The sequence below is a fragment of the Thamnophis sirtalis genome, unplaced genomic scaffold, assembly GCF_051295495.1.
Source record: "Thamnophis sirtalis isolate CommonGarterSnake01/CBP01778 unplaced genomic scaffold, rThaSir2_p1.2 scaffold_6, whole genome shotgun sequence".
NCBI classification, from domain to species: Eukaryota; Metazoa; Chordata; class Lepidosauria; order Squamata; family Natricidae; genus Thamnophis; species Thamnophis sirtalis.
Window position 1 is genome coordinate 112,353,272 of NW_028261386.1, and position 144,179 is coordinate 112,497,450.

Here is a 144,179-nt window from a genome sequence, read left to right on the forward strand (position 1 = left end):
ATCTAGATTTATCTGAGGGAAGCTGCCTTACAACATAGTTCTACTGAAGGCTTGTCCTGATGGCTTACTGCCTATTTAATTAGAGTTATAAACATATTGTTTCCAATAAGACTCTTGGTTTGTAGCATCATTTGTCTTACAAACAAACTATAATAAATCATGAATGATAAACAACATATTCAAATTAACACTTTGGAAGTGTCAGAACTTTCTGAAAATGTGAAGGTGTGGTTTCTCCTATGAAAACTAGGCTTAGTTTTCTCCCTTTGGTCTGCAATAATACATTGCAGTTATAGATAACTTGATTCATCCAGATAATTTGGACTATGTTTCTCGCTAAACCTGACCAGCAGTTGGAGGATGATGAGAAATGTAGTCCAGCTCATCTAATGGGTGCCATACTGCCAATTCCTAATCAATAGAAAATAATATTTGTAGCTCAGGGTTGAACTGTGAGGTCCTTGGTACTCTCTGAGCTTGGTGGTTTTCTTACAGATATTTCATAACCAAACTGTTAACATCATCACTACACTGATGGTTTTACCTAGTTTGATAATGAAATGACTGCAAGAAAACCACCAAGCTCAGAGAGGACCTCACAACTCCTAATCATCATTTAGGACATTGCTACCTTTGATATTTCTCCTTGTACAGTACATAGGAAAGCTTAGAATTCCATGACATATTTTCCCTATATTTTGTTTTTTGTTTTCTTTATGCAATAGAAGAGACAAAGGAATTGAATTTGGGGAGTGTGTTTGTGTGTGTGTGTGTGTGAGAGAGAGAGAGAGAGAGAGGGAGGGAGGGAGGAAGGAAGGGAGAATGTGAGCGGGGGTGGGGGAGCAATCTATTTGTGCTTTATGGCCATATCACTATCTGTCTAGGATATGGCAGAAGAAAATATGATTAATAGAGACAGAAATATATTCTTATTTTCTATAAGGGCTGAAGAATATCATGCTGACATTTATTAAACTAATTATTTGTAATAATATTAAACTAAAATTCCATTTGAAAATTCTTTTATTTATTTTTTATTTTCTTCTTCACATAAAAGTGACTCCAAATGGCAGATGCTAAAAACAATTGCAAAATCAAAATATTAAAACAAGCATAGTTAAATACTATTAATAGCAAGAGACAGAAAAGGAGAAAAATTGATGTTGAAAACAGTCCAGTCACCTCAGAAGACCACCGTTTCCTTGTGATCCCCAAGCCTGCTGACACAACCATGTTTTGAGGAGTTTCTGTAAGGATATCAAAGATAGGGGCCAATCTTACCTTGGGTGGGAGCGATAATGTTCCAAAGGGCTGGTGTCATGACAGAAAAGCAGGGGTGGGATTCTACCGATTTGAACCAGCTCAGGCGAACCTGTAGCTCCAAAGATCAGCTGGGAGCAAACCAGTTCGCTCCCATAAGCCAGTGGGGATCCCCCTGCACTTTACCTACCTTTATCTTCTCAGCTGAGTCGCGCGGCAGAGTGGATTGCTGTGCCTTAGCTGTTTTCCTGCCCAAGCAGCAATCCGGAAGGTAAGTATTCTCTGAACTGCGCATGCGCGCACTACACAGCTTCCTGGTGTGTGTGTGTGCACGCACAAAGCACACACTGAGCAAACTGGTTGTTAAACCAGTAGTATCCCACCCCTGCAGAAAAGGGCCTTCTGCATCCCAGATAATACTCTTTTATAACATATTTCTTCTGCTGGACCTTATAATAATAATGTAACCTACTGGACACATCCTCTTATATAACCTGGCTCCAAGCCATTAAGGACTTTAAAGTCAAAAACAGCTTCTGCAATTTAACCTGGAAGCAAACTGGCAACCAATGTGTCTAGAATGTGTGTTGTTCTAGGGACACACACAAATGCCTGAACTATTGCATGTAGGGTATGAGTGCCCATTAGCTAAGCCTGCCAGTCTGGGAACAGGTACAACAGGTGTGCAACATGAACCTTTGGAAAAGCCCTCCTAGCCAAGACTGCTACTTCATCCGTGAGCAGGGGATGCGAGTATAGGAGGGCCCTTGATTGCACACTAGGTCTATTTCGGACAATGCCACCTCATCCAGGTGACTGAAATTCAGAGTCAAAAAGAAAAACATTGAGAAGAATATTTTATTAAAACATAGTATGGTCACAAACCAGGAAATAAGGTTGATGTCTGACATGATGTAAACTTCATGTTTTCTTTTTCACAGTGTTTTCTTTTTCTCCTGCCTACTATTTCCCCTTGCTGCTTTCTAATGATCTAGTAGACACTAGTACGGCTTTACAATTATTTCTCTTTAAATTATTATTCTAAGGCTTTATTCTAAGGCTCAGTAAGTACTACCCTGCAGGCACCAAACCTTTGGATGTGCCAAAGGTGACGTCCTTCTGAAAACAAAATCTACAAGAAAAAATGTCCACATTTTATCTGCCTTTCAATAATTATCCTTTTTATTGTTAATATAAGATTTTAGGTGCTTTAATACTGAGGCGTAGCAATTTTTCAGTTGACTATAATTGGCAAGTCTGCTCTGGCACAGCAGCACACCAGGCTGTGGTTGTCAAGGTCACATCACACAGAGCAACTGTTAGACTAATCTTTCCAAAAATGCAAACCTTTTTGTCAGCCGGAGGTGGCACCGTCAATCGACGTGGCCTGGAGGTACCATGCCCCCTTGAGCCAGCACTGGTCACATCTTTTTCCAGGCTGGTACAGAAACTGCTACGACTTTCTCTGCATGCGTGCGGAAAAGACTGTCAGTTTCAAAAATCTGAACATTGCTTTTTGTACGTATTGCTGTCTTTTGAAGGCTTTACATGCCCCTAGGCATTTGAGTACATGATTTTAGATCTATAAATCAAGGCTCAGCCACAGGATCATTGAATGTCCTTGGGCAAAATAATGTTTTTCTGCCTCACATACACCTCCAAAATAAAATTTAAAAAGAGACCAATTTCATTAGATTTTTTTAAATAAACAATAGATAAATTCACACCATGATTCCAAGATTTCCAGCAGTACTTCAGACTATACTCTTTGATAAGTTTAACAGAGTGATGAAAGTAGCAGGGATGTACATTTTTAACCTTTAACCATAATAACTATTAGGGCAGACCAATACGTAGTGGAAAAAAACTGAACCTTGTTCCCACTGATTTTTTTTTTCTTGAAAAATAAGATGGGACAAAAGTTCTTGTAGATAAACAGGTCTGGGTACAGCAGCCACCGAACACCATTTACATAAATGTATGTTTGAAATGTAGCTGCTCCATCCCAAAATGGCAGTTTGGGAAATTATATTCAAAGCTAAGTAGCATCTCTACAAAAATAAGAAGGGTGATACTGATGGTCGGGTCAGTTTTATTAGTTAAAAGATCACAAAGACCTTTGTGAAGCAAAAGCATAGGATATGAACATATTCAAGACGTGAACATTTGCTGATTGAAGTTTAAATCCGTTCCACCAGTGTCATTTTGTGTGTGTGATGATGTATGACTCACAATGCTGCAATCATGGTCACAGACAAGTTACGATGATTTGCCATGAAAGTGATTTATGATTCAGACACTGGTGAAAATCATTTTCTCTTTACATCTTGCCTAAACTATATCCCTGGGCTTAAAGTTTCATCAAAAAAGATGCCAGAATGGATTAGTTTTTCCTTACAGAATTTTTATATATAACTTTATGTGACCTTGTGTTTGATCCTTTAAAAAAAAGTTTCAGGATTAAAGTGAAGCATTTTTACAAACAACACATTACATGTTCCTGTGCTTTATTAATCACTGTAAAATAATATGAATACTGATCATTAAGAGTTACAATATTTGATGTTGCAGAGTATTTGCATAAGAAAAACTCATGAAGGACAACAAGCGTTTCATTGAAATCATGCTCTAAAGACCCCTAGACAACAGAAATGCTTGTCTTTCTGATTGGCAATTAATGTACCTCTACAGTAGTTATGTTAAATAAATGGAAAGCTTACAACTCTTCAAAATGAGATTGTCTCACACTTTTATGCAAACAGATGCTATTTAAACAGGTCTAAAATATACTAAACACTGCACAAATATCCCACAGGGATTTGTTATGCCTGCCAAGATGAAGGAGAGGATGCAATTTAGCTCCAGTGGATGAGATTTTTTTTATACTAATGGGGGATGCTGAAATTGTATTAGAAAACAAACCATAGCAGCCAAATTCAGAAGCTGACTGGAGATTTACGGGTTTTGCTCAGTGAGAGAAAAAAACCCTCATCAGGTTTTCTTTAAAAATTTAAACATAAGGAGGAAATGGAGAACAGGGACAATGAGTAGCTCTGACCTCAGCGTTACAAACTTTGGTTACCCCTTCTGTTGAATCCATGTGTTGTACATAAGTGAGAGCATCATGAAAAAGGAGCTTTGTAGCTAGAGAGGTTCCACATGTAACTTGATAGCAAAGGAATCCAGCTTCATGAAGGCTTTTGTACGCATACCTCAAAATCTTCTCTTTCAGTCTTTTATCACTATATTTTGGGAAAGATTGCTTGGTGCATGTAATATGGACGCTGAGCTTTTGGGCACAGTATTACTTGAAGTAAGTACTCAAAATAACAATTGAAGTAGGCTAGAAGTTCACCTATCATTAATTTTCTTTTGCTTTAAACCCTGATCACTTGTCAAGTGGTGTCTCATCTGTAGAAAGCTGCCCCAAAAGGTAGAATTGATAGCGTTATTTCAATAGATTTTGTTACTAGTACAGACGCTTGAAATTGTTTTTAGGCCATCTTATTTTAAAATTAACATTAACATTTTATCTTTAACTAGCCCTTGGTATATTGCCTGGAATCTCTACTGATTAAGAGCAATTCATATATTCTTCAATTATAAATAAACAATGTTCAAAACAGAAATCTGCAATGTAAGAACACATGGCATTTTCTGACAATACTGTGTCAAGTTCATGCTCTCATTGTCTTGTAAGGCAATGAACAACATTTGAACAAGGGCAACATTTCATCCTGAAAGTTATGTCTAGGTAGCCCAAATGTGCTATGGATTCAGTGGAACAAAACACAAACTGAACAGGATGGTTCTATTTCTCTGAAACAAAACTGGAAACAGTTCTGAGTATTTCAATCATGGAAAACAGTAGGGGCTCAGGAAAAGCTTTTTAGACTGCAAAATCTTGGAAGGTAACAAAGAAAGGTGGAAAATGCGAACTCTTTGCTGCCCTCTAAATTTATCTAAATTCATCTAAATTTTCACAGGTCAAAAATGGCAGTCCTAACTTTCTTGAATGTATTGACAGCTTGCATACTTTCACTCCAAACACTGAATTCATGTATTGGCATTTCCCCCATCCCTCCTCGAATGAAGGTAATTTGTGGGAAATCTTGTGTACCAGGGTAGAAGGGTATACGTATGTATCAGAGTATTCAGGTAGAAGTAAACTGAGTGCCATTAATCTTGATACCTGGTCATATCTGGTCATAGAGCAATGACTGTCCACACAATAATAGTAAGAGACCTATGGAGGGCACAAGCCAAATCTTTTTGTCTCTCTCTTTCTCTTCCCGCTCCCCATGTGGCATAGGTGACTGGTTAAACAAACAAATAAACAAACAAACAAGTGAATAAACAAACAAACAAATAAGGTTCCTTGCTTAACCATTTTCTCTTTTAAAATAATTTATTTCCCTCAAACACCTTTTCTCGTCCAAATATTTTGAACAGTAATTATCCTGTAAAATTATTTTTTCTCATTTTTTAAAAAAATATTCTAATGAGCATTGTGCTTTATACCATCTATTAGTATAACTCTGGATACTTATGTGATATTCTCTACAAATATCTTTTTCAATGTATTCTAAGCAATTTCCATGTCCTCCTTTTTTGTGTCTGCTGTCCATTTATTCTGTTGTTTTAAAAAATATATTAAGATGTAGAACTCCTACCTCTTCTATTTGTAGTTATGTTTTCACTCTGATTACTTTCCTTTCCTTTCTTCCCCTCACCTCCCCTTCCCGTCCCCTTCCCCCTCTTCCTTCCCCCTCTTCCTTCCCCCTCTTCCTTTCCTTGATCCAAAAATCAGGTATTATATTCAGTACTTCTCATTACTTTTATATCTTTCACTAATTCTCTCACGTTTATTTTCTAAAAAACAATTCAATCAGGATTTTCAATCTATTTCTTTTCTGCATGTATGCATGAATACATGAATAGTGTTGTGTTTAAAATAAATTCAAATCAAAAAGATCTTTCCTAAGCATTAAAGTCACAATTCTCATTCATTCTTGGATCTCTGAATGGAACATTTATTTATTTTATACACTTTTCTTTTTCTCATTCAGACAATCGGTGTTTTTTGGTTTTTTCCCCCCATTGGCCCACACATCCCCCACATCTCTGATTCTGTCATTATCACCATTCACTGGAGTTTAACCTGGAATAATCACCAGCCTGTTAATTTCTGTTTCCGTATTAAACAGATTACAACAGTCTAAATGACACTGATTCAATACTTTCTGATATACGTATAAATATTTAGATTTGTCATTAATAATTAGTCCTACATCTTAACTCTCCTGTTTATAATCACTAATTTCACTCCAGAAAATTAGATTGCATTAATTTGTATCTACTGCATCTTTGGTCTTTTCAGTTTCACAGAAAATCCATTTTTTACTTCCGTACATGTGCCAATTTTTAATCTTTACAATTTGAAGTTCCTACACTCTCCATTGTAGATCTTTATATATTTTAGTCTCTCTAGTTTTCATGGCTTTGGTTAATCAAGGCTTTTATCTAATGCTTCTTGATAAAACAGAGAAGAGTTGGCTCAGGTTACCATCTTAGTTGTAACCAGTGGTGGGATTCAATTTTTTTTTACTACCAGTTCTGTGGGTGTGGCTTTGTGGCATGGCAGAGAAAGGTTACTGCAAAATCCCCATTCCCTCCCCACCCCACTAAAATGCTTTCCAGCTCTGTTCTCCTGTTCAGGGCAACAAAAGAAGATCAGCTGGGAGACGGAGAGGCAGCAGGGGCAGCCTGTTTGCCAATTCTCTGAACTACTCAAAATTTCTGCTACTGGTTCTCCTGTCATAACTGGCTGAATACCACCTCTGGTTGTAACCCTACCACAGGCAACGTCCCTGTGAATGGTAAGAATGGTACCACATTGTTTGAACACTCTTTGGCCAATATGCCACAAGAGCAAAAAAATGCCCAATTTTATTTCAAGCATGATCAAGGTAGAATCTCTAATCTAGACAACAACATGCAAGCAAACATATCTTAATTCCAAGCCAGTCAAGTGATCCTGCCAAGGTCCTGTTCCAGGGTGTGGAGGTTATGTAGGTTTGGATGAGGTAGAACAGATTCATGTTCAATCTTGACAAGAATGAGTAGCTATGAAGATTTGGGCCTCCTGGATCGGTGGATCTTCCATATATGGCTTTGAATGGGGCTGTGCTTCAATCAACAATAGCATGCAGTTAGGAGACGACAATTCCTGGTTCAAGAGCAAGGTGACAGCTGTGGTAGAAAGGATCTTTGCCCATGTATACTTAATGTGTAAGTTGCTTCCTATCCAGCACTGAGTGGGCCTTTAGACTGTTGCTTTATTTATTTCACAAATAAATTACTGTGGTATGTTGAAGTGTGCTTGAAAATCACTTGGAAACTGAAATTAGTCCAAAATGAGGCTGTGTGAGCAGTAACATGCATGCCATGTTGTGCTCATATAATTCCACTGTTTCGTGAACTTTACGGGTTATTATGGCTTGCAGTTGTAATTCAAAAAAGTCCTCCATGGCATAGTCAGTGGTATTCAATTATGTCTTTGTCAGTGGTGGGTTCTGGATCCCGTTGCAACTGGTATAATTGCAATGGGGCCCGGAGTCCTCCACATGAATATGTGCAGCGCATGCATGCGTCTTACCTTCCAGCAATGCCTTCCCAAGCCTCTGCGATGCTCCAGCTGCTCAGCAGAGTGTCGCACAGGTGTTGTATGTGCCATGCACGTGTGCGGAAGCACCAAAGGCTTTAAAGGACAGGTTTCTTTGCTTGAGATATTCATTTGAACTGTTCTGCCTGATGTTGGGTGATTCTGATGCAGATTTTATGGGTTTTGTTCTTTGCCCTTTTGACCACAAAGGTCTCTCTTTAAGCCCTCATGAAAAGTCATTTTTATTTTATTTTGCTTTGCCTTGCCTTGCCTTATTATTTTATTTTATTTTTATTTTGTTTAGAAAATATATGTGATAGTTCCTATTCTTTTAAAACCTCCACCTAGTTTACAATATATAGTAAAACATTATTAACACCTATTTTTAGAAACCAGCCTGTAATGAAATATAGATTTACAAAACTTAAAAGTTTTAGAAGGTTTGGGAAATAAATCTGTTTTGAGCCCCCCCCTCAAAAGTGTTGAAGGATGAAAAATATTGCAATGCAGGGGTAGGGTGTGTGAAATATATGCCAATAATCAGTTTGCTTAAAGAAATTAGAATTCTCAGATTAAATTAACAAATGCAGAATTATTTTTAGGCATTAATAATGTAAATGCTGGGCAACCTCTCTGACTCTTATTTCAACATAGCCATGAAAAACACAAGCAAAGAAAATAACAGACTATCGATAAAAATCTAACATGTTAGCTGTATCTGAAAAGATAATTATGCACATCAGCTGCATCGACTGGAGACTGTCAACTTCACAATTATTTCAGCAGTTCAGCCATGGAATTGTCTTATATTGACATACTTGATAAGATGGAAAACATTCAAATAATGTTTTAGAAGAAATGGGTGTTGCGCATCAAAGGATTTGATTTCAACCTTCAGACAGTACTATGCTCTCTCAATCTGTTTGCTGGTTATATTTTTTCAGTGCTTGGTCATAAACCTTTCCTCAATTTTTTCTGAGTCAGTGATATATGACTGGTAAACCATATGATGAACAACTGAGGGAAATTGGAATGTCTAGTCAAACAAAGAGAAGAACAAGGGATAATATGTTGGTGATCTTCTAGTACTTGAGGGGCTGTCACAGAGAAGGAGGAGTCAATTTATTCTCCAAACCACCTGAAGGCAGCACAAGAAGTAATGAGTAGAAGATCATTAAAGAGATATCTAAACTAGATCTAAGGAGAAGTTTCCTGACAGTGAGAACAATTAATCGTGGAAGGACTTGCCTCCAGAACATGTGGGTAGTCCATCACTGAAAGTTTTCAAGAAGAAACCGGACAATCATTTTTCTGAAATGGTATAGGATCTACTGCCATGGGTGGGGGATTGGACTAGAAGACCCCCAAGGTCCCTTACAATTGATTATTCTATGTTCTGTCTTAAATATGACCCATAAATTATGAAGAACAGAAGCTAACCAATCATTTTAAGTACTAGTATACTAAGGCACTGCTAAGATAGCAATAGCACTTAGACTTATAGAGTGCCTTACAGCCCACTCTAAGTGGTTTGCAGAGTCAGCATATTGTTCCCGACAATCTGGGTCTTCATTTCACTGAAGATGGAAAGCTAAGCCGGTCAGGATCAAACTCTTTAAATGGGCAGAGTTAGACTGCAATATTACATTCTCATCACTGCACCACCACAGCTCTCACCATTAATATCACCAAGGTTAAGGGACCAATTTGCTGAGTCTTTAGCATTGAGTAGATGAGTCATTTAAACTATTAATAAACTGATTTAAAGAGAGACAGTTTGGTATGGCAGCTAATGTACCATGATAAAAACTGGAGGACCATGAATTTGTCCTATCTTAGGCACAAAGCCAACTGGATGACCTCAGGCCAGTCACTCTCTTTCAGTTCTAGGAAAGAGATAATGACCCACCACTGCTGAAATCTTGGCAGGTAAACTGCAAGGACTTGTCAAGACCAAAGTCAACATTGACTTGAAGGCACCAAGAGAATCCAACCTCTTCCTAACATAAAAGCTGGCCAAACTGAAGAGTGTGATTCCTGTTATAAACAAAAGGGAGTTATGCTAAATTTACAGAGTCCCTGCCTGCTTTTTGTTCTATTGATATAAAATTCAGGTGGAAAAAAAATGTGGGATTCTTCTTTCATTATCAAGGATGTTACCTATTACAGCTGTTACAATTATTGCTGCCTCTTTATTTATGTATTCATTTATGACATTTACAGAATACAACTGCCAAACTCAGACAATGTGATTCTGGGCAGCTTATAAAAACAACAAGAAAAAAAATGAAAGAAAAATAACCAACTAACATTAAAAGAACAAGCTCTATAATTAAAGCTATTGAAACAATTAAAGGGAGATCACAGCTGAATATAATTTGTCAACTCATCCCAACCCAGCGTTAAGAGCTACCATTCAGAAGACCTGCCTCCTGGCTTCCATAATGTGACTTTGTTTCAATGAGGAAGCATGTAAGAAGAATAGTTACCCTTGGAGCAGATGAGTGTGCAAATAATCCAGTGCTATGCCAAGTTTGTATTTGCATTGAATTGTAGCCAGTGCCAGTTGGTTCACTTAAGAGGGATGACCCCCGTGGATTACATGTGACCAACAGGTAATATAATATATTAAAATGAAGAGAAATCATGAAGTATTGTGGAAGTTTAATTTATATATTTATTTTATACCTAAGATATAGAGCAGGGGTGTCAAACTCATGGCACATGGGCTGGGTGCCTCACATGCTGGCTATGTCCAACCCCCACCCCCACCCCCCACCCCGGTTTAGCAAAGGGGGCAATTGTGATATGTCATCTGATGACAATGTGTCATTGCGAGCTTGACACTCCTGATATACAGCATATATTCTGTTAGCTTAACTATTTAAAAGCCACTCAGCTTTGTATATCTGGATTTGGGACTGAAAAAAGAAATCCAACACCCCTTGTCCTTTCTTCAAAATGTGAATAGAATGGACACAGATACAATAATTCCCACTGTTTATTTAACATGTTGACAATATTTAATCCGATAGAATCTTAATGGTGTGAAAATCCACAGGAGAAACAATTCAAAGCATTCCGGTGTTAATTTACACTATTTTCTTTGCCTTTTTTCCTGAATTGTAGCAAGCCAAATCTATATAATCTGTATCTTTCCTGCAACTTCCTTGGGAGCCTGGGGATCACTGTAGTGCATTCCAGTACAAAATATTTTTTGTTGCCTTTATGTCCAGTCACTTTAATTTCTCGTTTAAGTGAGCATTTTTCTCCTAACCATGTTGATGAAAAATAAATCATCTCCTATGGAATTCAAGGGAAAATGGGAAATAGGCAAGACAACCAGGAAGAATGAGAGCAGGGATTAGTGAATCTCCTTGAAGATATTTTGTAGGTTTTCCTCCAAACTAGGTGTTCCTATTTCACAAAATGGCAACCAAGGGAACACAATCTACTAGTAATTGGTCCTTGAAGAAATTACTTATTATCTTCTTTGTTCTTTTTCACCAGAATCTCTAGCATTGTTTCTCAGCTTGGTTCTGTTGTGGGTGGATGGCACACTCTGTGACCGAGGTGATATGCAACTTTTATAAGTAAGTTTATACAGGTTCCAATAAAGGAGAATATGTTTGGCTCAGGGTTGAAATGAGGGATGCTTTCTGCTCTTGAGCTTGGTTGTTTTCTTGCAGAATCTTTTTTTTTTTTTTTGCACTGCACTGATGATGTTACCTAGTTTGGGTAATGAAATGCTCTACATGGGGCTGCCCTTGAAGAGTATTTGGCGACTTCAGCTTGTCCAGAATGCAGCCGCGCGAGCGAGCGTGAGTGCGCCTCGGTTCACCCACGTAGTTGTCACCTACAAAGCCCTTCATGGTATTGGATCTGGGTACTTGAGAGACCGCCTACTGCCAATTACCTCCACTAGACCAATTAGATCCCACAGACTAGGCCTCCTCCGAATTCCATCAGCTGGCCAGTGTCGACTGGCGATTACCCGGAAGAGGGCCTTCTCTGTGGCTGCTCCGACCCTCTGGAACGAACTCCCCGTGGAGATTCGTACCCTCGCCACCCTCCAGGCCTTCCGCATAGCCCTTAAAACCTGGCTGTTCTGACAGGCCTGGGGCTAAAGACTCGCTGCCCCACTTTGAATGGTATGACTGTTGTGCTTTTTTAATTATGCATGGTTTTTATGTTTTTTGTAACTTTGTTTGTTTTTCCCCTCCCTTTGAGTTGTGAGCCGCCCTGAGTCCCTTTCAGGGAAAAGGGCGGCATACAAATAAATTAAAATGAAATGAAAATGAAATGAAATGAAATGTCTGCAAGAAAACGATCAAGTTGAAAGGGCACCAGTGATCTCTCAAGATGGCAGGCTTTCAATCAAAACCCTGAGCAATAATTGCTTATGATGTTTCTAAGACTGTAGGGTCCAAAGCAGAGATGGGTTGCTCCTGGTTCAGCCTGGATCGGGCAAACCAGTAGTAGTGGCAGCAGAAGGCTCCACCCACCTGCCTGCATGCACAGAAGGGTCACATATGGGCACGCATGAGTGATCCAAAAGTAAAAAAAATGGAAACACACCAAAGCCATCCTTGTAAATAAAAATGCTTCTGAAGACTGGAATTTTCCTCTGCTACGGAAAAGAAAAATGGTATAGTTGTATACTTAAGAAATGACATTAAGGCTGAACTAATTGAAGCAGATCCCTTTGGAAGATATATCGCATTAGACCTAATTCTAGAAGGGAAAAAGACTTGATGGACGACTTCGAATTGAGAAATTTTTGGCGAGAAAGAAACGCAGAGGCATATGACTTCACCCTTTTTTCTGATGGACATCAATCCCTTTCAAGGATTGATTTTATACTAATCACTAATGATTTATTTTCTAGGGTGAAGAAGACAAAGATTGCGGTGAGGGTCCTTTCGGATTATAACCCAGTCTGGATGGAATTGGGAAGGGTAGTGCAGGCAAGAAGGTCTTGGAGGTCGAATGAGAGTTTATTTAGATATGAAAAGTATATTAATGATTGTAAAAAATTGCTATCTGAATACTTTGTTCTGAATACGAATAAGGGTACATTCATGGAATTTGTAGGGGATGCAAGTAAAGCGTATATGAGAGGAGTACTGATGAATATAAACAAAATACATAGACATAAACAAGGGCAAAAACGAAAAGAATTGAAAGAGGAAATTAAAAGAAAAATTTGAAATGTATCCAAATTGTGTTATAGAGGGAAGGAGGTGTTTCAACAGGAGGAGATTTAAAAGGCATTCCGGGAATGCCTTGTTTTTTACAGAATTGTACAAAGGGGACAAAATTAAGGGTTTAGATATAGACAGATACTTAGATAAAGAGATAATACCCCTAGTTAGAGAAGAGTACAGGCAAAAGTTGAACCAACAAATAACCTCTGGGGAAATCCTGCAGGTAATCAAACAACTAAGATTAGGAATAATGTAAACTGCTTAAAGTTTGTGTAACGGCAAGAAGCTGAGTTCAACGCAGAGATTTTACTGACTTTTTTTCTTTTTTCTTTTTTTTTAATTTCCTTGGTTTTAATATATTTTAGACTGTGTTTGATAAAAAGCTATACCGTGTACGGGCTCTGGGAAGTCGGGGGGGGGGAAGGGAGGTGGGGTCCTATGGGGGAGGGGTGGAGGGGGGAAATATAGTATGTGCTAGATTTTAAAGTAATATGATTGCACTTGTATACTGTTGCTTTTTAAATTCTAGTGCAAAAATAGGAAGCTGAATATATTGATAGATAGTAGACATACACCGAAGGGAGGAGCAGAGGGAAAGAGGAAAGAGGGGTAGAGAGTGTGGGAGAGAGGATTGGAGGGAGGGTGAGATGGAAGGGAGGGAGTGTTTTGGGAGAGAGGAGTGATAGAGGGGGAGGGGAAGTAGGGTAGAGGGGAAGGTTGGAGGGAAGAAAGGAAAGTTGGAGGGGGGGGTGAAAGAAAGGGTGTATGGAGGGTTGAAGTGGTATATTGGGTTTGTATTTTGGGGGGTATTGTCGACAAGAATGGCTGTGTTTATTGCTCAATGTTATATGGCCCCGGTTATGCACAGTATGTGACTGTATGAAATGAAAATGAAAATAAAACATATTTACAAAGAGAAAAAAAAGACTGGAATTTTGTTTGCCTGCTTCCTGCCCAGGTTTTTAAATTAAAATAATTTCTGAAAGATATCCAAATAAAAAATAAAAAAGGGAGGATTTGAATAGATATATAGGGACATGTTGCTGCTACTCAGGGGTGGGTTGCCGCCGGCATTACTGTTGGTTCGGTACATGTGCAATTTTGCACACACATGTTCAGTTGCCCCTAAATAGGCCTGTGCATGTACAGAACATTAAAAATAATTTAAAAATGTGCTGCACCGACCGGGAAACCAGTTCGAAGGTGTGGCAGGCCTGGGTCACTGCCGGTTCTGGCAAGCCAGGCCAGCAAGCCATTACCAGTTCATCTAAACCAGTAGGACTGGTAGGAACCCACCTCCACTGCTCCTAGAGACCATGCACCAGGCCTTAAGGATAACTTAACATGAGAACAGGCCAGATGCGAGAAAAGATCATCAAACATATGTTAACTTGAATTTTCAGATGAATTTGAATATGCAGTTGATAAGATAAGGTTTCCAGCAGAGGCTTTGCAAGGAGGGAAGGACATCAAAGCAACTGTTCCAGTTTGTGGCAAAGCATATGCTTCATTTGAAGGTTGTGGTGTATGAAATGCCTCGACTTGTCCACAGGGCCCTTTATCTGGGGATTGCCACACCAAAACAAGGAGGAAAAAGCCCAATTCTCTGCAAGACCAGGGGGCCTGGGGGAAAAAAGGTTCCTTCAAGCAGAATGCAAAGAATATGCATTCGAGCCTTGTCGCTGACCTTTCGTTTAAGTTACAGATACGCAGAGAAAGAATTGCTCAGCTACCATTTATGGTTATGGCTGATTTCACAGACGTCAGAGAATTACAGCAATCAAGCCACCAAATCCCCTTCTACTCTGTGCAAAGGTTCAAATGAAAGTGTCCCAGGAATGATGGAGAACAAGTCTGAGATTTGTTTAGGCATTTTAAGGGTACTATTATGACACTCTGGACACTCACAGTTCTTTCCTAAGACTGAGTTTCTACATCCCCAATTGTCCTTGTTTCTTGCTTCACCCTTCCTCCTATGAGAAAATGTTTAGCCTGATACGTGTTCCCCTTTTGTTTCAACTCATTTGTCTATTTCTGTTCTTCATTTCAACAGGTTTGCTCTCCCTGGAACAGCACAGACCTTTATTTGTAAATAATATATATTATTATATATAATAATGCATAAGTCAGGCCTGCAGCCATATTCCTTTTGGATCTTTGGCCTGCCACACTTTCTATTATTCTACTGTGCCGTTTCTATTGTGGGAAAATGGGAGGGGGGATGGTACGGAGTTAAATGCTATGTAGTCACAACAAAATTCTTTCTAGAAAGCCAAGGTCATCCTTTGTCTCTGCACTTTTGCACCTGACTGGAACTGGATGGGTGGAAATGCCAGCATGACAGTGGAAGACTTGTGGGCATGGGGGGCAAGATCATGAACTCTCAACTGCATGGGGAAAACCAGGAAGCTCAGATTTGGGTTTTCCCAGATGTGCCAACATGACTTTCTTAATAAATTGGAACTTAGAGCACTACTTTGGACTCTGATTTAATTTTGGATGCTATTTGGAACCCTGACAGTTTTGCTACTGCAGCATATTCTCCAAATTTAAGTTCCCAACTGGATATGGTCAGGATTATCTTTTTTCCAGTTTTGAGCAAAGTTTATTCTCATTGTTGTAAGCATACATCTCATTAAACTATGCTATTATTTGTTGATTTCCCCCTGAAATTACACCTAGTAAAACAGTTGTGGTTTCATTTCAAATTTGAATTCCAAAATTATTTGTATTATACCATGTATGTCTTTTCAGCTCTTTTACCCAACCACCACATGTGATGAAATATTCCTTTATGATTCATGGCATTTCACACATTAATTACTGCATGATGTGTCCACCTTAGATATTATCAATGAGTTGTATACCATATATGGCCTACCAACTCTTGATGACACTCTTTATGATGATAAATAGCACCCGGTACAAAATAATGTCTTGTGGCAGCCCACAGCATTGTTGCCAGATTGTAGCATGAGAGTCACTTGGACCATGTAATGGACTTGTGAAGCAAGATCATGAACTCTCAACTGGGTGGGTAAAACCAGGAAGCTCAGATTCGGGTTTTCCCAGATGTGCCAACATGGCTCTCTTAATAAATTGGAACTTTGAGCAATACTTTGCCTTGACCTCTGATTTAATTTTGGTTGCTATTTGGAACCCTGACAGCATATTATATCTTGTTTTAGCCTTTTCTTTTGTAAATTACACATGCTAGAAGACAACCATTCTTCCTCAGTCTTGGTTATTAGACTACCTATCATCCTGGCAATCTGAACTCACACATTTTCTTATTTATACCCAGCCCATGATTATACTGTACTTGGTTGTATAGGCATAGAATCAAAATCATGTGACATATTAGTACCGACTTATAAAGCTTTAGGCCACACCTGGAAATCTGCATTCAGTTTTGGTCACCACATTACAAAAAAGGTGTTGAGACTTTGGAAAAAGTGCAAAGAAAAAAGATGATTAAAGGTGCTGGAGACAAAAACATATGAAGATTGGTAGCAGGTTTTGGATTTGGCTAGTCTAGAGAAATGAAGGACTGGGAGGAAATGGTACCAGTATTCCAGTATTTGAAAGGTTAACACAAAGAGAAGGGGGTTAACTTATTTTCCAAAGCACCAGAAGGCAGGACAAAAACAATAGAACTAATCAAGGAAAAAAGGAACCTGAGATCAAGGAGAAACTTCCTAACAGTGAGAACAATTAAATCAGTGGAACAGCTTGCCTCAAGAAGTTGTGGGTGCTTCATCACTGAAGGTTTTTAAGAAGAGACTGGACAGTCACTTGTCTGAAATGCTTGTGCCTAGTTGGTCCTTCTCGTACATCCTGCTGCCAAGGGAGATCTTCTCAATGCTGTACCTATGCATTTGAGCTTTTATAGCTGCTTTACAGCTGAACATCATTCCAAAGCTGGATTTCGTACTGTGTTCAAGCCTGATATTTTGAACTGTGATTTTTGTTCTTTATTAGTTAATTCCCTTGGCTAATTTGACAAATACATTTAATAAATCATGATTAATTTAATTCATTTGATAAGAATCCCTTCTATTTATAAAAGCACTGAATAGCTTCAAGTGAGATTGGAGCCATAGAACACTCTACTTGATTTTCCAAAATGATGTAGAACTATTTATGAATATTCTTTGGGGATGTCTGCACATTAGCAAATCTAGTGGACTTTAGTTCCAACTAGCCCATGTACAGGTCCTCGACTTACAATAGTTCATTTAGTGACCGAAGTTACACTGAAAAAAGTGACAATTATTTTCCCCACTTACAACTGTTGCTAAATCCCCATAGTCATGTGATCAAAATTCAAACACTTGGCAAGTGACTCGTACGTATGACCGTTGCAGTGTCCCAGGGTCCTATGATTATCTTCTGCAACCTTTTGGCAATGGGCAAGCCAGATTCACTTAACAACTGTGTTACTAGCTAAACAACTTCAGTGATTCATGTTGTGGCAAGAGAGGTCGTAAAAGGAGGCAAATGTCATTTAAAAACTCACTTAGCAACAGAAAGTTTGGCCTCAATTGTGGTTGTAAGTCGAGGACAACCTGTTTTGTTCCAAGGGTATCAGAAAATGTCTGGTTATATGCTTTTATGACAGTTAAGTATCTATAGCATGTCCTTAATATACCAAACTAGTCATTCTGTCAGGGAAAAAGAATTAATCTGATAAATCTTGTTTTTGACAAATCCAGGCTGACTTCTGGTAATGGCATTTCTCTTTTCTAAATATTCACTGGCATGCTGCTTGACAATTTGTCCTACTGCCTTTAATGTACCTTGACATTAAAACTAACTGGTCTTTAATACTCCTTCTTTCTTCTATTGAATACTGCAGTTATATTACCAATTCTCCAGGAGTTTTAAAAATAAGTACTAACAACCTATACATCTTTAGATGAAGTACATCCAGCCCTGAATTCTTTTAAGTTGGCACGGTGGAGTCTTAACTATTCTTGTATTGGTTCTAATCTACACTCCTCTCTTTTCTCAATCATGTTGGAAAGACTTGTTAACTGATTTGTGTAAATTGTTCTGCTTTCTCCTTATTCACATTACTGCTTGTCCACTTTTCTTGTTTGATAGATAATCAGTAGCAATAGCAATTAGATTTATATACCACCCCATAGCACTTTACAGCACCCTCTAGAAAGTTTGCAATGTAGAAGCATTATTTGCATATTGCCCCTAACAATCTGGGTCCTCATTTTACTGGTCTTGGAAGAATGAAGGGCTAAGTCAACCTTGAACTTCGTCAGGATTGAACTCGAGGCTGTGGGCAGAATTTGACTGCAATGCTGTACTTTAATCACTATGCCACCAGGCCTCCTGGTATCTTTGATTTGCCTCTCATCTTGAAGATACTCCCAACTTCTTCTCATTATATTTTGTTTTCCTCACTAGCTTCACATCAGTTCAGATCCAGAATTGGATAGACAAGGAGATCCTACTGCCACTCCTATAGGAGAAGACTCCTTTCAACTTCATCCTATTACAGTGATGGCGAACCTATGGCATGCGTGCCAGAGGTGGCATGCACCGTCCTCTCTTTGGGCATGTGAACTGTCACCCCAGCTCAGCTCCACCACACATATGTGTGTGCCTCCCACTGACCAGCTGGTCTTCGGGTCTCTGCTGTCCATGCATGGGGGCTGTGCATGCATGTACGGGGGATGGGATGCATGCAGAGGGTGCATGCACATGCGCAGGGTGCACATACATGGGGGAGTGCATGCACAGGAATGCGCACCCATTGCATTTTGGGGATTGGTACATGCGCTTTGGGCACTTGGTCTGGAAAAGGTTAGCCATCACTGTCTTGTTACATCATCTCTGCCCTTCAAAGATGTGTCCTCCTTTTACAGTGTCTCTTTTTTCTGTGAGAGAATGTAGACATGGCCTTGTGAAGGAGGGAGGAGAACAAGGAGTTGTTAAAGGAGGAGAAAAGATTAAATAGTCCCAAGGAGAAACTCTGAGAAAGAAACTCGAAGTGTTACCTATTTAAACTTAAAAGAGCTTTAAGGAGCAATTTGTAAATATATTGGGACTCTAGTGTGATGTAAAACATTTTACTTTTCCTGCCAAGCCATGGAGACTGTCCCTCCTTGAAAGGAAAAAAGGCACTGGGAGGTGACAGCCCTGCCATAGGAAATCGGGGATTTTAACTGCAAACCTGCCATGAATTCTAAATGAGACTCCAGGGCAAGCTTTTCCTTCTTTGCTCATTTATAAAATGTTAAGCTTGGCCAGTGGAGAAACGCTTCATTGTTTTCAACAGGGCTTAATACATTTTGTCACAATTTGTCTTCTTGTTCAAAATATATATATAAAAAAGCTGCAACTTGCTATAACTTTTTAAAAGTAGCAGAAGTCCTCTTCCTTTATGTTTTCATATTCCTATATATTTGGGGAAGTTGAACCTCAAATGTTGTTTTCTCATTTGGACCAGCAATGAACATAGTTCCTGTGATGTATTTTGATCTATTGCAAAAAAAGACATTTCGCTGTTCCAAACAGAGTAGAATAAGTTTATGTCTCTTCCTGTCTTACTAACTTTGGGAAAACCTAGAAGATTTATGATTGCCAAAGGATGCCTGTATTAATTCAGCCAGAAGTAGTACTTTTCATTTAACTGTGGGATATCTATCTTTTTAAAATGTAAACTGCTGAAAGAACTATTAAAAGTAAAATAAACTATACTTTATTTTTACTGTAGTACAAAAATTTTTCCCACGAAGATGAGAGAGAGAACTATTAAAGTAAAATAAACTACAGTTTATTTTTATACTAGTACAAAATATTTTTCACATGAGGGAGGGAGGGAGGGAGGGAGGGGGGGGGAGGGAGGGAGAGAGAGAGAGAGAGAGAGAGAGAGAGAGAGAGAGAGAGAGAGAGAGAGAGAGAGAGAGAGAGAGAGAGAGAGAGAGAGAAACTACATAGCAAAAAGAATTAGAAGTAACGCGTGGGCCAAGATACTACTACTAAGAATGCTACAATAGAACTGTAATGAAGGTCAAAGACAAAAATGGAGAGGTTAGTGAAAGAAGGCATTTTGAAATTGGCTGGTAGTAAGATAATAAGATCCTTTAATAAGATAAAGAGATTTAGAAGGAGAAAGAAGGCAAAGCAGCATAAGGGAGAAACAAAAATCATTGACTTCTGGATGGATTATGAGTAAAAAGATCCTAGACTGGACATGTCAATCATTTCATCTGCAAGTTTTGGGACATAGACAGGGCCGGATTTAGATGAAAAGAGGCCCTAGGCTATTCCACTTATGAGGCCCTTTCACCTCCCATTTTTAAGTTTGTAAATTACATGAGAGACAATAAAATACATCATTACTGTGATATATATCAATATATATCAATATACATAGCTGGCCTCCCGACGGAGAGCGGCTCTGCTCTGCAGCAAAGCCAGCGAGGCCAGCCGCCTCCCCTGCTGCGCTCAGCTGCCCGGCCGCTGGTGGGCTCCGCGTCGACGGGGCAGCTACTGGGAGCGGCTGCGCCTGTCGCCTGACCGCCGGTGCCGGGAACGTGGGCGGGCTCCCCAACTGCCGCGGTGCTGGAACGATCTTAACCAATACATTTTTATGTTTGTTTATTAGTCATATGCGTAGAATTTCTCCTTATTTTCGGTTCAGTGTTTTAGTGTTCACTGTTTTTAGAATAATGTAATTTTAATTTTGCTAACAATTTGAATGTAGGCCCCTTTTGATCTTGAGGCCCTAGGCTGAAGCCTAGTTAGCCTATAGGAAAATCCAGCCCTGGACATAGACAAGATTGGACTAAAATTGGAACTCTGTAGCACAATCTGGACAGGACTAAGGAACAAGTCTGTCTGAGCTCTGGTTCATTAAAGGTAAGGTGACTGCACAAAAATTCCAACAAATACTTCAATCTTTAAATGTGAAACTTGTATATAAGCAATTCTTTCTCCCATGCTTTCATTGAAGTGGGGAGATCTCCCACTTCTGAGAGGGAGCTTTATCTATACATGGACATTACTTGTATATTAGCTAATGGCTTTCTAATCAACGTGAGGATCCGGTTTAAGCATTTTACAGATACTGTCATGGGTAATGTAATAACTAAAAAGTTGTGTATAATAACCTCCTTTAAATCTTTCTCCTTCAATATAGCTAATCTCAGATTTTATCCCTCAATATAGGGCTTTACCTGTCAAAGAATGAATACTTAGAGAAGGCCTACTACGTTGGTATCACAAGCTTGTTTATTTTTGAATTAATTTCCTTTCAGTCTAGACTCTTGAATATTATCTTTCCACAGAACTGTTTTTCTGACTCATTTGGATGAAGATCCTCATAGTTTATCATCCAGTCTTTCCTCATTGCTGTGCCAAACAAATTTCAAGAAGTGTTACACATTGGGTGATACATCAAGCATGAACCAGTGAAGAGGAAGGGAATATGTGTGAAAATATATGAATAACTGATTTCTTTTCCAGAGGGAATATTGTAGATCTATGTGTGCACTGAGTTGTTTTAAACTGAATCAGATAATTAAAGCATCTCTAAAGCAGATCTGAATATCCATATCTAGTGACCATGTAACATCTCTAAGATCTAGGTCTTGGTCTAGGGTTGGAAACTGAGACTTTTCAAATATTGTGGATTTACATTTTCTACCATGATTTCCCATTGGCAGTTCTGGCTGGGACTGATTGGAGTTGAAGTTCAACTTCTAGAAGGCCATAGAATTTCCAATCTCATGAATTTTAATCTCAATTAGTTCTGAATTAATAGATTATGTATACTAGAATCATAAACCTCATACTGAACCTGGGCATCCTTGTATAAAGCAAAATTACTGAATTAATGGCCATTCCTATAAAAATATCAACTTTGCTAAAATTGCCAAGCATCCATGTTTTTGTCAAACTGGATTTTTGCACAGTAGGAATCCCTAAAGCATAATAAAGCAAGTTATGCAGATCTTTGAAAGGGTACTTTATGTTGATGAAGGCTCAGACAAAGCACTTACTTAAAGAAGTTTCATGATGTGGCCCTACTAATTTTAAGAGCAAAGCAAAGTGGCTGTTTTGCTTCACTTCATCTCTCTCTCTTGAAGACTCTTCTGCTGACAGTGTAGAAGACTGTCACTGCAATGCTCACACTTTGCCCATCAATCTGGCAGTTAAGTAGAAGCCTCTTCCAACACTTCCAGTCTGAACCTTCAAGTGTCTAGAGACTGCTAAGCATACACAATGCATGCACAGAAACACCTTCTGGCTATTGCAAGTGAAAAGTCTCAGGGAAGCAAATTATGTCACTGTCTTGCCTTGAAGTAGTGGTAAGGGAATGCAAATATCTAAAATGCTTTTTATAAATGATCTGATATAAAAATATAATGGGGTTGTGAAGCATTGAAAAGATCAAGATTTATAAAGATCTTGACAGGCTAGAACAGGGGTGTCAAACTCAATTTCATTGAAGGCCGCATTAGGGTTGTGTTTGACCTCAGAGGGCTGGAGGGTGGGTGGGTGGCATGGCAGGGATAGGCATGGATATGGCAGGCATGGCCATGGTGGCCATGACATAGGATTTGTGTTGATGGGGGGCTCTGCCAGCCAAAGCAGGGTGTGAGGGGTGCATGTTGGCCCCTGTGCCCCGTTTTGGGCCTTGATGGTCTTCTGCAGCATCTGGCAGCCAAAACAGGACAGAGGGGTCCACACGCAACCCCCCTGGTGTTCCATTTTTGTTAGCAGAGGCACCGCAGGTTGGCCCTTTGCTATTTCCCTGATCTAACCTGTGGGCCTTATCTGGCCCATGGACCTTGACACCCCTGGGGTAGAATATTGGTCCAAAACTAAAGAGATTAAATTTAACAAAGAATTTCTTGTATTTAAGTAACTCACATAAATACATAAACTAATCACAAAAGCAAAGATGTGACTGGAAAATGTAAGAGCAATAAATATAAAAAGGATGTTGATAACTTTTTGGACAATACATTCAATGTGAGCTAGAAACATGATCTAGCTTGTAAAAATAGCAATAGCTATAGCCTTAGACTAATATATCACTTCACAGTGCTTTGAAACCCTCTCTAAATAGTTTACAGAGTCAGCATATTGTCCCCAACAATCTGGGTCCTTATTTTACCAACCTTGGAAGGATGGTAGGCGGAGTCAGTCTTGAGCCCTGTCAGGATGAAACTTCTGGAAGTGGGCAGATTTAGCCTGCAATACTGCATTGTAATTACTGCATTATCACGCTTAAACAGATGAGCACTCATTTCATGTTAACTGAAGCATAGCTTCCAGATCACAGGTAAACAATATTTGAATTTTATTTTGCAATAGGTGTCATAGCTAAAACATCAGGAGAAAAGTAGCTAGATGAGGAGGCAAATTTATGCCTTTGAATCAATGTTGTCTCTTAATGATTGATTAATCATTAGACAAATCTATGCAGTTTTCTTAGCAACATTTTTGGAGTGGTTTTCCATTGCCTGCTTTCTAGGGCTGAGAAAGTGTGATTACCCCAAAGTCACCCAATTAGCTTCATATCTAAATTGAGAATATAATTTACAGTCTCCTGGTTTCTAATCTACTGCCTTAACCACTCCAACAAACTGACTCTCAATACCTAACTGGCTCTCTACCTATTCCTATGAACTTGAAATATATAAATATTTTTATTAGGAGAAGGTTAAGATGAGAAAATAATCCTTATCAGCTGAAAAAGGGTCATTCAGAAGATTGAACAGAAATATTCTTTATTGAACCAGTGGTGAGTTCCGGATCCTGTTGCAACCGGTATGGTGCAACAGGGCCGGGCACCCACCATGTGCATGCATGCAGCATGCATGCAGCATGCACACAACATGTGCATAGCATGCACATGTGTACCCACTGCCCGTGATGCTCCAGCTGCTGGGCTCTGTGCGCGTGCACAAATGCCTCGATAGGCTCAAATAGCGGTAAGGAGAGAGGGAGGGCAGGCAGGCCTGCTGGAGCACCGTACTGGAATGGTACCTGGTACTCCCAGCAGGCATCAGTATGCCCGTACTGGGGCGTACCGGTTGTATCCCATCACTGTATTGAACCAATGAAGGGACATTGCAGCGAGCATGTTCTGAGTAAGCATTAGGACAGGGGTGTCAAACTGGTGGCCCACAGGCTGGATGCGTCATGTGCAGGCCACACCAACCCCAGCTCCTCAAAAGCAAAAAAAGTCACAAAATGCCATGATACATCACGTGATGCGATTGAGTTTGATACCGGTGCCTTAGGACAAATTTCCTAATAGGTGACTGCTGATAACAGTAGAACTAGACTAAAAGAAAAGGGGAAAAGTTTCCCCTGTCCAGCCTTGTCCAACTCTGAGGGAATGGTGGTCATCTCTATTGCCTAGCTGAGGAAGCCAGTATTGTCTGAAGACACTTCTGCGGTCATGTGGCCAGCATTCTGTGCACTCTTTCCAGTTATTCAGTATCATTCTTGTGTCTTGGTGATCAAATATAGACACATGATTTGGTCTGGGCAGTGAAGAATAGAGCAGAACTATCTCACCTGTGTAATATTCTACATGATTTCTGATGAGCCCAAGAGTCTATTGCCTTTCTGGCAGCTGCAATAAATTTTTGGTTCATGCTTAATCTGTAGATCTTCTCGAACATATGTCTGATAATCCAGGTGCCACTTATCTTGTACCTTTACATCTAGATCAGTGGTTCCCAATCTTTTTTTTGGCCATTCCTCACCTAAGCATCTCTAAAATCCTGATGCCCCTCTCCCCTGTGACGTATGATTCTTACTTTACTCAAAAAGTGAACTCTACTCACGGGGAGGAAGCCTAAAAGGCTTTTAATTGGTTTAAATTGCCCCCATTAAAAATCAAATTGCCCCCTTGCGGGCATGGACCCCACATTGGAAACCACTATCTAGATTAATGGCAACGTATGTAATCTAAATTATGCAATGCATTTGACCTTACCAATTTTTTATTTTGCAAAATAAATGTTTATCTTCACCTCAGCAAATTTTTTGACATCAGCATATCATACAGAAGAACTATACAGTATCTTATGTTCATTTGCCTTTTATGCAATATTTATTTAATGAAATATTTCACCCCAATTTACCTTTAGCTTCTGAACAGCTGCACTGAAAATGCTACCACACAGAAAGAGGAAACGGCTGAATTATTGGCTGCTGTTTAGTAACCTTGTACCTATGATGAGGTGTGTGATAATATGCAGTGCGATCTAGGAGCAGCCAAAGTTCAGGGAAATTAGTGGGAGTAAATTAGCTAATCTTACCACTATCTTCACTACTTTGAAATCTGGCATTTCAACTTGCCAGGCTGATTTCTGTCTAGATAATATGCCAGGTCTAAATAATTAACTCTGAAATATGTGCACATTGGGAAAAACAGAAATTAATAGTACTGTCATCTAGTAAATTACAGGCATCCCTGCTGAATTAATAAATTCAATCGCTAGCATTTATTAGACTGAATTTACACAGAAGGAGGATAATTTGACATGGCTGAAGGACTCAGGTTGCAAGACAAGACAACTTCATACTTTTAGTAGTTGCTGTTAATCATCAAAATAAGAGGCGTGGTGATCAGTGGTTAGAATGTGATATTGCAGGCTAATTCTGCTGACTGCCAGGGTTCAATCCTGACCAGTTCAAAGTTGATTCATCCTTTCATCCTTCCATGGTCAGTAAAAGGAGGACCCAGATTGTTGGGTGCAATATGCTGACACTGTAAATTGCTTAGGGAGGGCTATAAAGCACTGTGAAGCTGTACATAAGTCTAAGTGCTATTGCTATTGTTATCAAAGTAGCTAGGCTTTATTTGTGTATTTGTTTCACATGTCTTATATCATTTACTTTGAAAACAATTTGACATAATTTTTGGAAAGATAAAATGCAATAATTAGAGCAATGATGTAAAATTGTATAAAACCATTTTTATGGAAAGACCAGAGAAAAATCAGAATTAGGCCATTCATCCAATATTGGTATGTGAAAGGCTGAAAAAAGAGTTTGTTCTTGAATAAATACCTAAAACCTAATTGTAGGTTGCTGTTTTGCAAACTTCAGAGAGAACATTTCCCCATATTACAACTATGGGGCTTTAAGGCATCTATAGCACAGTTTGCCCTGATGATTTTAGTGATATTGATCTACATCTGTAAAGGTGTACATTTGATAGGGGCTTTACTTGCAAGTTGTTTAGAGCCTCATATATCATGAGCATAGCTTAGTATTAGTTAAATGCCAGTGCACTTTTTTCAATAGAGCTATAATTCTAACCCTAAACTTGTCATTGCGTTAAACATAAGCTTAGAACATAGCACATCATCTTCTGATACTGATGTAAAGACTTAGACCAGACTATAATGCTGTCTACTTTTTTCCTTTTTATTGTAACATTGCAAATCTTGATACTTTGTATTATCTTTATACATCAATACATTAAATTAATAAATTTTAACAATAAAAAAGATTTATGATAAATAATAAAACTATTATTTCAATGCAAATTTCAATCCAGTAATTATCTTTTCTTTTTGGGGTGTTTTATCATTTTCTCTGTAAATGTGTTTTATTTTCCATTTTCATTTCGTACAGTCACATATATACTGTGCATAACCGGGGCAATATAACATTAAACAATAAACACAGCCATTCCTCTTGCCAGCAATACCCCCCAAAATACAAACCCAATGTACCACTTCGACCCTCCATACACCCTTTCTTTCGCCCCCCTCCAACTTTCCTTCTTCCCTCCAACATTCCCCTCTACCCTACTTCCCCTCCCCCTCTATCACTCCTCTCTCCCAATACACTCCCTCCCTTCCTTCTCACCCTCCCTCCAATCCTCTCTCCCACCCTCTCTACCCCTCTTTCTTCTTTCCCTCTACTCCTCCCTTCGGTGTATTTCTACTATCTATCAATATATTCAGCTTGTCCTATTTTTACACTAGAATTAAAGAGCAACAGTATACAAGTGCAATCATGTTACTTTAAAATCTAGCACATACTATATTTCCCCCCTTCCCCACTCCCCCCTAAGACCCCACCTCCCTCCCCCCCCCAACTTCCCAGAGCCCGTACATGGTGTAGCTTTTTAACAAACACAGTCTAAAATATATTAAAACAAAGGAAATAAAAAAAAAGAAAGTCAATAAGATCTCTGCGTTGAACTCATCTTCTTGCTGTTGCACAAACTTTAAGCAGTTTAAATTATTCCTAATCTTAAGCATAGGCTATCTGGAGTTTCTTAGTCCCATATTTGTTTTGTGTATAGTCAATCCATTTTTTCCAGTCTCGTTTATATCTCTCATTTGAGTGGTCTTTAAGATATGCCGATAATCCATTAATTATCAATGTAATGAAATCAGAATCATGAATGTTCTATTTAGAAAGGTTAAAGATCAAAATTATGAACATTCCATTTAAAAAGCTTAAAGTTTTGAAGATAAAAAGAGGAAATAAAGATTATATCAATAGTATTTTGCAGTTTAGGGTATCAACATTTAAAGACATTACTTGACTTTTCATCCAGAGTTAAATATATCATACAAAAAAACCCCACTGCAATTCATGTCAAAGTTATTATAATAACAGTTCTGATCTTGAACAAATTGTTTAATAGTAAGATCTTCACTGTATTATTACTTAGTGCATGTATGTGTGTGTATACTTGAGCATGTATGTGGGGGTAGGTGGAAGGGTATTATGTATTGATAAAAGAAATAAGAGATAGACAAAGCAAATTAAAAAAAATAAATAGAAAAAAGGAAGATAATAATACAAAGAGAGACTATTGCTATTTCTGACTCTCCTGTTTTTGTATATTTGCTGATATGCGATATTTGTAAGTATTTAGGCCCTCTTAAAAGCTGCAAATGATTATATTTGCCCTGCTACATGACATGTATATATGGAAACCATTCTTGCTCAATTTTAGTTAAACTTTGATATGTAAGTATAGTATTAGTGTCAGGCCTTCAGCCGGTTCCTTTTGGGATCTTTGGCCTGCCACACTAATATTGTATTCTATTATACTGTTTCATTAGTGGGGAATTGGAGGGGGAATAGTAAGGAGTAGAATGTGATGTTGCCAAAATAAAATTCCTTTCTAGAATCCAAGGTCATCCTTTGTCTCTACACTTCTGCACCTGACCGAAACTGTGGCTGTGTGGAACTGCCAACATGGCAATGGAGGATTGGACCATGTGATGGACTTGTGGATTTGGTTTTTCCCAGATGTGCCAACATGAATTTCTTAATAAATTGGAACTTAGAGCAATACTTTGCCTTGGACTCTGATTTAATTTTGGATGTTATTTGGAACCCTGACAATTAGTTTTGATATGGTCAAGATTATCTTTCTTCCAGTTTTGAACAAAGTTTATTCTCGTTGTAAGCATATATCTCATTAAATTATGCTATTACTTGTTGATTCCCCCCCCTCTGAGATTTGAATTTGAATTCCAAAATTTTTTGTATTATACCATGTATGTCTTTTCAGTTCTTTTACCCAACCACCACATGTGATGAAACATTCCTTTATGATTCATGGCATTTCACACATGAATTACTGCATGATTTGTCCACCTTAGATATTTTCAATGAGTTGTATACCATATATGGCCTACCAACTCTTGATGACACTCTTCATGATGCTAAATAGCACCCAGTACAAAATAATGTCTTGTGGCAGCCCACAGCATAGTTGCCAGATTGCAGTGTGACAATCATTTAGTGTTCCTCTCTGAAACCATCTCAACCTGTCAGAGAGACCACTGTAACATAGTGCTCCCAATTCATAAAGATTTACCATTCAATAGGATGGTACATTAAATGATGCTTGACACAGATAAGATATAAAGTGATTCTTCAGTGCTTGTAATTGAATGTTATTAGTCTAGGCTCCAATTTATAAAGTCTTATGGGATTTAACCAATGACATTTAAAGCATCTTAGCCTTTTCTTGAAAATATAATTCTCTGATGCTCAGCCACAATTGCTTTTCCATTCCATTTAACACAGAGACACACACACACACAACACACACACACACAGATAGAATAAGTTGTAAACAGAGCTGTGTCTTTTATTTATTTGAACAAGGAAAGCTACATGTGCAAAATGAATGTATAGTACATATATAGTATATGAGCGAGAATATATAGAATTCTATATTTGTATTGGGTCTTCTTCTAAGTGATGGTCATTGCCAATTGGTATCAATGCCTTGGAGATTTTCCCCACATTCCTGTGCTTTGGGTATGATGTATTTTTAGATTTCATTTAGTTAGTTAGAGATCAAATTTGTTTAGTAGTTAAAAAACTAGGCTATAAAATGGGAAACTGAAAGTTCTTGTCTGTCTGTCTGTCTGTCTGTCTGTCTGTCTATCTGCCTGCCTGCCTGCCTGCCTGCCTGCATGTCTGTCTGTCTCTATCTGTCTCTCTGTCTCTGTCTCTTTCTGTCATATCTTTTCCTGTGTAAGATTGAGATTGTCTTGGCAACGTTTCAGTAAGTTCTCACTCGCCATCTTTAGGCTGGGCCCAAAACCCAGCCTGAAGATGGCTGCGAGTGAGACCTGATATGCTGATCTTATTGTATTTGGGTCTTTTCCCATGTAAGATTATCCCATTTAAGACAACCTTACATGGGAAAAGACCTGAATTCAACAAGACCAGCATACCTACATCTGTGAAAATCTACGAATATATATATATATATATATATATATATATATATATATATATATTCGTAGATTTTCACAGATGTAGGTATGCTGGTCTTGTTGAATTCAGGTCTTTTCCCATGTAAGGTTGTCTTAAATGGGATAATCTTACATGGGAAAAGACCCAAATATATATATGTGTGTTTGTATGTATGTATATATTGGGGTGTGTGTATGTATGTATGTATATATATATACATACATACACACCCCCCAATATATACATACATACAAACACACACACACACCCCTGTTGGCTACGAAATGGGGAAATTGCATGCAGCCTGGGCCTCAAGTGGCCTTTTATTAGTACAGATGTAGTGCAGATGTAACCTCTCTGCCCTTTTTCCAAAATAGTGAATAAGGCAGCAACTCATGATAGGGGATTTGACTTAGGGCTGCCATTTGTTGATACTTAATGCAATCCAACAATGTTCCAGTAATGCAGGCATACCTTACACTTGAGTTTATCAAGCACACTAAAACCACCTTCTCTTATACCAGTGTGACATCAAATCCAGGGGCTACTGAAATCATTTTTTGATGTTACACTGACATTGGCGCTGAACTGAGGAATCTCTTGATTAAATTAACAATTTATAATTTAACCCTAGTGCAAATACACAGACACCTATGAATGATGGGAAATAGATCATAGTGAGTAATTGATTGATTTCAGTGAACACCCCAAATTAGATCCTAAAATACACTTGGACATATCTGCTGGTTAGAATAGGACATATTAATCTTGAGGAAAAAGAATGCATTTAGTAAAGCTGGCAGAATGAAAAACTATCACTTTCCTTACAAATCATTCATAACCTCTTGAGACCACACAGTCATATGTACCCATAGGCAAAGTTTTATAATGGAAAGGCTTGTTAAAGAAATGGAAAAAGAGATCTGCCTGTTTTCTTTAGCTACATAAAGAATCAATTGATTTCGGCACCAATACCTATGTAATCTCAGGAACAGAAATAGGAATAGTCTTGTGATTAGAGGAGGGGAGGAGAAGGAAAAAAAGGAAGAGTTCAGCCACCCCAAATTTCCTCTTACTTAAGTTGAATTTTTTGCAGTCTAAGAAAGAATTATTTTGAAGACGTAGCAAGCATTAAAAAAAACCATATTAGATAAGATTTGATGAAATCAGTCTGACAATGAATTGAAACCTGATTGCTGAAGCTAATGAAGAATTAACTACTCTACCATCATAGTTACTGTCGAGAACAAGCTTTTTATACTTGCAATTTACAAAACCAAAAAATTAAAGTACTATATGATTCCCCCTAACTGAATAGTTATAATTAGCTTTACAAACTCTGATACAAATGGCAGAATAGTTATTTGGAACACAGCTCAGATGATATGTGCATCTCTGTTTTTATTTTATTTATTTATTTAATTTGTCAAATATATGCGAGATAATGATCAGAGTTGCTAATAGGCAATGAGGTTAAAGACAGAGTTCATTACAAGACAAGAGGACAAGTAGGTCCTCTTTCAATATGGGATATTATCATTTGCTGGTGCAGAATAGTATCTCTAGGTCTTAATGGAGCTTCTACAAGTGAAAAGTTCTTGGTCTATTTATGTGCCTTTAAGTAATGGCTAACTTCCCAAAGTGCTACTGTGTTAACCAAAGGTAACATGAAAACAAACTGGATTATTATTGAAATATTGAGGATACAAGGAAGCTAAATGTTTGAGAATTGATAGTGATTTTCACAGTGAAAAGGCAACATCTTGGTTCTCATCCAGTTGGTTGTGAGGGCACTGGAACTTTTGTCATTCCTGCCATTACTCTCTCCTCCAGCATTTTATATTCTTTGGAAGCAATTTTTGGGATGGTGCTGGTTGTAAGAAGGAACAGATGGATGCCACTCTACTGACAAGAGGGCACAGTTGGATTTCACTATTTGTAAATTCAGTATTGAGAGCCAGTTTGGTCTACTTTCAGAAGTGATTGGACAACCATTTGTCTATAATGGTATAAGGTTTTCTGCCTGAGCAGGGGTTTGGAGAAGAAGGTCTCCAAGGTCCCTTCCAATGCTTTCATTCCATTCCATTCCATTCCATTCCATTCCATTCCATTCTATTCTATTCTATTCAATTCCACTCCACTCCATTTATTTAAGGCACTAGATGAGGAAGTGGGAGATAGTGAATTCTACTTCTGCTTTTGTCTGAAAGCAAACTGGGTGACCTTGGCTAGTCATTCTCTCTCAGCTCTAGGAAGGAAGCAAGGGCGAACCAACTTTGAAAAGTCTTATGAAGAAAACTACAGGGACTTATCCAAGCAGTTGACAGGAGTAAAAACTATTAATTCAAAGGAACAAAATAAACAAAAATCAGCATTAAACTTGAAGTCAAATATTTAAATATCATTGAAGCACTGATAGATAAATGCCATTAAGAATAAAGGTTTGCTTGTTTTTATTTTTTAAACTAAGAAAAACCTTTTCCGAAATCAAATTTAGGGGGGGGGGAGGACACCCTATTTCAGGTTTTAAGAGATATTTGATTTCTTCTGTACAAATGTTGAAAGAATAAAAGCTTGATTCTATATACTGGTAAGATAAGTACTTTTTCCAGCTATTGTTTATATTTTACTCACAGTATTACCAGGGCTGCCAAATTAAGAGGCTTGTTCCCAAAACATTTTTGCTTCATTTAATATCATTAATTACCATAACTGAGTATCAGCTTTGATTGTAAAGTACATTGCCTGGAGTTGGTAATGTGATCTGACTTTTTGTCTTAATTGTATTGACTAAGGTTGACTTTGGAAAATAAGGAAAGAAACTCATGGTATGTTTAATGCATGTATTCTTTTCAAGGTGTTTTTTTCCCCAGTTTTTTTTCATGCCTGCAAAAGATTAAAATAATTCTTATCTTGAATTTCAAACACTGATAGCCATCTAAGTGGCAAGTGATCTTCCTCTCAAGAGAGACAGGATAGGCTTTTAAAAATAGATTTCACAATGCTACTTTGAAGAAACACAATGAAACTCATTACAAGGGTTAGATACAAGTTTAATTGAAGATCTTTTGAAATTTCAAGGACTATTTCATTTCCTTTGAATAACACAATCTCCTTGACTTAGTCTGTTTTTTTTTCTTTTTAAAAGAAAGTGTTGCTTTTTCTTGTGTTATTTTTGCTTTGGCTTCTTTATGTATATTCTAGCTGTAACTTTCTTTGATTTTACATCAGCAAATTTCTAGGGCCAGATTTACTTCCTGATATATTTTGCTATCAGTTTGAGGAACCTGCACACCACCTTAGTTATCTTCTGAAATTGGATTTGATTTAAAAATTAGCTACAATGGGACATGTGTACATTTGAGGGAAAGTTTTTTTTAAAAGAGTAGTAGTCAACAATTGTTTGTTCAGGAACAATGGTATAAATGGTATATTTATTATAGTAACATTGTAGGTTATGTGTATTTGTGTGTATATGTGTGAACATGTGTCTATATGAATTTATAAAATTAATTGTATTGTATTATGGAAGTTCCCTCAAGTAATGCATCAAATACAATTTCAATTTGTACAATTTCAAATACAAAACTATTTAAAAACAGTGTTTTAAAAATGCTGTTGGCAAATGTTGTAATATATTATATTTTAGTTGCACGGTGGTAATAGAACCTTCCAATCAACAATATTTTATACTATTGACTCTGTTAGACATCTTGGAAGAATTTTTATTACTTTGGTAATGTCTTTCAAGAAACTTTCCAAAGAATTTTAGTGGTCTCAAGTTGCTTTTGTGCTAGCAGATAAAATCATCATTGTGGAGGCAATTTGTCTTCCAATGTTCAATCCCCTCCCTCTGCATTGCAGTATGATAAATTCTCATAAATTCATACAAATCTTCTAGTTTGGTCTTAAATAATGAGAAGACCATTGCCTTTGATTTTGTTACTACCAGACCACTGTTAGAATTGACAAAAGTAAGCCTTTTGTGCATTTGGAAAATCATTGCTCCTTCAGGTGTCATTAATACCCAGTACTAAAGAAATGATCTGCCAGTTAACCCTAAACCATTGCTATGTGTCTAATAAAATGAAAGTAAGCGAGGAGTATAATTGATAAAACTATATTAGAAACAGATTTAATATTGTAGGATCCAATCTGGGTCAGTCACCGTGACCAGAGGTTTAGTGTTCTGAACTTGTGGGCTCATGTTGGAGCCCATCCTCGGGGAACTTTTCTCTAGCAGAGTGAAAAGCAGATTTAATATTTTTCAGAACCATTTCTTATCACATATATCAGATTGCATAGTCTACCTGCTCTATATCTTTGTAACAGTTGCTGTCCAACAGAGCCGGAGGAGACAAGTTTTTTTTTAGGAATTAATTAATTGATATATAGAGCCTCCCAGCTAAAAAATAATAATACTCCGAGTGGCATAATGTGCACTAGAAATGAAAATCCTCCCTCTCTTCATCTAAAAAGTAAAATAAAAACCCACACCACTTTAAAAACAAGTAAAATAGTAAAATGGCATCCAGATTAAAATGTACTGTAACTAACAACTAGGCCTCTCACCTAGGCCTAAAGGTTGAGGAAATTAAATGATAGTATGTAATGCATTTCTACTTTATGTCTAACTCCATTCAATTTTAGTTTTTATGCACAACTTCTTCTTTAACCTGGTAATCTTTGAGAATGCAGTTCCAGCATGCCAGTACAAGATCTTAGAAGGATAGAAGAATTGGCACATTTTTGTTGGTTGTAATTTATGTCTGGAATTCAGATTCAAGCAATATACAGGTGCAGTTACTGGTTGCTTATTCTCTTAAAATTTCCTAACTTAATTTTCCACAATCCTGTTTTATCAATAGAAGAGTTAAGAGCTGGTGAGACATAAATAATAGAAAGGACCATGGGTTGCCGACGTATTGATGGATTGGTTCTCAATTGGTACTATGCATATGAAACCAAATATAGAGAAAGATTGTGACATGAATTGTGTAACAATATGTTTGTGAGCATTGTATCCTGGGGGAAAATAGCTTTTTATTTACAATATGGATCTTAAATCCTTCCACCAAATAAGCGAAGGGTGTTAAGATTCCAAATATTGTGAACTCTCTACATTGGTAGACAGAGATAGGTCAAAAGACACACATTTAGCTATGATGCTAAACAATTTACAGCTATTTTTCATTTAGCAATTACCTTCATTAGGGATCATTTGAAACTACAATAGTAATAAACTATGACAATAAATCATTTTCCGACCCATGGATGTGTTTATGAGCAAGTTTCATGTACCTGACAACAAAAGCTTCCAGTTTCAAACTGATTTAAGGTCTGGTCAGTTTCAGGCAGCAATGCAAACCAATCGGAGGTTTGTGTTCAATTAATTAAGATCACAGAGCAGAGCTTGTTAATTTGTGGTTAGCAGTTATTAGGGACGTGCTGCACTACAGGGAAAAGCAGTTCTGAGTGAAAAGCAGTTCAAGAAAGCCTGTTTCTCCTCTGTCCCTCAGCCAACCCGTCATTCTGTCCATTTCTGCACATTCGTAGATCTTTTTAATTAAAGCATCTTCCGGCGGTATAGTGGTGGATTTCCAAAGTTGTGCATAGGTTATTCTTGCGGCCACAATTATATGCAGGCTCAAATGCCATATTGAACTGCTTATGTTATCTGGTTTGATGCTTAGTAACAGGTTCTCAGGTCTCCATTCAATGTTTGCCCCGGTAACCTCTTTTAACCATTTTTTAATCCTTTTCCAATATTTCGTGGCCTCAGTACAGGACCACCAAACATGGTAGAATGTGCCATCCTTTCTTCCACATTTCTTCCACAGAGGAGAAACAGAACATTATCTTAGCTGGAACCTATGGTATATGTGGGCGACTAGGAGAACAGCAGGGACTTAAAATGGGGAAAGTTAACATAGGTACCATAATAGATCCCTGAATCTTGCAATGAGAAGATGTGGCTTAGAGACCTAATAATGAGGAAAGAAAAACCAGGCTGTGAATGACTGTCACCGTGGGGGGGGGGGAGGGGGGTTGTATGTTTAAAACGGTATTTGTATCTGTATGTTTTACTTTATATTGTTATGTATGATTTGTCTTGCTTATGTCGTTGTATTTATGTCGCTGTATTGTTTTTTCCGTTTTTTTAAAGGTAATAATGTTTAATAAAAATTAATAAAAAAAAAGAAAGCCTGTTTACTTTATTATTAATAATAGCTTGTTTAAATAGCTCCATATAAACAATTTGAATGGAATGTTGCCATAAACGAGCAGAGGGTGTGTTCACAAGTCTTTGATATTTATATTGTTTTCAAAACGTTGTCTGCTTTCAAAATATGCCCAGCAAATCAGCAAGAAAGGTGTACTTTTTTATTTTTCAAACGTTATCTGAACCTTCTCTAGGCATGATAGGGAGGAATTGGTGTCTACCTGGAATGTTCTTGTGAAAACTTTTACTGATTTTTATAAAAAATGTAATCACATTGAAGAAAGATTAGAATGGTAATAGAAAAATATCCACAAAGATTAAGATTGCTTTGCAGTCTTTCAAAGTAATAATGTTAGAGGATACTGCTTTTACAGTATAGGAAGGATCTGCCTTTTTTTCCCTATAAAATAAATAGCAGATAAGAATATTACCATGCATGAACACAAAAAAGTGTTTGGCAAAGGAAGCTGCTTTTGACCAATGCTGTCATTAGTTGAATGAATATTAAAAAAAAAATAAACCTGAGTAAGTATAAACCTGTGGATTTTTTCCTTCCTTTTGCTGGCAAGTAGCAACACCAAAAGTAGCAGTAATAATATTCTTTTATCTGTTAAACAGTCATCATGAGTCCATCTGTGATATATACTAAAATTGATGATTATCTTACTTCCAGAAATTTAATCAGTTTGTTTCTGTGTGTGTGTGTGTGTGTGTGTGTGTGTGTGTGTGTGTGTGTGTTTTAAAGGCTCCTATCTGAACTGGCCAGATCTTTTGGGTATACATAAAGTTAAGGGTAAGTCTGCTTCAGAAAATATCTGCAGTTATTAATATGCTTTTTCTATTAACATGGTTATGGTTTTTCTTGTGTATTTAGAGGTTTTAAATTATGAGTTTTTTCAGTATTTTTATCCCTGTAAGGTGTTCAGTCACTTGAGTAAAATGGACAGCTATATACATTAAATAATTAAGAGTTAGGGAATAATTTTTGTTCTGATTTGGTTGCCAGGACTGTATCTGAAAGTATTTGACAGATTATTCCCTGTTAATTCTATATTTATTTTATACTTCACTGAAGCTGAAGTTATTATAGAGCTGAAAGGACATGTACATTAGCCAGGAAAATTGATCCAAATCCAGACTAAATACAAAATTAAACCCCATGGGAAAATACATTTGAGCCTTTTTATTTTAAATATTCTTATTACAACAACTTTGTTCACATATTGACACAAATTTACATATCCAGTGTTTTATCTTTTGGGAGGAATGCCTCTGTTAATGCATGTTTTCAAAAAAATCAATGAAATTCTCATAAAACAATAAAAACAAAATTTCATTTACCATCTTGAAGGCTTTGTCACAGTTTGAATTCCCCGGCATTCCATAAAATGGATCTTTGCAGTTTGCAATCAGTGTAGGAGATATTCATAATCACATAGAATCTTAAACACAGAAATTTCACAACAAAAGGGGAGGGGAAAACAATTATATAATTTTACTTGCACATATTAAGGAGGCAAAATGGTAAGTCAAACAACAGGAAAATATCTTTTTTTGAGGTCACATGTAGAGAGCACAAAAAGCAATTGCAACTTCTAATCAATAAAAAAAATCATACACATTTTTTGACAAGGCCTTGTTTTTTCATGGCTTCTTCAAATGTGTATTTTAGAAGATACAATTTATATCTTCTGGAAGTTATATTATCATTGGATAGTTATATACAATTTGATGCAATAAACAAGAACAATCCTTGTCTCTAAGCAAACATGAAAATATCATTGTGTTTGTGGAAACTTGATTGTTAAATACAGGTACTAAAAAGACTTAACCTTTTTTGGCAAGACCAATGAACTAACTTTTGATCAATTATTCATCTCGTTCTTTTCTAGAATTTGTCATAAATATAGATAATAAGTGCTTTAAATAAAGTTGTCTCATAAATATATGCCAAGTGATGTAAGAGTTGCTTCCCCATGGCATGATTTCCGCAACATGCTCATTCATCAAAATCAAAAATTATGCTGTCATGCCATTTAAATGCTTTAACTTGCATGTGTCTAAGTGGTTTCCCCCAAACAGGACACTTTTTCATTTATGACAAGACCATACAGTTCTGTTGTTGCTGCATTTAGATTTTCCATTTATTTTTCTTCTTCTTTCACAATATATTATCATAAGTATTGATAATTAATCAATAAACATTTATTACATTTCAACTTTATAACCAGAAAGAAACTACAGTGAGATTGACTAATAGCACCCATTTCCACTTCAAGTATCCTATCTAATTAGAGAGTCTGTGATTTAAAAGCTTCTCGGCTAAGTGGTTTCAATTAGTGATCAGTTACTACCTGGTAACTTTAAATGTTCTTCAGCAGCCTGTTACTTTAAATCAGTGTTTGCTAAGATCAGCTATTTATCAAATACAAAAAGTATGATAAGTAGAAAATGTGGTTTCTGAAAGTAAAAATCAAATTGATTCATCAGTGTGCTTGGGCATTATTGTCTAATGTTAAAATAGTACATAATATTCATGTTAATATACTCATGAGACAGGATGAGAAGATACAGTCAGCAAAATATGTTTTATATACTGTACATTTGGCTTTAAATTTTTAAGGTTTTGTTTTTTACAAAGTAGTGCAAAATTACAATGCATTGATAAAAAAAATCAGTCCTATTTAGTAATTATTTCCCCATTTTTTTCACCTTGTACTTCTTTAATGGGTACAAATTGGCACAGATTAACAGCAGAGTGACAGTCCTGTTCCTGTTTATTTTTACTGATATAAATATAAACTCTAGTGGGGTTCATATACAGTTTATTTTTTGCTCAGAATTGCACAAATATATATGAGATGTTTTTTCCATTGTCATATTTAAATTGCACTGAATAAAGTAACATTTCAAGCTGATTTTGTGTGCATATTGACAAAATTCGGGTAATACATGAATGGCACTGCAATTCTTTATCCAATGGATGTCAGTGAAGAATAAAATATCCAGCTGATTTTACATATGAAGCTATGACAAAGCATACTACGCACAGCAGTGGTTTTTCCAAAAATTTCACATTTCAGAGAAATGTTTATCTATGTTTCTTAATGTTCCCATAATTTAGATTTATCTGTCACTAGAAAGTGAGTTATGACTTTTAACAATATGGTTGAAGCAAAAGTACCTGTTTGATTAAGTCATTATCAGTGAGAGAGATTAATTTAAATTAACTTTTATTGTATCTCTGACAAGATCCGTTCTTTCAGGAATAAACAGAATTCATTAGGACCACCTACTGGGTATAAAGGAAATGATTAGAGACATTTTAAATGACACATTGATTAATTTGTCAATAATTATTGTGGCATTTTTTCCACTATATTCTACATTCTTGTAGGACTATATTGTTAAAATAATGGTGCTTGTGAGGTAAACAAATTGATGTACATGTTATCTTTAAAAATCATTTTTTTGTTCTAGCATAATTTTCACATGTGTTTTGACATACATCATTTCAGGCAGGATGATCTAAAGAGGAAAAAATGTTCTGGGGAAAAAACAGAGTTCTATAAAGTCTTAATTTTTGGTAATGTTTAAGCAAAATTGGAAAAAGTCCTTTGCTGCCTTGTATATTTGAAATGAAAAAGTGCAACTTCCTGTCTTCCCTTGGATTTCCCTCCTGTTTTCTTTTTAGGGAAAAAGATATGCTAGTTGCCTTTGAGGGTGTCATAGGATTATTTTACATTCTTAATATACATGCATTTAAAGGAACCATTCCAGGATAGAATGTGAGAGTAAACTGATACATTTCAATATGCAGAATATACAGTAATGGCAAGTATTGAAGAACAACTTTTCCAGGGACACTATGCTGAGTTAAGAAAAACAGTACATGACTAGCATACATAATATGTAATTTCACAATCTACACTGTGATCTGTTTTAAAAATGAGATCATCCAGTATAGATTTGCAAATGCCTTTGTATGAAGTGAAGATACTTTTATCTTTTTATCAAGAACTAAAATTATATGTACTATATAGTTGTCACAATCAGTTTGCCTTGAATTATATCGTCTACAAACTTTTGCATATGTTCTTCAGATCGCAATGCTACTACTTCTTTATGAATCCTTGTAAATGACAGTTGTAAAATATTTAAGGGGCTTAAACACAGCAAATGTGAAATCGTGTAATTAAGAAACTTGTTTTCCCTAAGAAACTATTTTCATGTGAAACACATTTTATATAAAACACATATATAAACCGTAGGATAAAATCTTGAGTGTTTTTTAATTGGAAATTAGTCCAATTAGGAAATTAAGATTAAAAACAATTTAGCACTATAAGGTTATAGCTGACAAGTTTTCATATTGTGGCAGAATGTATAAATTTGAAATTCAAAACAAAAGACGAGTTTGTATCATTAGAAATTCAGTAACCTTTTGTCTATACAGAAGAGTTTCAAGTGACACAATTTTTGCTCAGGAAGTCCTAATTCTACTTCATGTATTTTTAGGATTATATATCCTTGAACTTTTACAAAAGTAACAAACTCCATGAATAAGTAAATATTTACCAATATTTGGGCTCCATGACAGTAACTCCTAAATATAACTAGTGTACACTGACATGCACTTCCACAGAAGGAAATTATGGGCCATATTAAGAGCTGGTATTATAACTATTTTCCAATCCAGAAAGTGGCAATGTTATAGTATGCATCATTTTTAAAATTTATATATGACATAGAAGGATGCATTTCTTGCACATATTACATACATACATTAACAGTAATTTTGAACATGTGTAATTTATTTGTTCCGTACATTAATTTATTAAGTTAATTTCCAGAAATTTTACTTTAATGTATAATGAGTGACAGATATAAATTAATATATTAGTTTTATCCTTTTCCAGTGTTACTGTTCCTTAAATTGTTCATATTTAGCAATTAGCATTGTAACTGAGTATTTATCCTATAGTTTCAGGTTGTGCAGAACACACCTTGAAGACCTAAAATTTAACTATTACAGAGTTAAAGCAAAATACTGAAAAAGAGGTATCTCTTACAGCTCTGTTTGTACTATGAAAGAAGCATTTTTCACACAATCAGGGCAGCAATTATTAAGAGCAACACTGTAGATTGTATTTGTAAAAGCTGATGACATTTTTCATGGGCCAGATTTATATGCAATGAGAATTTGCTACCCTATAATTGTTAAATGTCTCTTGTATGAAAAGTTCATATCTGAAGCCAAAATACAATTTAAAATCAACTTTAAATCTTTGAGAAAACAGAGCAAATCAGTGAAAAGAGACAACTCTGTGTTCTTTGTTATGACCCTGTTTAAATGATATTTTAATCACCAGAATAAGATACTTACTCTAAACACTTCAATATTCTATGCTCTTTTGAAAGTAATATCCCCAAAACAAAATAATGCAGTTTGCTTTGCATATTGCTTTTTACACCCTCCTTCCCAAATGTACAAATGCAATCCAAAGGTAGTTTCAACAGTTATGCAAGCACAAACATACACACATAAACACTTACGGAGGACTAGATCTTGCAGTCTCAGCATCACCTTACTTATCAAACACAAGTCTGAATTCTGGGAGATATTGAAAATGCTGAAGAATATGGCACAAATAATTGGAGATGAAATTCTTAGCAATCTAAGGGACCCCTTTCTCTCACATGACACCAGAAAGCAGCATCTTTCTATTTGGACTAAAGCCACAACTTTGACTCTCAAATACAAATATTTTCCAAAAGTTCAAATTTCATTCTGTCACATATACAAATATTCAAAGTTTTTCTTTTAGCTTCTTAATGCAACTGCTGGTGAATCTACAGGATTCACAGTTTCCTATAAGAGAACATTCTTTTAAAGTGACACAATATATGAAAAAAATAAACATATTCTTAAGGAAGTATCACCTTCAGTTTTCATTCTAATTGTATGACATTTTGTTCTTAAATGTATTTCATATATCTCACGAGGCCACTGGCTTGAATGAGTTTCCATGAATTCTATGATGTCCATTTACAACTGGTACAAAAGGAATGTAACACTTCTTACATTTATAACTTGTTGAACATATTCTTTAAAAAATTGAAATATTAAACTTGCAAATGCATTTATCTAAACATTTTGTTGAACAGTTTTAAAGTCCAGAGTTCAGACACAACAGAACAGTTAACATAGGGCACTTTAGCACCAAGTTTGATTACATATGTACTATGAATCTTGGATAATTAATTTCACATAGCAAAAGTTCATTTGGGGATTTTTTTTTAGCACTGAGGAAAAACCAGGATGCTTTAATTTTGCAACCATGGACTGGATGATTAGAAAGCATTGCATATGTGTTTACATGTTACAGAAAATGAAGCTAATTTATGGGGCAATGCATTGGCTATTGCAGATCTGATGGAAATACATTTGAATGAACAGAGTCCACTTAGATCAGGGGTATCACACTCATGTCATCATGGCATTGTCATGTGATGTATCGGGACTTTTTTGCCCTTTGCTAAACTGGGCTGGGGCAGGGAAAATCATGTGATGCATCCAGCCCACGGGCCGCGAGTTTGACACCCTTGACTTAAATCAACACTTCCCATTTTGTTATCTGTGCTCTATTTTTTATTGGTTGGGAAAATTGTTCACAGAAAAAAGCCTGATCCTTCATGACAGTCTTTGCTGTTTCCCCCTGTCGTTAAAGCTGCAGTCTACGAGAGAAATATATTCCGTGTGTATGTATGATACGGACAAATAAGTAAATGGGACAGAGACCATCAGACATATTCCTTCTCTCATGAGGATGGACTTAAACATTTTATCTCCACTATTTTTTTCAAGAAACCCTTGAATTAAATGTTATTTTTGAGTTTAAAATGCTGATTTCACAAACTGAAATTTGGGAGTCCAGAAAATCTCATGTGAAAAATTCACATGTGCGTACACACACAGACAGACATCACCACACAAAATCTGTTTTCTAAAGTTTGAGGTTAACTGTTGTCATTCCATTTCTTCAGATTCTGGAATTTATGACAATTTAAAATGTGAACATTTATTTATTTGAATTTTATCTCATCTTTATTACTTTATAAGTAATTCAAGATAGTGAACACACACCTAATACTCCTTCCTATTTTCACCACGCAACATACCTGTGAGGTACAGTAGGTTAGCCTGAGAGAGAATGACTGGCCCAAAGTCAGTCAGCCGGCTGTCATGCCTATGGTGAGATTAGAACTCAAGTCTCCTGATTTCTAAACCACTATACCAAACTGGTTCTCTTTACTCACTGTGACATCATAACAAATCATTTCCAAGAAACACTCCTAAAAGTAAACTTAATTGTCCAGTGTTTTATTTTTTATCAGAAGTTAAATACATTTAAACTATATTTAAAAGGGACTACTTTAGTCAAATATCAAAAAATATAATTTATGAAATATCTTTGAGTTAACTGTTAAATCCTCCTTTTTTTGATACTGATAAAACCGTGCAGAGAAGTCTCTAAATAAAGACTCCTCCATACTATCAGTTTGCATTGCCTGAAGAACTTACATATATATTCGTTTCATCTTAAACAAAGACCGAATTAATCGCTTCAGAAAAGAATATGAAACAAAGCCACAAACTGTTAAGTCAATTAATAGCATTTTGAAATCCAAGGTTGAATGCAGCTCCCAAATACATGCTTAAAAATATCTACCTTCCACCTATATTCTTTGCTGTAAAATGCTGAACATAATTGTACTCTGCAATTTGAAAACTACTTACCATTCTGCAAATTGTATTCACTAGTAAAAGTACCATATTTTTCAGACTATAAGACGCACCAAGATTTCAAAGAGGTAAGTCAGGAAAAATGTTTTTGTCCTCCATAGCACACAGGAGAATTCTGCAGGCTTCAGCATGGCTCGGGGAAGGCAAAAATGCCCCCATTTTTCACCAAAATGGGGCATTTCCCCCTTCCATCAGCCCTGCTGAAGCCTGCAGAGTGCTTTTGGGGTGTGGGGAAAGGCAAAAACAACCCAATTTTTCACAAAAATTTAATGCGGGGGCAGGGCTTCAGGAGGCCAAAAATAGCTGTATTCGGTGTCTAAGACACACTAATATTTCCACACTCTTTTGGGGGGGGGAGTGGGTCTTATACTCTGAAAAATATGGTAATTAAAAATTAAAATGTTTTATAGGCCAGTGAAAGTTATATATTATAATGAGAGATGGACGCAAGTTCCTCATCTGTCATCAGTTTCCAAACCAAACATACAATAACAAACTATTGCTGAAACTTGGCAATACTAATAAAGCTGATACTATCTTAACTTGCCTTCTCCTCTACTCTCAAGAGTTTCATCAGTAATTGTTCATCGCTGTTGCATTTTATGAAGGTGATGCAACCTGTTGCTACTTGGGAACAAAAAATGTCAATAGAAAAATGTGATTATCCATAAAACATATGCATACATGTTTTCATTTTAGAAAGAAATGTAAACTATGGACAATAACATTACTTAAACTCTTAGCCTTAAACCCTTATGCCCTTCTTAAGACCTAAGACAAATTGGACCTCTGAAAAAAATTGGGTAAAACCTCAAAATTGCCACACGGTAATTTTTTAACCTGATAAAATGGAAATTTGGGGAATGCATATAAAATTGTTATAGGAACTGCATTCAATTACTTTGATTAACACAAAAGTATTAATCAATGAAACTTAGTACCGTATTTTCAGAGTATAAGACATAGCAAGGTTTTGAAGAGGAATTTTTTTTAAAAAAGGTTTTTACACTCTGCAAACCTCCCACAAACGGTCCATTTGAATAGCCCTTAGGACGCTTTAGAGTGCTCCTTGGGTGGCAGGGGGGGGGAGGCAAAAACAACCCAAAACCAGCCATTTTTTGAGAAAACAGGCCCGTTTTTTGTCAAAAGAAGGGCAAGGATAACCTTTAGGAAGCTTATGGGGTGCTGCTGGGGACTGCGACGATGGGGTGTTTTTTGCTCATTTCTGCCCTCCCCAGCCCCCAGGAGCTTTCTGAAAGCCTTCTAAAAGCTATGCAAGGCCATTTTGGTGAAGGGGCGGAGTTTCGGGAGGCAAAAAATGCTGTATTCAGTGTATAAGATGCACCCAGATTTTCAGCCTCTTTTTTGAGGGAAAAAGGTGCGTATTATACTCTGAAAAATACAGTTGTCTTAATTTGTTGTCTTAAGCTGGCTTTTTTTTCCTTTTTTTTGAAACCAGTACAAAAGCCAAAGAAGCTTCTCATCTTGTAAGGACTTATGCATTTATAGGTTAGACTAATGAGTGGTTAGCTTGCTTCTTCTGATCCAGACTGATAATTTTTTTATCTAGAATTACAGTGCAAGTTTAATTTTCCCATTTTTGGTGACTTTTTCACACAAAAAAATCTATTTTTTAATAATGTTTTTTTAATAATTGAACTGTATGAAGGCTTAACCAGACATGTGAAACTAAATGCAAGTCTTCTCATTGGAACAACCATAGGAGTCACTGGCTTCAAAATGAAAGACATGATTCAATGATCAAAGTCTCATTCCTTTCTAATATCCATAGCATGGCAGTACACTTACATTAAAAAAAAAAGTTTTGATCACCATGTGCTGCCTGGCATTTGGAAGCCAGGGTCCATCACTGTGAGTGAGTTTGCTTCCCATGGAGTAAGCAATGATGTTTTGCAACCAAAGGCAATTTATAAGACAGAACCAACCAGAATCAAACATTGTTTTGGTTATTCAGATGTATCATTCTATTTCATAAATTATATTTGTTAAACCATAATAAATAGTTTGGTCCCTGTTGTTTTATGTTGATTAGCTTCGTATCCCCCTCCCCAATTTCTTTTGCTGCCCTCCAAGAAAAACCCCCCTGCTTTAATCAATATAAAAATGATTGCCTTATGTAACTGTGATGCAGCATTGCAAAAATGATGAAACAAGAAATAGTACATAAGAACATACTCCTCAGTGAACACTGTCAAACACAGCAGCATTTCCAACAAAGTATAAAACAATGTCGTGGCAGAGTTTCAGGATGGAATAATTTGTGCAGCCATATCATGGTCTTTAAAAGCACCCAAGTTATTTCACATATCTCCCATAAGTACATCCTGCAAAAGTTGCTACTTTTTGGTTTCCCAGATGGGACAGTAAATGTATGATTAGAATGTAACAGTATGTCACCACAGTTTGGATTGTTTAAAGAAGGGAAATCCAATGTTGGATTATTATTCTTAATTCCTTTTCAAAATCTTGGGTCAATAAAATACAAGAAGAGTCTGAAAGATGGTGGTCACTTCTTCAACAAATAAATGGAACAGAAAGTGACCAATCCCCCACTATTATTTTTTTTGAAAGACATCTTTATCTGGAAAGGAAGGAGAGTGGTTAAGGTTTCAAGGCTTTAAGTGAATTATTGATCCACATTGAGAAGGCCAGATGACAAACAGTAATGCTTTCTTCTGGACTTCTCCCTTCCCTCTCCTCATCTTGGGATGGCGATTTTGACAGCTTTCCTTCCCCTTAATATAAAGTGCAGGAAAAATGGATAAAGGTTTAGTTCCAAAACCATTTCTCTAAATTACCAACAGACTTGTATTCTTGGTGTCTTTTTATATGGTCACAAGCAAGACATGCATGTGATTCCCAGAATCGAGAAAGGCGCACTGAAAAATCCTTCCTCCAGTTGAAATAGCTAATATACAGTTTAGTGTTTTTATCAAGCATCAGAAGGTACTCTGAAAGGTCCTTTGGAGACAGGAAATCCTCCACATGTATGAAAGAGTTAGCTGGGATGTAATTCTCATAGTTTTCTCTGGGAGGACCTAGAACCACTGGCACAGATCCAGCAAAAAGAGCATTGTAGAGTTTCTCTGTAATGTAGTCTTTATGGATAGAATTTTCAAAGGAAAGATAAAACTTGCAAGTGGAAATAGTGGGGATCAAATTTTTATCACTGATATAATCTCCAAATGCTTGTCCATAGGTATGAATTTCAATATATTTACTTAATTCATTATAATACTTAACTCTAGCATGCTCAGGATTCCAGTTACTCACTACCCAACATACAAGTTTTTCTTTATTCGGGATTTCGTACTCAAAGTAATTTGTGCTGACTGTCATGAAGCCATAAGGCACCTGAATATCTGAATCCCGACGATAGGTGAGGGTCAAATTGAACAAATGTTCAATCCCGCTCTTTTGTGGAGTATGAGTTGGAGATTCCAGGTTCATCCAGATCCATTTCTGAAATGGAGGTCTAGGCTGCTGAGGTAAATTAGTCAGATCCCAGCTAATGTCTCTATGGTGAATGAGAACTGCATGAGACCGGTTATATAGTGTGCGATCCGTTGTCAGATGGCATCCATGAATATTAAAAGTGGGACAGAATTTCAGATCAAATGTCTGTCCAAATGGCCAAACCCATATCAGAATTGTTGTTTCATTAATGTAATCACTTTTGGTTGAGAAGAAATTCTTCATCTTTAGAACTGAGCTGGCTGATTCAATAGGACTAGAGATCCATCCGCTTGTGGGTTTGATGTAGATGAGCAGGCAGGCCATGAAACAGCCAAGCACAATGAAGAGAAATAGAAATGGCCGGAAAATTCCTTTGGATGATGATGTCATAATTTGATCTACAAAAAAAAGAAGAAGGAAAAGTTGTTTTTAGATTAAGATGATGTTTATTAAAATTTGCATGCATAAAAGAGCTACTCTAAAAACATGTTGTAGAAACACAAAACATATAATGGTTATTATGCAATATTGATAAACCTAACAATTACAAATATTGGTAAAGAACCATAATATTTTCCACAAACTCTAATGGAAGTCAAATGAATTGAAAATATGTGTTGAGGTGGAATGAAAACTGTACTCACTATACTGCATGTATTTGTGTATTTGTATTTCAGTGTTAAATTAATATTTTTCAGTTAGTCGCATCTATATTCAAAATAATCCTTTATTATTTCTGGTTTCAGGAGAAGTCAAAAATTAAATATTTATATTATTTTTAGGGGAATTTTCCTTTTTTAACATTTATAACTGTTGCTACTGTTATTAATGTTCTATTGGGCATTAATTGTCCAACTTCAATAATTCTTTGTTCATTTTATATGAAATATATGTGTGTGTATATATATGTATGTATGTATGTATGTATGTATGTATGTATATATATATATATATATATATATATATATATATATATATATATATATATATATATATACACACACACATACACACACACACACACACACACACACACACACAAATACGGCTGTATTTAATAAAATAACACATGAAAAAAGAATCCCCCCTCCAAAATAGATATAATGTAGATTTATTATTACCAACATACATTTTAGCAATTAGCATTTTATATACTGCAAAGGGTGTAAAAACAATAGCTTTTGAAAAGCTCTATGCTAGATGCAAAATGGCAAACATTTAAAGAAACCGTCCACTGGCATGGTACATAAAGGAACTCAAGGAACATTAGGAATAAAATGCTCACTTAGCATGATTGCCATAAACATTTCTCAGTTCTTGAGAGCAGAGAGAAGCTCAATCATGCTAAATATATGCAATCACTTCTAATACATCTCATTAGGACAGTGTTTTTCAACCACTGTGCTGCGGCACACTAGTGTGCCGTGACATAGTGTAAGGTGTGCCGTGGGAGAATTACTTTATATATAGTCAATATAGGCACAGAGTTAAATTTTTTTAACATTTTCTAATGGTGGTGTGCCTCGTGATTTTTTTCATGAAAAAAGTGTGCCTTTGCACAAAAAAGGTTGAAAAACACTGCATTAGGACATAGCTTTCTTTGTGTGCTTTTTTGTCTTTCTTTGTGAATGAAAATACTTACATATTTAAAGCATTTATCTATTTTTACCACTACAAAACCCCATCCCAATTTAGACTTTTTAAAAATTTTAATCTTAAAATTAAAACAATGTGGTCCATATGGAGCTGCTCTTGAAGGACATTTGGAAAATCCAGCTGGTACACAATACAGCTGCATAGGTAGTAAAGAGTATTGGGCATCCGACACATGCAACGCTAGTGCTATATGAGCTACACTGACTGCCAGTGTCCTTCCAGGTACAATTTTAGGTGCTGGCTTTCACCTTTAAAGCCCTTCATGGCTTGAAGCTAATTCACCTAATCCAATTTGGCCCTACAGATTTGGCATGTTATGGGTCCCATCAACCCATAACAAGGAATGTCATTTGGCAGGGACCAGGTGATGTGCTTTCTCTGCCATAGCTCTGGAAAATACTCCCTTAAATGATCAGGATGACCCTGACTTAGATTAATTACTCAGTGGAATGGCTTGCTTCCAGATGGTTGTGGGTGCTCCAAAGTGGATATTTTAAAGAAGAGATTGGACAACCATTTGTCTGAAATAGTATAAGGTCTCCTGCTTGAGCAGGAAGTGGATTAAAAGACCTCCAAGGTTCCTTTCAATTCTGTTATTCTGACCCTGCTGGCCTTTTGTAAGCCATGAGGACTAATTCTGCACTTGGGTCTGGGGCCCTGATTGTTAAGGGTCCTACTTCTTGTCTGTATTAGCATCCATAGAATAATTCTACTTGTCAATCATATGTATTTATTTTGTATGATTTGAAACATTTTTACTTTTTATGATGTGGATCACCCAGAGTCACTTCTTGAGATGGGTGACTATAGGAATAAAAAATACAATTAAAAAAAACATCAAAAAGGATCAACAGCAATAATAAAGAAAAGACAGGGCAGAAGAAATTCTGCAAAAAATAGGCAACATGAACAAATTAATTTTGCATCATACACAGAAAACGGTATACCAACCCTAATTAAACTGGAAAGCAATTCTATAATTGGATGAACTCTATCATGAACACCATGTCTTAGGTTACTGGATAGAGAATTCCTGAAAAATGTGGGACCATAAAAATGATACCCCAGTAATCTTAATGAGCAGAAAATAAAGGCAAAGCAATCCATCAATTACTCTTAAACCCATGTAGGTTGAATACCTTCACCTTCACTCAAACATGCTTTCAATCAGTGTATCTTCTCCTAAATAATATACACTTCCCCTAAAGTCCCAGAATTCTAAATTTTCCAGGTCAGCATTAAAGGTAGGTCTATGCAAAGCACAATGCATGACTCCAACCATCAAGTTAATATATTTTGCACAGATTTGCCACACCAGTTAATGTTGGGGAAACTTTGCTTTGCCCTTTACTTTTATGGATTACAAATTAAAGTGGGCACTTTTTTCTCTCTACAAGGTGACATTTGATGTCGATTGGTAGGTTGTAGCTCTACTTGCAAATATGCAGAGATTCATTTTACCATACACCTGCCCGCCCTCTAAAATAAAATATTTATTTTAATATTTATTTTTCTCTAAAATATTCATAAATGTTCCTCATTCACATAGTACCTATGACATTTACTTACCATTCCATTTGCTGTTTATTTATGTCATTCATATTAATACTTGTTTTCTCATCCCTTTCACATACTCTATGCTAGTCACATATAACACTTATATGTCCATTCATTCCTCACTAAATCTTCACCATCCAGCTACTATTTCACACATGGCAATCATTCACATGATTGAATTGCAATACCTCCGAGATTTCAGGGATTATTCAAAAAGTGTCAGGTTTTAAATACCCCCCCCCCATTTTCTCCATGTCTAATTCTATACATCACATGTTTTAACTCTGGTAGTACATTCAGTTATTCTAACATCTGTGAGTAGCTTTTGTATACTTTCCTCCTTTAAAAAAAACTTGAATAGCTCTACAAAATCAAATGTGGGCCATAAGAAGCAAATCTGAGTTAAAGCAATTCTTGTAGAAGCAAGAATTGTAGAAGCAATTTCTACAATGCTCATCTTATTTTATTTGGCTACTTTAGCAATCAAATAGGATTTGTTTTTGCCTCAGGTATCAATAAGGCAGATCTGGCTGCATTACCAAAACCAAACGGCCTGGGGAATTACATCATAATGTAGTATTATTTCTAAAGACATTTTAAGGTGAGAAATGACTGTCCTATTTGAACTGATAATGGAGTGTTTTAGGTTGCTATAGAAAGTGTCCGTACATATTGATGAGGAGAGATGCAGGAAGAGTAGCTAGAATATCCCCTGGAAATCAAGGGCTAGCTGAATCAGAGCAAATCTACATTTGATTGGAATGCAACCTCTTGACAGGCTTGCCCAGAAGAATGACCTTTTCTAGTGATCGTGATGGATAATGAGCTTAATGAATTGCATGATAAATAGTCAGTTTAATGAAGTATCCACACACAGTCGCTCTGACTGCACAGGTACATGGAACTAAAACAGAATGTTAAGGTGGATTGAAGGAAGGATGAATCAAAGATCAATTGAAGATAAAGATGTGACTGATGAATACAATGATCAAGAATTATGTAGATTGACTCCCATTAACAAGTACTACCCCAAACACTTCAATCTCCTCCTAAATTGTATTGTGAAATTGTAGCACTAGTCCATTGAATAATCAAGCTAACATTTTCAGTTATAAAATAGGAGACAAAGAAGAGCACTGGGTATAAACTGGGGAAAATGTGTGAAGTGTGTAAGAACTTTTCCTTTCTATAGATTAATTTCTTTGCTGCATTTCCCCCCTGATTCTTCAATTACTCTTTATTTCTTAAACAAATTAATATAGCTGTCCAAATCACACGTAGTGACTCAGGGTGACATAGAACATTCAAAATCCAGAGTTAAAATTCACCACTCCAACCCCTATTCCATCATAGCAGCAACAACAGAATCAGACAAGACACTTGATTGGCTCTGAACGAGATCCTCAAACTCGCTGACAAAACTATATTTTCAAGGCCGTGTAGAAAAGCAACAAGGTGGGAGCCAAACTTATATCTGGGGGAACGAATGGTGAAAGCCATTTCCATGCTGGGAAATCAAGGCGCTACAAGGCAAATTTGGCAACTATCTGATTTAGATAACCTCTCTGCATACATTAGTTGGGCAAATTATATTGATTAGCAATATGTACAATACCTCTAATTTATTGTAATGGAACGGAGACATATATTTAAGGTACCACTGTATTTAAACTCTGATTCAAAGCCAATGCAATTGTTGTAGTATGTATTATTTCTGTGACTATTATGTCCGCTGGGGGCAGAGATTCTGACAGGGGAGGAAATACCTCTCTGGGTTTTCCCCCTCCTAACCTGTAGATACTAGAGGTAAGGAAAAATTGTTACTGCAGTCTTTGTTCAATATTCCCCTGAGCATATCTCCAGCCACATGATTGTGGATTCTGAATATAGAGGAATCTGTCCTAGAGGTATGGCACGCCCAAGTAATTATGCATTGTATTCTAATAAAATAAAAGCTGTTTTTGGGGAGGAAATTTCATTAGAGAACACAAGTATGGATCTATTGCATACAGGGTATGCACTGAAGATAATATAATTTGGATTAATTTCAGAAACACCTGAATAATTTCAAAATGAAATAGTATTTCTCCAAAGCAAACTTAATTAGAGCCATCTGGAACATTAATGAATATTTTGGAAATACACAGACATTGTTTGAAACAATTTTGCCACAAATTCTTCATATGCAAAAAAAAAGTAAAGGTAAAAAGATAGGTATGTAAACATTTTGTGACTATCTTTGCAACAAACAACGTGAATTGTGTTTAACCAGGGCTCTTCAGTCATAGTACACATTGTTCTAGTGGTTAAGGAATCAGAGGTAGACCATAAATCCTGCTTAGACATGAAAGCAAGCTGATTGATCTTGGGCCAGTCGCCCACACTCAACCTAATCCTCTTCACAGGATTGTTGCAGGGAAAATAAGAGGAAAGTATGTTGGATATATTTGTTACCTTGAGTTACTTGCAAAAGTAATAAAGATGTGATAAAAATTAAACAAATTAAATAAATATGATTATTTGGTGATTGATTGATTGGAAAAGTCTGGAAATTCCCAACTTTTCTATTGCATTTATATAGCAATTGAACCAAAATGTGTACTGGGAGGAAAGTTCTTAAAAGGATTACTTTCCATTCATCCTAATTTCTGCATTTGTGCTAATATTTTCTTCATGTCTCATCCATAAGGATATATGTTCTGATATATACATATATCAAAAATGAATGAAATAGGATCCCTTTCTTGGCAAATATAAATACTCCCCTTGCACAAAGGCAAAAAAACCCTGAATTTTATAAAAATCCTCAAATATTATAGCTGAGTCCTCATCTGTGCTCTAATCTATTTTTATAAAATTGTTTAAAAAACACAGACATAATTGCATACTTTTTAAAGATGCAATAAAGTTTTATTTTTTGAAAACCCCTTTCCCCCAAAATCTACTTAAATGAGAAATAGATATTTCAGGAGTTTGCATATTTATCCAATTCTACAAAAAACACTGAAAAGCTTAGGATAATTCCATTTATTTTTAAAATTAGAAAGGAAAGCTGTTTAGTCCATACTAAGTATACATATTTATTTTACATGTAGCCTGTTTTATATAATTTTAAGTTTTAGTATTTATAGAGTTAATTTCTATTCAAATGTATATAGTTATTGATTTCCAATTATAGTTAATTTATTTTGCTTCAGAATAAGAAAAATACAAACTCCCCTAATTCCTATTGATTACAGAAACTCACAGAAACTCTAGGTTATTTTGTTTATTCAGGTTCTAACCACAAATTCATACTTAAATAATAACCCACTCAGAATATACAGAATACAGCCAACCTGAATATTATGATACTTCAACTGTTTTATTTTTTAAAAGCTCTTATAAAGCTGAAATATCCTAAGGCAAATCAAGGATTTTCTGGCAGTTGAAAGAATGTTACATCCAGTACATTCAGTGCCAAGTTACCTATTTTTACAATATGAATGAATAATTTCCGCATGTAGTTTATGCTATATTTAATATTATACTGTTTAACTGATTTAACAAATATGCATTTTATTTTGCATTGCTTTGAGAACTTAGTAGTAAAACTAAAGAAGAACGAGACAGAAAGGAAAAGAACAATTGTTTTGCAACTTACTGTATTCAAGAGGCTTTTCATTTTGCTGGGAAAAGGACCATTTTTCTGTTCAAAAAATAATAAAAATATGACAAAGATGATCCTGAATACAGGTATCCCTGATATTCACAAATATAATTCTATTTAAAAAATAATTAATGTATTTTATAGTATGGAAATAGAGGATCGTACCGTGATTCTGCGTGTCTCTGCAAAGAGCCTAAAGTATGGACACACCTTAGATGCTTATCTCATTATTACTCCTAGCTATTTTGGTTATGACTTGGAGGAAGCAAAAAGAGATTTGTATAGAACTTGCTTCATCCAAAAGGTGTTGTCTTCTATTTTTCCTTCTACCTAGAACTCTGACCTATTAGCTCCAAGTAAGGATAGCTACAGTAAAACAGTATAGAACAGTGTTTTTCAACCTTTTTGTGCAAAGGCACACTTTTTTCATGAAAAAAATCACGAGGCACACCACCATTAGAAAATGATAAAAAAAATTAACTCTGTGCCTATATTGACTATATATAAAGTAATTTTCCCATGGCACATCTTACACTATGTCACGGCACACTAGTGTGCCGCGGCACAGTGGTTGAAAAACACTGGTATAGAAGACCTTTTTTTTTTTTTTGAATTACTGTTAAATTAGCTATACAATCCATCAAGCTAATAATTTAAATCTCTCTTTCTCTTCCCTCTCTCTCTCACATGTACACACAGGCCAAGTTATCAAGAAATGAAATGAAGAGAATTACATTCTAATTCATCTGGAAGGTATACAGTACATTTGTGGAAAGTCATGCTATTTGGTGAGGAGGATATACTAGAAAAGACACCCTCCTAAAAAATACACAAGCAAACAAACATCGAGATGTTTGAGTAACAGAATTGGTCAGTAGTTGAAGAAAACAAAGCAAAGTCACTGAAAGAGACTTTTCTTGAATTAAGGGGTCAGGAATACAAACAGAATAAACTAACTCGGAATACAGCAGCCATCAATAGCAATAGCAATAGCAGTTAGACTTATATACCACTTCATAGGGCTTTCAGCCCTCTCTAAGCGGTTTACAGTGTCAGCATATTGCCCCCAACAACAATCCGGGTCCTCATTTTACCCACCTCGGAAGGATGGAAGGCTGAGTCAACCCTGAGCCGGTGAGATTTGAACAGCCGAACTGCAGAACTGCAGTCAGCTGAAATAGTCTGCAGTGCTGCATTTAACCACTGCGCCACCTCGGCTCCTCAAAACAAGGTCCTTGGCACAAAGACATCTGAAACAAGTTTGTAGAATGTTCTTTTTCACTCCAACCTTGATCTGGAAACTTGGAAAACTTAATCTGAACAAAGATGCCTAAAAATACAAGATATTGATTTCATTATAACAAACCTTGTCTTGGTTACTAGCCAAATGTCATACAAAACTAAATAAAGCATGTACTTCAGTGAACCCTTAATAATAACCCAATTCTCAGACCTGGAAGCCATCTTTTACATTGGGCCTTCAGGCCTGCCACATTTTCTGCTGTGGGGAAAATGGGAGGGGGATTATATGGAGTATGGGTGATATATAGTCAAAATAACATTCCTTTCTCAGAGAGTCAAGGACATTTTGTCCTGCAGCTGTGATGGTGTGACTGGAAGGCATCTCCAGTTTTGGACAGTGCCTGATTGGATTATGTGATGGATATGTGGGTGCTGGGCAGGGACTTGAACTTTCACTTGCATGGGAAAACCCTGCAAACTTTCAGATTTGGGTTTTCCTAGATGTGCCAAAATGACACCTCTACTAAAATGGAACTTTGAGGAAACTCAAGCCTTGCCTCTTCTTTCATTAGGGGTGTTATTTGAATCCCTGGCACCACTCAGAATACAGAAAGAATACAGCAAAGCTGAATCTCTATTATGATACTTCAACTGTTTTATTTTTTAAAAAGCTGTTATAATCAAGGAATTTCTGGCACAGTTGAAAGAATGTTAAATCCAGTACATTCAGTGCCAATTTACCTATTTTTATAATATGAATGAATAATTTCCGCATATAGTTTATACTATATTTAATATTTACTGTTTAACTGATTTATCAAATATGCATTTTCTTTTGCACTGCTTTGAGAACTTAGTAGTATACTAAAAGAAAAAATGGCAGAAAAGAAAAGAACAATTGTTTTGCAACTTACTCTATTCAAGAGGCTTGAAGCTAAATTTTCATTTTGCTGGAAAAAGGACCATTTTTCTGTACAAAAAATAATGAAAACATGACAAAGATGATCCCGAATACAGGTATCCCTGATATTCACAACTAGAATTCTATTTAAAAAATAATTAATGTATTTTATAGTATGGAAATAGAGGATCATACCATGATTCTGCGTGTCTCTGCAAAGAGCATAAAGTTTGGACACACCTTAGATGCTTATCTCAGTATTACTCCAAGCTATTTTGGTTATGACTTGGAGGAAGCAAAAACAGATTTGTACAGAACTTGCTTCATTCAAAAGGTGTTATCTTCTATTTTTCCTTCTACCTAAAACTCTGACCTATTAGCTCCAAGTAAGGATAGCTACAGTAAAACAGTATAGAAGACCTTTTTTTTTGAGAATTACTGTTAAATTAACTATACAATCCATCAAGCTAATAATTTAAATCTCTCTTTCTCTTCCCTCTCTCTCTCACTTGTACACACAGGCCAAGTTATCAAGAAATGAAATGAAGAGAATTACATTCTAATTCATCTGGAAGATATACAGTACATTTGTGGAAAGTCATGCTATTTGGTGAGGAGGATATACTAGAAAAGACACCCTCCTAAAAATACACAAGTAAACAAACATCGAGATGTTTGAGTAACAGAATTGGTCAGTAGTTGAAGAAAACAAAGCAAAGTCACTGAAAGAGACTTTTCTTGAATTAAGGGGTCAGGAATACAAACAGAATAAACTAACTCGGAATAAGCAGCCATCATCATTTTTGAGAGTTACTGTTAAATTAGCTATACAATCCATCAAGCTAATAATTTAAATCTCTCTTTCTCTTCCCTCTCTCTCTCACATGTACACACAATCCAGGTTATCAACAAATGAAATGAAGAGAATTACATAATTGATTTAATAACTGAAAACTTGGAAAACTTAATCTGAACAAATATGCATAAAAATACAAGATACTGATTTCATTATACAAACTTTGTCTTGGTTACTAGTCAACCAAGATGCATGACATCAAATAATGTCATGCATCTAAATAAAGTATCTACCTCAGTGAACCCTTCATGCAGAAATATGCCATATTCACCTTAAGAAAACCGTAGGAAGAAGGTGGTTACTTTAAATAAAAACCAGAGCTCGCTCTGAGCTTTCCATGGTACTGATGTAATATACCTGAATCTGGATATAACTGGTCTACTCAAGCTATTTCCTTCAGAATCTAACCCTGAAAGAGGCATACCTGAAACCATGACTTCCTTGTTCGCCTCCAGCTTTGGAAGGAAAATATACCAGACATCCTATTGCCTTTCAAATGACACAGTGCATGTAGAAACATGAATACATACACCCAAGAAGCTAATGGGTGTTTGATTGAGACATAAAAGCAACAAGAAACTTAAAAGGCTGAAGAAAGGAATTAGGTAAGTGCTGGAACAGGGGTCAAACACTGTAGTGTTGCACAAGACCAAAGAAGCAAGAACCACAGAAATTGTTAATGTTTGTTGGGGTAAATACAGAATATTGGAAACTGTAATAGGGGTTGTATAGTTCTTGTATAGTTATTTAATTAAGGCAGAGTCTTTAAAATACTTTCCGCAGATTTCCCCCCACGGCATGTGATTTGCTGTTTATAAAATATGCTGTCAACCGATTCTGTTGTTACCTCATTTATATCTTCCTCAGTTCCTCCAAAATTCAAAGGTAAACATTGCAGCAAGTAAGCCATTTTAGTTCATGGTAGTTTTTAACTTCCACTAAGCCTACAACTATTCTCAATAGAATTCAGCTGGATTCAGAAAATTTCTTCCAATGTTCACCTTGAATCATCTTTAATTTCAATCTATTGGTTCTTGTCTTGCCCACTGTTCCAATAGAGAATAGGTCTATCCTGCTTCAGTTATGATGTAACCAATGCATAGTATAGTATAGAATATAGAAACTATTAGCTTCTTGCTATCTGAACAAAATGGTTCTGTTGAATGCAACTCAACCCGAGCAACCTTGCTCAGAAACTAAATAATCTGTTTTGGTACCATGTCCAATTTAGAATAACACTAATTGATCTGTAATATCCCAGGTTTTCCATTTTTGAATGCTGGAATTAAACTGGCTTTTTCCCAGTCTTTTTGCAGCATATCAATTTTTCAGGAGCTTTCAAAGATTAACATCTGGCAGTTTTGAGACCACATCTGCAGCTTCTTCATCTTCTTAGGATGTAATTATTCTCACCCTGGAGACCAGAATTGTTTAGGGTAGCAAGGTGGAATCTTACTCTACCTTTTAATAAACTAAGCTGTCCCCACTGCCTTTCATGAATCCTGTTAGTAAGAGTTCTCTTTGCCTTCTGACAGAAGGACAGACATAGGAGATAGAGGATGTTACTAATTAGCAGCCTTCCTGCTGTTATATGCCACGTGCTGTGGAATATCCATATCCCCTCTCTTAACCATGTTCAGTCCTGTACCTATTTGCCCAGCCATTCTCTACGTGGAATCCTTGCTTCTATTGCCTTCCTGCTGTCAGTTTACTTCTTTCTTGATAAAGTGCCACTAGACTTGTCAAATACATTTTCCCTTTCCTTGTGAAATACAATTCTTTCTGCTTAAGAGTTACTTATACTTTTGATGCAAGCCATGGCCTAAGAATGCAATATTTTCTCTTTTTTTTCTTTAACCAGTTTTTTCCATTCATTTAAGAAAGATACAGTATGTGAAAATGGTACTTGTGCCACAGCTCCTTCATCGTCCTATTCAGAATTTTTTAACCACTTGTAATTTTCTCATGTTGATAAATATCCTTGATACATGCAGCAGAAGGACAGCACAATTCTCATAATAGCTCATCTTTCCAAATATAATTGCTCTGTCTTTTGCTGTAATGAATCTCCCATCACCACTTTTCTTTTCCACCTCTGCAGAGAACTCGGTTTGTTGATTTCTGCGGAGTTGATAAAATCCTCCATTATTTCAGGTGACTGAATCTTTGTTTCAATGACAAGAGTTTGAAATGTGTAGATAAGCATCACTGATGGGTATCTCCTCTTGGTTTGTCTCTTATTGCTTGCTACTTGTGCAAAGTAGGAATGTATCTCTTAGATTTGATTTTATTGCAATTACTGATATTCCCTGCCATCGTAGCTAGGCTAGAAAGTGTAGATTCAATTACAGAGAGTACTAATTTGGGTAGTCTGTTAGGACCAGTGGTGGGTTCCGGATCCCGTTGCAACTGGTACAGTGCACCACATGAATGCATGCAGCATGCACACATGTCCTTATCTCGGCGGCCACCACATGAATGCATGCAGCATGCACACATGTCCTTATCTCCTGCGATGCTCCAGCTGCTTGGCGGAGCATCGCGCAGGGGCCATTTCCTTCAAACACAGGTAAGGAACGAGGGCGGGTGGGTAGGCCCTCCAGAGTACCATACCGGAACAGTATCCGGTGTTCACGGCAGGCACAGGTACTCCTGTACTGGGAATACTGCCTGCCACCCACCACTTGTTAGGACACAACCCAGATTCTTTGAATGTACAAAGATTTGTACAGAGGCAATTCTTTTTGCAAGCATATCCAAAATGCAGAAAGTAGCCCCACCTTTCCTCCAAAACCCTTTTTTCTTAGTTCATTTTTAAAAAAATGGCTTCACAGACTTCCAAGTAATTTCAATCTTTCAAATATCACTGACTGTATTTACATAGTATTTTAGATAACACGTGTAATGAAATGTTTTATCATCCAAATACATTTTGAAATAGGTAACTGTTAATAAATTGAAATGAAATCCATTTCACCATTTTTAGCTACCTACTGAACTGAACTGAAAGTTGTTCTGCAACAAAATTCTTAGGAGCGTTTTAAATGAGATTAAATATGTCAACCTCCAAAGAGAAAACTGGAAAAGATATTTCTAATTAACATTTTGTTTCAGACTGGAAAGCCTGATGTGCAAACAGCTGAGGTTCTAATAACTTTACTTCTATAGTTATTTTTCCCCCTGTAGGGATTTACAATGCCACTTGCTTAGACATTGAGATTTATTAGATTTATATGCCGCCCTTCTCCCAAGGACTCAGGGCGGCGTACAACAATTAAAAGAAACACATAATATAAAAGTTAAAAAAATTAAATGGAATATCCCAAACCCAATTAAAATTGACAATACATTTTTTTTAAAAACAATCGAATTAAAATTAACAGTGATCAATAATTTATTTTGTTTTGTTCAGGCCAGGCTGGCTTGCTGGAAAAGCCAACTTTTTAGGGCGCATCGGAAGGACCAGAGGTCGGGGATTATACGAAGCTCCGAGGGCAGCTCATTCCAGAGGGAAGGCGCTCCCACAGAGAAAGGCTCTTCCCCTGGGAGTCACTAGCTGACACTGTCTGGTCGACGGCACCCTGAGGAGGCCAACTCTGTGGGATTGCACTGGACAATGGGAAGCTACAGGTGGCAGTAGGTGGTCTCACAGGTAACCTGGGCCTAAGCCATGGAGCGCTTTAAAGGTCATAATCAGTACCTTGAATCGCACTCGGAAGACAACCAGCAACCAGTGCAGGCCGCCTAAAAGGGGTGTAACATGGGAGCACCTAGGTGCCCCATTATAACCCACGCAGCCGCATTCTGGACCAGTTGAAGCTTCCGGGTGCTCTTCAAGGGCAGCCCCATGTAGAGAGCGTTACAGTAGTCCAGGCGAGAAAGGACGAGGGCATGAGTGGCTGTGCACAGAGCATCCCGATCCAAGAAGGGGCACAACTGACGTACCAGGCGAACCTGGTAAAAGGTCCCCCTGGTCACGGCCGTCAGGTGTTCTTCTAAACTAAGCCGCGTATTGAGGAGGACTCCCAGATTGCAGGCCCTTTCTGAGGGGGCTAAAATTTCTCCCCCTATCATCAAAGATGGAACAAGATGCACAAATCGGGATGACGGAAACCACAGCCACTCCGTCTTGGAGGGATTGAGCTTAGGTAAAATTAGAGGGTATTTCTTAAAAATAATGTTACCAAAGCAAATCTACCATAAACAATACTTTGCAATGCCACTTCTTATTAATCTAAGGACAATAAAAAGACTATGATGGCAGTTACTTCAGACAACAAATAAGTAAATTGAGATTTCTAGGTCAATTAAGATGAATCCAAATAGTGTGGCAAAGTCATACTCTGCAATGACAGGAGAGTTTATCTTTCATCACTGGCAATGGTGTGTAGGTATTTCAGTAACTTCTGACCAGATAGCGTCTCTATGGAAGAATTCAGATAATGCCAAACAGAAGTTATCTTGATGAATGTTCAGGGGATGCATACAGGGTGACCTCTTAAAAGTTGAAAATGTTTTAAGACATGCCAATATTTCTGGACTAAACTGATGCCAAATTTGGTAGCAGCTCAAAAATTACTTGTCCAAATCAGTGTCCCATCGGGTCAATTACATTCAGTTGTCCTTGGTGCTCTCTGAACTGGTTGCTTCCAAAACATTTTGTTACCAAACTAGATAGTATTTTCAGTGCTAGAAGGGACTGGGGTTTGTTCCCTATAGACATTAACTTGCTCTGCCAATGTTGGTGAGGGTGTTGTTTCTTCCTTGCTAGTTCCTTGATTAGGCTGCTGTTTATTCTTTGATTGTTTGTCTTCAGTTGCTTTGTCTGAGTTGGTTGTTCTTTGATTAAGGTATTGTTTACTATTTGATTGTCTGGTGCAAAACCCTGCTTATCTGGATGTTGATTATTGACAATATATAAAATGTATTGTTGTTCTTCAGGTCTCTTTCTTAAATGCATTTGTGCAGACAGAGATACAGTGAAGTTGATATAGCAGCACCAACAATAGTATATTTTGGCAGGTTGGTCAGGGATAGAGTGATTTCCCCCCCCCCATATGTAATACTTATGCCTATATTTGAAAATGGGAAAATGAATTCAGTTTGGAATCAGCTCTATAGCTAATAAACCATTGTGAAAATGCTTTGTGACCAAGCAATACTGAATTAGCTAAACTGCTTCTTGAGAAAAGTACTATAAATTACACACTTTAAAATCACATGGTGTAATCTTGCACCTGATACTCTTCAGCATTGGCTATGCTGGCCAGGCCAGTTAGAAATTCTATTCTAGTAATTGCACACACATTTCTATGCTAAAATAACTTTTGCTATTATTAATAGGTTTAGATTACTGAGAATGACACAATTTACATAAAATTTTAGAAACCCAGCAACTGATACAATACTACTGAATTTATTTTCTATGTTGTGCAGTTTTCTAAAACAGGACATGCTTCAGAAAAAATGTTTTCAGGTCAATCTACCATGGAATTCCAGCTTGGCTTAGAAAGCTTTTATGTTTTATAATACATTCTCAATTCATATCATATCCTAGTAAAGCCTGCTAGGCATTATTGTTTTCTCATGCAAGATCACACACTGAAAACAAAATTAATGTGCTACTACTAGTTTCTGCATCACAGACTATATTAAGATGAGTTATTTTGCATATTATGTAGCGGGAACGGTCCACACAGAGATATTCCCAATTATTAATTTATTGTTAAAGTGTATCACAGGAATCTTGTCAGACTAACAGTTAGGACCAGGTCGCAACTAAATAAGAGTCAAGGCATTCAAGGGGGTGTAGGACTTAATTAGCTTATGGCTACTTAGGATTCTAAACCGATTCCTCTTTTATCTCTTCCCCCTGGCTCTGCCAGTTGTTCTCCTACACTAAGAGCAACAGATAAAGTTGCAGGCCAGTATATTTCTACATAAAGAATTCACTTCAATATTACACTTGTTAATTACTTCAGATATTTATAAAATAAACTCCACTGCATTTGTATTAGTAGGCAGGACAAGAAGAAATGGATGGAAACTAATGAAGGAGAAAACCAACGTAGAACTAGCAATAGCAATAGCAATATAGCAATAGCAGTAGACTTATATACCGCTTCATAGGCCTTTCAGGCCTCTCTAAGCGGTTTACAGAGAGTCAGCATATTGCCCCCAACAATCTGGGTCTTCAACTAAGGAGAATGTTCCTGACAGTTAGAACAAATAATCTTCTGGTTTCCAGAAGTTGTGGGTGCTCCAATACTAGAAGTGTTTAAGAAGAGATTGACAACTATTTATCTGACATGGTATAGGATTTCCTGCTTGAGCAGGGTTTAGAGTATAAGACCTCCAAGATCCCTTCCAACTCTGCTATTCTGTTGTTATTATTATACTTTTTATAATCCATTCTTATGGCACCAATCCTAATCCCATTAAAAAAAACCTGCAAGATTGGCAAAGAACAGTGAAAATGTTTATTTGGAAAAGAAAAAAAATAGAAAACAAAGAATACCCCAGAGTAAAATAGAAGAGTTTACATGATTCAAGTGTCAGAATTGGGCTTGTTTTTTCCAAATTTTAAATTATATTACTGTCTCAGATACTGAAAATATAAATTTCCCATACTATACTAGAATGTTAATACTAGAGGATGCTGGTTGAGCTTTATAGATATTTATGGTATGAGAGCACAAAAATGTTAAAAACATAAAAGGACATAATATCAGAAGGGCTTGCTAAGAATTTTGAATTTCAGGAAAACAATCATAAGTTATCTACCCTTTAAGTTCATCATCAAATAAATACTTTTATATTCTGGAGACAATTATCCTAAGAAAAATATAATTAAGTGCATAATTATTTTTAAGACAAACAATAAGTATGAAACAATTATACAGAACTGAGACAATTTATTAGGAAGCATATATAAATTGCTATTAAAGCATGACATAGATATAGAAGAAACAAGTTTGTATCCATTTACATCCTCCTTTCTTATTTTTTTTAAAGTAACTCAGGGAGGCAAACATATTTAACATTGCTTCCTATTTTCCTCATAACAACAACCCTTGAGATATGTTGAGTGAGAGACAATGATTGGTCCAAAATCACCCAGCTTGAAGTAAAAGCTGTCATTAAAAATGTAATGTTGGATTCTGGATGAAAACTGTCCAGAATTGTTGGGTCCATGTTAGTTTTCTCAGAAGGGGGAGCATCATTGTCTTTTTCAAGGTAGATGAAAATTCATCACTGCATGGACTTATCATTAATACACATTAATGATAATGTGTAACCTCCTTGGGAGCTTTGACCAACAAGGAAGAACATGGTTCTAAGAAACAAGGGGTCTGCTTAAAGAGCCAAGGATCTTGTCTACTTCTTAGGAGTTGCAGGATTACATTGATTGATCGATTCTTGTTCTCATAACTTTAGGTTGCTAGAAATACACAAAAAGCTGTCAAAGAACAACAAAAATGAAAAAGAGGTTATAACAGGAACACAGCCATCAAAACTCTTTCCAAGTAACTGGACAAACTAGCCTTAGTCACCTCGATTGGACTTAGTCAATTTGAACTAATCAACTCATGTTTGGACTATTGCAATAGACTAAAACATGAGGTGACAAAGTCATGAGCAACTATGAGAAGAGACTGCCCATCCAGGAAGTCAGAATTAATGCATCAGATGGTGAAGACTCCCTAGCCAGAGGTGCCACCTCTTCTTCAACAGGAACTGAGAATTCAGGAAAACCTCTAAACTTGAATGTGTTCCATATAGAATAATGCAAACTTATGCAAACCTAAATATGACACATTATGGATCCTTGAAAAAGCACATCCACTTTTGCCTTCTCAGGGTGAAATGTAAGCATATTCTTTCCTCTCCAAATCTTCACAGCCTCAAGCTCTGGAACATGACCTTGATAAGACTGGCCCAGTAAAGGAGATGAAAATTTATTACCACCAGCGAACCAATGATATTGGACCCTGTGTCAATGGATGATTTCACTCAGTGGGCTCACACACATTAAATAGAACACGTGACATTGTCATGCTCTGAGACATCATACAAGAAAGAATCTGGAAGCTTAAACTAACCTCACAAACACCCTAGCAAAAACCAACCCAAGAGAAAGGAAAAATAGTGTAACACCATACATCCCATTCCTAAATTATGTAGTCATCCCAGAGGGGTATCAAGATTAATCATACTGAAAGCTGATGAGAGATCAAGAAGAGCTAGGATGGTTGAATTACTTCTATCCCAGTTCCACAAGAGATTAAAATGGCAGTAAATTCTTTTTCCATATTGTGTCCTATCCTGAAATCTGACTGAAAAAATATATATAAATTCCCTTACTTTGATCCGGTAGTCCCTATTTGGGGTATAATATCCTTAATCCAAGGCTCTTTTCTGAAGACCTTCCTGAGAAAGGAAGGCCAGAAATTGGATGAAAATTAGAGAAAATGAAAAACTGTTGCATCTAGTGATGGCTTCTTTAGAAAGGGCTATACTACCTCCAACATCATGACAGATGGCACTACTTTTTCACACATTGACTCTACATGGACCAGTGTGATCGATCTAATCAACAGTGGTCAGGTTAATAGAATTTAGGATATGGTCCATTTCCTCAGGAGTTATAGAGTAAAACAGTTCCAGGTAACAAAAAATAGATTAAACATCAATCTGAGGACTGTTTCTGAAATAATTGTGGCCAAAAAATAAATCAAATAATCGTTCACCCACTATTTACCTCCAAGCTGAACAGAGAAACAAGGCATTCTCATTCTTTGAACTGAAGTTGAAGCAGTCCTTTAAAAGAACCTCTAGAAATCTATTGTTGACAATGGTACCCTCACCTGTAGAAGAGGAGACAAATGAAAATTACAATCCAGAGTAGTGGGTAATTGGAACAGCAGTAATAGGCCACTGTCACTATCTCAGTTACATAACCCAAGCATCCTTTCTTTAAAATAAGCAGACAGACAAATCCTCCTCCATTTGGGGTGTTGGATACTTTACAACTATTTGTCTTGTTACCCTTAGATTGTACAAAATAGAAATTGACATCACTTATTCATGAAACAATGGTTCTTATTACTATACAAGTAATATTGACGTATGACTAGTTGATTAGCAACCACTCAAACTTATGATGAACCTACCCAGAGCTACTTATGAACTGGATTTGAGGTTCTCATGGCCTCCCACTCCATGGTCATATGATTGCATTTTGAGCACTCAACAACCAAGCTGCATTTGTAGCCTCACACAATCATGTGACGGTTTATGATAGTTTTTGCTGGAAACTGGCATTTACCTTTGGTTTCTTGCAAAAACCACCTATTGCAAACCAAGGAATTGCTTAACTACTGCAGTGTTCTCGTTACAACTCTATTTAATACTGCTGCAGAAAGGTTGTAAAATTGGGCACTATTATGAGACCCTATTAACAACTGCCACATCTTACAACCATAATTCTGGGCTCAATTATGGTTGTGAATTGAGGACTATCTGTATACTACATTCCAGTATTTAAAAACCCATCCAATATTTACATGATTGCAATTCTGACCTGCAATGAATATTATAAATCCATAGCTTGTAAAGAATAGGAAAGAAAGGAAGAGTAGGAGCTATATATTCTCTTACATATTTCCATGCCAAGAAGAAATTGTCAGCATGAAATTGCAGCATACATAACTGGAGGCGGGGAAGTAATACTTAAGTGGTATCTCATGCCACCAGGTGACTACAATATTGTTAAATGATATCTTTTAGAACACATTGATCTAATCACTCAAATAAACAATTAGAATCCAGTTCAGAATTTAAGAATTATACAAGAAATGCATTCACAAACTTTTCAATTCAGATACTACAATGAGAAAAGCCAGTTATTCCAAGCTACTTCAGAAAAAGTAGCTTGCCATCTTGACTTTCTTTCATTTTCTTTGTTCTTATATTGTTTGGTGTATTTTGACCCACCTAGAATCATTTAGAATTGGGCAGCATCAAATCAAATCATCACTTCAAATACAACAGTGTTCAATATATGCAGTTCAAACCTATAACTGATAGTCAGAAAATAAATTGTGCTTGTTGTGTTAGTTAAGATACAGAACTAAAATTGGGGAAAGCTGTGTTCTAGTTCTGATTTGAGCCAACTAGAAGTCACTAGAGAGATTTTTGAGCCAATTGCCTTCTTTCAAAGCTAGGAAGGAGATAAGAGGAAAACAATTTCTGAAATAACATCAACTAACAATCAATATACCACACAGTGTCTAACTTAAGGCCCAGAGGAACAGCTAAGTCTTAAAATCTTGTTTAAATAAAGTCAGAGTGCACGTATATAATTCAAACTATTAAAATTTATTGCTAGATTGCCATCTATTTTAGGATTCAGAAAAACACTGTGCATACTGGAAAAGTGTGAGGAGCAAGAGGGTCAGAAGAGACACGTCACAGCAACAGTCAGATGGCAAAAACATTCGCATAGGGCTTTCCCCCCCTTTCATGTGGTTCATGTCCAGGGGTGGGTTTCAACCGGTTCGCACCGGTCCCTGCGATCCGGTTGGTCGCCAAACCCGGAAGTAAGTAACTTCCGGGAACGGCGAAGCCCCCCCCCGCGCGCCCGCGCGTGCCCCATACCCGCGCCCACTCCTTACCCGGTTTTTACGAATTCTGCACTTCCACGCATGCGCAGAACGCATACAGCGCCTGCGCGATCCTCCAGGAGCAGCTCGAGCATCGCGCAGATGCTAGTACGCATGCGCGCGCCACGTGCGTGCGCGAGGACGCCGCGTGCGTGTGCGAGGACGCCGCCGGCCTCGTTCCAACCGAACCGGTTGGAACGGGGCGAGAAACCCACCCCTGTTCATGTCTCTACTATTTGTCTTAACCAACATTCTGGTTATGATTTAGGGAACAAATTGTAATCTGGAGAAGTTATGAAAGCAAAGGATGTTAACCTATGTCCACAATGTTAACCTGCCAATACAAAATAAGTGAACCAAGATTTTTTCTTCAGTTCTCACAACAGATGAAATTTTTATAGACGTATTATTTTATATCAAAAATCAAGCAATGTAAACACCATTTCTGCCTGGCAAAACAGCCCATCTTCCAAATTAAGTGATTCTTTCTGGAGCTACCTTTCAAGGAATAATGGACACACGTGTATAAAAGCTATTGGTAGCCATTATGTGATATTTGTCCAGTAACTAAAGGCTGTCCCCACTATACATGGACTATGAAGCCAAACGTAGTGTAAACCACATTTACCATACATTGCAGGTTTCTGTAGTAAACCAAGATCACCCAAAATTAACTTCACTTCAGATGTAGGCTTCCATGAAAACATATTCCCAATCTAGTTCTTCGACATTTTGCAATTTTGTAAATGTGTCTAGCCCTCATAGAAAAGTCATTTTCTTGGAATTGTTAGGAAGAAGATGGATGGTAATGACATCAGGCAGTACTAAGGAGATCTCAGGGGCATCTGTGGGGCAGGAGGTAAAAACAAATTCCAAGAATCCCGAATTCCAATCAGCTGGCTAGCCACACTCGGCTAACCAGCTGATTGGAATTTCCTTGATAGGCATGATGGCTTCCAAGCTGGCTTGTTTAGCCACACCCTAACCTTTTGAAGGATATTTCAATGTCCATAATCATCCAGGTTTGCCCTCTCGCCTTACTAATGTCCTGATGTAATCTAGAGGGGTTGTACTGTATGTGAGCAACGACAAAAAGGAACAACACTTGGAGAATTGCTTGAAGGTAAGCAGCACCTTTGCCTTGTGTCTTGTTGTATAGAAAGAACAACCAAACTGAGGCTGTACATAACCCCAAATATGTGTAAGAAAATCTGGAAGGAGAAAAGGATTACATGCACTTATCCCCTAAAGAGAAAGAAAACGACTAAGTTTGTCAAAGCCTAAGCACCTTATCATGTCTAGGCCATATAATTAGAACTGGGAGAGTGAAACTGGCCCTGTTCAGCCAAGACAGCAGCTTTGTATTAGAGAAAGTGTGAAATGTAATAAAGGGATGTGTAAAGCTTTCATCGAAGCTGTGGTGTGTCCAATTGTAGCCAAAGGAAATCCCCACACCAATACAGACTCTCTTGGAGAATGAAGAATGTGGGGCAATTACAGGACATGGCATTTAACAGGTAGTTCCTCTCTGCAGCAGTCTCCTCTATTACAAAATAAACAAAAACTGCATTTGTTCAACCGAAATTGGTTATATACTTTATGAGATGAAAATGTAATCTCTTATGGCCAAGCTCTAAGGAACTGTGCAGTTTTCTAATCACTGCCATAACTTTGCCTTTTAACAAATGACATCTCAAAGGAATTATTGATAATATGAAGACCTTTTTAAAATTAGTTATACTGCATTTTTGCAAAATAATGGAAGATTCAATTTTATTATTAACTGACTCTTCGCAGATTGATAAAATGTTACCAGTATGTTTTCAAAGTAGAATTTTCACACATGCTAAAGAAATATTAATCACTTGACAATTGTAAACTTGACAATTTAAAACAGGAAATTACAATATTGCCTATAGATTTCCATCACATTAAATAATGATTTATCGCCGAAGTTAACATTTCCTAGAATTTGTTCATATTCATGAGCTCTTAAAATGTCATGAGCTCTTAAAATGTCATGTTGAAACTTCATTATTTTCATTATTAAATAAAATATAATATTTAAAATGTTTCCTGGCATATAAAGGATTATTGAACATCATCAATTAACTATATAGTCACCAACTTAAAGAATAGAAGGAGACATGGGCCAGTTCAACCTCCAAGCAACTGCAAAGAAATTTCCAAAGATATAATTTTATGATTGCTGCTACTGGATTTTGATTTAAAGGGGAATAAACGTATTTAACTCAATTTTTCTCTACTTCTTTCCCCATCTCCTAAAAGTATGAATTTTGTAAATTCAAAGAAAATTTCAGATCCCACCGTTGCTTTTGAATCATGGTAATTAAATATTCCACCCATGATACTTTCTCTAGTGTGTATATGGGTAGGTAACATGTTACTCAAAGGAAAGTGTGTAATTTGTAATTTTTTGATAGCCTGACCATTTTTTTCCTTTAAAAACTGAGCTTTCAATTCTACATCAAGGTTAAAAAAAGCTCGGCTACAATGAGGAATAAAGTACATTAATGGAACATGTAACAAGGTAGCCACTGGACAAAGAAGTCATTCACCCTGAATAATTCGATTTATGTACACAATAACACACTGGCATTACATTGGGGTGATTGTTCTTTTCCCCCTTGATTTTGGAATGTATATCATCTAAAAATGGACCTCAATACAGTCAACCTGGTCATCATTTACCATCTGTATATTTATTTAAACTTTCATTGTCATGATCTTTAACTGGGCCACACAGCATCATAGGGCAACAATTTTTGAACCAAGGTAGTTCAAATGGGCTAACTTACAGAATGTGTCCAAAATCTGGGCCCCATGACTGCCAAAGGAATGAAATTTGGGAAGGTTGCAGCTGTTTCAGGGCTATTGGCTGCTGCTGCATTCTTGTGGGGTCACATGATCTTCAATTTCAATATTCTATGACAGTTTCCCAGCTAGACTTGCAATCTCCCCCCCCCCCAACAGCAGTCATTTATCTGTTTGCTGAGAAAGGAAAGGGCAGAAGGGAAGGGGAGAAGGAACCTCTTTCCTGGCCTATGCCATCTCCCATATGCTCCCCTGACCAGTGACACCCATTCACATGCTTTCCCTGATCTATGTCACCTACCAGTACCCCTTTCCAAACCCACACCGCATCTCTGGTTCATACACAGCACTTCTTGTGCAGCCTCCTGTTCCATTCCTGCACCTAAGAAAATATATTTGAACACTGAAGAACCAAAAACTACTAAATATTTCAGAGCTACAGTACTTTACTTGCTCCCTTGCTTTGAAGCCAGTCACAACTGTTTCAGAAGCTTTGTACCACCTACATGGTAGTTCTTTTTTAAAATAATGTTATTAAGGATTGCAATTGGAAAGATAAAAGCTAATACAAATTAAAAGTAAAAGGGTAAAAAATAAAAATTGCAGAGAAAAAAGAAATAAAAAATGAAAAATATATAACAAAATTTCTTCTTTCATCACAAGTATAAATAATTTTAATAAGTTTTTAAATGCAATATATACTCTATTTTCCCATATCTCAAACTCTTAATTATAAACAAAATCTGTCATTCATTTCTAGTGAACTAAAGTCTTATTAATGGTTAGCAGAGATACTGCAACTACATATCTATTTTAACCTTGATCATATAAACCATCTTTCAAATAATTTCCTAGAAATAGATTTATTTTGATTTGTTTTCTTTGTTCGGTTTCGGTAAATCCTTCAATACTTTAACAAGTCTCTTTTCTAAATCCAATTACTTTTTTGGCTTTTTATTTATATATCTCATTTAATTATTACAACATCAAACAGTTTTATTTTTATAGCCAGTATATTAACTTTTTCCATATTATTATTGTAGGCTGTCATTTTAAAATCTACTTTCAAATCAAATTCAATCTTGTCTTGCCTTTGTTTCCTTTGTATTATAGATAGATGATACTTACATATCATCTATCTATAATAACAGACATTTTTAAAATAAACTTCTGAATCCATCATTCTCAATGATTCTTCTATCATCCAAATTGAAGGTATCTTGCTCCATTCAGTATTAAGTTGATTTTAAATATTTTTCTCCTTTAATTGTAATCATTAATTTCTTCTAGTTCCCTTTAGGTACAATCTTCAAATTCATCCTATTTTTATCATATTTTTGGTAAAGAATCAAAACATGGGAACTATTCTAATATTTAATTTCAAAGTCATATTCAAACCTCACTCCTTTTTAATGCAATGTAAGTAATACAACTGAAAAGATCTTCATTAAATAGTTGTGGCTGACATCTACACTTTTCTCCCACTTTTCTCATCTCCCATAAATGCCTCTGGGATGGGGAAGGGGAAAGAGAAGTTGGCTAAAGAAAGAATCAGAATATATTAAATTTTTCAATTCTCCAACATACCAGTTAAATTATCTACTATTTAACACAATGTGTTTACTGGTGCCTTACTAGCCTAGTTCAGGGATGAAATGCAGCAGGTTCTGGAGAAACAGTAGCGGAAATTTTGAGTAGTTCAGAAAACCAGCAAATACCACCTCTGGCTGGCTCCAGAGTGGGGAGGGAATAGAGCTTTTGCAATATCCTTTCTCCAGGAGTGGGGAGGGAATGGAGATTTTGCAGCCCACCAAGCCACGGCCACAGAACCAGTAGTAAAAAAAATAAATGTATTTCACCAGTGGTCTAGATGCCAAGATTCCAGGAATTATCTAGTGTTTTTGGATTTGGTTAGTCTATGCACATAGAAATAAGCAAACAGATATATAGAAACAAATCTATTTACACCATTCAAAAGAGGTAATAAAAAGCCAGGAAGGAAACCAAAAACCGGAAAAAATCGTCTAGCAGTGAAAACCCAGATAAACACCAGTCAAGCAATAAAGCAGAAAACAGGCTAATCAAGGAACTACCAAGGGGAAAAAAAACCACATTCCTCACCAATAGGGCAAGCTACTGTACATTAAACAGGGAACAAACTCAATATTTATTATCCCGGAAGATATTAATCAGTTGGATAATGAAAAGTTGGCAAACAACCAAGTTCAAAAAGAACAAATGATTTCACTTTCATCAGTACCATCTACTTGGCTTTAAATATGTCACAGAAAATAAACCATGTTTATGTTTTCTATATGGAAATCCAGTTCTTATCTTCATCTTCACAAAAGTAGTGAACTTTATTAAACATTTGTACCATATGCACATATTTGCTTGTTGCAATTCTCCAGACTGCTCACGCTCAATATTCTGTTGTACAATTTATGTAACTCCAGAAGATATAGATCAAAATTATTTTTATAATGACTGAATAAAAAACAAAATTTTGTGCTCCCCCAAGATGATTCAGTCTTATCACTTGATTACCATTTAGCATTTCATAGCTCTCTGTGACTGCAATATCAATTCAAGACATAAATCTTTTTAGTGAACATCATGGCTTACAATATGGATTCTATCCACACTAACTGACTTTTTTTCATGGCTCACACACATATGAAAACAGTCCCTTAATGTTACCCATAGTCCAGATAAAACAAATATATAAGTGGATGACTTTCTATAATAATAAAATCATGAATGATTTAAAAAATAAAGGATTGCCAGTGTTCTAAAAGAAAAAAATTAAAATCTGATGATGAAAAAAAAATCAATAACATCTACTTGGCTGCACTCCTTACATAATCAATATCTTATACTTCTGCTTGGCAATAGCAATAGCAATAGCAATTAGACTTATATACCGCTTCATAGGGCTTTCAGCCCTCTCTAAGCAGTTTACAAAGTCAGCATATTGCCCCCAACAGTCTGGGTGCTCATTTTACCCACCTCGGAAGGATGGAAGGCTGAGTTAACCTTGAGCCTGGTGAGATTAGAACCGCCGAACTGCAGATAACAGTCAGCTGAAGTAGCCTGCAGTACTGCACTCTACCCACTGTGCCACCTCGGCAAACAGTGAAGGAATATTGAGTCCATTTCCTACTTCTTATTGGACACATATAACATCAGCCCTATTTAATTTCCTTTTTTACACATAAAGAAATTTCTCTCGAAATCAGATTTAAGTTAAGTACAGGCAGGATTTTTTTTTACTACAAGAGTATATAAATGAAAATGTTAAAGTATGCATTGAAGGTGAGACACTATTAGTGTGATAATGGTTCCATTACTTTGCAGTAAAGTATACTGCAACTTATGCAGTAAAGTATTCTCAACTTATAACCACAATTAAGACCAGAATCTTTGCTTGTTGAGTGAAGCATTTGTTAAGTGAGATTTCATGTGACTGCTTCGCTCAACATCCTGGAACTCCTAGTTGCAGTCATTACACAATTTCCAAGGTCATAAAACAAATGAAGCAAAAGCGGGACTCACTCAGCTCCACAGAACCAAAGTCCTCCATGGGCAGCCCTTTTGCCTTAAGGAGCTGCCTATTAGAATGATCCGCCCAGTGTATGGCCAAATCCCTCAGGCAGAGAACCCTTTTGCTCTCCTATAGCTGCTCACTGGAAAGACACAACTCTGAATCTTTCCAGCAGGCAGCCTTTTCAAAGAGGCTGGTTGAAAATGATCTGTCCTGAAATTCAAGCAGGATTTTGGCAGAGTGTTTGTAGGATGAGGCATTTGCAGCCAGCCTGCAGAGTCAAGAGCTGATGCCCTGTACTGCAAAACCTTGCGTGGATTTTTTAGCAAGTCCCCAGATACCAGAGAGTGCCTACTGGGCAGGTGGAAGCAGCTTGCAATCTACCCTACTGGCTTCTCCATTGACTTTCTGGGGAAGCCAGCAGGGAAGATTGCAAATGACAAGCACATAATTGTGGGGCACTTGGCATCCAGTCAAAAAGTGTGAACGGGTTGCCAAGTGGCCAGACTGCAGTCAGGTGACTGTGGGAGAACTGCAATGATGTAGCTTTGGATACAGATCATAATTCATTCAGCACTGGTATACTTTCAAACACTCTCTGAACAAATGGTCATCAAGTGAGAACTAACAGTATCCAGGGTAATTTACTTTGAAATGAAGAGTTATCATTTCCATACATTTCATCTGAACACATCTACAGTAATTGGCTATTAATTTTAAAATGGAAACATCAAAGTGAGGGAGGCGAGAAGCCGTGGATTAAGGAGCTTTGTGAAACGTTACGCCTACATGCAGTTTGGCAAGGGAGAAGAGATACTTCCCTCTCTTGGCAGTGTTTTCCTTGAAAATATTTGAGAATCAGCCAGAGAGAAGGAAGAATGAGTCCTGCGAGGAGATGTTGCCGACACTGCTGCCTGCAGAGACACAGACAGCGGGAAGTTCATTGAAGACCTTTCCAGCCAGCCCACAAGACTATATGAAGGTGGGGAGGGGGTAGAGAGATTTCCTGCACATCAGCAGCGGCATCTTCTCACAAGGCTTCTTCTGACATCTCCAGTTGTATGGATTTCCATGCCTTCCTTTACAGGATGTTGCTTCGCACCTGGGACATCGGGATAAACCCTGTGAGGAAACGCCGCTGCAAATGTGCAGGAAATCCCGCTCCCTGCAGATCATCCTTTCAAAACGTAGTTTCACCAGGATGAAGAGGTGGCTGGAGGCGGTGTTTGCATCGGGTTGGGCTTTCTTTGCAAGGCAGACAATCTGGGGAGCAAGAGATTAGGAAGCTTGGGCTGGTGTGGTTCCGTTTCTCCAGTGAAGCATCTGATTCATATCCAGGGGTGAACATTTCACCCTTCATCATCTCTCTGCTTTGGCTTTAAGTGGCAGAGGAAGCCTGCCATGCCCGGTGGGGGGGGGGGAGAAGAAGTGGCAGCAAGAGGAGCCATGTCTGGCTCCACACCTCTCACTTCTCCCCCATCCCACCTGCCACCCGTGTTGCTAAAGAGACGGTGGGAAAGGGAAGCAGCCTGGATTCTGTTAGCATTGGGGCAGGGTGGGAGGAGTTGGTCTGTGAGACATGCGTCCTACCCGAGACTTGCAGCTCCATCGTGTTCCTCACTGTTTTGTCCAGGGAAGTTGAACTCACAAGATTCTTTTTACAGGGTGCTTCCCTGGACAAAACAGCAAGAAACACAATGGAGCTGCAAGTCTTGGGTAGGACGCGTGTCTTACAGCCCAACTCCTCCCACCCAGCCCCAATGCTAACAGAATTCAGTCTGCTTCCCTTCCCCACCATCTCTTTAGCGAGAGGAGTGGCAGGTGGGGAGGGGGAGAATTGAGAGGCGTGGAGTGAGATGTGGCTTCTCTTGTCATCTCTTCTCCCATCCTCACTGGGTATGGCAGGCTTCCTCTGCAGCTTCCAAGTCAGGGCAGAGAGGAGGCAAAACGCTCACACCTGGGGAAGAATCAGACACTTCACTGGAGAAACTGCCCCATGCCAACCCAGGCTTCCTAAATCTCTCACTCCCCAGATTGTCCCCCTCACAAAGAAAGCCCAACCTGATGCAGGGTGGTGACAGGACACATCAGAGCAGTGCCGGCCAGCTGCTCGGTCATCTCAAAGAACAGGGATGGGAGGCGATAGGGGCAACAGGACATGCAGTCCCATGCTTGCTGCCTCCTGCATCCCCAAAATAATAAGACATCCCCCCCTCGATAATAAGACCAAGGCCATATTTCGTGGGTCAAAATAAAATAAGACCCTGTCTTATTTTCGGGGAAACACGGTAAGTATAAAAGATGTATGAGAAAAATATACAATTCATTTATTAGTTCAAAATATTTTGGAGATATCTTTATTGCCTATGTTTCTAGGCACAAATTTATTTATTCTTTCAACATATTTATATAGCTGCCCATCTCACAGAAAAGTGTTTTAGGCAAAATAGTATAAAAAGCAGCCATAGAATTGAAATGCTAAAATGACAGTTGGTCTTACCTGAACTGTTATTTTAAGAGGTGTTCGCAGGATGGGCCAGTGATGGTATTGTCACAGCCAATTGGCCTCGAGACTGGGTTGAATCTGAAGCCATGCCTCTGGGCTCCTCTCCTCTGACTCCAGTTTCAATGCAGTATGCACTCCCCTAGGCCCCCTATCCCTTCGATTCAAACGAGGCGCGTCATGCGGAAGCCGCCCAAATTTAAAGCGGCAGCTCCGTTGGAGGCTTCTCCGTGCGCATGGAGGCTCTTTAAGTTAATTCAACCTCCCCCCGGCAAATCACCTCTGAAGAAAGGGACACCCTTGAGGCTGCAAAGGAGCTCGAACACCCCCGCTGACCCAGGGATAGGAGAGTAGGCTCCCTACCTGCAGAGGGGAGGATGAACGCTCTACAGGGCTCTCCCCGACCATGCGAGGAAGAACAACTGACCCTGGGGCCTCAGCAGTAAATATCAAAGAATGAATTTAGAATCTCCAATTAGCCAAAATTATGCAGAAAGAATGAATGAATGAATGACAATTTCCTACCTAAATCAACTCAAACCAGTGCTTGGACCAACAGACTGAGAGGAAACTAGGCAAGGATAGAAGGAAGCATTTAAGAATTTTACTCTCAGTCTTTGGACCAATCAGGCTTTGAGAATACCCACACGTGACCACTCCCTCTCTTCCACTGGACAATGAATTGTTCACAATGGCCGTTTTTTAAAGCTGGTAATCAGAAATAAATGCTGGTTTTCAGGAAAAAATGTCATAAATCATGGTCACATGGTCACATGATGCTGCAAATGTCTATAAATGAGATCAGTTCAAAAAGTCCAAAATGTGATAGTGTGACTGCGGGAATGGTGGTGGCATTGTAACTTCAATTCTGGTTCGTAAGTACTTTTTGGGAGGTCCATCATAAATTTCAAACATTTGCTAAGCAACTGGTCTTAAATCAAGGACTATCTGTACGTGTAAAAAAATCCTTTAACTTCTGCAAGCCATAGAACACCAATAGTACAGTTCAGCTCCACCTCTTCTGCTTGTGTGCCATCAAATGGTTTTCAACTCCTAGCAACTACAGGGATAGAGTTTCTCCATGATGATTAATCCCTAATCTGTTCTTTCAGGTTTCCTAATGGCGCACTCATCACCACTGTAACTGAGTCCGTCCACATTGCTGCTGGTTGTCTTCTTGTTTCATAGTTCCCATGACTGATCCTTTATTTTTAACAAAAGGAAATCAGGGATATTTACTAAAAATTAAGCTGATGGTTCATTATTTTGTCTTTTTTTTTAACTGACTGAACCATCTCCAAACAAAAGATAGCTTGTCTATGGTATCTATTCACAAGCAAATACTGTTGTTCCTGGAAACCTGAAGAATTTTATCTACTGACTAGTAGAACAAGCTAATGAAATTACCTGAATACAAATAAACAGCCCTCTAATTTTAAAGAGTGAAATAAAAAACGATTACTCTTTTCATTGTTACTGGTTCTTTTAAGGCACTTAAAAACAAATAAAAATGTCAAATATATGTTACTGTTAATAGAGGAGAATATTTTTAGCTTTAGGGTTGACATGAGGGGATCCTTGGTGCTCTCTGAGCTTTTTTTTCTTTTTTGCAGATGTTTCATTACCCACACACTGAAGATGTTACCTAGTTTGGATAACGAAATGCTTGCAAGAAAACAAGCAAGCTCAGACAGCACCTCATATGTTGCTGTTCTTTAAAATGTGCATAAACAGAATTTGAATACTATTTAAGATTTCAAAGAGATTCTGAAATAAGCATCTAATTCAGTTAAGCTTATTTTCAGATAATTATATACTGGACTGAATACTATCTGTATGGTTGTATTACTCATATTGAATAACTCTGCTTTAGCTTTGTACAATTCAATATAGTGTAATGTAATAGTATAAACATGCCAGTGGTGGGTTTCAAATTTTTTTAGAACCTCTTCTGTAGATGTGACCTGCTTTGTGGGAGTGGCTTGCTGGTAATGTGACTGGGTGGGAGTGGATTGCCAGCCATGTGACCGAGTGGGAGTGGCTTGCCAGCCATGTGACCGGGTGGATGTGGCCAACATGTAAAATGTGGTGAAACTCACTTAACAACGCTCTTGCTTAGCAACCAAAATGTTGGCTAAGAAACTCTGGCATTTGAAGCACGCGAGTCTTAAAGCTCTTAAGTTACAAGAGCCTTGCACCCCTAACACTTTAGAAAAAAAAACCCAGGGGTGTTCAAACTTGACAGCTTTAAGACTTGTGGACTTCAACTCCCAGAATTCCTCCTCTCGCTCTTCATCTTGATTATGTGAGGATGGGTGGAGGGAGGGAGCTGGAACCGGTTCTATAGAAGAGGTTAGAACTGGCAGGAACCCACCCCTGAAACATGCTGATGTCTGTACTTGAAAAATATGAATGAAACATAGGTTACATACGTTAATAACAATGCATCATATTTTTATTAGTTTCATCCCCCAAACTTACCCCAAAACCTAATCACATGCTACATTTGCATTAATGTTTTGCAGCATTAATTATAGGTGACTAGTATTTCTGAACAAAATCAGATCCTGTGTATACTCCATCATATAAAGGAAGGTGTATTTTGGTTCTGAGTGTACATAAACTTTTTGATCAAGTCTTAATTTGATCTATATTTATGTGTTTTGTATCAAACAAGCATATTTAATTTCTAGTTAACATCAAATAACATCTCGTATATGTTCTGTACAGTTATAAAATAAATAATTTTATCCATTGTCTTTTTAAAAATTCAGAGAAATAATCATTTTTGCATTATTTTCATGAAGGATCCTCTCTTTTCTTTCTCCCCTTAACATGGAGATTAATGTTGAATCAAAAGTGTGTAAACTGCCTGAGAAAATCTTTAAAAAAAAATGCATCAGAACATTTTAACTAAAACGGTAAACACTTTTGTTCAGGGAATAATCAGAATATTAATGTGGAACATAAATTAAAATATCCATGAAAATTATTCAACCTTTAGTTGAAATCCTTCCAACTGTCCATATTAAAAATCCAATCAAGGTTGCAGTTCTATTTTAAAATAATATTGCTTGGATTGTTGGGGGATTTGATGTAGATCAGGTATCACTATCAGGATTATTATGAAAATTTAATTTGTAAGATTCCAATGTATAACATAATAGTATGTTTCACCAATGACCCAACTCTATCAGATCAGCTATTAAGTTGCTGGTCAGTCAAATTAAAAGATGCTGAAGCACAAGCTTAGTTCTTCAGTTCAATAAATTACTAGTTCTGAATCTGTAATTTTTTATAAGCTTTTCCCCCCTCTAAGTTGATATTAGCAACCAACAAATAACAAACCCATTTTGAGTTCAGATACTTGAGTCTTATAAGAAACTTACAAGTACAATACACTTCATAAGTGTATCAAGGAAAAAGCATTCTAAATCACTACAGTTGAAACATACATTAAATATGCTCAAATTAATCAATTTCAACAATAATTGTCACTGCATTCATATGCTAAGAGTCAAGTTCATTTTTAAAAAAATTAATGCAAACCACCCATTCATTTGCCTAAATTTTCTATAATCTTACTTCACCTTATTATCATTTGAATTAAATATTTGTTTATTGCCAAAAAAATTGCTGGATATTTAGAACAAAACTTATTTATGAAATAACTCACTTTAATATTATTTCTTTTGTTATAGTACCATATATCCAAGGCCTGCGTGGTTTAATAATATTCTATGTAAGTCCTGTGGGTTGGATTTATAATTTGCTTTAACCACAGCCCTGCTCTGGAGTATCACATTATATCTTTAAACTCTGGAACATATTACTGAATGTGTAGTTCATATACAGATATGTAGTACATAAGATGAAAAATGATTCTGACTTGTTTCAATTTCTGTTTGAAATATAAATTAAATAGCATTATTGCTTTTCTGTGAAAACTTTATTTAAAGATAGAGTTGTGGTCATTGTTATTTTTAAAGTTGGAGTACTTGAGTACTTCTTAGTATTTCTGGTATTTCTGGTATTAGTATAGTACTGGTATAGTACTTCTGGTATTTTTAGTATTTGGTTCCTTCTTCAAAACAGACATAGACAAACTAGATATCAAGTTTATTACAGTTAAGTTAACAAACTAGATATAAAATGAAAGATCTATGGCAAAGTTGCTACTTCACAAGAAGTTATTTTACAAGGTCAGTTACACTACAATGCAGTGACGTGCAGTCAGGGGAGGCAGGGCCTCACCACTGTCATCATGAAAAGAAAAGAAAAATTAAAAGGAAAAAGGCTGAGGTAGTTGCTGCCAGAGTCACAATGGATGACTCTGCTTAGTGCTTAACTGTATAAAAAAGCCTCTAAAAAGTGCCCTCTACAGGAGGAGGCGGGAGAACCACGTGCCTCATTTAGTCTATATGAAAACTCGAGCAGAGTTAAGCAAGGGTTAAAAGCCGAAAAATTCCTTATGTAGATGAGGCACATGGTTCTCTCGCCTCCTCCTGTAGAGGGCACTTTTTTAGAGGCTTATTTAAAAACAGTTAAGCAGAGTCATCTATTGGGGACTCTGGCAGCAGCTAACCCAGCCTGACTTCAGCAGGTCTTGCCTTTTTCTTTTTACATTTTTACATTTTCATCATGGCAGACAAGAGGAGAGTTGAAATCCTCTCTGCTTTTAAAATCTTCCGTTGGTCTAAGGAAGTTTTTCCTCTATGGCAGACACAGCGGCAGGGCAGTAAGGTTTATGGCTGGTGAGGCAAGCGGGCAAAAATTGCCCTATGTTGGACACAGCGGCAGGGCGTTCGGACACCCTGGCACCGTTTCTGTCGTAGAGTGGGACACATCCCGCTCTATGGCAGACATGGTGCTGGGGCTTTAAAGCCCTGCTGCCATGTCCGCCATAGAGGTGGGACACATCCCGCTCTATGTCGGACACAGCGGCAGGGCGGTGAGGTTTATGGCTGGTGAGGCAAGCAGGCAAAAGCCGCCCTATGTCGGACACAGTGGCAGGGCTTTAAAGAGGGACACAGTGGCAGGGCTTTAAAGCCCTGGCGCCATGTCTGCCATAGAGTGGGATGCTTCCTGCTCTATGGTGGACACAGCACCAGGGCGTCCGAACGCCCTGCTGCTGTGTCCGACATAGGGCGGCTTTTGCCTGCTTGCCTCACCAGCCATAAACCTCACCACACGTCACTGCTACAATATTATACACACAGTAGAAGACCTGGCAGCTGGCATGTCAGATAACATCCTAACAAACCTGATATTCCTCTTGGTTTCATAACACTGGTCTTATTTTTTTCCCAGTCTTCACCAATATCAATTCACATTTTAGAGTTTTCCTGTTTAATCCAGTAGTACCTATATAAAACCCATATTGCTTCACCATAACTTTTCTGGGAGAGATCAAATGATCCATTTCAGATGTTACCAGAAGCAAGTGTTGAGTATACAGATGTAGTATCTCTTGGATCAGTGGCCCACTGATTTCTCTTCTAAATACTGCATTCAAATAATGAGTTTGGACTAGGTCTAAGTTCCTTTTCTTGTTGCCTATTCCCAAACTCTCCATGCTGCTTGCTTTCCAAACACAATGAATTATGGACAAAAAAAAAACACTGCATGACAAGTATTTGAGTAGCATATAAAATTTGAAAATAGAAGAAGATAAAACAGTATCTTTGGCTTCCACCTGTGCTTCAAATAAAAATAAAGAACAATTTTGTAGCATATTTTTTTCCCCAAAAACTTGAAGAAGGGAAAATAGTTGTTTGGGAAGGTATTGGAGTTGAAGATTTGAAATTAGATAAATCCAAAAAAGATGGATTGCAAAAGTATTTTAATATATGAAGGTGGGGTTCTTGGAGTTCTATGAAGTAGGCGGTTTTCTTGCAGACATTTCTTTACCAAACAAGGTTACCATAATCAGTGCTAGAAGGGAATAGTTTGCTCTTACAAATGGAAGAATGGGCCTTAACATATATTTGGAGATTACAAAATCTAACAAAGAGAAGCTCTATTTTTTTAAACCAGAAATCAGTCATTTTCTAGAACAGGGGTATCAAACTCAATTTCATTGAAGAGTGCATCAGAGTTGTGTTTGATCTTTGAGAGGCAGGGTGACCAGAGCACACTGCCAATGAAAATGGGATCCCAAGCTCCATTTTTGGCTACGATGGCCTTCTGCAACTCTCTGCCAGCAAAAATGGAGCTCGGGAGGGCCGCATTCTGATTGACAGGCTCAGCGTCTTAGCCACTGAGCTACCGTTTCCCTATAGAAACAATACAATGTATTAAATTTATTAAAAATGTTAAGGAAAAAGCAATATATAGTCTAAATTTCACATTATTTCAGCTGGTAAAATTCAAGCTGTGAAGTAATGGGGAAAGAAGTCTTCAGCTTTGAGAAACTGAGAAGGAAGCCAACAACAGCACAATGATTTCAAACCTTTCCCATTTGTGCTCCAACATCCCAACCTGGCAATGGTTCCTTGCTGACTACAACATGCCATAAAGGGAATGGTTGTAAAAGAGAAGAATGCTAATTAGTCTAGCACTGGAGTTTGCATGTAATTATGCATTTCACAAAACTGCTTCTTGTTAATAGAAAAAGGGAATATAGGTAGTGCTCTAATCTGAAATCTTTTGTTTTTTCATTTGCATTTTTTTTCAAAATCTGAAAAGCTCTCCATAAGACTGACTGTTTTGAGGAACAGAATATGGAAAAAGAAGTAATCGAAGATATTTTGCTTTGCTTCCATTTGTATAATCAATTCAAAGCAAAACAAACAAAAATCAAAAAGATCTCCAACATTACAACAGTTTTAATATTCAAGTCCATTCCAATTGCTTATTCATATTGGAGCACATTATAAGCCATGGCTTTGTCTGTAACTTTTGTTACATTAGCCACTGCCCATACACAAATGTCACTTGATAGCATTAGCCTGTGGTAAATTGCTGGTTCAATAAAGAATGCCGCAACTGTATTCACTGAAAGCAAAACATTAAATTAAATCCACTCGGTTCCATTTCTCTGTGAAATCTGATAGCAGACGCTAAGCACATTCTGAATCAATTCTTAAACACTTTGATGGACTATACAAAGGCAATTAACTTGGCTAAGTTTTTATTGGTCTTTGGAATGAAGAAGAATGGCCCTTCTGGATTGGAAAGCATTTACCCTTGAACGAAAATGACTGTTGGCTTACCTGAATGGTTATTCACTAGGCACTGCGGGAGTGTCCAAGCATGGGTTAACTTCAGCTTGCTGCCCAAGGACTGAGTTCAAATCTTTGTGTAGCCACGCCTCCTGTTCACCACAGAGGCTCAGTTTTAAAAATGAAGTTATCTGATCCAAAGGTTGCTGTATGGAAAAGTCCGTGTCTTATAGGTGCTAAGTCCTGCACCCACACAAGAAAAACCCCAGGGGGGAGTTGGACACTCCTGCAGCACCTAGAGAATGACCATTCAGGTAAGGCAACCATCATTCTCCTAGGCGCTGCTTGGAGTATCCAAGCAGGGGACATACCCAAGCTATGTGGTCCCAGGGTGGGAAGAAGGAATGTTCTGGTTAACAGGGCCCGCAAAGACTTGCTGTAAGACCCTCCTTCCGAATGAAGCCTCAGCTGAGGCAAAGGTGTCCAGTCTGTAATTTTGAATGAATGGAGATGGTGAGGACCAAGTGGCCGTCCGACAGATCTCCTCAATAGGTGCTTGAGTGGCCTAGGAGGCCATCGTCATGCTGCTCCTCGTGGAGTGTGATGTTATACGAGGAGGAACAGGCCTGGCTTGTTGTTCGTAGGCCAACTTTATGCATGCACACAGACAGTGACCTATGGTGGAAGATGACACTTTCCTGCCCATTGAAGTAGGTTGGAATGAAACGACAAATGATTCTGACTTGCGAAAGGAGGCCGTCCTCTTTTTGTATACCCGCACAATGCGGCACACATCCAGCTTGTGCCAGACCCACTCCCTGGGATGGCTAGGGTGTGGGCAAAAGTTGGGGAGGATCACCTCCTGCGTTCTGTGGAATAAACTGTTAATTTTTGGTAAAAAGGCTGGGTTCAGTCTCAGAACAACCCTGTCCGAATGTATGATACAAAGGTCCTCCCTAATGGAAAGTGCAGCCAGTTCTGAGATTCTGCGCGCTGAGGTAATGGCTATGAGGAAGGCAGTTTTGAGCGACAAATGTTGTAGACTAGCCAAGCGAATAGGTTCAAATGGCAATGATGTTAGGGTCTGCAAGACAATTGACAAGTCCCAAGTTGGGTAACGGTGCACTGTCGGAGGGCGTAAGTTGGTAGCCCCCTTCAGGAAGCTGTGAATCCTTGGGTGCCTGCTGAGCAGTTGAGCATCATCTCTGGACAAAATGGTGGCCAGGGCTGCTGTCTGCCTTCAAAGTGTATTGGGGGCAAGGCCCTTGTCCAAGCCCTCCTGTAGAAAATCCAGGATTTGCGGAATTGTCGCAGCCGTGGTGATGACTTGATGGAAGTGACACCACGAAGAGAAACTGGTCCATGTCGCATCATAGATCTGCACAGTAGAAGATCTCCTGGATGCCTGGATAGCATGGATGACCCTGTCAGAGAAGTTGTCCTGCCTCAGGAGCTCCCTTTCAAGTGCCACACGGCCAATTGAAGCCATCGAGGGTCCGGGTGAGGAATGGCCCCCTGGAAGAGGGAGATTTGCTCCTGAGGAATGCACCAATGCTTGGTCACCGACAGACTCATAAGGTCAGCGAACCAGGACCTCCTTGGCCACTGCAGAGCCATGAGCAGTACCTCGGCCCCCTCCAGTAGGATCTTCCTGATCACCTGAGGTATCAGAGGAAGGGGCAGGAACGTATATAACAGTCCCGGGGGTCAGCAGCTCCAAAGAGCATCCGTCCCTTCCGTGTTGGGGCATTGGAACCCTGAAATAAACTGGGGGGAGCTGAATGTTCTCGGGACTGGCAAATAGGTCTAGAACCAGAAGACCGAACCTCTGCATCAGCTGGTGGAACAGATATGGATGAAGCTGCCACTCTGAGTTGCTGTTGGTCATTCTGCTCAGCCAGTCCGCTGTCACATTGTCTTCCCCAGAGATGTGGAGGGGGCATTCTGTCCAACGCCCCAATGATGTCAGACGCCTCTGCCTCTGACATCAGGGCCATTGATTAAGTGCCACCCTGATGATTGACATAAGCCTTGGTGGTGATGTTGTCCGTCAGAATGAGGACATGATGGCGCTTGATGAATTGACAGAAGTGGCCCGGGCAAGTCTGGCGGCTCTGAGCTCCAACCAGTTTATGTTGTGGGCAAGCTCCACCTGTGACCACCTGCCCTGCATCACATGAGTCTGTAGCTGAGCGCCCCAGCCATATAAGCTGGCGTCTGTTGTTATAACTAGGCGTTCTGGTTCCTTGAAGAGGGATCCCCTCAATAGCGCTGAGGATTGCCACCATCTAAGCGACCGAACCACTCTTGGGGGAATGGTGACCGCCCTCTTGGAGTTGCTGGCCTTGCATCGCTGTATGGGGAGAAGGAACCACTGAAGTTCTTGGGAATGCAGTTGCACCCATGGAACCACAGCGATGCACGAGATCAGCTTCCCCAGTGTCTGAGATAGAGTCACTAGAGGTGCTGACCTGGATTTCCTGATCTGGCGTACGAGGGATGTGAAGCTGTCCCTTCACTCCTGCATGAGGAAAACCCTGCAGGTTCTGGAGTCGATCACAGTGCCCAGGTTTTGAATCCTGGAGGTAGGTTCCAAGTGGCTCTTCTCCAGATTGATGGATAACCCATGTTGCTGTAGTGCGGGGATGGTGACGTTGAGATCATGGCATGCCCTCTGTCTGGACGCTGACATTAAAAGGATGTCATCCAGGTAGCAGACGATCCTCACTGGCAGAGTCCTGAGGTGTGCAGTGACAGCAGCCAGGAGCTTGGTGAAAGTCCTGGGGACCGATGACAGGCTGAAGGGAAGAGCATTGTATTGATAATGCTGGTTTGCAAACTGGAACCTCAGGAACTTACGATGTGTTGGATGAATGAGAACATGCAGGTATGCTTCCTTCAGGTTGATTGAAGTCAGGAAGTCACCCTGCCTGATGCAACCCAAGATGGTCTGGAGTGACTGCATCTTGAAGCGCTTGTACGCTATGTGATGTTGAGTTTCTTGAGGTCCAGAATGGCTCTCACCCCTCACGAAGCTTTGGGAACAAGAAAGAGGATCAAGTGGAATCCCCTGCCTTCCTGATCCCAGGGCACCTGCTCTATGGCCGCTATGTCCAGTAGATGCTGGATCTCTGCCTGCATCTGTCGCTTGTGGGCGACTTTGGGATGGGGCAACGAATGAAGGACCGAGGAGGAAGGGAAAGGAAGTCCAAGGTGAGGCCGTAACAGATGGTGATCACTACCCAAGCATCCATCATTGTCTCCTCCCACTGGTTGGCATAAAACTGTAGCTGACCCCCGATGGGAGGAGACCAGTGACGATCACTTGGATCTGAGAAAGGAGCGGTAGGAAACCCCCCTCGAAAGGACCTGTGATTCCCCTGCTGCCTGGGTTTGTCCCTGAAGGATGCCCTATCCTGGTGCAGTCCTGTGATTGGGAATAGGACCTGGCAAAGCTCCACGAGGTGGAAGGGGAGTCATTGTTCCGAAAGGACTGCCTACAAAAATAGGACCGGCCTTTGCGGTCCAGTTTCTTGGTGACCGCCGGTAAAATCTTCCATTTGTCCTTGGACTCAACCAGGACAGAGTCCAAGGCCTCTCCAAATAGCTTGCCACCCTTGAAGGGTGCCGACGCCAACTCCCACTTAGCCTTCATGCCTGCCTGCCAGAGACAGAGCCACAGCAAGCGGCAAGTGGTCACATTTTAAGCCATAGCCCTTACTGAAAATTTGGTGGCGTTAAGTGAAGCGTTGGCCGAGTACTCGACAGCTGAAATGATCTTGTTCAAGTCTTGGCATGACCTAGTATCCCCAGCAGGGAGGTTGGCTAACAGCTTGTGAAGCCAAAATAGTGCTGCCCTGCTGAAGTAGGAAGAGGAGGAGGAGCCTTCATGGCCCACACGGTGGCCATGTGAGTTTTATGACAGACCTTCTCCACCTTTTTGTCTTCTGCTTTCAGACCTTCCAGTAGGTCAGCTGGGAGGGCCGAGTTGGAAGTCAGTTCCACTATGGGATCATCCACTTGAGGAAGCTTCAAGAGCTCCTCAATGGCAGTATCTACCGAGTAGAGCTTCTTATCCACCTCACTAGGATTGGCCAATGACCCAGGTTGAACCCATTGTCACTGGATGATGTCCTGGAACAGCTGTGGCACTGGAACCAACTCCTGAGGAGGAGTGATCTCCTTAAAGAGGCCTGCGCCTGGATCCCCTGGTCCTATAGTCTCCTTGTTACCCTGATCAGTGGTATTCTTATCAGATTGGGCGGGAAGTCCCATTTGAATGGACAAAGCCCTAGCCTTGGTCAGAATGGCCTGGAACATTGTAGTCTTAAATAAGCCATAGAATGCGGGGCGTCGGGGGCCAGATTCTCATCCTCCGACAGATCAGGGGCATCCTGTCCACCCTCCTCCTCATCAGACAACTCGCTGACTTCTGAGGAAGCAGGAGGGGAGGCCCTGGAGGGTTGAGGGAGAATTCCAGTGTTCTGCCCTCTGGCTTTGGCTTTGCTCAGGAGGGGCAAGGATAAACCCAGTTGTTGGATGCCATTAGCAATCCTCTGTTATATTGCCTGTTGAAACCTCCTGCATTGCTTTGGATAACTCAGGACCCTCCCCAGAATTAGGGCCAGTTTGAGGAGCCTCCTCCCTCATTAAAGAACAAACCTCTTCCATGTCTACCTCCTCCAGAGAGGAAATAGGATACCTGGAGGAAGCCCTAGAAGGGTTGGGAGAAAATCCCAAATCCCCTTCGTCTGCCAGAAATGGAGAGCCCTCCCGTGGAGTCTCCACCAAGGGAATGTCTGTAGAAACTGGTGGTGGACGTGGTTCCTTGGCTTGCACAGTTTGTGCCTGGGCACTAACTTCCTTTTGAAACTGTCTCTCCAGGGCCTTCTGCCTCCTTTCAGTTAACCTTTCAGCCAACCTGCAGCTTTTGAGACTTTCTTGGCTTGGGGCTGTTTTCCTTTTGCAGGGCAGCAGGGTTGGGCCTGCTGCGTTTGTTAGCAGGAGGTTCAGCTTGATCCCTGGCTTCAGACACATTCCTGTACTCTTCTTTCTCAGTCAGAGCTTTAGATGTGATAATCCCAGTAATGCAATAGTTCTGGAAGTATGCCCCTTTAATTCAGTCCACGTTCTGAGAAAAACGGGGCCTTGCCGGGATCAGTAACAGCCAGCAATATTTTGGCGCCAAAATGGAAGTACCAAGGCGCTGCAGATCTGTGCAGTGATAAAGCAAGGAATGGCCCAACAAAGTCTAACTCCTTGCAGCCGCTCTCAACAGTCTTCCTGGGAAGGGGGAGACCTGCCTGGAGACCCAGAGCGAGATCCCAAATTAAGAAGCCCTCCCAGCGGTGATCTGCTGTGGAAAATAGGTCGTGGCAAAGCAAACGGCTTGAGAATAAAGCATGTTCCTTTTTTTCCTGTCCAAAATGGCCACCTATGGAGCACATCGGGGAGCTGCCGGCAGTTTGGAGAGCTCAGTAGAGTATCCGTTCTAGATTTAGACAGCGAGCTCGGAGAAATCCCTAGCTGCCTACCTGCCCAGATCTTGTCAACAGTTGCTGACGAGCCTTCCGGTGATGCCTCAAGTGTGGTGGTCGCAGAAGGCAGCCACGCTCCAAGCACCTGTTCTGCGCTTCAATTAGGAGTGAACCTTCATTCACTGAATTTTTAAAGAATCCTAACACTATATGCTAAACACAAAAATAAGAAAAAAGGCTACACTAACTGCTTGGAGAGTCCAATTTGCTGTTCAAGGACTGGAACTCCCCAACTGCATCCTTTTAGGGCGACTAAGTTTTTAAAAACTGAGTCTCTGTGGGGAACAGGAGGCGTGGCTACACAAAGATTTGAACTCAGTCCTTGGCCAGCAAGCTGAAGTTAACCCATGCTTGGACACTCCAAGCAGAGCCTAGGAGAAGATTGCACTTCATGGTACTTTTAGATCTACAAAGTCCCAGATTATTTCATTAGTAATTTCAAAACTGGATTCCTGAAATATGCCTTGATATTGGTTGCTGAACCTAGCTATGGAGCTACAACTAGTACAGAATGCTAATAGAAGGTTTATGATAGAAGTACCTTATTACATATACAAGGGTGCAGCGGCTAAGTGGTTAAAGAAAGCTGTCAGCCAGGTTCAAGACCTGAGCACTGCATGACAGGCTGAGCTCCTATTCTTGACCAAGCTCGTGCTCACCTAGCAATTTGAAAGCATGCACTTGCAAGTAGATAAATAGGTACCACTTTGATGGGTAGGTAACAGCATCCCAAGCATCTCGGTATATAGTCATACTGGCCACATGACCCCCTAAGCATCTTCAGATAACTCTGGTTCCTTTAGCTAAGAAACAGAGATGAGCCCCACCACCTAGATTCAGACATTACAGGACAGGGGAAACCTTTACTTTTTTTCTTTACTACATATATATTGCTTTTAGCCAAAATAATCTACAGGCCCTCAGTCTACTACTAAAACAAGCACAATATAATATTACTATATGACAAACTAGTTCAAAAACACCCCAAAACTTATCAGCTTAGATCAGGGGTGTCAAACTCAAGGGCCGGGGCCCAGATCTGGCCCACAAGGTACTTGGCTCTGGCCCATGGGACTGCCATGGAAACAGTGAAGGGCCGGCCCATGGTGCTTCTGCCAGTGAAAACGGAGCTCTGGAGGGCTGCATGCAGCCCTCTTGTGCTCCATTTTCACTGGGAGAAGGTTGCAGGAGGCTATGGCAGCTGTAAATGAAGCTCAGGAGCCCGTGTTTAGGCAATCACAGGCGTCCCCAACATGAGTGACGTCAAGCTGACCATGCCCACCCTGGCCATGCTCTCCTCAGCCCCGCAAAGTCAAATACAACCCTGATGTGGCCCTCAATGAAATCGATTTTGACACTCCTTGCTTAGATACTTAGCAACTTTAAGGAAGGTCCAGATCATTGCAGTAGATTATCTTTTCTCTAGGGTTGCAAATTCTGTGGAATGATTTAACTCCAAAGCTTAATTTAAACAATTTAACTAGAAAGCTAACATTTCCACATGTTCTCTGAAAGACATTTCATGAAAGTCTTTCCCAACCAAAACTCCTACCAAACGTGTATTTTAATAGAATGTTTCATTTTTCTATTATATTTGAAAACTGTTTTTAAGAAGTATATCACTGAAAGGGCTATTATATTTGTGCTGGAAAAATCTGTGTGAGCACTAGATGGCATGAAATTCAGAAAACTCTCTTTTTTGGGGTGGGAGGCGCCGCTGTTGCATGGTTACCTGCAGTTTTGCAGCCAAATTATGCATAACTTCATTAAAACATAGCTAATTTAGTAGATTTGGTAGAGTTATTATTAAAGGAACCAAGCACATGTGCTGGTTTTTCATTGCCCATAATTTTCACTAATCATACATCCACTAAAAATATATTTTAGTACTTTTTTACATACATGCATACTATGCCAGATGATGTTTTGATGCATAATTAATGGGAGAATATGTTAATACTGCATATATTCAACATTCATTTTTATAATACCATTTACTGAGCTAAATTCACTGTGCTATTTTAAAAATAAGCAATGTGTGGCTTGATTTAATGTGCGTATATTTATTTAATGTAACAGTATACAGTTAGCATTAATCCATATGTTAACATATTTAAAAACTTTCTTTCAGACATTATTATTTCTAGTGTCCGATTCTCTAGCTTAATAGTCTTCCTATTACAAGTTAAAAGAAAATATGGTGGAGAGAAAAAGTAAAAATATACACGAGGACCTTATCATATGACATGTATTAATTATTCTATTAATGAAAATATTTCATTGGAGTATTTTTTTTGTCTACCCTTTTTAAAAGGTGGGGTTCTAATTCCAATTTCACCTTTTGCCAGTGTATTTTCTAAGCAGCTCACATCTATAATTTGAATATCTGTTCTATACCCATCTTAATAGACTACAATTAAAGAAGGCTTCTCAACAGATTTGAACTACATTGCCTCATAAATGCAGTTGGTTACTTGCAACTAGATGACCTTGCCTCTCTCACTGATTACATGAAATTATATTGTGTATAATCTCAGATCGAGTGTTAAGTAATTCTTTCAAAGACTTTCAAGTCCAAATTTATTTAAGTGTCATATTTTCAATATAATTAGCATTAAACTGTGTTAGCAGAGGATTAGCAAAAGACCAGTGGAAGTGCTGCAAACTATATTTATCATTCTAATTCTTCAATTCTCAGTTCTTTCAATCCTTATTTATTAAACATATCTCAGTAAAGAAAAAAACCACAAAATAATAGAAGCGGTACTTTATAATAAAAGATTAAATATGTTTTTGAAATCTTACATTTTTTTCCTGGCAATTTTCTTACTTGACTCTTTAGTTGACCTATTAGAGGAATATCTATGTCATTTTTTCCAATTGCAACTCACTATGTTTGTTGGTAGAAACAATAACAAATTATAGTATCACTCATCACTGCAGATATGGAGAAAATATACTAGAACATTCACTGGAAATTCCAATGTAACAAAATGATTGGAAATGCAAAATGAATTGATCATATCAGAAAGAGAAGGGGTGTACTTAAAAGGAGTAACAACAGGTGAGGAAAAGCAGTATATATAAAAAATATTGAAGAGACTCCTGTAACTGTTCTATAAGAAAGCAAACAAGGATCGTAATAAACTGCATATTATGAGTTGTTTCTTTGATTATCAGTCACACTGAATAGTAAAAATCCTTATCTGTAACTTATGACTTATTTTTTAACATCTTCATCTTGAGACAAAATACTTTAGCCTAAACAATCCACAGAATCTTATTTTAACCTAAACCAAGGCAGTTTCTGACTAAAATGGTCTGACTGAGATCGGCATATGTGGAGTAGATTGTAGGGGTGATACAGTAATATAATTTTATGTTATTTTATTCTATCTTACATATTTATGCATTAAATAATTGTATTTTATCCCATAATTATTGTATTTGACCCTATTCTTATTTTAAATTGTTTTAATAGATTTTATTGGTAACTAGCCGGTAACTAGCATTGCCAGGGTACTTATTTATAGGGGGGAAATGTCCAGACCAAATGTAATTTCTAATGTTGGATTTTCCCCCATGCCAGTGGGGTAAGGGGTTATGCTTTTAACTACTATTCCAGGCAAGGAATGCTATAAAATGTCAAAGAATCTCTTGCAACTTTAAACTTTATGGGGACTTGGAAAGAAAAGCAGTATGTCTAAAACAGAATTGAAAAACTTCCTCCCTTATTTGCATTGCTTTCCTCATCCTGTTAAATACCTGATGTTAGAGCTGTTTGTGCTGTATAAAGAAAAAACTAGTACTAGCACAATAAGGGAGGTGGCACTAGGCTGCTTCCCTCACTGCAGTCGGTTGAAGCATTCTGTTCTGTTTCCATGAGCAGTAACTTCTCTCTGCCTTGATTTTCTGTGTGCTGCTACTCCTCTTGATGCAGGCACAGCCAGTGAATGTAGACACTTAGTGGAATTCCTTGTCCTGGTGGAGATGAACTTGCAATACCAGTTATTTGTTGACAGTACTTGAACTGAGCAGGTTCAAAAGTTTCAAAACTTAAAGCTTAGGAAGTTCATCTATTCTCATGATGTTGAAGCTGTGGCATGCAGAGCCTTCTCTGCTGGCACACGCGCCATCACCTCAGGTCAGATTTCTGTGGTGTTTCCTTCGTGAGCTCCCGTTTCCCTGCAAATGATGAAACAGAAGCTCATGAAAGAAAAAGATTTTACCTCTTGTGTGTTGCTGCTGTTGGGATGTTCACTGGACAGCTGGTCTTCAGGTCTCTGCTGCATATGCATGCATGTGTACACATGTCTCTGCATGCACACGTCTGCGCATGTCTGTGCATACGCATGTTCACACACGAACAAACCTTTTAGTTTGGGCATGCACATGTGAAGTTTGGGCAAGCGGGTGTCTAAAAGGTTCATCATCACTGATCTATTCACATTGCTACCAAGAAAAGACTTTCTTGTACCCAAAGATTTGGTTTAAGGTAGATATATGTTTGCTACTTTAAAAAAATCTTTTAAATTTGTAGATTTCAACTTCTTCTGATCGTGGGACAGTCAAGAACTAAAGCTTCAATCAGGCAGGAGTGCTGATATAATTGTTCTGATAAATCTAGGAAACTGGGCGACCACTATGAACAAAAGTCCTTCATGCCAGCAAATTACCTATTCAATATTACCCGCCAAAAACATTACAGAGCTTTCCCTTTGGCCTGTTCTGACCTAGGCTTCCCAAGAGCATGAAGCAAACTCCTTGTCCCAACAAATACCCTTTTATTAATTTACTGTGAATTCTGCTCATTCACACACAAAATTGGACTTTAGGGTAGAGGTTTTTCAAGGGAGGATTTACAGTCACAGACCTTATCTGGCTTGGAGAGCTGCCAGGCCAATATTTGCAAAACTTGTCAAGGAGTCTCATAGAATCACAAGCTATTTAAGTGAACTAATTGTCTCCTGAAACTGCATTCCACTTTTGCTCCTCTTTTATTTCCTCTGGGAGGGGCCATTCACTGTACACCTCTGGCCTTACTCCCAAGTCAACCCGTTCTTTAGCTGTTCCCTTCATCTGGCAACTCTGCGCATGTGCACACTGGGAACAGGCTCCAGCTGTTTGTCTGCCTCACTATTGTCTGACTCTGAAAGCAGCTGATAACTGGCATATGGCTCTGGCCCCTTCTCTGCATCTGACACAGAGCCCTCATGAGAGCTTTCCCCAGACTCCAGGACTGGCCCATGTTCCCCCCCCCAACCACCACACAGTCCGAATCTGCTGCCCGCTCTGTTGACAGGCCACAACATGGCCCACTTCAATGTGTTGCTTTCCACATTGCTTGAGGAAAGATATAACAATACCTTTTGGCAATCTGAACTTGCATTTGTGATCCACAGAAATCTGTGACTCTATGAAAACATCCTTTGATATCTTTTCAATAGTAACCTGAACCCTATTCTTAATAGATGTTTCACCTCTTCTGAGAATTATACATTCATAGTAAGTCATCACCGCTACCCTAAATCCCAATTTTATCTAAATATTCCATCATCTTTGAAATGGCCTTTGATATTTATGCCTTAAGTATTAAAGGCAGCTGGGTGACTTTGGACAGTCATTCTCTCTCAGCCCAAGGGTTGCTGTGTAGGGAAAATAGGAGGGGAAAGAAATATTAAGTATGTTCACCGCCTTGAGTTACTTATAAAATAATAAAAGTAGGATAAAAATTTAATAAATAAATAAATAAAAGAGTGAAGACAAAGTTTACTGGAGATATGCAAGTTTGTTCCAGCATAAAATAAGTTAGTTTATCCTGAGTGCCCTAGCAGTATTTATATTTTAAATAAGAACAAAAATAAGCAGCCATTTCAGAAAGTATTGCTTTAATTTTTAGATTTTATAACATATAACTTTTTTATTCTGCATTATGTCCTTTTGTCACATGAGTCACTGACACCAATAAAGTGTATGTGTGCAGGTGTGGGTATGTATGCACACATCCACCCACGCATGCACACTTAATAGCTCAGTAAACCCACTAGTTTTGTGTTTTAATTTTTATTAAAGATTTAATTCTGATATTTTAGCATTATACTCACGAATTAGTTTTATAATTTATCAGATGTAAGTTTCCAAATTTAATGTCACAGTACGTTACTTTGATCCATTTTGCTTACATCAATTATCTAGAAAATGTTTATGCACATTAACCATTCTTCAAAACTTTATACAATGCTGATTGATGACCGTGACATAAGTAAATAAACTTCATTTCTATTACATTATTATGTAGTATGCAATGAACTTATTATCCACAGGGTAGATGTCAAGGAATTCAAGATTCCCACTCTTCCTCCTTTTTTTTGTATATGACATGCTGTTGTTTAAATATTAACTGTTCGTATCTTTTATGGTACATGCTATATCAGATGAAAATGCTTGGGTAAAAAGCTTAAATACTCATTATGTGTAAGCAAGGTACTTTTATGTGTAGAGTATACAGTATTTTACTAGTAGCTTTACCTGGCCTCTTGTTAGAATTGAAATCTGGCCAGATGCTTTCTATAGGATATTTTAGTGGTTTATGATGCCAGAAATCATGAAAGGTGGATGCTTAACCTTTAGAGATTTATGAACACAAGTGGGAGTTGAAAATTATATTCATTTTTATTTTTAAAAAATAGGAAAAATGAACCATGAAAGTGGGATCCACAACCAATGGCAAATGATGTCTACTAACAAAAAAAAATATGGATGGAATGTAAAGCTGATAATAGTAGGCAGCACCAGTCGTAAAAAGAACAGACCACATTTGTTCTATTTCACATCCATGCATGTATTTTCTTTTTGAACCCTTCTTCATTTGCTTTCTCCTTTCCCACCTCATACATAAATGCCTGAGCAGTGGCCGATATTACAGGAAAAAGAACCTGGATGACAATATTTAAAAGAAATTTCTACTTTAAAAAATATACTAATTTATAAAGGATAATAAAGATGAAAACCCCAGTTTTAAGAATAAATATAACTAACATTTTACTTAATTATAAATCAATATAAGCATCATTTAATAACAAAATATAGGGTGTATGTAAAGGATGGAATGGAAAGAATGGAAAACTTACATTAGTATTTAAATCACCTTTGCTAATTTAAAACAAAGCACACCATATTACAATTTTAGTCAACACTTTCTTCTTATGTTATAAAACTACACACATTTGCCATCTTTTGTTCTCTGTTTATAGAATCTCAAAAGGCAAAATTCTGCAATGACTAAATGTTGCACTTTTTTGTGCCAAGCAAAAACATTGCTTAGCAGATGCATCTGTATTTGTTAACCCCTTACAGATCTTACTTGTAATTTAAGATATAGCACTGAATAAAAAAAAACATGAATGGAAGGGAAATACACATTGATATTGTTCTGCAGCACTTATTCAAAAGCTTGCAAAGTCATTATATCACACATCTTCTACAGTGGTTTTGTTTTATAAATTTCTATATGATCTAACTGATCTAAGAAAAAAGCTAGACCAGAATGGACTCAAATGGATTGGACATACTGCTAAGCTTTTCAGAACACTGACTGATCAAAATAATAATGATCCTCCAATTAAACTGATGCCTATACACAGGAATCTACTCAATTAATATTATCACTATTTTGGCACTAGATTAGGATTAGTGGTATGCATGAGAAGGGTTGGACTGATTCCGTTTGTAACTACCTAAAGATTTTAGGTTGATTCTTCTTTTGACTCCAATCCAGATTTTGCCAGTATTTCTACTACACTTCCCCACCTCCCATTTTAAGGGCAGCATAGAAACCCTCATTGAATTAATCAATATTTGAGAATTAATAAGTTCTGCCAATCCTCCACAGTTACAAGTTTTATAGAATCCAAATCAGTGTTAGGTCTTAAACTTCAAAGACCTTATCCTCACTCTCTGTTATGCAAGTTGACATATATTCAATATGATGAACTTTATTTTGGACTTTGCCCAGCATATGCTAAAAATATAGTGATTACTATGTAAATTATAAGTAAAATTACTAGCTACAATTTAAGAACAGTCCATGAGTTGTAGTTATGAAATTATGAAACAGAATTATGACTAAATGAAATTAAGAAAATTATGCACAGAACATAAAACTATGGAATTATTATAAAACTCAAAAGTTATAAAATATTGTAAGATTAATTTAAAGTAGCACTTAATTAAATTTATAACAACTAAGCACTACAGTAAAATTACTATAATAAAGTATAAGATAATATTCTATGGCATCCTGAAAGCTAAAAGGTGCAGCTATAACAGTGCAAATTATGAAATTAAAAATTACAGATGAAACATGCCTGATTTAACACTTGCTATCAGTCAATTTCCACCAGAGTAAGTTATGAAAGAAAAATCAAAGTGAAATTAGCAGATATACCATTAGTGTGGGTGATCTGTATGTCTGGAAAGTAATGCATTTGTTATACTGTGAATGCCTCTGTAAATGAGCAGTTGACAAGGACATGCCTGATGGTTTCAATTTCTCCATTATTACAGTGGCACAGGTATTATAGGAAGTGGATCTTCCCATGTCTTTCTTTTTAAAAGTTGAAAGAAGAATGCTGCAGCACAGAGAAAATGCTGCCTGTTAGATAGTCACCCTATCTACAGTGGTTTCCACCAAGGTCCTCTGTTCCGGCAGGAACAGAGGTTTAATCCTATTGGTCGAAGGGTCTGACAGCTCCCTATAAAAGGGCTGCTATCAGACTCAACCTTCGCTGGATTGTTCTCACTTGTTGTACTTAATAAAGAGCTGTTGTTACCATTAAGCCTGCGTGTGCCTATCCATTACCCAATCCAAAACTGGTGACGAAGGAGGGATTGGAAGGCAACTAGCGAACCAAAAAGAGCATAGCAATCCATCAAGTACATACAGCCTGGAGCTCAGCGCAGCATCGAGCAGCCATATTTGAGTGGCAAACTTAAATTGCCCTCTGTACGCAAAATGGCTATGCACACCCCATTGACTCCGTATGACCCAGTCACCAAGCACTGGGAATCGTACATGCTATGATTTGACTGCTTCCTCAAGGCAAACGACCTCATGGGCTTTCCCGAAGTCATGTTCCTTGGATACTTTGGCCAGGAAGTGTTCGAGACGGTGAAAAACCTTTCTGAGTCGACACCACTTCAAGCAGTTCCCTGGTCCGCATTACAGCAGATGCTAAAAACCCACTATGCACCCAAGCAATCCAAGCACGTTCACCGGCATGAGTTTAACATCATAAATCAGAAGAAGGGAGAGTTGATTAACGAGTACGTGGTGGCACTTCGCAAGGCCACAGCATACTGCAAATTCCAAGACCTGGACGAGCTGATTCTGGACCGCATAATTTGCAGCATGTGGGACATTACCCTGCAGAGGAGGTTACTCGCTAAATCTAACATCACTCTGCAGATCTCATTGGACGAGGCCAGGGTGTCGAAATCAGCCGCCAAATTGACTGAGACTCTGCAGCGCCAAAGCGTACCAAAAGACGTGCGGAAAAGTAAATGCGTACATCGTGAGGCTGCAGAGCCTGAAAGCTCAGAAGGTGAAGAAGATAACAGCTGCCGCATAAGCAGTAGCCACGCCCAGCCGGTGCACAAATTCAAATCGCATGACCAGATGGACCATTTTCCTAGCTGCCTACTCCTACCACCTCATCCACCAACCTGGCTCCACGTTAGAGCACGCTGATGCTTTGAGCCTCTGCCCATTGCCAGAACTTCTTACTGACCCTTCCCCGGAGATGCCAGTCCTTCTCAATGACTACCTTGAGACTGGGCCTGTCTCGTCCAGTGACGTTGCCTGTCACTCTGCAAAGGACTCCACCATCAAGCAAATTTTGAACTGGGTGTGAAGGGATGGCCCAAGGGGCCTGTTGGGGCTGATTTCAAAATGTACTTTGCCAAACACGATGAGTTGTCGGTTGTTAACGCCTGTTTACTGTGGAGGGACTGGGTAGTTGTTCCACCCAAACTGTGCATTGCAGTATTGGAGGCTTTACATGTAGGGCATCCTGGAATTGTTAGGATGAAGTCTTTGGCTAGGAATTACGTGTGGTGGCCTAACATGGACAGGGAGATCGAAGAGTGGGTGGCTACCTGCACACCGTGCCAGGAGTCCAGACCAGCTCCCCCAGAGGCGCCCATTAAGGAGTGGGAGTGAGCTCAAGGACCATGGTCTAGGGTGCACATTGACTTTGCTGGCCCAGTTCATGGCCAGATATTTCTTGTAGTTGTGGACACCTACTCGAAATGGTTAGAGGTAGTCCTGATGACCTCCACTACGCCAGAAGCAGTCATCAAGGTGCTAAGAAGACCCACCCTACTGAACTGTGCAGGTTAGACAGAGCGACCCAAAAGCCCGCCTACCTACGTGACTACGTAACCAGTAGGATTGTTCCATCTAAGAGGGAAGGGGTGTTAGATATTCACCCTATCTACAGTGGTTTCCACCAAGGTCCTCTGTTCCAGTAGGAACAGAGGTTTAATCCTATTGGTCGAAGGGTCTGACAGCTCCCTATAAAAGGGCTGATGTCAGACTCAACCTTTGCTGGATTGTTCTCACTTGCTGTATTCAATAAAGAGCTGTTGTTACTGTTAAACCTGTGTGCGCCTATCCATTACCCAATCCAACACTGCCCATAATTAGATTTTGTGGTTGCCTGAGGTAGAATCATACAGTCAGAAAGAATCTTTCAAATCTTCTAGTCCAGGGAAGGAATCCTCAGATTATTGCAAACAAATGGCTAGTCAAAATTTTCTTGGAAACTTCCAGTGATAAGAGTTCCAGGAGACAGGTGGTTCCACTTTTTAATAGGTTTTACAACTAGAAAAGTCCTACTTATTTCAACTTGGAACCTCTATCTTAAAGGTACTAGTGCTTCCCTTCAGCTTTTATTAATGGGAAGCTTTGTGTCCCAGCTCAGGTCAGACTGTCACTCTCCATCCATTCTTCCTTGCCTCAGAAGCTCATTTGCTCATGAAGTGGAAGTTGGGAAATATATTCTAAGTCTCAGCTTCAATCATTTTTCCCTCTCAAGATGGTGCTCTCTCACTGAGTAGAGATAGGAGCACTCTGTTTACAACATTCCATGCTAACTAGTCACTGTGTTTTATGACTTGTGGTCTCGGTGGCTTTTGATAGTCTTGATTCTGGCATACACACACATCCTGATTGTTCACAATGATTAGTAGTTGAGCAGCACTGTTCCTCATTGATTTTGGGATGGTTACTCATTGGTAGATCCCTTATAGGCTACTGTTGGGTTTATCTCATCCCTGATTTTCAACATTCTCCTTAAACTATTGCAAGAAATAGCATGTTACATGATAACCATTATGCCGATAAATGTACTGAATTTACTGTACTTAAATGTACTGTCAGCTGGAAAACTGACAGCCTGGGATTGAGATCCAAGTGCTGTGCATCAGGGTGAGCTCCCATTCCTGCCAACTTCTGTCACTAGCAGTTTGAAAGCATGCAAATCTGAGTAGATTAATAGATAACACCTCAGTGGGAAGATAACAGCATTACATATATCTTCGGCATATAGCCATGCTGGCCACATGGCCATGGAAAATGTCTTTGGGCAATGCTGGCCCCCTTGGCCAAGTAACGGAGATAAAGACTGTGCCCTAGAGTCAGACATGACAGGTCAGGGAAATCTTTATCTTTTTCTTACTAATATATATTTATCTGAAGAGCCTGATGTGGAATCTGGAAAGGAATGAGGGACTACATGACAAAAAAAAAAAAAAAAAAAAAACAGGATAAAGTTGAATCCTAGCAACAAAAAGATGTTGTTTGTACATAACCATTTGATTTTTTACTATGCAGCTCTCCCTGAAACACGATGCCTTTGAGACAATTGCCCACATCCATATCATATATGTGGCACTAATAAAAGGTGCTCTAAATAGGGGTCACTCTGGAAACTATGTAAAAGCTGCAATTACTACAAAATGCAGCCATCTCTTTACTGGCAGGTGAGACTTTTCAGAATCACATGGTACCAGTATTGCAGGCACTACATTGAATACAATTCAGTTATTGGTTATTATTTGTACAGCCCTACATGATTAGACACCAAAGTTGGGCACCTCCTGAAAAGCTTCAATAAAATTAATGCACAAGGATAAACAGGATCCCTTTGTGTGAGATTTGAAGAAGAGAACTAGAAAACAACACTTTTCTTTGAGCCTTTCATCCCTCTGAAATAGCCTTCCATCAGAAATCTAGTTATCATACTCTCTGCTAAAACTCTGCTAAGAGAGAATCATTCCATGGATCATTTGTCCTATAATGTTGCTAGAAGTGGTCTCTAAGAAGGAATATAATCACTGCTTTAATTGGAAATATTTTTGTTATATTTATGTTTCATGGATATATGAAAATCCCCGAGCTTCTATGTGGATATATAAATTCTGTAATAAAACACACAGACATACAGACACACATATGGGAAGCATATTGGAATAGCACTGCCTTGTATTTTCCAAAACACTAAGAGAATCACATTGGGAAATGTATCACCATTTGTCAATGATTACACTCTGATAGCTTGGGTGACTTATGTCCTTACTCCACATGATTTTCAGGTTCTTGGAAAGAACTAATAAGGTCTTCTAGGCAAGTCCAACTATGCTATAACAGATCAAATGAAAACCAGGATATGAAGAAGGTGTCAGAAATGATCTACTAAATTCACTCTCAGCAAGAAAATGTGAATAACTTTGGATCAGGCACACTTTCTCAGCTCAAACTACCTCACAAGGTAGGAGAGACTATCTACAAAACCTGGAGCATCTGAAAAAAAAGATGAGATACAATTCAAACAAATAAATTAATATATTCTTCAGTCAAATATAATCTCCTGCTATTAAACACAAGGGAAAATCTAGTGTGAGTCCTGCTATGCATGTTGGATGTTCCCAGTTGTTGTGGACTATGAATTCCTAAGCCACTCAACAAGGCTGGACATTCTTTCATCAGAAGTCAAATGCTACTAGCAGTTCCATGTTCCAGCAGCTATAAATCCTTACTAACAAATGACAGTAATGTGCTACTTGACTTTCTATAGCGGTGAATGATAAATCTAGGACAGTGATGACTAACCTTTTTCTAAAGGTGTGCCAACTGTGTGCAAGCATACTCCCCACCTGTGCATGTGTGAGCGAACCCAGCTGCGCATGTGTGTGACCCCCACCTGCACATGCATGAGCGACCCCCACCTACGCATGCGCGAGCAACCCTGCACATAGGGGGGAATTTTCACCCTCCCTAGGCTCCGGAGGATTTCCTGAAGTCTGAGGAGGCTCTCTGGAGGCCTCCGGGAAGGCTGTTTTCACCCCCCCCCCTAGGCTTCAGGAAGCCTCCAGAGCCTGGGGAGGGTGAAAAACAGGCCCAATGGCCCAGCCAGCTGATTTTCGGAAGGCCAAAAATCAGCTGGCTGCCATGCCAGCAAATATGGTTCTGTGTGCCATAGGTCCATCATCATGGTTCTAGGATTTTCCTCCGTTTGGATGCGAGGTTGCTTGGTCTGGCACCAAGATAAATGTCTGGTCTTCATTAATACCAGAAGGAATAAAATAAAGAAACTGAAACATGAGGTTATTACACAGGTTTCATGAATCTTATAGTTGCCTGTTCTATGAGGAACCAATTGTGCTTGTGCAATGGTGAGAATACCAATACCATATCTGCTCCCTGAAAAGTTGTCTCTGAAGGTTGATGAATCAATTATGGTCTATGATACCAAGTAAGCAAGTAAACAAGTAGAGAGAGTCAGTTTGGTGAAGTGTAGTGGTTCAGCCATCAGGCTAGCAACTGGAAGAACCTAAGTTCTAGTTTCACAGGCACAAAGCCAGTTGGGTGTCCTTGAGCCAGTCGCTTTCTCTCAGCCCTAATTAAGAGGCAATGGCTAAAAAATCTTGCCAAGAAACTTCAGGGACTTGTCCAGGCAGTCTCCAAGGATCAGTCACAGAACAATCAGAATGGAAGAAAAAGAAAGTGAGTAGAAAGGCCTGGAGAGATCAGTAAAGGAAAAAGCAAAGCTATTCTTATTATTGGATGCAGTCCTTAGAGTTGATTTCACATCATATGATGTTTTAGAACTCATGCAAAATCTTAATGAACCAGGCTGTTAATATAAATAGAGAGAAGATTTTGAGCTACCATATTCAGCTCCTGACTCTTCATTGAGACAGTGAATTTTTATGACCTTATGTTCTGTGAAAGTACAAAACCAATTTGAAAAACACGAAGAAAACTAGAAGCAAACAACTAAAATATCTTTGCCTTAGAAAGAGTATGCAGCAGTATGACTGAATTTTTTCTTTAAGTGGTGCAACATACAATTTACTTAATCTCTGCAATAGCAAAAATACTATTCTCATTGACTCACTAAAATAAAACTAACTGTAAATGTTTAACACTAAAGAGCAGCATCACTGATTTTAAAGACATCAATTTACAAAATGACTAGTTTATGAGTTTCTTAATAAAATGTTTTAAATAATATTTAAGAATTAATAATTTAATAACAAAAGTAGTGGTTAAAAAACTAGAAGCTAGGGGATAGTGAGTTCTAATAGAGCCTTAGCCATGAAAGGCAGTTGGGTAAATTTGGGCCAGTCACACTCTCTTAGCCCACAATATCAGGCTTTGCATCAATTTCTGTTGCAACTGGTGGATCAACATTTTATTGCTTTGAAAAAACGGACCCAGCCCTTGCGGGAAAACACTAGGGAAAAAATAACCTATGAATTATACTTAATAGAAAGAATAGGAAGTGATTAGGCCAATAGATATAAATTGTATTTGAAATTGTAGATTTATAGAATACAGTATATATAGCTGGCATTATATACCAAATTCTGAAAAACTTACCAACAACATTTGTGAATTTATTTTCACTTTATTCATTATTATTGTCCTGATATTTTAATTTTATTTGCCACCGAGAGTAAAATCGGCAGCTATTTAAAATAATATTATAATTCAATAATAACATGTAATCAAATTTAAATAAAAATCAAATTTAGATGGGCTGGGGTTTTTGACAAAGAAGTAGACATTCAAAATTTTATTTCTGTTTTTAATGATTGTCTTATACCAACAATATCTTATCCTAAATTAAATAATTCTCTTTGGTATTATTAAGAAGTTCTTGCCATTACTAGAATGAAACTGCTTTTCAGCTAAATTTAATAAAAAGATTCAGAACAATCCAGCAATCCATCAGTATTATATAATCCAAGAAAATTATAACTCACACAGTAAGTATTACACAAACATGTATACATCATGACTAGAAACTTGGAAACTGAGTTTTACTGATAGCATTTTGATAATAGGGCATGTTAGAAACAGAAAATATTTTGTCCAAATAACAGATGTTTTGCTTAGACAACAGACAGAGTAAAGCAATAAATGGATCTTGGTAATACTTTGCTTATTTTCCACAATGCCTAACAATTATTACACTGTTATTTTTACACTTTTGCCATCAATCTACTTTAAGTATCCAAAGAAAAATTATACAGAATATTCAAAAATTTTCACTGTAACAAATAAAACCCTCTCTCCACAACTCAACTGATTAAAACAATGTTTTCCTCTTTCATACAGGAAATATAATTTGTTTTTAGTAAAAGAGGCCATAACATCCAACATTTTCTAACATGAAAAAGTAAGACATTCGCAGCCCTATTAGGTTCATTGCTATGTTATAAAACTTGTAGCAAATATTTTTTTTAAAAAACCATGATGCAGAACAGTAATTACATAATTTAATATTTCCCCCCTCCACCATAGAGGGGAGAAATATTGTCTCTACAAAATTATCTCACTTAAATATTATCTTTTACTTTTTCATCTGTTTGTTGACTGTGTCCTCAGAGGTAATAATGGTCTTGAACCATCCCACCACTGAATCTCCCTTGTCAATGGACTCTAGGATGTTAATGTATCCTAATTCCAGAGACTGTGAAACTAGCTGATGTGCTAATTTTATAAAGGCCCGTTTGTTGGGGGAAAAAAGGTTTTGGTATGCAGCCTGATGCTCTCAGTACTTGGGCTCTGAAGAAATTCTTACTCTTGACCGTATCTTCTGGTTATCAGTTACAACTATCCTAACCATTTTCCAAGTACAATTTACCATTTATTTAGTGACCATTTTAAGTTATGATACCAATCAAAAAAGTGACTGACAATTGGTCCTCACACTTACTACGTTTGAGCAACCCCAAAGTCTCGTGATCATGAGCAGGACACTTGGCAATGGGCTCACATTTACAACAGTTACAGCATCCATCAATCATAGGATCACAATTTGTGACTTCCCAGCCCGTTTCTAAGAAGCAAAGTCAATCTTGGGTGATTCACTTAACAACCATGACAAAAAGGTTGTAAAATTGGGTGAAGTCAGGTGATGCCTCATTGTACCACTTCACAATGAATTTTTCGGTCCCATTTCTGATTGTAAATTGAAGACTATCTGTATTGCTATACTTATTCAATTATTCCTGGATGAAGCCTGTGAATTGGATATGGTGATGGAATTCCATGCAGATTTTGGACTAAAAACCCATAATCCTTTATCACCATCTATAAACACTGCTTATACTCGGGAGTACAGATTTATCGAAGTAGATTGCCATTATGTAGCAGACAATTTGTCATGACTGGCATGTTCCATGTGCTGCCCAGGCATTCATAGTGTCTTGCATATGTGAGCTGATCAGTTCTTAGGCATTGTGATTTGGGAATGTTGCCACTAATCTATTATTCCGGTATTGGGAAGGTATGGAATAGCAATATAATGTTACATAGGCTAGTCTAACAGTACTGTAGAATCAGCCATGCTGCCATCAATGGAAAAAAAGCTGGTTTTAAAATGATCAAGTTTAAAAGCTACAAATGAAATGTAATACTCATTCCATAACAACGCCAGATATTTTGGCTCTTTATTACTATCAATAAATATATCTTTATACAAAAATGTGGCAAACCGTTTAAAATGGGGAGATTTTGATATTTGAGATATTCCAAGGAATAAGGTGGCTCAAATACTTGTAGTAGAAGACTGCTTGTTTTCACCCTTGAGCTCAATATCAATGTCCTAAAGGTGTGGGTTTCCCCCCCAAAAAAGTTTAACATCTTACTGAGCATGTATTATGCAGATTTATAACACTTAATCCAGTCCCATAAATTTGATAAAGAATTTGATTCACTTCTCAGAGGTTGGGAGTATAAGCTTTGTTTTGATTAAAACTGTGATGTAAATACATTTAGAGTTAAAAAGATTTTAAATAAATAGATGAATAGATTTTAAAAGATATATTTAAAAACAATTTAAAAAATTCTTCTCAAATATAGACCAAGCAAAAATCAGAAACAAAAGAGGTGAATTAAATGTGGAAGGTCATAAAGCTTTTAAAAAAGCATACTTCAAACTACAATCATTCTAATTTCATGAAAGGAATACCCTTGAAATGCTATAAAGCATTTCCCAGTTACAGATGGGAAGTGAACACCAGGATCTATAGTCCATACATTTGGAGAATATGGGTAGAAACAGACAGATAATATTCTCTTCCCTCAGAATTGTCCACCATAGTTTTCAAAATGATGGTCTATTTTAGATGTAATCTGATTTTCCCCCATTTCATTTCCCCCCCTTATGAACTTTTAATCTTTGTTATATCCTATAAAGTATCTATTATTGCAAGAGTGTGCAACTTTCTTTGATTGAAAGGCTGACCAACTAGCAAGTCATTGAAAAAGATAAGACATTCTGCTTCTGTTTCTACTTTTATCTTGAGGAGGAAAAGAAAATCATCAGCTCTCCTGATAATATTTTGGCAGAACTAGCCTGTGATGTTAATAAACACTACTCAGGTGCTAGGGGCTATGTGTGACCTGTAGATTGCTCACCCCTGCTCTACTGCATTTTTATCTAACCACAGAACTGCATATTGTGCAGTTTACAGTTTTATTAAGCTCCAGACGTTTCTTTAAAATCAACTTATGGAAACAGACATCTTCCAATGCTTTAAAATGTCTTCCCACCTTGTAGTATCATATAAAATGTTTCTCTTTTATGTTTCATGATTGATGGTTATGAAACTAGCATCAAGATTAATGGTTATATGCTTTATTCATCATTATATGTGCTTTTTCACTATACATGCAACTTTAGTACATAAGCTATTATGAGATAACTGAAATACTTCAATTCAGATATCCACTCAGCCATGATACTTCCTAATTGACCTTGGGCATGCATGATTTTTCAGGTTATCTTACTTCATTACTTATAACTCAGGTAGTGTATGTATGTATGTATGTATGTATGTGTGTGTGTATGTGTGCGTGCGTGCGTGTGTATGTATGTATGTGTGTATGTATGTATGTATGTATGTATGTATGTATGTATGTATCCAACTTCAAATTTTTGTGTAACTTAAACAACCCAGATAAAATAAAATGCATCCTGAAAGTATACATGGATATCCCACATCAAATAATTTTAAGACTAGAAAACCTGTTGTATCTACATTCTAGGAATGATTTTCATCCATGCTAAACTTTATCTTTCTCCTTTTATTAGTGAGAAGGACACATTCAATATTAAAATACCAGTGTCTGTATAATGTACAGGTAGTCCACGACTTACAACAGTTCATTCAAAGCTACAACAGCATTGAAAAAAGTGATGTATGACTGTGTTTCACACTACGACCATTGCAGCATCCTCATGGTCACGTGATCAAAATTCAGACATTTGGAAATGGACTTAATATATGATAGTTGCAGTGTCTTAGGGTCATGTGATCTCCCTTTTGTGACCTTCTGACAAGCAAAGTTAAGGGGGAAGCCAGATTCACTTAACAACCATGTTACTATCTTAACAACTGCAGTGATTCACTTAACAACTGTGCAAGAAAAGTCATAAAATAGGGCAAAACTCACTTAACAACTGTCTCTCTTAGCAACAGAAATGCTGGACTCACTCGTGATTATAATTCAAGGACTATCTGTAATTTATTAAAACTTGTATGTCACCCTTGTATTCTCAAAGCAGGATGCTTATCTGCTCTAGCCACATCAGTCTGAGTTCATATTTTGTTGATATGCACATTTAATATATACATAAATATATATGCATGTGTGAGAGAAAAAGACTGATGGGATAGTGCTTATATTCTACATACAAGGTTGTTTCATTATTGTAGTGTTCCTAGGCTTATTTAGATACATTCTATAGTAACTGGTTGGTTGGTTCATCTTTTAAGAGGGATTATTATTTAGATAACATGAGCCATCTTCTCAAGGGGGGGGGGGGATAATCAAATACTTTCTCTATTTTTACCCTAATAGATCTAAAATTATTTTTTGAATACATGTGCAGAGAACTGTGGTTACATCAGGTAGCTGACTGTCTCACACTGAAGACTATGTTGGCTGAAAGGCTGATGTTGTACACAAGGTGTGTCTCCTCCCCCATTAAATAATGCCCTGTTTTTGATAGTACAAGGTTAGCTTCTTTTTCATAGTGCCTTTTTCTGACAATGGTTCAACAAAAGGGACAAAATCTCTAACTGATTTACTCTACAACCCAATCAAAAATATTTTAATTAATTCTAATAATGTAACACATTAATAATTATATTTTCAACATTTCAGTTCACATACCAACACATTTCATTCCCCTAAGTTAAAGGTTATTGGATACATTTTTTCACTCTATGTTGCCATGAGCATCTATTTATCCAAAACATTAACTTTTGGATAAATACCATTATAGTGGTTATTTTTCTATGTTGATTCTTGGTCTCATTTTTCACATTGTACACATTTATTAATCTGTACAGAACATATCTTGCCTATAATAAAAGTAAACTTATTAAAATGCAGGTGTTAAGAATTCAAAAGGTACTATTGCAACATATCTGAAAAGGAAGTAAAATCCAGTGTTCTTACACTTGTTTAAAATTTGGTATTCAAGTATATTGCTCCACAAGAGAAAAATGCCTTTTTAAAAACAAAAAATCATCCTTTTAGTGTTTTCTAATACACAACAAAACATATTTATACATATATCATATTTCCCCTTAAAATAAAGAGGGGGGAGGGGAAATGTAAGAAACCAGAGCAACAGTTCTGAATATATCTTGTTGCAACAGGGAGTATCATGATACACAAGTATCGATAGTATTGTCATTCATGGTTCATTTATCACTATAGAACATGTGAATCTGAGCATTTTAAACTACCGTATGACAACCCTAAACCGTATTACCAGTTGCTACCTGGATTCCTACAATCCAGTAGATGTCCAAAACCTGCTGCACTTACTCTAAAATTAATATCTGCAACCCTAGAGACAGCTCACAGCATCCAAAGAAACACATCACTTAATCTTGTGAAACTCTCCACAGTCAAATCTTTAAAACTGTCACTCTCTATATATAGACTCATCCCAAATCTTTAGAAGAGCAATATCATTTACAGTGCTAAAGACCTTTTTCACGCATCTCCAAGTTCAATATGACATGCCAGAAAAGAACGTTAAACCATACTCCATCCTCGAATTATTCCATTCCGCCCGGTCATAAAAGGCAAAGTTCCAGGCGAACGGTGTGTTGAAGCAAACGGGATTCAGACGTGTAATACGTGTGTATTTGTATACACAGCGCACATAATTTTTTTTTAAAAAAAATCACAAGAGTGTAAGTACTTTGGCAATCAGCGCAACGTCTTTTATCCTTAATCTGCGAAGCGAAGATAAGAAGTAGTGATGGGGAGGAGAGAGGGAAGAGAGAAACTGCTGTCATAACAACCTTCCACGAGAACTACCGAAATAGCATTAAAAAAAAAATACTACACAGCTCACTGTGGAATAAAGGAGACCAGAAAGCGTGCCGCAGAACCCCGCGAAGAACACAAAGAAGGAAAACAAGACACCCAAAAGGAAAGGCGATTTCCCCAACAAAGTTCACCTTTCTGCATCCTCTCCAGAGAGCGCGTGGGAGGGGCACTTACCTATGCCAAAGCCTCATTACAAAAAGCCCTTGCGAACCAGGCGGGCCCCGTCTGCCCTCTCCTTCTGTCCAGCTCAGATTCTTTGCTCTGTCCAAGAGGAAAGATCCTACGGTAGCGCTCGCCGGAGGGCTGGCACAACCCCAGCAAGCTAGCGGGCGACCAGGGATCTCTTTTTAAAGACTTCTTTGTACAGCGAGAGACGCAGGAGGGAAAGGGGAGAAGGCTGCTCGGGCAGGAGGCACGGAGGGCGGAAGGGGGAGGGAAGCCTCCAGCCTCTCATTCCAACGGCTCCTTAAAAATAAAACGGTCCTTCAGAAGTTTTTTTTTTAATGTCCTAAAAACAACGGGGGGTGGGGTGGAATATGGGTTTTTTTTGGGGGGGGGAGGGTTGAGACGATTCAGATAGGGCTCCCCGAAAGGGCTCAGGAGGGACTACAGGAGGCGCGGATCGCCCGCGGTGACCAACACGCGAAGGAACTCGCGTGGAGGGGAGGTCAGGCGGGACACGTGCAAAAGAAAAGAAAAGGGGGTTCAAAGAAGAACACCGCTGTGGGGATTTCTGGAGAGCCGGGTCTTGCAGGTCCGAACGGTTTTTATGTCCATTTCTGGAAAAGCCGACTCCTCTTCCTTCTCTCTCCGCCCCCCCCCCCCTTTACTCCTTCCTTTAAGAAGTCTCGGCCAGTCCTCTCAGGGAAAGGGCTAGGAAGCCATCCAGGCGCGAAGCAAAAGCAAAGGCGCCTCTCGCTGCGGTAGGAGGAACGGCGGTAGCTGCTTTGCATCCCCCCCCCCACTCCCGCCCGCCTTTCGCTTCCCACCACAGTCGCCACAGGCACCAATTCCTTCGAATACCAAGAGAGCGCGCGAACGGTCCGCCGACCCACCCCACAGTCAGGGAGAATATATGAGAGAGAGAGAGGGAGGGATAGAGAGAGAGAGAGAGAGAGCAGGTGCTCCGAAGGAGGAGCCATCCATTCATTCACTCACCCGTCCTCGGTGGGAAAAGGCGGGAGCGCCGCCGAGGCGCCGCCCTGGGGGCAACAGGGCAAGAAGAGCAGCAGGAGCAAGAGCGAGTGCACGACGGAGCAGCGGAGCCCGGGCTGCTCCTGCGCGCGCTCTCGCTGCCCATGCCCGGCGCCCAAGCTGGATGCGGGGAAGCTCCGCGAAACCGTAGGAAGACAGACAGACAGATGGAGCCGGTCGAGAGAGGGAGAGAGAAAAGATTTAAGCTGGAGGGGCTCGCGCAGGCGCGCGGCCGACGAGAGTCGGGGTGGTGGTGGGGACGGAGGGGGGGTTGGAAGAGGGAAAGCGTGGCCGGCTGGGCTTGCCGGCGGTGGTGACGGAGAGGAGGCGCGCGGGGTCGCGCGGCGAAAGGGGGAGCCCTGGCGCTGCTCCGGGAGAGAGCGGCTGGCGTCACGGTCTTTCCCCTCTCCTGCCGCAGAGAGGCTCGTATCCTCGCCTCCGGGGCTCCCGCCCAGAGCAGCCTTAGCAGCCTCTCGCTCTCTCTCCCCCGCTCGGCGTACCGCGCGGACCCCTATTTGTTAACGAAGGAACATTTCTTAGCCTCCGCGGCTCCGCTTCCTCTTTTCCCCTTTGAGGCTCCGTGGCGAAGCCCTCCAGCTGGGAGGTGGGGGCTTCCCACAAAGGTCCTTCCGCAGAAGAAGGACCGAGCCGAAATCCCTATCTGTCTTATCTTTCCCATTCCTTCGGGAAGCTGCCCGGGGTGAAGGAATAGCTAACCTGCCTTGCTCTTCCTTGGTCGCGGAAGCGCAGAGGAGAGCCGGGCTTGTGCAGAAAACCAAGGCAAAGCCAGGGCTGCGCTCACGATTCGTTGCAAGATGGGGTGGTGGTGTATTTTTTTCCTCCTCCATTGCTGCAATGGATGGTCCCCTTTTTGTTTGCTCGCTCGCTCGCTCTCCCTCCCCAAAAGCCGCGTTTACCTTTTGTTCCCAACAAACGAAATGCCTTGCAGGCGAGCGGCCCTAGGAAGGGGCAGGAAAGAACAATTTTTTAAAGATATGTAAACTTGCGATTCGGCCCCCGACTCATCGCTTTTGAGAAATAAAACCCTTGCAAAGATGGGTAGATGCCGTAAACGGATGAGCGGGGTGAGCGAGGGAAGTCGTGCGATCAGGCAGATTCCCTAGGATGCGTGGATGTGCTGGGCTTTGCTGGTTTTCGTGGTAAAGGGAAGGATGCGCGGAAGAATTGGGAAAAATCGATCCGTTTTTAGGATTTGTGAGGAGTTATCCAATCCATGGCACCTTCCTTCCTCTGGTGCCCTCTCGATCTGTAGGATTGCAATTCCCTTAGCATCTAGCCAGCATATTCCCTTGCAAACTACTCTCCAACTGGGTAGAAGTTTTTGCTTGTATTGCTGCAGGATTGCAGAGTTTGATAAGACTGCAGATGGTATATGATGAGGTTTATTATCATCAATAAACATAATTCCAATCTTCTCATATTGCCTATATACTATAACATGCAAATTAGGCAAGGAGGAGAAAAAGCTATGAATATCAGGGAGTACTGGCTTATGTTCCCCAGAACATTCCTTGAATGGCACTTCTATTTTAAGTCAAGTGTTCCTTATCATCTTTATAACATCGGTGTTTAAGGTCTATGCTTATTTGGGACATTGATAAGCTGTAATTGAAGTGCTACCATTTCCTATTTCATTTTTTAGCTAACATGAATTTTTACTGTTCAAATGTGTGGTTTGAGTACGTGCAAGGGAGGATTATACCTCTGACAGAGTGGAAGTTAGAAGAGATTATGTTAAAATATAATTTGACAGTATTTAAGAAGTTGCAAGGCTGCTTGTAATTTTAGCTGCAATACAGTTGATCACAGCTACTCCTGCTAGAAGACACTAAATGTAAAGTGGGCAAAATAAAAACACAAGGTACTTCCGAAAATAAGGAAAAGCTTATTTCTAATCAAAGACTGCTATGAGCTAAAAGTGGAAAAAGCTGCTATCTTCATGTTCCAGTTGAAAGGTTTCCAGGAACATTTCCCTGGCCAATCACTAAAATAAAACTGGAGTATTTGAATCTTAGACCTGATCTAAGATTCAGGACCCTTCCTACAGTTTCTTTTTTTCCTCCTTCATATTTTTTAAAATTAAGAATATACTGTATAAACCTAAATATGACACTATATGATGCAGTAAGGCACTGGTGTCAAACTCACCATGTCACATTGCCATCAGGTGACATTTCGTGAGGCTTTTCCCATTGGCAGAGCTGGAGTGGGCATGGCCTCCATGTGATGCATCCAGCTGCCGGCCACCAGTTTGATACCCCTGCTAAGGTGTCACACTCATAATCAGGCATATGGCTGGACAATGTGGAAGAAGGAAAATATTTGCTGGTGTTTCATTTATTTCTAATATAAGTTTTAGCAATAGCAATAGCAGTTAGACATATACCGCTTCATAGGGCTTTCAGCCCTCTCTAAGCGGTTTACAGAGTCAGCATATTGCCCCCAACAACAGTCCTCATTTTACCCACCTCGGAAGGATGGAAGGCTGAGTCAACCCTGAGCTGGTGAGATTTGAACAGCCGAACTGCAGAACTGCAGTCAGCTGAAGTAGCCTGCAGTGCTGCATTTAACCACTGCGCCATCTTGGCTCTAGAGAATCAGTGATTCTTTAGTTTTAGAATGAGAATAAATGCGTATATTAGGGGAAAGTGCATGTTAAATATATATCTTCATCAATCACTACTTTTAATGGTGTTAAGATTTTAACATCCCTTTGGTGGGATCAGTTGTATCATCCGGAGTGTAAATTTATCACAGGCAGGTCAATAACCAAGGTAACAGACTAAATAGATCCATTGGAAAAGGAAATGGCGGTCCACTCAATTGCCAATAAAACTAAGTCACCATTTACAACCAGGATTGTGGCAAAATTATAATGGAAGATTAACTTCTAAGACTGGAAGGGGTCCAGTGAACTACTGGGGGGAAAACAGAGCAAGGACAAGTCAAACCAGTGCTTATGACATGGCTGAATTAAAGCAAACAGGATGACTAGCTGCTGATGTGACAAAAGCAAAAGTTGATGGTCCCAAGATAACGGGGCTCTGTGTTAGATTCCTGAATGAAGGCAAATCTGATGTTTAGAGCAGAAACGCCAACATACATGTAAGTTTAAGAAGTCTTAAAAAGCAATTCCCAACAAATTATTGTGGCAAAAATAAGTGGAGATAGACTGAACTAATTTTTTTTTTTAATCAGTGTATTACTGAAAATAGCTTACAAAATGGAAATTAGAAAAAAAATGTAAAAATTGGACAAAAGTGCACAGATAAATGTAAACTAGGAAATGTTTAGTTGTTTTCTTCCAGTACACATTTTTCAACAAAATGAAGCATGTTTTTGCTTTATAATTTCCTTTGCAATCATCACAATTCTAGGCATCGATTCTGGTTGAAGGGATGCTTGAATTAAATGTTGTTCTGAGTCAGGTGATACTACAATTGAAACATGACTGACAAGTGTCTAAATCCTAAATAATCATTTCTTAGAAAGCTTAGAGGATGGTCATTTTGCCAGCTAATCAAACAACTTGTTCTACTAAGGCATTTTCACATTTGTATTATGCAAAATAGTTAGACTGTAACAATGGTTTTAAATGACATTTTGGTAATTATTCTGGTTTTATCCCTTCATTATTTTTTCTTGGTGTTTGTGCTTTAGCTGGTTAAATCTACTACTTAACAGCTTGAAGTGCATTTTATATGCCTTCATGGTTTTTTTTGACACTTGATAGACAATGGTCTGAAAACCTCATTAGCTATATGAAAGTGAGGTGACAGTAGAATTTCAATTTCAATTTTATTTTAAAATCTGCATGCAAAATTCAATAATTTGAGTACTGGCCAGATATGTTTGTACATGCAGTAGATAAGTATACCTATAGGTGTACATATCCACCTGTGCTTTCAAAGACTAGTATGATCCTGGCTTCCAAAAGCAGTTTTCTGAAAGGTTGAAGAACTCCAGGAGAAAGAGATCTGACAGTGAGGTCTGGTGAGTTGGAGGGGCATGGTAGAAATGGAGATATGATATTTGAGGTAGAATAATATATCTGCCCCAAAATCCTGATTGATATATTAGTAACAATAATACAAATCTGTACTGGGAAAAACCATTTAATTTTGTTCCCATCCACAACAATCTCCAGTCCTCAACAATAATCTTTGCTACTATTACCATTTTTTTTAAAAAATGCAATCATTTCTTCTCCACTGTGCAGGGGATGTTATCATTTCATAGGTTTGGGAACTATGGAGAGATTCAAAAGGTTTCATGCCACATGGAATACAGCTCCATCTAGTTCTCGCTTAATTATGCTAATTGCGATCAGCATACCCATCATTATTAATGTAGTTGCTCTAATTAGGAGAAACTTAGGCCTCCACTAGCTAACTTGACTGATTTCTTCATTTGACACAATTTTGGGAATTGTGGCTGCTATTCTTTTTTTCATGTTCTTAAGAAAACAGTAACTGAATAAGAATGCTTTTAAGTATGTACATACTTTGCAAACAAGACCATTCACTTCACACATTGAATCAACTTGAAACAATGAGTTTTTCATTAGTTTTATAGGATCTTTGTTATTTTTATAAGGAGAGCAAGGGAATCTAATTAATATTATCAAGACAACATGTTGATATTATTAAGAAGTAATAAACAAACATACTCCCCCCCCCCACAAATGTCAGTCGCTATTAGGCAAAATCAGAAACATTGTTATTTGCAAACATTGGGTTGCACTTTGTTATTGTGTTATAGCAATATAACTATAGTTAGTATTTTTTGAACTTATATTCCATCCAACCTTCCACATCTGTATAGTTCAATGAAGTCAAAGCTCAACGTTAAAATGTGTGAAATTTAAAAGCATTGGTGTGGCTCTTAATATTATATGCTCTTACTTGCCATCCATAATTTTTTGCTCCATTCTGGAAAGTGTTAAAATAAGTTGATGTAGAAGTACCTAGTCTACATTATTTTTGCATTGAAGAAATTTGATTATTTTGTAAAATGTGTCATTTGCTGGAAGCTACTCAAAAGAGTTAACTATTGTAGTGAAAGAGCTCAGCATAATTGCTGCTTAGAGCTAAGATTGAGATTTTCACTTATCCACTAGGACAGTATAATTCAATTCAAAATTCTTGAATATCTTGCCAATATGGACTTGGATATAACCACTGCTTACCAGCTAATAAATTTTTGTCCTTGAATCCCTTTTAATGGTAATGAAGAGAAAGAGGCAACAGCTGACTCAGCTATACATCTAAGTGTCTTGCAGTTCAACAAAGACAAGAACGATATCTTCAAAGATTCTACATCTTGCAGCACCAAGAAGTGCATACAGACAAAAGATAACAAAGTGTTCACAAAGTTTTCACTTTTACACTATTGCCTATTTATTTCCCACTTGAGTTTTATTTCATTATCTTGTATAAGATAATTTAGAATTCTCCTAGAATTAGAATGTATATAGAATTTAATACATCCAGTATTAGGCCAATAAATTGCTTTAAAGATGTGGCACACAATGATTGCGAAAGATAATTATACCAGCTATTATTAAATAGAGATATTCCTTGTTTAGAGGCTGGGACCAGTAACTTGGTTGGTAATAAAACAATTGCTACATAAAACCATGTGCTTTCAGCTTTCCTTTGCTTTACAGACTTGTGAAAGTCATAAATGTGAGGATTGGTATCAAAGTTAGTTTTAGATCAATGTTGTAACTGCAAGTAATCACTGTATGAGGTCGTTGCTAAATAAGAACTACCTCTATTAGTATCTTAGGAAAGGGATGGGAATGCATTTAGCTGAAATAAAGTATCTATCTATTAGCAGTGGCATCTGTTGAACATTTTGATAAGTAATGGCCAAATGTAAAATCCTAACTTGTTTTATCTATTTATTTAAATGTCATATTTATAATACTACCCATCTACAATCAGGTGACTTTGGGCAATGAACAATAGTCAATACAAATTAATGTTATTAATATTAAAAATGCAAAATTATAAAATGCCCAAAACTAAATAATAAGGATATTATTTATTATTATGAAGAGTGAATATTAAGTCCTAACTTCGTTGCAGTGGACTTTGTAAAGGTAGATATTAAAAGTCCATGTTAAAAGTTTGAGTCTGGAGCTCTGTGGGTGCTCTAAAACATGTTTTGAACAGACCTTCCAAAACAGGTTTACGGTTAAACATTTTGAAGATATTTATGTTTATCTTTAGGTGCACACATGGAAAAAGGAGTTTTACAGTTAACACCTTGTTAAAAGGTCTATAAACAGAAGTAAAATATAATGTGGACACACACATACACACAATCCTGACTGAGAATAGAATCCATTTCAACCTTTTCTCTGCAGCTGAGCCCTTAGTAAACCATGCATATTTTTTAGCCTGGATTAGATTGGATTTAAATGTAAAAGCTTAAGTATGGCTATAAGACATAGAACTTAGAAACTGACGTAAAGTACCAAAGTTTGCTTATTGCTATTTTTAAGGATTAACTTTTTAATCTTAACTTTTGCAAAGTATGTATGATCATCATCAGATTTTTAAGAAATAAGAAGCAATAAGAAATAATAATGCTGCCCAAATGAATTTTGGAATATAGATATTGACCACTTCACATACTGAAGCAAGTAGAAAATAAATCCAACAAGCTCCATCATAAAATGTCTGATAAGAAATAATTATTTGCTTTGTAATTTACCTACATAATACCTTGATTCTCAGCAATGACTTCAGATGAGTTTTGTTAATCTGACAGGTTGTTTTCTGTTTTTCGCTCCGTGTTTAATAACATTTTAATAACATGTACCATAGATATGTTTATTTCTGAAAAAACAAGAATATTTTTATGCCAATGCTATTCTTTAGGTTTTAAAATGAGTCTAATTAGTCTCTAGGCATATCCTAAAAGTAATTGAGCAATTTATAATTGTTTGTTTATAAGTCAAGGCTCCAGTTTGGGACTGTCACTGCCAAGATATTTCTGTAGAAAAACAAAGTCCGGTTTTTGTAAAGGACTAATGACATTATTCAAGACGGGGAAAAGGATAATGGGGTCAAACAGTTTAAGAATCACCACTTTAGTGAAATAAATGATTTTGGACTCCTTTAACACTACTAAAGTGGCTAGAACTATCACTGACATTATTCCTATTAACTGATTTACAATGCCGCATTTCAGCTGGAAGTATGAAGGAATGTAGTAGAAAGTGGATCCTTGGGGAAGGGGGAGGCAACTCAGCTCAGATATTAGGTGTGAGAGAAAGAGGGTGAAGACAGGTCCTCCCTATACAGAGTATATTGTAGATGCAGATAGTAAGGGTCCTCAGTCTGGAAAGATTTTGTCTATAGATGTGAAACAATACAGAACTCAGCTTGGAAGAATTGCCAAAACCAAACCATTGTTCTTAGTTTTGGGCCTGACAAGAAGTCTCCAACTTTTTTGTATCACACCCTGAACATGGCATTCTTCAGAAAATGGCCCTATGCTAGATATGATTTAAAGCTCCCCAAGAACCAAGAAAGACACATGGAGTTACATCTGAGTAGTTTCCTTCATTGCTTTTTACCTATAGACAGAAATCTTGCCAAACTAAAGCAACTATTTGCATTACTATAGCTCAATGGTAGAATTCATTTTTTTTTACTACCGGTTCTGTGAATGGCTTGGTGGGCGTGGCAGGAGAAGGTTACTGCAAAATCCCCATTCTCTCCCAATCAGCTAGGACTTGGGAGGCAGAGAATAGATGGGGATGGGGCCAGACAAAGATGACCTTTAATAGTTCCCCGAACTACTCAAAATTTACAATAATACAATAATATAATAGCAGAGTTGGAAGGGATCTTGAAGGTCTGCTAGTCCAACTCCCTGCCTAGGCAGGAAACCCTATGTCATGTCAGACAAATGGCTATCCAACATCTTGTTAAAGACTTCCAGTGTTGGGGCATCCACAACTTCTGGAGGCAAGCTGTTCCACTGATTAACTGTTCTGTCAGCAAATTTCTCCTCAGTTCTAAGTTGCTTCTCTCCTTGATTAGTTCATCATCAATGATTTGGATGAGGGAATAAATGCAGAATTCATCAAATTTGCAGATGACACCAAGCTGGCAGGAATAGCCAACACTCAGAAGATAGACTTAAGATACAGAAGGATCTTGACAAACTTGAATATTAGGCACTATCTAATAAAATGAAATTCAATGGTGAAAAGAGTAAGGTTCTACATTTAGGCAAGAAAAATGAAATGCACAGGTACAGTATAGGTGGTACCTTGCTCAACAGGGATCTTGGAGTCCTAGTGGACAAGCATTTAAATATGAGCCAGCAGTGTGCAGCAGCTGCCAAAAAAGCCAACACAGTTCTAGGCTGCATAAACGGAGGGATAGAATCAAGATCACATGAAGTGTTAATACCACTTTATAATGCCTTGGTAAGGCCACTCTTGGAATACTGCTTTGGTCACCACAATGTAGAAAAAATGTGGAGACTCTAGAAAGAATGCAGAGAAGAGCAACAAAGATGATTATGGGACTGGAAACTAAAACATATGAAGAATGGTTGCAGGAACTGGGTATGTCTAGTTTAATGAAAAGAAGGACTAGGGAAGACATGATAGGAGTGTTCCAATATCTCAAGGGTTGCCACAAAGAAGAGGGAGTCAAACTATTTTCCAAGTCATCTGAGGGTAGAATAAGAAGCAATGGATGGAAATTAACTAAGGAGAGAAGCAACTTAGAACTGAGGAGAAATTTCCTGACAATTAGAACAATTAATCAGTGGAACAGCTTGCCGCCAGAAGTTGTGAATGTCCCAACACTGGAAGTCTTTAAAAAGATGTTGGATAGCCATTTGTCTGGAATAGTATAGGGTATCCTGACTAGTCAGGGGGTTGGACTAGAAGACCTCCAAGGTCCCTTCCAACTCTGCTATTGTATTGTATTATTATAGTTTCCACCCATTCCACCCATTGTTAATACCGTTGTGAAGTGGTATTAACATTTCACGTGATCTTGATTCTATCCCTCTGTTTATGGAGCCTAGAACTGTGTTGGCTTTTTTGGCAGCTGCTACACATTGCTGGTTTATATTTAAATGGTTGTCCACTAGACTCCAAGATCCCTCTCACAGTTACTACTATAGAGGAAGCTACCACCTATACTGTACCTGTTCATTTCATTTTTCTTGCCTAAATGTAGAACCTTACTCTTTTCACCATTGAACTTTATTTTATTAGCTAGTGCCCAATGTTCAACTTTGTCAAGATCCTTCTGTATCTTAAGCCTGTCTTCTGGAGTGTTGGCTATTCCTGCCAGCTTGGTGTCATCTGAAAATTTGATGAGTTCCTCATTTATTCCCTCATTCAAATCATTGATAAAGATGTTGAAGAGTACTGGGCCTAAAACAGAGCCTTGGGATAGTCCACTGCATACTTCCCTCCATGTAGATGCAGTTCCATTGAGGACTACATGTTGAGTGCGGTTGGTCAGCCAGTTACGAATCTATCTGGTGGTGATGCTGTCTAATCCACATTTTTCTACTTTATGTAGTAGTGGGTTATGGTCTACCTTATCAAATGCCTTACTGAAGTCCAAGTAAACTATATCGACAGCATTCCTCTGGTCCACTAATTTTGTCACTTTGTCAAAGAATGCAATAAGATTAGTCTGGCATGATCTGAGTTTGACAAACCCATGTTGGCTTTTGCCTATTACTTTGTTTACTTCTAGGTATTTGCTCATTCGTTGCTTGATTATCTTTTCCAGAATCTTTCCTGGTATTGAGGTCAGGCTGATAGGTCTGTAGTTTCCTGGATCTATTTCCACTACTGGTTCTCTGCACCTGCTGAATACCCCCTTTGCTATAGATATGTTCTGGGAATCACTAGGGAGGAGTCATTTTATCCCTCTTTTGATTAAATTTTCCATGCTTCACTGCCTCTTTGTCTTCTGGAAGGTACCCCACTCGAATTGTATGACTGTTGTGTTTTTAATGATGTATCGTTTTTATGTTTGTGACTCATTTGTCCTCCCTCCCCTTGAGTTGTGAGCCGCCCTGAGTCCCCCCAGGGAAAAGGGCGGCATACAAATAAAGCATCTCAAGCCTCTCCCCATCAAGAATCCAGACTACATTCCACCACATCTGACCAGCCATAAAACATTTTCTTACCAGAAGCCCAATTAATGAGGTTGTTTTCTGTTATCATTTCAAGTTTGCCTGGAGGCTTTCACTTCAGTCTATGTTTTACACACGTTCTTCATAATATAAAATAAAAGCAGTGACAACAAGAATTCTTTCCAAGAGTCAGTTGCTGCAGGAAGGCTCTTTCCACTGCTTTGTTTAGAAAAGGAAAAAAAAATAGCTAATAGACTCATTTTCAGTACACGAACAAGGTGTGTGTTTTGTGTGAGTGTGCGTGATAGCTTGCTGTTCATCTCAAACTGCAAAATGTATTATGCTAGCCTTGTTTTCATAAAAGAAAACATTATTCCTGTAGCAGATGAATTCAGCAGTAAGCAAGCATCTGCTATACAGGGATAGATGGAAGTTGTGGGGAGAAAGAGGGGGAGAGAATCCATAAAAGATGAAAAGACATCTGAGAAAAAGTTCTATTACAAAGAAGATTACAGGATAGTCCTGAAATTAAAGCCTTTCCTAAAAGACTAATGGACTGAAGTTATTGCTTACTGAGAAATAACAAAAAGTTCAGAACAATTATGGAACAAACATGTTTGTTTAACCAGCTTATCTTGCATTTGACTGGGGGTGGCAATACATTTCATTAACCATATATATAAGAAAGATGTTTTCTCTATTTTCCCTATGAGAAAATATGATAGCGAAAAACTCTTCCTCCTTTCCTCCGTGCTTAGCAAATCTCAATTGATCCTCCCATTTTAAAGATAAAATGTTGTGTGTGTGGGGCGAACTAATATTTCAGATAAGGGCAGAATATAATATTATATGATCCACATACCTGCAGTCTGAAGTGATAGAAATTGCAAGCAGGTTTACTCCTTTAGCAGAGCTAGGCGTTAATTCATTTAACTGTGGAAACAATTTGCTGGACACAAATGTGGAAAAAGTCATAGGGGTTAGAAGTAGTCAACTTCATTTACAGTTGCTGAAAAGAAAGAATATTATAAAGTAAGGGAATCAGAATCTGCTAGCAGAGAAATCAATAATAAACAAAGTGTTATCTCCAAGCAGCAGGAGAAGATCACAAAACCAAAAAAAGACATAGAGAGACAGAGAAAATGAGAGAGAGAGAGAGAGAGAGAGAGAGAGAGAGAGAAGTGCAGACATGGTAAAGAATTTGTGTGTTCCGTTTTCAAACCACTATCTTTTTAAAACTAGCCTCGCTGAGTTCTTGAATCTTGACACAAAAATTACCAATACTGTAAAACAATTTACAAAACAATTTTTAACATTTTTCCCAACACATGATGTATCCAGTTTTAGTATTCCTATAGTTTTTGTAATTTTACAGAAGATAGTACTTAAAAAGCAGGTTGCAAAGAGTGTAGCATAAAAGAGGCACAGACTATAACTACAGTATATACTGAAGGACTTCTGTAGCTCAGTGATACCTGAATGTAAATTTGAAGCTACTCATTGAGGTCTAGGTTATTTGCAGTAGAACTGCTTCCAATTATCTAAGGAAAGCAATTACAAGTGATTTCAACATTCCATGCTCTAAATTATAGGCAGCCTGAAATGAAGGAAATTTGACATCTATTTATTTTATTCAATATATGTGTATGATTGCCCAACTCATAAATTGTGACTATGTGTCTAAGATAATAGATTTAACAGATTTACAGAGTTGGAAGGGACCTTGTAGGTCTTCTAGTCCAACTCTCTGCCCAAGCAGGAGACACCATTTCTGACAAATAGCAGTCCAGTCTCTTCTTGAGAGCTTCCAATGAAGAAGCTCCCACAACTTCAAATAAGATTGAAAACATGACAATTGAATAAGATTTTTTTAAAAGTAACAACAAAAGGGTAAGTCAGCCCAGCCTGGAATCATATGTTTCAACTCACTACAGATGAGTTCATCTACCACACTGTTCCAATGCCCAGATTAAAAAAAACCTGGGATTTCAAGGTCTTCCAGATGATCAACAGGACCAAGACCATCCAAATTGTAAAGTGGGGGGAGATGCTTTCCATAGGGCAGAGAAGACACTTCCTGCGATTCTACCAGTTGACAGAGGAGGTCTCATTCTCAGCCCTTCCAGGTAGACCAGTTCAAGAACCAATTACTAGGACTTGGTTTACTTCACCGGCTAGAGTAAAAGAATATTGAAAGCACAACAGCATTTTTTCCTTTCCAGACATATCAAAAAAGAGTCAAAGTGAGGCCATCTTGACTTTGTAATTCATGCTTTTCTATTTCCCGGGGCTATTTTCATGCTTCCAAAGCGCTAGCACGTATTTGCCTCATCCCTTTCTCCACGCTCCTCTACACTCCCCATATTGGATTTCATGGGACAAGCAGACTCGGTTGAAGATTGGTAGTCCTGTGAATGCCACATAAAACTGGACAGCCTGTTAAATTGCACCTGAAAAGTTACTGGAAACCAATCTAGCAATAGCAATAGCATTTTTATATACTGCTTCACAGTGCTTTACAGCCATCTCTAAGCAGTTTACAGAGTCAGCCTACTGCCCCCAACAATCTGGGTCCTCATTTTATCCACCTCGAAGGATGGAAAGCTGAGTCAACCTTCAGCCTGGTGAGATTTGAACTGTCAAATTGCAGACAGCCGTCAGGCAGCAAAAGTAGTCTGCAGTACTGCACTCTAACCAATGCACCACTGTGGCTCATTAACTCACAAAATAGTGCTGCTTTATGGATGTACCAGGGTGCAAACCCAACTACCCATGTGGCTGCGTTCTTGATCAGTCACAGCTTTTAACAGATTTCAAGGGCAGTCCCATTGCAATGGACAGATGACCCAAGAATGTGCACACCAATTACATCTGCTGCAAACCTGTAGACTTCCTATCTGTAATTAAATACTGAACAGAGAGCTCTAGAGATACCAGGCTTCACACTAGGACACTGTTGTAAATCTCAGTTTTCTACACACTGAACTCCTCTTTCAGCCACTGACTTAACTTGGCAGAAAGCTCTCAGACATGACTAAGCTAGATTAAACTCTTTGTTGCAGACAACAGTGAAACATTATACAGACAGAAGATTTGCTTTTAGCGGTGCAAATAATCCAAAGATTTAAAATTGGTCTACATTCCAGGGTTTAAGCCTTAGACTTTTTTCCTCCTGCCATCTTTTTTTCAAAGTTTTTTTATTTTTTTAATACAAATTTACACATATTATAGAAAGGAAGTATTGACCGGATCTTTCCTTTTACATCCTCTTATTTACCTAATTCATTTTACATCATAGCTTGGTTTTCACTTTCAGCCAAATTATTTTCTGTCATTATTTTCCACTTTTATACTTATTTTTTCTTAATACACAAACAATATCTTTGATTGCCCCTTCAAAAATTACACCGAATTGTAATTTCATATTTCTCCATTGGTCTATTTTACTATAAACAATATATATCCTCTAATAAAGTTTTAACTTAAAGAGCATTTCTTTCAATTTTTTCTACAATTAACAATATACTATAATTTCTTTATTTCTTAATTAGTTACATAACACTATCAATCATACTACTATTCCTTTTAATCTACTAATACAACTCTTTTTTCCCTTTCTTCCTCTTTTAACCTTTTTCTCTTGGGCTCCCAAGAATTCCACTTTTAATCATTTTTCTTCTCCTTCCTCTTTCTCCTAACTTCTTCTTTTTTTGTTTCCTGTTTTTATGGTCATAGCATCTTTTCTTCAGAGTATTCATTTTTATTATTCTGGTACCTTTCCCCAGAGTTTTCTCGGCTCTCCTTCTTTCCTTACTATCTTGTAGTCTCTTTTGGGGGGGGGGGAATCTTCCCTTTTGTCTGCTTTTTCCTTGTGACTGTAAATTCCAGTGAAATCATCTATCTGCATTTTTCTTTCTTCCACATTATTTTCTAGTTCCTCGTTTGTGTCCTCTTTTACTCCCTCTTCTCCCATTTCTTGCTCTGAATTTTCCCTTTGAATTTCTATCTTTTTTCATTTAATGTTTCACGTGCACTTTTCAGCAATACAAATAATTCCTCATAAATACAAATCTCCATTATACAAGTTTAAGTATTTTTACAGATGTTTACATTTTGGATTATGCCACATTTAATTACAAGTTTAGGGTCTTCTAAATCCAATTGTTCAGTGTTAACATTAATCCAGTCCAGTCCAAGCTGATGGTTTTTTTCTCTTCCACAGCTATAAACAATTGCAATGTTACAATAACAGATAGTCCTTAACAATTATCATGGTTTCAAAGTATCTTTCCCTGTAGTCAAGGTCACACTTCACAGTTGCAATCTCACTTTTATTTTATTTTATTTTTCCTTTTACCAGCTGGTGTCGTATTTTCTGCTCACCAGTAGATAGCTCTCTCCAAACCACAATACAATCCAGCAGCTGACTGTCAATAGGTGTCAAAAGAGCTTTCAATCCACAAAAAATACAATAAAATAAGGAGAAAAATGCCTTCCCCCTGGACTCTTCCTTTGGGTTATTAATTTTTCTTCACTGTAGAAGACAAAATCCTCTGAGGCTTTGCTGCTTTAACGTCCTCAGCCTCCTTTTATTTCAATAAAAATCCCTGAAAGCCAGTTAACCACTAATACCGCTCTGGGACCCTTTTTAAGATCAAGATCAGTTTTTTCTTTTTTCCTGAGTGAGTTGGCCAATCACTCATCAGGTTTCAACACTTCGTTCCAACACTGTTCCAGCAGAATAACTTACTCCAGATGCCCCAGCTTTGTAGCAGTCATTCAATTATGGCTGCTGCACCCACTTCCGGTTTGAAGGGTTTTTGTCTGGCCTCCCAAGGAACTGCCAGTTCTGGTCTGAAGACCTCCTATGAGCCAGCAGTGTGCAGCAGCTGCGAAAAAAGCCAACACAGTTCTAAGCTGCATAAACAGAGGGATATGAAGTGTTAATACCACTTTATAATGCCTTGGTAAGGCCACACTTGGAATACTGCATTCAGTTTTGGTCGCCACGATGCAGAAAAGATGTGGAGACTCTAGAAAGATTGCAGGGAAGAGCAACAAAGATAATTAGGGGACTGGAGGCTAAAAGATATGAGGAACGATTGCAGGAACTGGGTATTTCTAGTTTAATAGAAAGAAGAACTAGGGGAGACATGATAGCAGTGTTCCAATATCTCAGGGGTTGCCACAAAGAAGAAGGAGTCAAATTATTCTCCAAGACACCTGAGGGCAGAACAAGAAGCAATGGGTAGAAACTACTCAAGGAGAGAAGCAACTTAGAACTGAGGAGAAATTTCCTGACGGTTAGAACAATTAATCAGTGGAACAGCTTGCCTCCAGAAGTATGAATGCCCCATCACTGGAAGTCTTTAAGAAGATGTTGGATAGCCATTTGTCTTAAATGGTATAGGGTTTCCTGCCTAGGCAGGGGGTTGGACTAGAAGACCTCTAAGGTCCCTTCCAACTCTGCTATTGTATTCTTATATTCTAACACCAAGAAAGCAATCAGTATGAAGGACCTCCTAATAGCGATTTGTCCAGCTGAATTTCCGTGAGGCTCGGCAGAGCCTGATTTTTTCCAGCTCGTCTTCCCACAACGCTTCTGGCTTCCAGCTCTCTCTCTCTCTCCACACACACACACACACACACACACACACACACACACACCTTTTTGAGTTAACATATACTTACTTAGTGGCTTGCTTGCTTCTCCCATTCTAGAACTTGTTTGTGCTGAAGTATGACTGTAATTTTTTTAACATTGAATATAACTTTCACTATCATCTTCAGGTCAATGCCTCTTTCTGCCCCACTCCTTGGTTAGTTATACACCTCTCGTTCCTTTCCCTTAGAGTCAAACCTGCTGGTAGGTGGTTTGATCTGATTGTACAGCCACTCCAGTGGGTTGATTGTGAGGTAATTATAAATGGAACTGAGGAAGGAGATGGAGTGCAGGAATGATCTCCCTATAATGGTCCAGATTATTCTTCCTCTGTGGAAAATCCAAAATATGATCCATCTGGAATTCTATCTCCTCCCTGGTGAGATGGCAGTAAGGGAATTGAAATAAACAAAGAAAAGTGTTCTAGGACCACAGGAGAAATGTGGAGAAATGGATATATTTTTAATGTGACTAAAAGGAACTAAACGTTACAGATGAAACTGCATGGTTAATGTAATTGCCCAATAGAAATGTTTTTTTCGGTTTCTTAAATAGTTGAGTGTAAAGGAAAATATGTCTGAAAACCAGGTGTAGTTTGCAACAATGAGTGGCTTGAACTTCCTGGGGGAAAAAGGGAAGCTGGCTAGAGTTAGCTTGACATAAGATGGGTGGCTAATGAATTTTGCAAACAGACAAACAAACAAACAAACAAACGAGAAGCAGGAAGTATGTGGTAGCTACCACTAGAATTGATGTGAGAGAGGTCAGACACTTTGATAGTCAGAGTTGTAGCTGCAAATATGATAAATATGGTAGAAATGCAGATCCTGAATTGACTAATGTAGCACTACCAAGCATTATGAAGAAGGAGATTGGTCATTTTAGCAGCTTATGTATGCCCAGGGAGATGGCTATCATAGTAAAGCTGCAATATTTCTTCTTTCAAGGAAAGAGAATTCCTGAAAAAATGGGAAGTGAGAAGATGGAAGTCTTCTGAAAGCCATCTAGGGGAACTCACATGTATAAATCCTGCTCCTGGCAAGCAAGGATTCAATTTAGATAAGGCAGGCAGCCTCCCCAAATCCCATATTATAAAATAGTAACAGAGTCTTTCAGGAGGTTTTACATGATAAATCACCACTCTGCTTGCTTTTATGAGCCAGGAATGTAAACAAACAAACAAAAAAAGAATGGGTCATCCTTTTTGACAAAAACGGTAGTGCTGGTGGGGAAGAAAGAGAAGAAGATAAAGTATTTCTGTAAGTTCTCATCAATAAACTTATATCAACTAATTATGTAGTTGATATCAGGTTGTAGCAGTTTCCATGAATTTGGACTGCAGGAATATAAGATTGGTTATTATGTTATTTCACATACTTGGAACTGTAGAGGAGCAATACAGTGCTGGTCTAGACTGCAGGCATAAGACCTCTCCTAAAGCAGGACGTTTCTTGCAGTTCTTGGTGGGCTTCCATGAAGCTTGTATTTTGTCCTGTTCATTGGTGGTAAACAGAAAAGAGTTACTTGATGCTGGCATGGTTTTGTATGGAGAGGAGGGACAGAGGTTACTAGCACTTGCCTCCCTGGGCAAATCTTCAGTCTTTACCTTGTAGCAGTCAGGTAACCTGAGCTGAGGGGCTTCTTTGTCTGGGGCTGGTACCTTCTTTCAGTGCAAAGCATGCACCCAAGAGGTCAGATAGCAATAGCAGTTAGACTTATATACCGCTTCATAGGGCTTTCAGCCCTCTCTAAGCGGTTTACAGAGTCAGCATATCGCCCCCACAGTCTGGATCCTCATTTCACCCATCTCGGAAGGATGGAAGGCTGAGTCAACCTTGAGCCGGTGAGATTAGAACCGCTGAACTGCAGATAACAGTCAGCTGAAGTGGCCTGCAGTACTGCATCCTAACCACTGCGCCATCTCGGCTCACTTCACAGCAGCAGCATTGGTGGTCAAGCTGATCTGGAATGGACCCTTCCAATGAGGAGCCAGGCAATTCTTTCGATGAAATGCCTTCACCAGGTGCCAGGGAGTGGCAAGGTACCAAGGAATAGCAAGGATGAAAAGCTCCCCGCCTCTTTTGAAAGGCAACCTGTGAATGACAAGTCTTAAAGGTTGTAACAGAGGCACAGCAATAATCTAACATGATGCAGTCCAAAGCTTTCATGTCAGGCAGGTGCACAACAGATAGAAGAGAGGCAGGCCTGAGGGTTGACCCATTCTAACAGGGTCCACCTGACAATTCCGTGCATATTTCTTTCATTACCTGGTTTGATAGAGATACCAAATTGGGGCAAGAATGTCCTTAAGGAGGCCACTACTATGTTGCTGGCAGACAATACAGGTAGAGCAAAGATGTTTAGCCAGAACATGAACTCCGAGGAACAAACCATTTTTGATAGCAGAAGACACTGCCTCCTGGCCAATATGGGCAGGCCTATGCTGGAGACGAACAAGATAGAGCAAATAGGGCGGCCATCCAGGTGATGCCACATCCCTGTGGAATCAACAGTACAGATAGAGTTGCACCATTCATGATGTTCAGAGGCTGGAGCAGAGCCACTTAATGACAATAACTTGGGAGGTCAGCTGCAGAGCATCCAAAAGATCTCTGACACATTCAGCATTCATCCAGGACTTACATCTGCAAACATATGCTCTTCATTCCCCCCCCACCCCAACATCAGCTGCATTGCATGCGTACCATATTCTATTATCTTCTGATTAAAATGGGCAACTTTCTCATGTAACAGAAGCATAATAGTATCTGGAACAGAGGACACTGACATCATTTGGTTTAGGCACAATTGGGGAAGGGAAAGAAATCAGGAAAGAAATCAGATTAATGATTTCATTGGAAAATTGTTTCTCCCTCATCATTGAACAGCCTAAAAAAATTGCATATTGCATAATGAATTCTATAATCCCAATGGCTAAAAAGACAGCATCATTTCTTTATGCATGTCCCCTTTTTAATTCCCCCCTCCAATCCTGGATTCCTTTAGTTGTATTTTACACAGCTTAAATATGCAGCGTTTTTTTCAAAAACTTTGTCCAAATCTCCGCCCCCTCCACAAGACTTCCTCTTTAAATGAGTCATATTCACAGCTTACAATGGAATAAGTTTCCTGATATGAATTGTGGGCTTGTAGCTTGCAAATAAACTAGCAAGCAGTTAAATCCGCCATGTTTACAAATTTTACACTGAAAGTTCCAAAGGTTTGTCAAAGGTTTGCATGGTGGCATCTAGGATGTCTTTACCAAATCATAGACATAAACACTTTAGACTGGGAGCCCCCCATCACAAAATAAAAACATCCAACAGTAAATAAGCAAAATAAGGGAAAACACACATTAACTATATGAATGAATGCAATTCTGGACCACAGGCAAACGGAAAAAAGGCTTTTCTTATCTATAGAAAAGTGGTCGGGCTAGAGACAATTGTGGTTACATTGATGCTCAGCATCTCATTCATATAGTGATCGCATTGCGCTTGCACCATAATGGCAACAAATTCATGCAAACAAAACTGGATCTCAGTGCATTCCTATCAGTATCTGCTTGGAACAGGTACTCCACATTAGGTTTCATTATTATTATTATTATTTCTTCTTCTTCTTCTTCTTCTTCTTCTTCTTCTTCTTCTTCTTCTTCTTCTTTTTCTTCTTCTTCTTCTCCTCCTCCTCCTCCTCCTCCTCCTCCTCCTCCTCCTCCTCCTCCTCCTCCTCCTTCTTCTTCTCTGTTTTCCTCCACTAAGACAGCCCAGGGAACCAGCTATCTCAGGAAAATGGAAGGCAATTGAATCCTGCCAACCCAGGCAGTCCCTATGTATGGAAAGGATCAATTCCCTCCAAAAGAAAAATTAAGGCGAAAGACATGCCACCTTGGCAAGAGAGATTACAGGGAAGGAGCAGGCACAGGAACTAAAACAACATACCCTTCCAGCAAACAAGCTGACCCTTATCTACCTGAAAAAGGAGCAATATGGCAAGAAGTAATTAATTTGGTATATAGACACTTATAAAAGACACTGATAATTTGGTTTGAGAGCAAGTGAATACAGAAAGGGGAAAAAACAGGGTCAGGTAAAGAAAAATCATAGTGCTGAAGAAAAAGCACCCAGGATGAAAAAGAAGGAATGGAAAACTCAACCCTAGCAGCAAAGTTAAGTTTCCAGTAAAGGAGTCAACAGAGAGATGATAGATAATGAGAAAAAGACACAAAGGACTCTGACAGAGGCATGCTCCAAGTACATTGAGGCATAGCCTTCATCGGGAGAAAAGTTGAAGCAAAATAATCCAGAGGCACATGTTCAGAAATCTCAACACAGGAGCCATCAAAACAAATATACTCAGCATAATCAATGTGACAAGTACAAAACGTATACATAACCACCAAGAAAAAAGGCAGGGTGAATAACAACCACACAGCTCATGCAATAAGGGATTTAAGAAACACTTAACTGTAACAATGCAAACACATAAACAGTGTCTAAAAAACCCAACAAAGTTGCAGTGGTAGTAGCAAAATCAGGAAAAAATACACAAGCACAGAAAATGCACAAAACAACTAAATGTATCAACAACAATAATCAATAATACAACTGGGGAGGAGCCGAAGTCGCGACAACTTGACAAGCGATCTCAATGCTCTGAGATCTCAGTCGATACTTTTGTCTCTGGGTGGTCCAAACGGACCTAAACCATCCCACAAAGACGGTGAATAGGAAGAATACATCTTGCTGATCACAGGGACATCGCAAAGTCTCTGATTGATCCAAGGGAAGCTCTTCAAGCCTGTGACAAAAAATCCAGCCAAATGGCTGATGAAGTTCGGGCGGCTCCAAAACAGAAGGATATGGAAAGAGAAAGTGTTTTCAGCTGGTGATGAATTTTTACTGTTTTAAAAGTGACTGCCTATAAAAAAAACCTTAAAATTAATTTAAACTGGAGAACAGAAGAAATAAGTGGCAGAATTAAATTTGGACTGGTTTTAAACAGTGGGTTATCTTACTTTTTAAATTAAATGGAGGGGAAACCTATCCCAGATGGGAAGATACAGAAGAAGAAAAAATAAAAGAATTTATGGATTTAAAGAGAGAAATCTTATTAGCAATAGTTTTGATAACACCACCGATAATCAAAGATAAGCTGATTAAGGAAACAGAAGAAAGGCATCGAAATTACATGAGAGATTTTATAAGCAAAGAGTTGCTAAAAGGAATCCATACGAAGTTGATTAAGGAAATGATTAGAAGACTGATGCCACAAATGGCAGAAGATATGACACTGTTTTGTTACTGGAAAGATATAAGTTGATAGATGGAAGAGTATAATTTAAAACTAGTTAAACGTAGCGAAATTTAGTGATAACAGATATAGTTAAATAAATAATTGATAATAATAATGTATACAATGTGTAGTGTTATGATAAGAGATAACTGGATATGAATATTGAATGGTACCCATGAAAGGAAGATTAGAAACCCTTTTGGATTATATATGAAGGTTAATAATAATTAAAAAAAGAATTAAATTAGATTCAGTTAAGTCTTGATTACTGGGGGGGGAATGATATGATGCATGATATAGTTCAGTAAAGGAGGGATAATGATAACGTATATATGTGTGAGTACAACATAAGGAAATGAGATGTAAATTGTAAACAGTGATTTGGAAAGGATAGAAAACTTTGTTATTAAATATTATGGATGTTTAGCTAGAACAGGACATAAGGATTTAGTATCATTGGAGGATTTTATAAATAGTAAACGAAATGCCAGTATGTGATTATGTATTAAATCTTGGTATATTTTATGATGAAGGACGTTTAAACAACTATAGTCAAATGAAAATGGAGGTATGATGACGGTAACATGTATAAATATCTGAGTTAAAATACTTGAGCTAATATGAATTATGCTTGATGATTGTGGAAGAGATGCACGAAAGTCTTTTGGAACCAACTGATACACTTTCTACAGTATGTAAAAAGGAAGATTTTATGTGCTGTGTTTGTTTTGAAAATTATTTTTTTTTTAAAAAAAATCAATAATACAACTGTACTCACAAAAACCAGTACATCCAACTGGTCAAATTTATCTGCATAAAAGCATTTTCCTCAAACATCAGCATAACCGGGCCATCACTTCAACTGTTTGATTCCTCATTGAAAGGGTAGACCTCACTGTACTTCTCGGGGAAATACAAGGAAGACCTCGGTACATATATAATATACATATATAATATACATGGTCAGGGGAACTAAACCAGCCGTGATACAAGCAACAACAAAACCAGTCACATACACAAACACAATATAAACACATCTTTACAAGGAGGAGGGCCTTCTCAGCAGTAGCCCCGGCCCTTTGGAACGAGCTCCCTGTGGAGATTCGTACCCTCTCCACCGTCCAAGCCTTCCGCACAGCCCTGAAGAACTGGCTCGCCCGTCAGGCCTGGGGATAAGGATAGTTACCCCTCCCGAATGATGAATGTGTGTTGCTTACCATTTTAGTATATGTCTCTATTTTGTTGTCTGTATCCCCCCCTTCCTAGTTTTATGTGAGCCTCCCTGAGTCCCCTCAGGGAAAAGGGCGGCCTACAAATTCTAATAAAACTATAAACTATAATAATAAACTACCTCCAGGACTTTTACTAAGGGTGCAGAAGGCTCAAAGTAATACAAAGGTGGTGTCATGGGAAAAGACCGCCCCCACTGCAAACCTTTTTCACTTGATGGGAATGGTCTGTTACCGGATCACCACTTAAAGGTGGGTCCGTTGATCCCTAACGACATTCACTGCTTCTTCAACCACTTCTGTCATACAAGTTACCAAACTGAAAACCACACAGACGCCTGCCAACGATAAAGGAATGAAGGACAGAGAAAAATTCCTTGTGTTTCCCCCTTCACTGTACAGGCAGTCACCTGACATCTGTTTCATGTTATGCTCATAGCTTCACCAGAGGTTCCTCTCCTCTTTTCAGGAAGGAAGCCCTCTTCAGTCCTGGAATCAGGAAGCGACCCTTCACCACAATACAAGAGAATGATCCGTTCTCAGTGAAGACTATATAACTATAGTTATATAGTTATACTCTGAAAAATATGGTACATTGCTAAATTGTTTCTCCGTCACCAATGAACAAGCTTAAAAATTACAAATTGCATAGTGAATTCTATAATCCCAATGGGTAAAAAGACTGCATCATTTCTTTCATGCATGTCCCCCCTCTTTTTTTTTCAAACCCAGATTATCTTAGTCATATTTTACACAGCTTAAATTTGCAGCTCTTTCTCTTTGTTTTTTTTGCAAAAACTTTGTCCAACTCCCCCCCCCATACACAGACCGACACACACACACAAGATGTCCTCTATGAATGAGTCACATTCATAGCCGAGTCTATTCGTACAGTTCACAATGGAATAAGACAAAGATTGCAGGCTTGCAGCTTGCAATTAAACTAGAAAGAAGTTAAATCTTCTGTGGCTAAAAATTTTACATTGAAAGATCCAAACGTTTGGCAAAAGTTTGCATGGTGGTGTCTAGAATGTCTTTACCAAATCATAGACATAACCATTTTAGACCAGGAACCTCCCATCACAAAGCAAGAACATCGAACAGAAAATGAGCAGAAAAAGGCAACACACATTAACCATATGAATAGTGAATGTAATTCTAGATCACAGGCCAAAGGAAAAAGGCCTTCCTTATCTATGGAAAAGTGGTCTGGCTCAAACGCTTGTGGTTACATTGATGAATCTGGATCTCACTGAATACACTGGATTTCTATTAATATTTGCTTGCCGATCTAAGGGCAGGTATTCCACATTAGGTTTCCTTTCCTTTCTTCTTCTTTTTTCTCTCTGTTTGTTTGTTTTCCTCCACTAAGATAGCCCAGGGAACCAGCCATCTCAGGAAAATGAAAGGCAATTGAATCCTGCCAACACAGGCAGTCCTTATGTATGGAAAAGATCAATTCGTCCCCAAAGAAAAATTAGGGAGAAATACATGCCACCTTGGCAAGATAACCAAGCCTTATCTACAGGAAAAAGGGGTGACATGGTAGGAAGTAATTAAGTTGGGATATAGACACTTATAAAAGCAAACTAAAAGACACTAATAATAATTTGAGATTATTATAAGGAAAGACAGAAAGGAAAAAACAGGGTCAGGTAAAGAAAAATAATTATCATTATAATGAGAAGAAGACAAAAAGGACTCTGACAGAGCCATGCTCCAGTTACATTGAGGCATAACCTTAACCAGGAGAAAAGCAGTAGCAGAATAATCAAGAGTTTTATGTTCAAAAATCTTATCACAGGAGTCATTAAAAGAAACACACTCGGCATGATCAATGTAACAATAAAAAAAAGCCATACATGACCACTAAGGAAAAAGGCAGGGTGAATAACAATCCACCCAGATCATACAATAAGGTTTTGGGAAAAATCTGCTCAAAAAGGACTCAAGAAACACTTCACAATATCAGTGCAAACACATACATACAGTGTCTATAAAAAAAAAACCAACAAAGAGGCGGTGATAGTAGCAACATCAGGGGAAAAAATACAATCTCAAAAAATACACATATCAATTAAATGCATAAAATATCAGAAAGATTAAACCTTACCACACATTGTCAATGAAGAGGAGGCATAAGAAAGTATTCATCTTTCAAGAAAGGCAAAGTATAGTAAAACACCCAGGGGCACGACCCCAACCACAACTTTCATACAAGGGAGTGATCAGTTCTCAGGAGAGTCAGCTCCTTTTGAGGTTCTAGCCACGGGACCAGACCCGACTGTTTTTCCCAGAAGGCACGACATGTAAGGGAGAAAGAAAGAGAAACCTGTCCTTAAAGCAAGTCCGGGTATGACCTTTCTCTTGCAGTTAAATTGTGAAACAGACTTAAGCTAGCTAACTAAACCATAGCAATTTCCCTATCTAACTACTGTATTTTTTGGAGTATAAAACGCACCAGAGTATAAGATACACCAAGGTTTTGAAGAGGCATTTTTTTTAAAAAGTAGGTAGGTAGATAGAAGGAAAGAGAGGGAGAGAAAGAGAGAGAAATATAGTAGGTAGGTAGGGAGAGAGAGAGTAGTTAGGTAGGTAGGTAGATAAAGGGATAGAGAGAGAGAGAGAGAAATAGAGAGAGAGATAAATATAGTAGGTGGTTAGGGGTGAGAGAGTTTGTAGGTAGGTAGGTAGAGGGTTAGAGAGAGAGAAATAGAGAGAAATACAGTAGGTAGGTAGGGAGAGAGAGAGAAATATATAGAGAGAGGTAGGTTGGAAGAGAGAGAGAGTAAGTAGGTTAATAGGTAGAGGGATAGAGAGAGAGAAAGAAAGAGAGAGACTGAGAGCGAGAAATACAGTAGGTAGGGAGAGAGAGAGAAATAGAGATAGAGAGAGAAATACAGCAGATAGGAACAAAGAGAAATTAGGTTACGTTGCTACAAAATGGTCACCCAATCTCGATGCTCCAAGATCACCGCCAATACTTCTATCCAAAATAAATTATAATAAACCATTTTTAAAAATTCTATACTCAATACTTTAAAATGTATTGTGCATAGAATTTTTTTTATTTTTGTTGTAATTTATTGTGTATGGAATATTTTTAATGGTTTCATTTTACATTATTGTGTGTGGAATAGTTTGAAATGGATACAGTATTAATTATTGCTGGTGGAATAATGGTTACACTATATTATTGCTGGTACAATATCTTAAAATAGTTACAGTATAAATTATTGCTGGTGGAATACTTAACAATGGTTTTTAAGGATTTTTTTATTTATAGAATATCTTTTTAAAATTACTTTTAGGGATTTTTTTATTTTTTAATTGTTTATAAAATATATTTACTACAAGAAATGTTATTCCGTTTTGCAAATGTTTTCTTTGTGATGCAATATGTTTCTTTTAAATGTGCAGGTTGGTGCATGGTTTATGTGTCTCAAAGTGGCTGCTTTTCTATGGTCACGCCAGGTTGGTGCAAGGCAGCTTTGCCAGATTTCGTGTGTTTCACCCTCGTTGTTTAGGTAATTGTGAGGTGGTTGCTGGTTTCTGTGAGCTTCCTGGCATTGTCCTTTATAATTTTCCACAATGCCTTGATGGTTTTTATTCCAGTGGCTTTGTCTTTCTTGTCGTTAGGGTTAGGGAAAAATTGGTTGCATTTGCAGTCTTTTTTTGGGGGGGGGATTCTTATTTTTTGGTGTTTCCTGGCACTGTCATAGTTTATGTGGGTGTGGGTATGGGTGTGTAATATCCCGCAGTTATCTACACATTAATAATCATCTAGTAATATTTCCTTATACATTTTAGGGACCTTTCCTTACATTATTGGTGTTTTCTTTCATACTTTTGGATTTCTAATTTCTGTTTCCATTAGTTAGCAATTGCTAAAACAAATCCCACTTGAAAAAGTATTCAAAGCCTTCTTGATTTTAATTGTCAATTTATTTTTTCTTGCACATTGTAATATTTATTCATTTTCATATCTCTGTTTTTCCACTGTTGTGCAAACACAATTCCAGCAGCTGCTAACATGTGTAAAATTAAATATAAATTGTACTCCCTTTCAAATAGCCAACAAAATATTTCTGGTTTTAATTCCATATCTTGCTTTACCATTGCTTCTAACCACTAACTTCTGAATAGCTACTTGGACCAACCTAAGTGGTGTGCAGAAGACCGGCAAACCAGTGATCCTTCCTCTGTAAGTAGCTGTCTTTATTGCTGGGTGTGCTCTGTGCTGGGTTCATCCTTGAGATAGTAAAGTCTTGCTTTCTATGTCTCTCCTTTGTGCAGGTTATTGGAACAAGGTGGTGAGGTGGTGGTGCAGAAGATGGAAAAAAGGACAGTAATTTTCCTTTTCTATTATTTTTTGTGCTTGTTTCATCCTAATGCAGTGCATGCAATTAAAGTCTTGTTTTCTGTGTCTCTCCTTTGTGCAGGTTATTGGAGCAAGGTGGTGAGGTGGTGGTGCAGAAGATCAGCAAAGCAGTAATCTTCCCTCTGTAAGTAGCTGTCTTTATTGTTTTGTATGCTGGTTTCATCCCAATGATGGCAAATGACAGTTCATTTCTGTGTCTCTTCTTTGTGCAGCCCATTCATTGGAGTCAGTGATACTGAAGACTGGCAAGAACAGTCATCTTCCTGCTGTAAGTAGCTCTTTTATTGTTTTTGTATTTATTTTAATGTTATTGTAGTTCATCCATTGGGGCAAAGAATTCAGTGACATCGTCTTGGCCACTCCCACCTGGTCACATGGGTGACAGACCACTCCCACCTGGTCACATGGGTGGCAAGCCATTCCCACAAAGGAGGCCACACCCACAGAGTAGGTTCCAAATTTTTTTGAAACCCATCACTGCTGTTTTCACAACTGCTACGCTATTTAAACAATGGTGGAGGAATATATCAAAATTTGTATGGCAAGGAAAAAAAGATAAGTTAAATATAAGGTACTACAAGAGACAAAAGAAAGAGAAATATTGGGCCAACCAGATTTGAAGGTCAATATAGTTGTCTGATATTTAGTTTGGATGAACCAAGGGGTGTTATTAAGAGGCAGAAGGGTATTGAATTTGAAGGGTCATAATTTGAGATTTGGATGACATGGATATCAATGGGATGTTAAAGTTAAGGTAAATGCAGACTTCAAAAATTAGTGTATCAAGTATAGGATGAATATAAACTAAGATTCTGCCACAAAATCACTATGGCTTTCATCACAAAAAGCATTTTATAGATGAGAAATGATTGTTCTTATTGTTAGTTGTGAAGTTGTGTCCGACCCATCGCGATCCCATGGACAATATTCGTCCAGGCTTTCCCATCCACTACCATCCTCTGGAGTCCATTTAAGCTGACACCTAACGCTTTGGTGACTCCATCCAGCCACCTCATTCTCTGTCATCCTCTTCTTCTTTTGCCCTCAGTAAGAATATTTCCAGGAATACACAAACATTGCTATTCACTTTGACATTACAGTGATGTTTACTGTTGCAGTGCTTTTTAGGAAGATAATATGGTCTTAGCTTAACAACCTATAAATATACAGTTCTATAACAACAACTCCCAATTAAAGCATTTTTTTAAAAAAACCCAACAACAACAGTGTTTTATCTGTTTTTCTCCCTCTCCCTCTCTCTCTCTGAGTCACCAACTTTTTTTTAAACATGTTTGTTTCCAAGCTTGCTTTTAGTCTAGGGAAGCAAGTTGGTAAAAGAAGGAAGGGGAAAAAAAACCCTGAGTTTTTTGGAATCTAGGAGACTTGCCAGGCTATCTTTGCTGCTGTCTGAACAGCCTCTCAAAAGCTGAAGCTTTGCACCAGTCAGTCTGCTCAGCATATGTCCCTGAGGTCCTACTTGTCCTGCTGGGTCGTCACCTCCTCCAGCTGTCCTTGAAACAAACAGTATTGCCTGCACATGCTATTCAAACAAAACTCCAGCAATGGCTAATAGCCTTCCCCTATTGCTTAATACGTTTTCTGCATTTTCATTGACAAAGTAGATGCAGGTAGATCTTGATTTACAAGAGTTCATTTAGTGATCATCCAAGGAAAAAGTGACATGACCGTTTTTCACACTTATAACCATTGCAGTATTCCCATGGTCACATGATCAAAATTCAGTCACTTAGCAAGTGACTCATTTGATGATGGTTGCAGTATCCTGATGTCATGTGATCATCAAACAGAATCAATGGAGGAGCCAGATTCACTTAATAATTGTGGCAGAAAAGATCATAAAATGGAACAAAATTCACTTAACAACAGGGGTGGGTTGCTGCCCACATTACTTCTGGTTAGGTGCGCAAAGAAAAAAAATGCATGTGCATTTGCACCTAAAAAGGTCTGGGCACTCGTACAATGTAAGTAAAGGGGAAAAAGCTACATTTCTGCAATGAAGCGTGTTCTGCGCATACACAGAACTGAAAATCAAGATGGCACCACTGCCATAGAACCAGTTTGGAGGTGTAGCAGGCTGGGCTACTATCTGCTCAGCCGAACCGGTCTGAACTGGTAGGAACCCACCTCTGCTTAACAACGGTGTCACTTACAATAAAATTTGGGGCCCAAAACCCTCTGTAACCTATCACATCAGCAACTCACCCATAGACTGACATATACATACATACATACATACATACATACATACATACATACATACATACATACATACATACATATATATATATATATATATATATATAATGTCACAACCCCTGGTAAGCCCCAATTATGGGAGGAAGCTAACTGCTTCCATCATCTGTCAATCGGCTCGTCACAAGAGTCCATCACGACAGAACCCCAATATTTTTTTTTTACTGTTGCCTTTGTTATATTTGTGTTTTATTTGTGCTGATAAATAAATAAAGGGAGACTAGTATAGATCTATTTCAAGCTATTTAGCTCTCATCAGTAAGGGTATGGCTAGCTGATGAGAGCTAAATAGCTTGAAATAGATCTATACTAGTCTCCCTTTATTTATTTATCAGCACAAACAAAACACATATGTATGTATGTATGTATGTATGTACACACACACACACACACACACACACACACATATACTGAGAGCAGGTCGAAGATGATATTATTCGTTCCTGTCTTAAGAGTACTCACAATGGAGCAAGTAGAATGTGAAGATGAGTCCAGGCAGATGATCATCTCAAAAGGCCTTCTACTACTAACTTCCAGCAAAAGATGCTAATCTCTTGTATGTAGGTCTCTCTCCCTCTCTCCCTCTCCCTCCCTCCCTCCCTCCCTCTCTCTCTATTTCTGTCTGTCTGCCTGTCCCCTTTTAGTCCGTCAGGCCTGGGGACAAAGATAACTGCCCCCACCCGAATGATGAATGAATGTTGCTTATTATTTTACTTTATGTTTTGTATGTATTATTGTTTGTATATCCCTTCCCCTCATTTTATGTAAGCCACCCTGAGTCCCCTCAGGGAAAAGGGCGGCCTATAAGTGTTAATAAATACTCTAAATACTCTAGTAATGATTGCTGAGCCATTTTAGAAAGTACTTATATTCTAAAAAGCTAATATAAAGTCTATTAAATAAATAATGCTCATTAAATGGTGGGAAGCATTTTGGTGACTGAGTTTGTAACCATTATTATTATTTTCCCCTATCTTTAGACTGTTAAAAACAGTATTTTCTCCCAGCTCAGCTCTAAAATTAAAAATAAGTCTAATTGGAGAAAATTTAGTGTCGATGGAATACTTTCCATGGAAAACAGCAAACTTGAATTAATCACTTCTTCTTCTTTTCTAATCTTTCCAGCAACTGCTTCATGTCTGCCTATTAACCATACCATAACACGGTGGCCGGGGAATTCTGGAAGTTGAAGTTTTAGAAGTTGCTGAAGTTGAGAAAAACTTCCATAACAAATGCATTTATTATATAGTTTCATGTTAGTCAATGTCACCCTTCCAGACTCAAACTACATTTATACAAAGCAGAGGGTATAATGTGGTTAACACAACCATCCAGGACCAATTTCAATGTTGATTTCCTCACCTGAAAGAGATATGGATAATTTCCATGGACAGTATTTTCATAAATTAATGTCAATAAATATCTTTGCTGCTAAGTTTGATCATGCTTAGATATGTTATTAATGAGTTAAAAGCATAGAGAAACCTTGTGGTTGTATCCAGTTCATCATCACAACTCTTCATTTAAACTTAACATACACATATCTTCTTATGATGGTTAAATATGACTCTATGGTAGACATTTTTGATACAAGCCTTTAAAATAAACATTCCCATTAACAGTATTTATTCACACTTTGTTTATATCATTAAAAAACTGTAAACAGTTAGTGAGACTGTTTCAGAAACAAAGGTGGGTTGTGGGGGTTTTTTGTGTGCAAATCTTATATTTTTATTTGTTATTCTATTTTTCTTTGATGATGCTTGGAACAAAGGATAAGCTAGCCACTATTTCTGCCTTGGAATTGTTTATAGTGCTCATATCAACATTATATATTTGTCTTAGAAAATCAATTATTGGACTTAAATATTTTAAGAATTTTGGATATCAACCACCTGGAAGTGGAGATTTATTTGTGTCGAATTACTGATATTTCCTATATGACTATTTCAACCAGTTTCTCAACCTTCTTGCTGAAATTACTGGTTTAAACACAAATACCTACTCTACATTTTCCAGGATAAGGACAGAAGGAATGCCTGCTGTTTGTAAGGCTTAATTATGCTGCTTGTATATTTTATATTTGTAAATAAATCAAAGGTTACAAAAATAGCGTAAGTCTTCAGTAAGCTTTCTTCTGAAAGGAATCTAGATTTAAGAAGTTCTTCTAGGAAGTCCTCCCTACTGAATTGGGAGACTTCTATGAATATATTTTATCTTAATTTTGCTGATTCCTTTTGTAGTAGAAATAAGAAAAAGAGAAAAATAAAAAGCACTGCCTGACAGAATATATAAGGATTATTAGCAGTGTGAGTTTTTTTAAAGGAATATGTAATATAAAAAATCATAGATATTTTGATTCATAAGAGAAAGAATTTTTAAAAAAATCATAGCTGAATGATTCTTTTACTAGCATAAATCAAAATAACACTGAAATACATCAATTGTGAAGTTTGTGAGTTAATTAGACAAAATGTAACAAAACTGAGGAAAGGATAAAATAAAGAACTATATAGATGTTTAAGCTATGAGAATTGGAGCAAGTTGAAGCCAGTCCAAGTCAAAGGTTATATTAAACATACCATCAATTTATTAGATTTTGTGGCCACCAAATTATAACTAATTTGCTTGTTTGGAAACAAAAGATCCCAATTCTCAGCCTGTTTCTTGATCTTTCAATCTGTGGTTTTCTAAGGTGTAGGAAGACATCTGACATGAAGTTCTAGAACAAGAAGTGTTACATCTTAGAGAACACACATGATTCAAATTCTCAAATTATTTAGAGATGGCTGTCATTTTTCTTCTTTTGGAGGAAAAATTACGATTTGGATCTGTTAATGAAAGCTGCAGATTTACGTGTAATTGTGTGCATTGTTAAGCTACATCCTCTTTTTTTCATATTGGCTTGTCTCCAAATTAAATATCTTCCTGCTTCATTTTAAAAAATTCAGCCTGAAGAACTGAATGCTTCTGACTTTTCCCACCTCAAAATGTACATATGTACCATATATATGTATAAATAAAAGTAAAACATGCAGACCATAACATTTGCAGATGGAGGAAATCCTTCTGAAGGACTAGATTTGTCCTACTTTTATTGCCACCTACTGGAAATATAACATTAAATTTATTGTTTTGTTTCTGACGGCACTTGCTAACAAAGAAATCTTTTCTAGTTGCACCACTACTGACTTGAAATGGCCCTCTGCGAATATTCTCAGAATTTGTTTTTTTTAGTCACTTCTGTTTACATGCTAAAGGCCACTATCATTCTGTAAGGTGAAGTCTCAGATGGATGCATTGGTGGTTTTTCCTAGCACTTTATGATCTTGATGAAAAAATGCTATGTATGCAGCTCAATATTCTTGGTACACGTGTTTGTTTAGCATGGAAAATGGAAAAGCACACAAGCAGAGTCCGCTTCTTGGAAACTCATTGGAACTTCTTGGAAACTCATGGATTTTTAAAAGAATAAATTCTGAGAATATTTGTAGAGGGCCATTTCAGTTCAGTAGTAGTGCACATAGAAAAGATTTCTTTGTTAGCAAGCGCCGTCAGCAACAAAGCAATAAAAT

At 38.1% G+C, this 144,179-nt stretch overlaps 1 protein-coding gene across 2 annotated transcripts; it reads right to left on the reverse strand.

The window, feature by feature from the left end:
• Window positions 1-45,850: 45,850 nt before the first annotated feature.
• Window positions 45,851-110,882, reverse strand: FUT9 (fucosyltransferase 9). 2 transcript variants are annotated; one of them, XM_014057168.2, is made up of 2 exons: window positions 110,589-110,882; window positions 45,851-47,776 (listed from the first exon to the last, which is right to left on the reverse strand). In XM_014057168.2, the coding sequence occupies exon 2, from the start codon at window positions 47,766-47,768 to the stop codon at window positions 46,692-46,694; it is 1,077 nt and encodes a 358-aa protein (XP_013912643.1). In that variant the 5' UTR covers window positions 47,769-47,776; window positions 110,589-110,882; the 3' UTR covers window positions 45,851-46,691. The 2 variants fall into 2 exon arrangements, with proteins under 2 accessions (XP_013912643.1, XP_013912642.1); XM_014057167.2 differs by lacking the exon at window positions 110,589-110,882 and adding an exon at window positions 66,001-66,058.
• Between the last annotated feature and the right edge of the window lie 33,297 nt (window positions 110,883-144,179).

Coding starts and splice junctions, on each gene's coding strand:
- FUT9 (XM_014057167.2), bottom strand. CDS start 66,034: ATGAGAATGCCTTGTTTCTCTGTTCAGCTTGGAG. Junction 47,777..66,000: donor TTTCTCTGTTCAGCTTGGAG/GTAAATAGTGGG, acceptor TTTTTTTTGTAG/ATCAAATTATGACATCATCA.